General features: G+C 36.5%; 1 protein-coding gene and 2 pseudogenes across 7 annotated transcripts; 2 read left to right on the forward strand and 1 right to left on the reverse strand.

The window, feature by feature from the left end:
* The first annotated feature begins 10,043 nt into the window (after positions 1-10,043).
* On the forward strand, positions 10,044-10,982 carry LOC102146925 (small ribosomal subunit protein uS2-like; annotated as a pseudogene).
* A 26,341-nt stretch (positions 10,983-37,323) lies between these two features.
* Positions 37,324-110,160, forward strand: MTX2 (metaxin 2). 7 transcript variants are annotated; one of them, XM_074009501.1, is made up of 12 exons: positions 37,324-37,547; positions 65,605-65,652; positions 66,597-66,643; positions 66,874-66,957; positions 92,409-92,481; positions 93,956-94,022; positions 95,834-95,910; positions 97,315-97,407; positions 97,901-97,939; positions 98,301-98,426; positions 99,795-99,871; positions 109,718-110,160. In XM_074009501.1, the coding sequence occupies exons 8-12, from the start codon at positions 97,360-97,362 to the stop codon at positions 109,887-109,889; spliced, it is 462 nt and encodes a 153-aa protein (XP_073865602.1). In that variant the 5' UTR covers positions 37,324-37,547; positions 65,605-65,652; positions 66,597-66,643; positions 66,874-66,957; positions 92,409-92,481; positions 93,956-94,022; positions 95,834-95,910; positions 97,315-97,359; the 3' UTR covers positions 109,890-110,160. The 7 variants fall into 7 exon arrangements, with proteins under 7 accessions (XP_073865602.1, XP_073865598.1, XP_045223241.1 ...); XM_074009497.1 differs by lacking the exon at positions 93,956-94,022; XM_045367306.3 differs by lacking the exons at positions 66,874-66,957; positions 93,956-94,022 and adding an exon at positions 73,822-73,923.
* On the reverse strand, positions 43,819-44,287 carry LOC135966559 (small ribosomal subunit protein eS17 pseudogene; annotated as a pseudogene).
* Positions 110,161-144,179: the final 34,019 nt, after the last annotated feature.

Genomic DNA, 144,179 nt, shown 5'->3' on the forward strand with positions numbered 1-144,179 from the left:
TTATGAATTCATCAGGATTTTCATGATGGAAATAGTTTTGTTTAGGGAAACTGAGTAGTTTAAAATGGACAGTAGACCTTATATTGGTCACCATCACTTGGTATTAACGTCATCCCATCTATCTAGGTACCCAAAAACTCAAATTAAAAAGTTACACCAATTAAAGCATGGTAATTTTGTCCATAACTTTCTTCAAAACTTTTATTTTTATGTAGTTATCTATTTAGGTACCTATTTTTATTCCAGCCAGCATGTTCTTCTCACATTTGTAGTAATTTGCTCATGATCTTAGGTCTTCTTTTTAACTTTTAGGTCATTGGAACATCCTCACTTGTGTCTGCAAGGCACTCGGTAATGCCCCCTCCCCACCAGTGCTTACTCTGCTGCTGGACTAAGTCCTAAACTGCTTTTGTAGACCCAGTCTGGTGTTCCCCCATCCCTCTGAGATTCTCTCTGCTGGTGACTCTATAACTCATTTGTCCATCGAGTTCTCACCTTGTCCTTTGGATTGGAAGGACACCAGTAGTCTTCAGATTATAACTTCAGCATCATCTCCTGGCTCCCCCATTCTAGCAATTCCTTAATGTCATCTCAGGACATGCTCTCCCACGTTCCACTTAGAAGGAGACATGATGCTCCCATCAGACTTGATACAGGTTTGAGGTGGTACTCAGATGCTCTGTTCCTTAATTAAATTAATTAATTAATTAATTTTGCTAATTAAACATTGATTTGTGGAAGCTGGTGGAATGGGTAGGACCAGAAACCAACCCAGAGGCGGGCTCAGTGCTGAGTGCTCTAGGTAAGCCAAACTCAAAGTCTTAGCAGAATTAGAATATGCATTGACAGAAACCAGTAACTGCTATTTACAGTTATTACTTTAATATTTATAGTTCTTATGTTGTTTAAGTCATTTTTATAACAAAGATGAATTAACTGAACTGTGAAAAACATAATATTCCTTAAGGATTCTCTAGCCAAATGAGCAATAAATTTCAAGGTAGAGAAAAAAGAATAAAATTAAGACTGCATTCACCTAGGCAGAATGAACAAGGAATCTATAATAAGTTATCAGTTAGAATTAGGTTTAGCTGCAAGTAACAGAGACACAAAAAGTAATATAGTGGCTTTAACAAGATGGAGTTGCACTTTTCTTTCATGTAAAACTATAAATCAGCCGGGCGCGGTGACTCACGCCTATAATTCCAGCACTTTGGGAGGCCAATGTGGGCAGATCACCTGAGGTCAGGAGTTCGAGACCAGCCTGGCCAACATGGTGAAACCCCATGTCGTTTCTACTAAAAATACAAAATTAGCCAAGGGTGGTTGTGCATGCCTGTAGTCCCAGCTACTCAGGAGGCTGAGGCCAGAGAATCGCTTGAACCCTGGAGACAGAGGTTGCAGTAAGCTGAGATCTTGCCACCGCACTCCAGTTTGGGTGACAGAGCAAGATTCCATCTCAAAAAAACAAAACAAAACAAAACAAAACAAAACAAAAAAAACAAAGTCTAGAAGTAGGCTGTCCTTGAAATCATCAGGGATTCAAACTTCTGTCTTTTTGTTTTCCTATCTTTGATGTTCCATCTCATAGTCCAAAATGGCTGCTAAAGTTCCAGCTATTACATGTGCATTTCAGCTAACAGGAAAGGATATTATATAAAGCTTAGTCATGTGGCCATATCTAGCTGGTGGAGAAGCTGGGAAATGTCTTTATTCCACGTGGCTATATTTGTTCTGCTGGGCTTTATTCTGGGTTGGCTAGCTAAAAGTCAGTATTATTGCAAGGAAGAGGGAGAGAATAAATGTTGGGGAATAGACAAATATGACGTAACTGGGAACTATTGGGAGTAAAGTATCCATGAGAATTTCATGAAAACAAGTCTCAAAAAATTTGTCTTTCCACATTAAATACATAATTTAAAATATACATTAAACCATTTTCAGGAAGTTTTCTAATAAAGCCAAAAGCACAACTCTCAAGAACCTGGTGTCAGAAGCACATCACAAGTGATCACTCTTAATGTAGGTGTTAGGAATGAAGAAGAGCGAGTGAATGTTGAAAACAGAGGGCCTCAGAGACGTATGGATAAATGAACTCTGGAAGGATAAAAGCAGCCTGCCACGACTTGAGAAATGATTTTGATCATTGTCAGTGGAGTTACTCTGAATCACAGATTTGGGACTTAGGGAGTTTTATTTTAGTCTCATTCTCCTAAACAGCCTTTCTGTACTTGGCTTTAAAAATCAGGGAAAGAAATTTCAACTCCAAAGGTCAACAATAGTTTTTTTCAAAGGGGCATTTCTTCCTCTAAAATGAGTCAGTTTCAATTCTGACTTGCCATTTCCTGCAGCAATAATATAACCAGTGGTGCTCTAAGTTAACTTAATGGACTTACCCCACTATTAGGTAGTGATTTATGTACCACGAAGAATAGAGTTCACTAGTTTGTGTGAAGAAAAAAAACAAAACCCAAAGAACTTTCCCCATGAACCAGCCCTCACCATCACATTTTGGCCCCATTTATTCCCTCTGGAGAATGATTAGACCTAAACCCCTGGCGGGTGGGGACTCTTTTTCACTGGGTGTCCCCAGTGTCTAGCACAGTGGTCCTCATAAAGCTGGCTCTCCAAAAATATTTGTTGAAACTATCTGAAAATGGTTCATCAGAGACAATAACAAAAAGCACAAAATAAAAATTAATAACACAGCTTTTTGTTGGTCTTAAATAATTTCTAGTAGCTCTAAGATAAAATAAAATTCATGGTAAGATGGTACTGAGAAGTCTTGAGTGTAAAGAAGTGATGAAGGAAAAATATTTATTTGACAACTGCTCTTCAGTGTGAAAAATCCACAGCTGTAAACCACAATGAAGCAAAGAAAACCTAATCTGTAAGAGCCTAAGCATTTTACCATACTAGATTTCAGGAAACATGTCTATTCCTTTTGCTATTTCTGTTTGCCAGTTCTTCTGCCATTTGCCAAAATAAAGATGTCCTTTCTCCAGCCCAAACTCAGCTGCAAGGGTGAACTAATGACTTTAGAATAGAAGACAGATGCTTCCTGCAGGAGGATTCTGGGGGAAGACAAAGAACGTGTAACCAGGACTGGTTACAGTATTTGTGAGGCCCCGTGAAAAATGAAAACACAGGGCCCTTGTTTTGAAATCTGGGGAAAAGTGCCATTAAATGTATTTAAACATAAAGCTTTTTTCTTGCTTCCACAGTTTCTCTCTTGACTTGTCATGGTGTTGTTTGTTATTTAATGCTGGTCTAAGTGAAGAAAAATTAAAAATTAAAATTATTGGCATAATTTTTAAAAACCATTCATCTTTATATTATGGAGTGCTAGTTTTAAATGCAAAACTGAATTTAGAACCACTGATATAATATAATTTGTATTTTGTAGCTTGTGCATGCATATGTATTTTGTTCTTTCCAGAACATTGGAAATGATGCAAAAAACCTAACAACTGTTTTTTATTCCACTTTTCGACACATGCCTGTTCTACCAATACTCTGTGGAAGCCAGTGACTCCCATAAAGTGTTTATCTATTTGCTCCTGTCTTGCTGATCTCCCATACTGGGTCCACTGGAATTCTCTGCTCATAGAACATAAGAAGGCTGTATGCAAATGAGGTGGCAAGGAACAATATACAAACATATTGTGCATATTGTTCATGCAAAAACACCATTGTTTCTCTGGGCTTCACTTACAAAATACAAGTTTAAGATAACATTATTATGAATTTCAAGATGGTGACCACAGAGCACTAAACCAAGCATGAGACCCTCCTGACTGTGGGACTCTGTGACTGTGCATGTCATGCACCTGTGAAACCAGTTCTGCATGTCACCAAGGTAAGAGTTGCCTTTCTTCTCCTTCTCTTTTTCAGTAATTTGAAGAATCAGTAATCACTGGAAGAGCACAAACAAAATAAGCACATGCCAATGGGGAAGCATTAAAAAATAACTTGGTAATGAATAACTCAAGCCTTAGATGAATCTTGAAATGTGGTAAAAAAAAAAAAGTAATAGAAAAAAAGCCCCTTGTAGTCAATGTTCGTTTGAAAGCCATCTTTAATCATGTAGTTCTGTGGAAAACTAGTGGTTAAATTTTTTAAAGAATGAACCATTTTTGGTTTATTGCTGCAAATCTTACAACTTTTTAAATATGAAAATTAAAACATACAGAAAAGTAATATAAGAGAAATATCCTCAAAATTTTAATATATTTTGAAAATGTATTGCATATATCTACCATTTTTATTTTAATTTTTAATTCAGGCAGATAATATAAGAATAAGCAAGATATCAATCTTGTTTTCTTTTCATACCCTAAAATTTTGTATTATTTTGTTGATGTGAGACAGCAACATAATAGCCCCAAAGGAAAATCTATTAAACAGTTTTAATTTGAAGGATTTTAAAAAACAATGATAAATAAGTCATTAATGTGTTTTCATTTTAATGTATCTTTTTAATATTAGGGTGAAAAATTCAGTCATATTTTCAAATTATCAATACAAACATAAAAAACTATATTATAATGATATGAATAATCATATGACAAAAGGGCTATGATTAAGCTGTATGCCTTCTTTGAGAATATAAAAGTATTTCTGCAAAACAAAGATGTATTATATATTAAGTAATAATTGTTTATAATAAAATTAACAAAAAGCCAGGTCACCCTTGTGCTTAATCAATATTCCTTAAAAACCACTTTTTCCAGCACACACACAATTATGCATTGAATATTTCTGAAAGAACCCTCAAGAATGTGTTAATTAAGTGATTCCACACCACTGAGAATGAGACTGACTGGGTGTTCAGAGGGAGAACTTTTACTTTTTGCCTTTTCCTCATCTTCTGTACTGTTTAGATTTTTTAGTCATGAACAAAAATTTTATTTTAATAATAAAAAATCTAGGTAATTTTATAAGCCTAATTTTAGGATAATAAAGTAACTCAGTGACTACGTATAAAATACATAGTATGTATTTGTACACTAATATAAATGCAGTAGTGGATAGCACACATTGTACATATGTGTCGCTACAATGCTTTCATTTCGTTCTTTAAAAAATTTTTAATTACAAAATTTTTATTGTGAATTGCTAAGTTATAATTGTATATATTTTATGGGGTACAAAATGATTTCATGATTAATGAATATAATGTAGAATAATTAAATAAAGCTAATTAACATATTTATCACCTCAAATACCTATCATTTTATGTGGTGAGAACACTTGAAATGCACTCCTAGTGATTTTGGAATATACAATACATTATTATTAACTATATTCACCATGCTGTACCCATAGAGCTAAAAAAAACCCCTTAATCCTCTTAATTGAGGATTTGTACTCATTGAGCATTATCTCCCCATTTCTTCCACACCCCAGCCTCTGACAACCACCATTCTGCTCTGCTTCTATAAGTCTGAATGTTTTAAATTCCACATATAAGTGAGAACATGCGGTATTTGTCTTTCTGTGTCTGGCTTATTTCACTTAGCATGTCTTCCAATTTCATCCACGTTGTTGCACATGACAGAAATTCTTTCTAAGTCTGAATAGTACTCCATTATGTATATGTACCACGTTTTCTTTATCCATTCATCTGTTGATGAGGTTGGTTTTATAGCTTGGCTACGTCAATAGTGCTGCAGTGAACATGGGAGTGCAGACATCTCTTGGACACACTGATACTGAAGCTTTTGGGTAAATTCCCATAAGTAGGATTGCTGGATCTAATTTCATTCTTATGTTGATCTGAGCCACTCTCCAGCCCAAGGGGATCATTGCACTAATAATATCACTGGAGAGTCTCCAGAGGACATGTCTGCAAAGGGAGAAAGACTTTTTGTAATAGCAGAGCTTAATTGTCAATGAGGAGGAAGAGCGGTATCCATGAACGTTTTCCTGTCATATGTTGTATAGAAATGATATTCTTCCGTACTTTTAAAACATTTTAATGGAAAAATTCAAAGATACACAAAAGTAGAGAGAAAAATATAATGAACCCCCACGTACCCATCAACCAACTTCAATAATCATCAATTCATGTCTAATCTTATTTTGTTCATACTGTACCCCGCTCACTTCCCCACTCCCAAGTGAATTATTTAGGAGAAAATCCAAATATATCTTTTAATTCTTAAGTATTTCAGTATGTATTTCTGAAAGGACTCAAAAAAAGTAACCACAATACCATTATCACATCTTTTATAAAAAACCTAATAATTCCCTGATATTGCTAAATATGCAGTCATTGTCCAAATTCTCCTGATTTCTTCATAAATATGTACTTTAAAGCCAATTTGTCTATAGAATATTTTTTAGTCTAGATTCCCCCTCCTTATATTTACCCTTTATATGTTGAAAAAATCAGCTCATTTTTCCTGTAGGGTTTTCCATATCCGGGATTATGCTGATTGCAACCCCCTGTCATTGTTTAATGTTTTCTGTCCCCTATATTTCTTGCAAATTTGTAGTTAGATACGGATGCTTAATCAGAGCAGGCTCTATTTGAGGGAAGACTACTCCCTAAGTGGTATTGTGTATTCCCTTCGCATCACATCTGGAGGCACATAATGCCTGTTTTTCCTCTCTCTTTTTTTTTTGAGATGGAGTCTCGCTCTGTTGCCCAGGCTGGAGTGCAGTAGCGTGATCTCAGTTCACTGCAACCTCCACCTCCTGGGTTCAAGCAATTCTTTTGTCTCAGTCTCCCAAGTAGCTGGGATTACAGGTGCCTGCCACCACGCCTGGCTAATTTTTTTGTATTTTCACTAGAGACGGGGTTTCACCATGTTGGCGAGACTAGTTTTGAACTCCTGACCTCAAGTGATCCACCTGCTTCAGCTTTCCAAAGGGCTAGGATTACAGGCAAAAGCCACTGCTCCTGGCCTTTTATCTCTCTTTTAGTGATGTTAACACTGATCCCATAGTTTAGGAGCTATTAGCGTAGCATATTGCAGTAGCTTCCTCACTGGACTTCCCATTTTTTCCTTGCTCCCACCTCATCCCACCTCATCAAGGATATTCTTTATGGAGGGACTGAACTTTGTGTTGGCTGGGCAGCTTTGCTAATTTTGGTAGGGCTTGACTGTATGGTTTTTCTGATCTCAGCTAGGGCTCTCTCACTAGTTGACCGGCTGTTTGTCTAATCTAGCGTGGCCTCCACTGGGACAGCTCATTTGTTCCTCGTATGTCATCCCACAGCAGGCTAATTCAGGCATGATCTTGTGGCAATCATAGGGTTCCAAGAGTCTTCTAAATTTTAAATCATCCGATACATTAACAGATCATTCTTTCTTAGCAAAGCAAGTTATTCATTAGACTTCCAATTAGTTTTCAATATGAACATTCAATACATATACAATATGTGATAGATCTGATCTTTCTGGAGTTTTGGCAGATCATTTTATCTCTTATGTAATAGGATAAGGTTTATTATTAACATTTGCTAGTTCTTTACTTACATAGCTTTATAGACTTTCTGACATGATTAAAGGTCTTTATCATTTTGTTCTTGAGCTTGTCAGTTCAATCCACACCAGAATTCTTTATTTCCTTTAATTTGTCTCATGGACTCTTTTACTTCCTGCACAATTCTTCTTCTTTTCTTTTGACAGCCCAAGCAAATTTACAGACAGTCTTGTTTTATCTGTGCTGATGTATCTATTCAGTTTATCTCTAGGAAATTCAGGAGAAACCTGTTGAAGTTCATGTTTATATGCTTTTGTGATATTAAATTAACAAATGTTAGGCACTGACAGAGTTCAGAAACAAAAATAGAGGGATGGCAAACCCAGGCACATGTAGATGGAAGGGTCACTCGGGAAAGTGACCCTTCTATGAGATATGGAATATTTTCCCTGAATGTTGGAAGAAATTCTGCCAACTTATTTATTTCTTCCATAACTTAGTGTTTGGTCTCTTAAAGTATACAAACAAGACATATATAGTTTTCCTTGACCAAATGTAACACCATATTTTAAAGTTCTGTGTCATATTCTACAAGCTATTTTAAAAATATCAATTTACTTGTGCTAACAAAACCTTGTGGGATACCTCAGGAGATATTAAACTTAGTCTATAGGTTAAAAAAAGCTAATGCTCAGGAAATTGACTTTCCTTTAACTAATGGTAGAGCAGAGGATGAGGCTAGAGCTCACAGGCCTAACTCTATACTCGGAGGCAACCCCTTGCTAAGTGCATACTCAAGTCAGAATATCTTCTGGCCTGAACCTGAAGGATGTTACATAACAAACTATTTTGCTTGGAAATTAATAAGGGAAAGCACTGGATGGATTTTGCTAAGCAACACAGTGATCTCCAAATGTCAAGGAAGTAGAAAATAGAAAGATAAATATGTTTTCAGAACTTAGCCAGCTTCATGTGGGTCACCACAGCCTTGTGTGAGACAAGATAAAAAATAATTAAAAACTCTAAAGGCTTAAGTGTCTCACGTTACACGTTCTTACAATCTGTCTTGGAACTCCAAAAAGGTTTTTTGAATACCATTATCACTAGTCAGTTAAAAATATTAGCTTCACACAGATTATCAGTAAAATATTAAAAATATTTCTTGAATGTCTTAACACTGTTCACTATTTTCAAGGAGCAATTTGATGGAAATAAAGTTTGTCCTAGTAACTTTTTAGAGACAGGAATCCCTTTTGAGTCATAGACCACTTAAGGATCTTTTGAAAGCTATGACTTATCTCCTTAGAAAATGCATCTTTAGACCCCAGCAAAAAAATAAAAGTACTGCTGTAAAAAAAAAAAAAAAAGAAAGAAAAGAAAGAAAGAAAGAAAGAAAGAAGGAAAGAAAGAAAGAAGGAAAGAAAGAAAGAAAGAAAGAAAGAAAGAAAGAAAGAAAGAAAGAAAGAAAGAAAGAAAATAAAATGTATCTTTGAACATATACTTTACATTCAGAATTTGGGGTTTTATGGGCATTCCAGAGCCCTTCCATGGATCCTCTAGGCCTGAGTTACGGGCTTCATTTGTCTCTAGTGTAATGAGAAGAAACTAAGTATGGAATCAAATATGCCCCTAACTTGCCATCTGATCTTGTTTCTTGGTTTGTTTGAGACAGGGTCTTGCTCTGTTGCCCAGGCTGGAGTGCAATGGCATGATCTTGCTCACTACAACCTCCACTCCCCCAGGTCAAGTGATCTTCCCACTTCAGCCTCCCAAGTAGCTGGGACTATAGGTGAGTGCCACCATGCCCGCCTAATTTTTGTATTTTTTGTAGAGACGGGATTTTGCCTTGTTGTCCAGGCTGGTCTCAAACTCCTGGACTCAAGCAATCCACCTGCCTTGGCCTCCCAAAGTGCTACGATTACAGGTGTGATCCACTGTACCTGGCTGCCACCTGATCTTGATAAAGTCATTTGGTATCTTTAGGACACAGTTCGTCATCTGTGAAATAAGAAATATAGCTAGATAACCTTCCAGATATAACTGCCTTTGCTCTTTGGAGCTAATAAGCTGGCTGAGAAGATAAAATGGTCACAAAAATATTCAAGGCAATTTTTTCTCCTGATATTTATTATAAAAATTTTCAAACAGCAAAATGGAAAGATTTTATAGTGACCACCCATATATCCATCACTTAAATTCTGCCATTAAGCTTTACTATATATTTATTCATGTAGCCATTTCTCTATCCTGAAGTACAGTGCTCAGTGTGATCTCGGCTCACTGCAACCTCCGCCTCTCAGGCTCGAGCAATCCTCCCACCTCAGCCTCCCGAATAGCTAGGACTACAGGTGCACACCACCACACCAAGCTAATTATTTTTTTTTGTGGAGACAGAGTTTCACCAGGTTCCCCAGGTTGGTCTCAAACTCCTGAGCTCAAGCAATCTGCCTGCCTAGGTCTCCGGAAGTGCTGGGATTACAGGTGTGAGTCACTGCACCTGGCCCAATTCATCCTTTTATGAATATATTTTGCCTTTCTGCGCTACCCACAGAAGGATCCATACTGTGTTGTTCTGGATTCCCTTTGTAACTTAAAGGAAAACGTTCACAATGTCCAGAGCCCTTGATGTCCTGCCAATGAAGAAGGAGGACGTCCTCAAGTTCCTTTCAGCAGGAACCCGCTTTGGTGACACCAACCTTGACTTCCAAATGGAACAGTACATCTATAAAATGAAAAGTGATGGCATCTACATCCTAAATCAGAAGAAGACCTGGGAGAGGTTTCTGCTGGCAGCTCGTGCCATTGTTGCCATTGAAAACCCTGCTGATGTCAGTGTCATATCCTCCAGAAAAACTGGCCAGAAAGCCATGCTGATATTTGCTGCTGTCACTGGAGCCAGTCTTGTTGCTGGCTGCTTCACTCCTAGAACATTCGCTAACCAGATCCAGGCGGCCTTCCAGGAGCCACGACTTCTGGTGGTTTCTGATCCCAGGGCTGATCACTAGCCCCTCACAAAGGCATTTTATGTTAACCTACTTACCATTGCTTTGTGTCACACAGATTCTCCTCTGTGCTATGTGGACATTGTCATCCCATGCAACAACAAGGGAGCTCACTCAGGGGGTTTGACGTGGTGGATGCTGGCCTGGAAAGTCCTGCACATGCCTCGCACCATTTCCCACAAACATCCGTGGAATGTCATGCCTCATCTCTACTTCTACAGAGATCCTGAAGAGATGGAAAAAGACCAGGCTGCTGCTGAAAAGGCTATGACCAAGGAGGAATTTCAGGGTGAACAGATGTGCCAGCTCCTGAGTTCTCCGCTACTCAGCCTGAGGGTGCAGACTGGTCTGAATGCATGCAGGTGCCCTATTCAGCAGTTCCCTACTGAAGCCTGGAGTGCTCAGCCTGCCACGGGAGACTGGTGTGCAGCTCCCACTGCTCCGGACACTGAATGGGTAGGAGCAACCACTGAACAGCCTCAAGCTCTTAAGCTGTTCTTTGCACAGGCACTTAAGCAACATGGAAATAATGTTGATGGAAAATAAACATCAGTTTCTAAATAAAAGGTAAAAATAAATAAATATATTTCAAAGTAAATCACAGATTCCCTATATTCCCCCTAAATATTTCAGCATACATATCAAGTTCAGTATTTGTTTATAGTTTTCTTCTTTTGATGTAAAATTTACTTATGAAGGAATGCACAAATCTTAAGTTTATATTTGTTGAGTTTTGGCAAATAATATCATTCTTTATAACTCAGGGGTCCCCAGCCCTTGGGCCACAGACTGGTACCAGGCCACACAGCTGGAGGTGAGCTGACACTACTGCCTGAGCTCTGCCTCCTGTCAAATCTGCAGCAGCATTAGATTCTCATAGGAGCTGGAACCCTATTTTGAACTGCATGTGCAAGGAATCTAGGTTATGGTGCTTCTTATTAGAATCTAACTAATGCCTGATGATCTGAGGTGGAACAGCTTCATCCCAAAACCACCACGCCCATCCTCCCTACCTTCCTTCCCCCTCCCCAGCTCTCCCTGCTGGAAAAATTGTCTCCCCACCCACCCCCATGCCCTGTTCCTGGAAAAATTGTCTCTCAAGAAACCGGTCCCTAATGCCAAAAGGGTTGGAAACCACTGTCATAACTGAATCCTTGCTACACTCTGACACCCGTGTCTTTTCTCCTTTTATCACACTCACCTGGAGAAACTAAAACCTTGCTTAAATCCCACTCTCCTGATAAAAATTGATCTGTGCCATTGAATAAGACAAGACAAAAATGGCTATGTTGACTATTTCAAATTTAAGATTACTAACATCTAGTGGGCCTTTAATGCTTCCCAGAAATTATCCTATATTTGCTTAGCTCCATCTTTAAACCAGCATTTTTCAAATTACCCACAGTGAGAGAGACCAGCTTCTTATAATTTTAAATCTATCTTGGTATAATACTTCGGTAAATTACAACGAAAATGGGCTGCAAGAAAAATGAAATAAAGAAAGACATAAAAATATGAGTCTCTAATTTCTATTATTACACTTAACAGTCATAAAATTACTCTGTCCAGTTGCTACAGAATCTTCTAAATGCATATTCTTAATTTCTGAAGTCATCTTTTCATGGACAGATAACAAATAATTTGCAAAACAAACAAACAAACAAACAAACCAAAAAACACAGGTCTGCAGAATACCTCTTGAGTTCTACTGCTTTAGTGACTAGAATATTTTGTACCTTCTCTCTTCTCAAACTTCCGTCACTTTCTTAGCCTTCATCACTGTCAGCTGATGATTTTGCTTCACCAAGACACTTGGAGGAATTACAAGAGACCTTTCATAAGCTCTCCCTGGCATTTCTACTTATCTACCAGTATCTGTGCCCACATGCACTACCTTTTCTTACATTACTTATGGACAAACTGCCATGCTCCTAGCAAAGGCCAATCCCTTTGCCTGAGTGCTAATGTCATGCCCTTCGATGCAAGGATGCTGCTGGGGTAGCTCTTCCTTCTCTCTATGACCCCATTCCCATCAGCATACAGTCATGCTGCTGCTATTCCTCCCATCTGAGAAAACCTCTCATGGCCCTCCCTCCTACTCCAAGAAGCACACTTTTTTTCTCTGTCCCTTTCCTGCAAAACTCTTTAAATTAGGTGTTTATACTAGCTGTCTCCAATTTATCTCCAAAAGTCTCTGGCGGACCCACTTACGGCACGTTTTCACTCCCACCACTGCACTAAAACTGCTCTTTTTAAGGTCATCAGTGGCATCCAGATTTCCAAACCCAATGGACATTTTTCAGTCCTCATCTTTCTTGACCTGTCAGCAACATTTGAAAATTGATGACCTTCTTCCTTCAAAAACTTTCTTTTCCTGTCTTCCAGGATACCATTCTAGCTTGCATTTCCCCCCACTTTTCTGGCCTTTTCTTTTCAGTTTCCTTTGGCTGACCTGGAAATGTTGGCGTGTCCATTCTTGGCCCTCTCCTCTTTCCTGTCTACACTTATTCCCTACATGATCTCATTCAACTTCATGACTTTACCATCCAGAGGCTGATGAATTTCAAATTCCTTTACCTCTTTCTTGACCCCCAGGCTGCCTACTTGCCATCTCCCATTGACTATCTGATGAGCATCTGAGTATTTCAAATTTAACATGTCCAAACATAGCTCCAGGTATTCCCTTCTACTTCAAACCACCTTTTCAGTTCTATTTTAGTCAGTAGTAACTCCATCCTTCCAAAGCCTAAAACCTGGGTATTATCATTCACATCTCTCTTTTTCTCATACTCCACATCCAATGCCTTAGCAACTTTTATTAACTAATCTCAGTTTACAAGAGACCTAAAGGATGAAGGGTTTTTGCATAAAGATAAAAGTAATGCATTTTAAAACAGAAATACTAAGAGAATGCCAATATTGCCTCTGAGCCCACTGAATATGGGAGATGCCAAATGAATAGTCTCCACTCCAGAGGGCTGCAGTAGCTTGGTGGGGGTGTAGAATGTTCTTAAGTTCTCCATAGGCAAGAGGTGAGGCAGACCTTGTGAAGAGACAGAGGATGAGAAGATTTTGCTAACAGTGAAATTATTGCTCCAGAGGATGGAAAGGAGAATGCTGGGGAGATAACAGTGGAAGGATACATCATCAGCACCACCATCATCATCCTGCCATCTAATATCACATTAGAAGGATAGTAAGTACACACACACACAGACACTAAGATCTTGAATACATTGTATATATGGCAATGTTAATAATTTAATGCCAAAGCAAGGTAATTAATAATTCCTGAATTGAAGAGAAAGGACAAATAATATGATTCCACTTATACGACATACATAGAATAGTCACATTCATAAAGACAGAAAGCAGAGTGGTAGTTACCAGGGGCTGGGACAAGGGAGGAATGAGGAATCAGTGTTTAATTGGCCCCAGGTTTCAGTTTGGGACGATGAAAAAGAGATGGATGGTGGTGATGGTAACACAACAATGTGAATGTGTTTAATGACACTGAACACTTAAAAATGTTTAAAATGACAAATTTTATGTTATGTGTATTTTACATTTAAAAAGAATTGAAGCAGTGTGCATTTTAACATTTGGCTAATCCAAGGGCGCTCAGCGAGTGGCAACTGCACACAGTAACAGAGGTCTGACACGTGAAAAGTGTTCTGCACCCATCATTGTATTTCATCCTCACCACGGTCTGATTAGGAAGGTATCGCCCCTCCACCAGAGGAGAAGGAAAACTGAGACTCAAACAGATTTTGTCCAAAGACTTACAGCTAGTAAGTGATGGAGCTGGGAGTTACATCCAGGAACGTGTGTTGTCTCCAGAGCTATGTGTTTTCTATGTGCTAACTATACCACACTGAAATAGAGGAGATGTAAACTGTGCTTTAGAAATGTTCTGAAATCCATGTCATAAGCCTGCAGCACAGTAGTGGGCCACCGGCAACCACCAGCAACAGATGGCTGAGGCAGGGCTTTTTAAACAAAAGCCACACTGTGCTCCAGTGGAGGCGCTAGTGGTGCAAACAGGAGAAAGCACCATCAGAAGTGGCTGAGGCTGTGAATGAAAGCACAGTGCTCTGTGGAAGGACTCATCATTTCACACTGGGCTCATTAGCATTTCCTCACACACAGGCAGTGACCACCATTGTGGGGCATCACCCTCGGATAAGGCACAGCTGAAATATCAGATGCTCAGAGGTAAATTTAAAATTTTATATCTGTCACTCATATGAAGCATATGAGTGCTTCATAAATACGAGGCATTAAAATGATTCAGCATCTACAAAGCAGTCTGGGAAGAGGAACGGTTTTGTCAGACTGGTCTCATAAAGCTTATTGACTGCCAAAACAATAGTGTCAAAAAGGAATTCGGTTCAGACAACTCAGGGAAGCTTATTATACTGCCAACTTGAACCTTTCTTCTTTTCCCACTAAAACATGTTTTGGAAAATCTATGTATGTATCCTATTGTATAGGGAACTTCAAAAGGCTCCAGTGGACCACTGCAGAAACCTCAGAATACTGTCTTGAGAATACTTCAAAGATTTCCAAAACACGTCAGGATAAAACATCTGCACTGTAAATTCAAGATGCCAATTGGGTTGCCAGCAAAGACAAAGTTTAATATTCCCAGATGTTACTATACAGTATCTATGATATGTTGGCTGAACAGGGTATGCACATTTGCACAACATGCTATTTTTTCAAAATGTAAATTTAGTCCCTGGAGATATAACAATAGCAAGGCTGAATAAATTGTCTAAAACGTAAAATTCATATTTTTTTGTTAGTTTAAAAGATGGGGAAAAGAGAGAGCAGTAAAGCTAATTCATATATTAAATGGCATTTAAAAAATTGAGATAGTACCCTCAAAATCTTAAAAGCGTGAATAGATCTGAAATAAATAGCTTTTTATTTTGGCAGTGATTATTCCCATTACCAGAACTTCGTAAGGACACAATGAAAGCTAAGTATGCTAAATTACTTAATCAACTCTCTTTTTCAGAGGATATCATAGCATACTCCATTTAAAAAGCATCTTATATATTAAGACTATTGACTGAATTCTTTCTAGAGTGTTCAAAACAAAATGAAGCAAGATAATTTTACAACATCAAAGAAGCCATACCTACATTAAAGAACTATTTTGGAGGATTTAGTAGTTCACAGCATCTTTGTCCTTGTGGGAGGTCATAGCAAGGATGGAATTGTGGAAGCAATTTGATTATGGAAGTTTTCTTTTACTTCACTTCATTTGTAGTTAAGCCTCAGTGGTGATAACCATAAAAAGTATTTTTAAGTACAAAGTTATTTTGGTTAACCCAAAGAACAATGTTTATCCGGTCACTGTCTAGTTTAATTATTAAAAGGATTTTGAACTCAAAATATCATTATTGAAAGCAGAAAGGAAAAGTTGTCAAGTATGTATGCCCTTTATACAGGTAATATGGCTGAAGTATCAGTCTCCAAATACTTTGGTTTTGTCTAAGGATCTTCAAGGTAGAGGTCAGTAAACTAGGTTTCTAGACTCCATCACTAACCAGTCAGGTGACCTAGGAAAAATAATTGCAGCTCTTTGGAACTATGTTTCTTCATTTTCAAAATAACATTGGATTGGACTAGTTTTTCTGACGAGCTTCATCCCTGGAGGACCTCGTTTCAGCAGCTGTCTTGGGAATCCTGATTGGGAAACTTTGATTAGTCTATGTGGTTAATTTGAGGTCAAACATACAATGGCTATCAAGTGTTAGGCTCAGATCGTTGAAGTCCTGAAGTTTCCTTCCAACACTAACAGTCCTTATTGGGACTTATTTGGTGCCTATCCTTCAATCATCATCAACAATAATGAGTTATGGAATACCTATTATTTTACCACATTGTGCTAGTCAAGGGGATACTAAAAGGTTTAAAAGATTCCTGCTCGATCTGGTTGGGAAGATGGGTTAGATAGATAAAATTAAGGAAACAGAGTAATGTGTACAGGATAGAAATGACAACCTAGGCCCAGGGCATTTGGGAAGACCTTCACAGAGGGGACTTTAGAAAGGTTAAGGTAGAATGGGGCGATAAGGTCTTAACAGACAAGATAAATGGAGTCACCAGAAATATGAGAGCTGGAATATTCAATGCCTGGCTTGGAATAAAGAGTAAGGTAGTTTGGCTGGAAAGAATTGTGTTATTAGTTAATGAGCCTTTAATCCCAAATTGTGTACAGCAGCTTAGCTGTTATTTTAGCAAATGTGGTAGCTATTATTGCTATAGCTATATTTAGCCAACCTATGGTACATCAGACTATCCAACTGTTTACAATTACTTTTATTAACCCTAGGGAAATTATTGATGTGTCTCAGAATGTAACATTGACACAGCGGAATAATCGACGAATATTTATTGAATCCATATAGTGTGCAAGTCTTTATGGGGTATAAAACTGGATTGGAAAGTTTCTTGCCCTAAGGGAACAAACCAGTTGCAGTTATAAAATGGCTGCAAGGGAAAAAAACAAAATAAGATACAAGACTATATAGTGAATTTAGCACTTTTCAAAATGTAAACCTTCAAGCAACCCACAGTTACAAAAGTGATCTTCTTCATACCCACGATGAGAAAGATTACCTTGGTACACTGATCACCCCCTAAGCTTGTAGCTCTGGTCCAGGTTACTTCACCCCACCAACTCTAGGACAGGATTCCTTTACATTCGTTCACACTACATATCCTCTACCTAGTGACTTCCAAACATTCCAAAGTTTTTAAAATTGTATTTTTGTTTTATAGGTCCTGTGAGATTTATGCTTTAAAGAGATTCTGTTCTGATGTGTTTCCAGGATTTGTTTCAAGATTTAGAGCTCCTTTTAGCAGTTCTTGTAGTGGTGGCTTGGTATTAGTGAATTCTCTTAGCATTTGTCTGAAAAAGACTGTATCGTTCCTTCATGCATGAAGCTTAGTTTCGCTGGTTACAAAACTCTTGGCTGATAATTGTTTTGTTTGAGGAGGCTAAAGATAGGGCCCCATTCCCTTCTAGCTTGTAGGTTTCTGCTGAGAAACTGCTGTTAATCTGATAGGGTACCTGGTGCTTTTGTCTCACAGCTCTTAAGATTCTTTCCTTCAGGCCGGGCGCGGTGGCTCAAGCCTGTAATCCCAGCACTTTGGGAGGCCGAGGCGGGTGGATCACGAGGTCAGGAGATCGAGACCATCCTGGCTAACATGGTGAAACCCCGTTTCTACTAAAAATACAAAAAATTAGCGGGGCGCGGTGGCGGGCGCCTGTAGTCCCAGCTACTCGGGAGGCTGAGGCAGGAGAATGGCGTAAACCCGGGAGGCAGAGCTTGCAGTGAGGCGAGATCGCACCACTGCACTCCAGCCTGGGTGACATAGCGAGACTCCGTCTCAAAAAAAAAAAAAAAAAAAAGATTCTTTCCTTCATCTTAACTTTATGTAACCTGATGACGAAGTACTTAGGTGATGATCTCTTTGCGATTAATTTCTCAGATGTTCGTTGTGCTTCCTTGTATTTGGGTGTCTAGGTCTCTAGCAAGGCTGGGGAAGTTTTCCTCCATTATTCCTTCAAATATGTTTTCCAAACTTTTAGATTTCTCTTCTTCTTCAAGAACACTGATTATCCTTAGGTTTTGTTGCTTAACATAATCCCAGACTTCTTGGAGGCTTTGTTCATATTTTCTTATTCTTTTTTCTTTGTCTTTGTTAGATTGGGTTAATTCGAAGACCTTGTCTTCAAGCTCTGAATTTCTTTCTTCTACTTGTTCAATTCTATTCCTGAGACTTTCCAAAGTATTTTGCATTTCTTTTTTTCTTTTCTTTTCTTTCTTTCTTTCTTTTTTTTTTAAAGACGGAATCTTGCTCCATCACCCAGGCTGGAATAGAGTGGTACAATCTCAGCTCACGGCAACCTCCACCTACCGGGTTCAAATGATTCTCCTGCCTCAGACCCGCTGAGTAGCTGGGATTACAGGTGCGCACCACCACGCCTGGCTAGTTTTTGTATTTTTTTTAGTAGAGACGGGGTTTCACCATGTTGGTCAGGCTGGTCTCAATCTCCTGACCTCAGGTGATCCGCCCACCTCCCAAAGTGCTAAGATTACAGGCGTGAGCCACCACTACCAGCCAGCATTTTGCATTTCTATAAGCGTGTCTATTGTTTCCTGAAGTTTGCATTGTTTTTTATGTTATCTATTTCCTTGAATATTTCTCCCTTCACTTCTTGTGTCATTTTTTAGATTTCCTTGCACTGGGCTTCACCTTTCTCTATTGTCTCCCTGATTAGCTTAATAACTAACCTCCCGAATTCTTTTTTAGGTAAATCAGGGATTCCTTCTTGGTTTGGGTCCATTGCTGGTGAGCTAATGTGATTTTTGGGGGGTGTTAAATAACTTTATTTTGTCATATTACCAGAGTTGGTTTTCTGGTTCCTTCTCATTTGGGTAGGCTCTGTCAGAGGGAGGGTCTAGGGCTGAAGGCTGTTGTTCAGATTGTTTTATCTCACAGGGTGTTCCCTTGATGTAGTACTCTCGCCCTTTTCCTGTGGGAGTGGCTTCCTGAGAGCCAAGCTGTAGTGATTGTTATCTCTCTTCTGGATCTAGCCACCTATTAAGTCTACCAGGCTCCAGGCTGGTACTGGGGGTTGTCTGCACAGAGTCCTGTGATGTGAACTGTCTGTGGGTCTCTCAGTGGTGGATACCAGCACAGTATTTGGGGTGTCTTCTGGGTCTTGCAGGAGGAATCCACTTCCTTCAGGTCACACCCCACTTTTGTGTATTGGATGTGGCTTCTGATGATGATGACAATGATAAGGATGCTTGCTCTCCTCCGCCCTCTGCAGGGTTCCCCTGGGCACTGCACTCCTCCACAGTCACTTTCCTCCTGACACCTGCCTCACTCTGATGTTTTCCATTCCAAAGTTTAAGTTCCAAATAGAATACATATTTTTTCTCCCTGACACATCATCTCCCCTGCACCCCACAACAAGCAAATATAAGAAAAACAGAAACCACTTCAATTGATATCTCCATCCCCCACAAAACAACAAAACCCCACCAAACCATTCTTTCTCTGACAATTCCTACCCTTGGTGAATGGTACTACTTCCAACAACCCAGTCCCCAGGTCAGAAGATTTGGGCACTGGGAGAAAGGCACAGTGGGATGGGGGAAGATTGTCTACCTGAAAGGGTAGGGACAAAGGATTTCCATGAGGCCGAGGGATGTGTTCCTCCTGTTCATTGTATTTCTACAGGACCTATAACAGTAATTGGCACTGAGTAATTGGTTAGTAAGTATTTGTCAGATTAAGCAGAAATTTGCTCAAACATAGAAATCATTGCCTTATCAAAAGGGGGGAATACATTACTCTATCCTTTTGTTCTTTCCTTGACAGCATAAAGTTTGATCCACAGATTCTTGAACTGGTATGATTAGTACTTTGGTTCTGTTTCATCAAAGGCTGAATAGACTTTTGTGAGCTAGCTCCGAAATTTAAGCTGCGTTTATAATAGGACTTCTGAGGGAAATGGTATGTAGCATTTCAAGCAGCCAATTTACAAGCATGCTTTTGGAACACATCTTGTGTATAAAATTGGGGGTTCTCTGTATTCATTATGACAAATATTAAATGGATGTGTCAGATACTAGACACTAAAGGTGTACTGAAGAGGGCAAGATTGCTTCCAGTGGGGTAGGTAAGAGAACTTTTCAAGATGGAGGATTTATGCAGAGCCTTTAAGAATAGGTAGGAGTTGGAAAGGCAGAGAGAAGGTAGAAGGGCAAACTAGATGATAGGAAAATTATGAGCAAATGCAAGAATTAACAAAGGGAACAAGGGGATAATGAGTAAATGTTTAAGTTGTGCACAGAAGTATCTGATATGTAGAAAACATGTTACCACAAGAGTAGCATTTTAGCAAGATTAACCTCAGGGTTATCTGTGGCATGATTTGGAGTTGGGCAAGATTGGAAACAGGAAAATCAATTAAGAGTCTGTTTCATAAGTCCTGACATGAGTTAATGGCCCAAACAAGAGTGGTAGTGAATATGCAAAGAAAATGGAAAAAGACAATAGGAAATGAATTATATTTTATTATTAATACTTCACAGAGCAGAAGATATATCCAGGTCTTTTGTTTTATAGCAAATGTATAAACTACAGTGGCATGTTCTCTGAAATATTCATTAGTAAGGCCTTGCATTATTTCTGTTGAAGGTACTTTTCTTCATGTAAAAGACATATTGAATAATATATAATTATACTGACAGTTGACCTTTTCATTATTAAAAAGACATACTGGCATTACTATTTATAGAAAAACTGTGGATTAAAAACCTGAAAAACTCTCCCGTTGTAAATAATTTGGAAGGCCCGGAGCAGTGGCTCACACCTGTAATCCCAGCACTTTGGGAGGCCGAGGCAGGTGGATCACCTGAGGTCAGGAGTTCGAGACCAGCCTGGCCAACATGACAAAATCTCATCTCTACTAAAAATACAAAAATTAGCTGGGTGTGGTGGCGGGTGTCTGTAGTCCCAACTACTTGGGAGACTGAGGCAAGAGAATCGCTTGAACCCAGGAGGTGGAGGTTGCAGTGAGCTGAGTTTGCACCGCTATACTCCAGCCTGGGTGATAGAGCAAGACTCTCTCTCAATAACAAAACAAAACAAAAAGCATTAAAAAATCATTTTGAAATTCAGGGTAAAAGAAAACATATCCATGCACCAAAAATGAAGAAGGAATTGAAAACCAAAGTGGTGCCGGGGAAGATGATGTTATGGGTGCCTGAAGAGTTTGTTGGTCTTGTTAACCTAGAGCCTCGGGTTTACTCTTCCATGTAAGAGCAGGAGAGACCTTGGGCCAGTGACAGGTTAAATTCCCACATAATGCTAGACTTCTCAAAAAGTTGTGACCTCAAAAAAAAAAGGGCTAGCTAACAAAAATATGCCTACCAACACAGGAAGGCAAAAGAAAGCTTGATTTTCATGTATGCTCCGTATGGACCAAAATAGTATCCTCTTAAAATTCGTAACCATAAGCCCTCATTTGTCATTTGAACTCACACCACCTGTAGAACCCAGGAACACTCCCACACTGAGAAATTAACCTAAAAAAAGTAATCAAGGCCAGGCTGGTAAACCTCCAGGGTGCTTGGTGGAGGCAAACGCAGTATCTTTCTGGAGGGTACCTCTTACACCCTAGTTGCACATAAATTCCATACAGCAAGCAGAGCAGATAAAAACTTACCAAAGACACAAAGAAATAATCTACTATGAGTGAAAGTTAGCAGATATATTAAATAGCATGATCATATTTCAAGAACTTCAATTAATAGAAGTATTGATTAGTTATTACAAAATCTTTTTTTTTTTTTTTATATGGAGTCTCACTCTTGTTGCCCAGGCTGGAGTGCAACCTCCACCTCCCAAGTTCAAGCGATTCTCCTGCCTCAGCCTCCCAAGTAGCTGGGATTACAGGTGCCAGCCACCAAGCCTGGCTAATTTTTAGTAGAGAGGAGGTTTCACCATGTTGGCCAGGCTGGTCTCAAACTCCTGACCTCAGGTGATCCACCTGCCTCGGCCTCCCAAAGTGCTGGGATTACAGGCGTGGGCCACCGCGCCCAGCCTACAAAATCTTTATATACTTGTAGACTTCAAAAAAGAAATTAAAAACATTAGAAAAGAACAAGTCATTAACTTCAAAAAAAGATATTTTGAGACCTCATTCTGGGCAGGTTATTGGGAAAGGGGAGAGAGTTGGGCACAAAGCAGAGCTAAGATGAATGTCTGGGAATTGTCAACACTTCAGACCTCGTGTCCAAGGGGCTAGTGTGAACTTCCATTCTATTCAATTAATGCTGATATTTAAAATGTCAGCTTTTCTTAGTGAAGCCTCATGACACGGATCTTCATTAAGTGGTGGTAATTTGAGTAAAATGGTGGAAGAATAGTGGCTGTGAAATTCTGTTCAGTTGAAAGCAAGACTCTAGCCACCAGGTAGCAGGGGTGGAGGGGTCAGAGTAGGGGTGGAAGATAGCAGCTGACAAAGACTTGGGTGACTGTCAAGACCCTGGTCAAGAGGGCTTGAATGTAGGGAAGATATATATACCAGCAGAGAAATGAGTTACAAGATAAATTGGGAAAGAAGTCCTGTAATACAGATTAGGCAGGCATGAGGAAGATAGAAAGCAGGAATGACATAGTTCAGGGTTGGAAACAGGAGTACCCTGGATACCAGACTTAGGTTAACATGGCTAGTTCCAGACCCTACATGCTGATGGGAATGGAGTTTCCAATGTGCTGCCAGGCTTTCTTGCTCAGATCTTGAGCAAATTTAGGGCCTAATGCTGGTTGGAGTTTCATGATGCAGGAACTGATACAACCAACTATATTTATATATCCACTTATCTCTAGATTGTGCAATACCCTTAGGACTTAAAAAATGAAGACTCTTGCATTAGTATTGGTTAATAAAACAACTGTCATCCCTTTAACTTTCTTCAAAACATCATGCAAAATACTTCTTTTTGCAGACATGACTTCTATTTGAATGAATATTGAATCTCAGTGAACACATTTATGATAAGTCCATCCAATTCTGCTATCTGGCTTCCACTATCACTAAAATTTCTTTTAAGGCGTTTATGAAAAAAAGCACTTTTTTCAGGAGTAATCTTTACAGGAGTAATTTTTCATTTTAGAAAATTTTACTTTGAAATTTCCAAGATTTCCCCCCCAAGTTTAGAATGTTTTCTGTTTTAGAGATGGAATCCCACTTGGCCCTCATCTCTCCACCCTAATGGCCTGCTGTATTGCTGTCCAGCTGCAGGTTCAGTCCAGATGAGCTGCTCTCTTCTTTCTGGAAATAGCCTGCAGCTTCCCTACTCCTAGGGTTGAGGGTTTGCTTCTGAGAACCACAAGGTTATTCTGGCCCTTTTGGGTCAGATCTCTTGGGAACTGATGCTGCCCAATTGCATTTGAGATTCCAAATTCTCCTGGACCCTTGACTCAAATGGCTCCTTGTTCTTCCCCGCTGCCCTCCACAGAGCCCTCCTCCTCCTCAGCCCATTCTCTTGCTGTCTCCATCAGTCTCCAGCGCACAGTTCCTGCTTTAGAGGAGTTTCAGCATTCTGTTCAGCCGGGGCTGTGCAAAATGCTAGGAGTTCCAGCAATCTTCCAGAGTTAGAAAGTGCTGTTTTCCATAAATAAAAATAGGATTCTGAGCTTCTATGTTTGACTTTGAAGGCAGAGAGAAAGTTAAGGAAGATTAGTTTACAGTGTGCTCTAAAATTTCCAGTGTATTCCATGATACATCTCATCTTGAGAAATGCCTAGGAGAAAAACAAGCTAGGTCAAAGTACTTCAGGTGAAATTGGTTAAATAAATTTATAGAAATCTGCATACTATCCTTGCTCATAGAAATTTGCAATCCACAGCAGCATGCTAACAGCCCTGAGAAGCCCTGTAGTAAGGCAATCTGTTTGACTTTGATTAATACAACGTTTTCCAAACTTTTTGACCTCTGCAACTTTTTTTGGAATAATACATATTATCATCCAGAAGCAGCTAGAGTGATGGGGACCACACTTTGGAAAACGCTAGAACCACTTGCATCTAACGGCATTGACTCAGGCCTCATTTCCTTTGCAGCTACTGTTGTCTTGCCAGAGAGGCCCATTTTCCCCTTCTGGACCTTTCTTCTTTCTTGGTCTCTGTGATGTTCCTTATTCTAGTGCTCCTCCTACCTCCTCATGGTGTCCTAAACCTGGGTGTTCTCCAAGGTGCAGGCCTCAGCTCAGTTTTTTCTTTTCTTCCTTAGGGGTCACATTCTATATATTGTCTTCAATCATCACTCGTATTTGAACTTAAAAAAATGAATCCCTACTATCTCTCCAAGCTCTAGTGCTGCGTCTCAAAATGCCCCAGAACGTTTTCACTTGTATATTTTGCTGGCACCTCAAATTCAACAGATTTATATCTCACTTTCCATAAAATGCAGGGTTTTTTGGCCTTCCCCCAAGGACTGGTCACTTTGGCTATGATTTTTGTGGACAATATTTTTTAGAAATATTAAATAAGGGCTTCATTTGAATAGAAACCTGTCATTTGGCATTATTTTTTGCTGACATAGACATTGGTGGGGGGAAAAGCTCCTCAAAATCTAGCACTTTCAGCCCTGCATTATGTACTATGGATACTAGATTAAGAGAAACTATGGTGGTAAGAAATGATATCACTCTTTTTTTTTTTTTTTTTTTTGAGACGGAGTCTCGCTCTGTCGCCCAGGCTGGAGGCAGTGGCCGGATCTCAGCTCACTGCAAGCTCCACCTCCCGGGTTCAGGCCATTCTCCAGCCTCAGCCTCCCGAGTAGCTGGGACTACAGGCGCACGCCACCTCGCCCAGCTACTTTTTCTGTATTTTTTAGTAGAGACGGGGTTTCACCGTGTTAGCCAGGAAGGTCTCGATCTCCTGACCTCGTGATCCACCCGTCTCAGCCTCCCAAAGTGCTGGGATTACAGGCTTGAGCCACCGTTCCTGGCTATGATATCACTCTTAATGTCCTTTTTTAAAATCACAAAGGATAACCTCTATTTAGTCACCAAAGTTAACTATATAACATTTAAAATATAAGGCAAAATGTCAAAAATGAATAGCCTTCATATGCATAACCAATAACCAATTACAGTCCATAAAGTTACAGAAAAATCCCATTTTAATAGCAATAAAGAAGATGAAAAACTCAGGAATAAACATAATATGAAATATGAAAAACCTAGATGTGAACAATTTAAAACACTCCTGAAAGCCAGAAAAGTAGACGTGTGCAAATGGAAAGACAATCTCTATTCTTGGGTAAGATGAGTCAATATTATAGACATATCAGTTATCCTTAAATCAATTTACAGATTTAATGCAATCTCAAAAAAATTACCAAGAAGCTTTTTCATTGACTTATACAAGTTGACACAAAGTTCATGTGGAAAAACAAACATGCAAGAATAGTCAGGATAACACTGAAAAACAAAAACTACAAGAAAAGAAAAACACTGAAGAAGATAAAGTACTTCATGTAAAAAGGGGGTTTTAAGAAAATAAACATTTATCTGCCTGCTTTTGCAAAAGGAATGCAGGAGGGATAAACCAGAAACAATGAGATTGGTTACCTACAGGCAGTGGACAAAGATGGGGTGGAAAGAATGTGTAGGAAGAATGAGGGGAGAGTGCCACTTCTCTGTGTAGACCTTTCGTTTTTGCTTTGCTTTGTTTTTGAGACAGGGTCTGGCTCCGTCACCTGGGCTGGATTGCAGTGGTATGATGATGGCTCACTATAGCCTCGAACCCCAAGGCTCAAGCAATCCTTCCACTTCAGCCTTTGGAGTAGCTGGGACTACAGGTACGCACCACCACACCTGGCTAATTTTTTTTTAATTTTTTTTTTTTTTGAGACAGAGTCTTGCTCCGTTGCCAGGCTGAAGTGCAGTGGTGCAATTGCGGCTCACTGCAACACCCGCCTCCCACGTTCAAGCAATTCTCCTGCCTCAGCCTCCTGAGTAGCTGGGACTACAGGTGCGTGCCACAATGCCCAGCTAATTTTTGTATTCTTAGTAGAGATGGAGCTTCACCAAGTTGGCCAGGCTGGGCTCCTGACCTCAGGTGATCCACCTCCCTTGGCCTCCAAAAGTGCTGGGATTACAGGCGTGAGCCATCACGCCCGGCCCGCCTGGCTAATTTAAAAAATTTTTTGTACAGGTGGGGGTGTTACTATGTTGTTCAGGCTGGTCTTGAACTCATGGGCTTAGGTGATCCTTCTGCCCAGGCCTCCCAAAGCGCTGGGATTACAGGCCTGAGCCACCATGCCAGGACTGTACATCTTTCTGTATAGCTCTGACTGTCATAAACATGGTAACAGCCCACATATGCACCTCCCCAAATAAATAATTAAAATCACCCAGGATGTGGGGGAACCCCAAATGGAATATGAAGAGTGGTGGATGAAACTAAGTGTATTAAATGAATAACATAATCACACTGAAGTAAGTGGGGAAGGAAAGAACTAACTTGAATATCCTTGGAAAATAGTATTTTGACTATAAACTGTAAGATGAAAGACCAAAAACCTGGATAGAAATATTGTACTCTAATTAGTAAATTTGTTTCTTGGGGAGATTGGTTTGCAATTCTTAAAGTGCTTTATGTGCACACATTATTATGACTGAACAAATAAAAAAATATATTGTGGATAATGAGAGCCAGGTTTCCCACTGTCAGAGAAAAAAGTTACAAATAAGGAAACAGGGGAAGGCTAAGAATGAACTTTGTGTTGGATTAAAATGGAAGGTATCAGTATAAACTCATGGTTTTATATACACATACACACACAGATATTTTTAGAAATAAATGCAGACGTGTGAGTGTGTTAAAATACACACATAAATCCTGTCTTTCTGGGCTGAGAAGACCTGAAAGAAATGATGACCCAGGAATATTGGGCATACCTAACAAACAGATATTGGTTTCTTTTCTTTTCCTTTCTTTTATTTTTTTATTTTTTTATTTTTTGTGTGTGAGATGGAGTCTCACTCTGTGGCCCAGGCTGGAGTACAGTGACACAATCTTGGTTCACTGCAACCTATGCATCCCAAGTTCAGGCGAGTCTCTTGCCTCAGCCTCCTGAGTAGCTGGGATTACAGGTGCGCACCACCACACCTGGCTAATTTTTTTGTATTTTTAATAGAGATGGGGTTTCGCTATGTTGGCCAGGATGGCCTAGAACTCCTGACTTCATGTGATCTGCCTGCCTTGGCCTCCCAAAGTGCTGGGATTACAGGTCTAAGCCACCACGCCTCTCCCAGATCTTGGTTTCTAAATATCATTCTCCATTAAGAGAAACCAAGGCTCCTTGGAAAATGATTGCTTCTGTGTCTGGGGCAGGGAAAGTAGAAAATTAGTCTAGAATATCTTCTAGCACCAGCAAATAAGGAAATAAAGAATTGCTCAAAAGACAACACAGGCGTTTTTGGAAGGACACAGAAATCAACTTGAAAGATAGCCAATTGACCAATCTGGGAAAAATTGAGCAAAAAAAAAAAAAAAAGTTACTTGTTGATTATAACCAATAGAATTCCTGAAATAAATAACCATACACTTATACTGATATAAATAATCAAATAAATAAATAAAGGGGGAGAAGGCACAACTCTTCTTTACAAGTAGAATTTAAATGAATAAATGTGGAAAAAATGTTGAAAATATTACAGAAAGTCACCATTAGGCAAACACCAAAGCAATCATTGTTGCAAGCAAGAACCATCCACCAATACTAAAGTTGCTGGACAAAAGTATGATTACAAACAGGATTTTTCATAGTTTCAATGTAGCTCCCACAATGTGCTTATTAATTACAAAGAAAAGAAAGTTACTTTATAATGGAGAAGCCTGGCAGATACTACCTTAACTAAATGATCACATTTAACATTACCAGTAATAAAATATATTGACGTGTACCCCGTAACATGATGTACTGGCAAAGGCACAATGTCGCTTCAATGGTATGCTTACCAAAAACATATAACCTCAATTTATCATGAGCAATATCAGGCAAATTCAAATTAAGAGACATTGCACAAAAGAACTGACTAGTATTTATCAAAAGTGTCAATGTCATGGAAGACAAAGATAAAAGAAAAACTGAGGAACTGTCACTGATTGGAAACTAGGGACATGACAACTAAATGCAATGTGAGATCCTGGACCAGAAGAAGGAAGTTAGTGGGAAAATGGAAGAAATTAGAATAAACTTTGTAGATTGGTCAATTGTATTATAATTTCCTGGTTTAAATAATTTTACTATGTTATATTTTATACTTAACAAATACATGTACATTTTACAAATACAAGTATACTACATTTACAAATACCACTTTGTATTTACATAAAATAAAAAATTCTATTTTTCTATTAGATATTAACATTAGAGAAATCTGAGTGAAGGGCATATGAGAATTATCTGTACAATGTTTGCCACTTTTCTATAAGTCTAAAATTATTCAAAATAAAAGTTAAAGACAATTAGATAAATTAGGACATGATTTTCAGCTATTAGGAGTAAATAATACTCAAGAACTGAAATTAAAAGAAACCTAGTGAAAAGGCAATGATATTTAATTTAATTTTTGGCCTGTTACAGTATATTTTAATCCAATTTACATTTTCTTTAAAGTATTTTCTATGTAGCTGAGTAGCACAGTAGAAGCATGCCGGGCCCATAAAGTATTTTCTTATGACAACATAATTTGGCAGGGCTGGTAAGCTTAATATGTTTTCTAGTATGCCCATTTTTTCCTAAAATCTTGCGTCTTGCTGTTAACACATGGTTCAACATGATAATGGGCATTAAGGAAAAGTTGAGAGATATAAGAAAAATATATAGGTTACTTAAATGACCTTTAAATTGTTGTTAGAGACCAAAGTAAATTTATTATTTTTAAAAAGTAAAGTATTATCTTTGTTTACCCTGACTTCATTTCATTTTAAGACACTAAAATTGCTTTCCATATTTGCATTTTTGTATGTGCACAACTATACTCCTAGATATATAAGCTAGTTCTCTTTTCTCAGCTGTGTAGTGATCTAGTTACAAATCCCCTGGAGAAAACTGGATGAGGGAGTTGTGTGGAGAAATTGAATTATCTGATCCTTTCCTAAGCTAGTGAAAGGCCTTCTTGAGTTTTTAATACTTCAGCCTTAGATTGCAGTGTAGATGCAACTAATGTGCTTGGAGTGCTCCATACAAAAAATATCCTTTTTTTTTCCTGAACTGGAGGCGTAGCCTGACAGCACTACCGGCATTTTAAATACAACTTTAAACAAAGCAGAGGCAGATAGGATTTTTAATACTTGGAATTAGGTTCTTTACTTGCAGTAAAATGCAGACAAAACTAAATAGAAGATAAAGTTCATGTGGATTCATGTGAATAACTGGGTTCAACAGGGAAGAGAAGAATATTCAGTCAATTAAAAAAATCCAGAGAAAAAATGGAAACGATTGCTGTGATTGGCAGGAGGAACTACTATCTGATATTAGTCGTTTTTATTCCTTTTGAGTTTCTGTGCTTTATTTCTGGGATACTGTTAAGAAAAAGAAAAAGGAAGTTGGCAAGATACCAAATATTTCATACTAACCAGCAGCTTAAAATGGTTGCTTTCAATAATGTTGAAGAGTTATATGGTGTGATGTTTTCATTTTATGTAGAAAGGAAGAAATTGCTATGAACAAAGCATGTTGTGCCTCTGAGGAACTGTGAGGTTCAAACATGTGCCAAAACAAGGTTGGTCATTATTCTTGTGAACGCTGAGATATTTAATGAGGTTTCAAATATCTGAAATTACTGAAGGTGCATTTTCCATTAGCCCAGTTAGTTATTTTTCAGATATCCAAATTTTGGAAAGTCATTTGGTATCCTGGCAAGGACATATCACTCACCCTGAAGAGTGTAGTAGCTGTGCAACATGGCAATATAAAACCTCTCTTAGATAACATTGCCTGTAACTTTGAATGTGTTTGCATACTCTTTCAGTAGCATGTATTACACTGTGTTGAAATGGCCTGTTTGCTTGACCATCTTCTCAATTGGATGGTAAATCCCTGGAGAGCAGACATTGACTTCCATTCACCATGTATCTCTAGACGTTGAGGACCCAACACTCCAAAATGAGATTCAATAATTACCTGAAGAATGAATGAGTGAATGAATCTCATTCTCTACTATAGATTCTGATTCGAACAGAAGGCAAAGGAAAATGGTGATGACCATGCTGTTTTGCATTACCTTCTAGATGCCACCTTTGTGTTAGAGGGACCTATTTCTCCATCATGGTAGCCTCTTCCTCAAAGTAGTTCCAAGTATTCAGGAGTCCTTTCAAATTTCTGCTTTCTTAGGGTAAACTCTTTACCAGTTATTTGCCAATGCTCTTGCTTCAGGGTTCCTTAAGCCTCATTGCCATCCTTTCAGCTTTGTTTAGGGGCTATGAGGTAAAATGTAATGACTCAAATACGGTTTAAAACCAATGTCAAATTAACAAAAGGGTCTATAACTGATCTACGAAGTTTGCCAATTTTCCCCTGCTTAACACATTATCTAGTATTCAACAATAGAAATCACATATCCTGATGTGTCTTGCCAATTTGTATACAGTCTTTTTTTTTTTTTTTTTTTGAGATAGAGTCTCCTTCTGTTGCCCAGGCTGGAGTGCAGTGGCATGATCTCTGCTCACCACAAACTCTGCCTCCCGGGTTCACGCCATTCTCCTGTCTCAGCCTCCCGAGTAGCTGGGACTACAGGCGCCCACCACCACGCCTGGCTAATTTTTTGTATTTTTAGTAGAGATGGGGTTTCATCGTGTTAGCCAGGATGGTCTTGATCTCCTGACCTTGTGATCCGCCTGCCTCGGCCTCCCAAAGTGCTGGGATTACAGGTGTGAGCCACAGCGCCCGGCCGGTATAGAGTCTCAAATAAGAATAATCAAACAATAATGTATTTGGTTGTTCTGTCTGCACATATTCTCTCATTATTACCATAAGAGTGAATCTCTGCCATGGAACATCAAACATGGAGCTGGTTAGAAATAGCCTGTCAGCAGTATAATTAATAGGCTGTCTATTATGCAAGACCTAGATGCAGACAGGTTAGAGCACTTGCTATATTAGTCACTTTTAAAGAAGTTCTACCCAGTGTGACAAAACGCCTTTTTTCCCCAAATGGTAAAAGTGGCATAAAAGTATTCCAGGAAGTTTAGAAGGCAGCAAAAATAAAAATAAAAATCCCATGTTGCCTTGATAGAACAGTGTTACTACATTTGAGAAATCCCATCCAATTTCTTTATATACATGCTTTTTGCATACTTGTATTCACAAGAAAATACATTTTGCATTCTGCTGTTTTTCCTTAACATTGCATCATTTACATTTTTCATGCTATTACATGGATTTCATACATATTAATTATAGCTTCAGAAAGAAAGTATATCCTTGTTAGCCAGGTCTGGAAGCACAATATACACCAAAGGATAAGGCAATTGTATGTGTGTTTTTTGCTTTATCTTAAAAATGTTAAAATGTATTGCTAAGGTGATTTGGTGTTGACTGTTTTTGTTAGCGTTGTTTAGGGTTAATTATATTTATGAAAGAAGGTAGTTATTTTCACAGGTATATAATACTTCTATTGAAGGCATCTTCAGTTTTGTTCCTCTTGATTAACCCAATTATCTGAATTCCCCCTCCTGCCCACCCCAGGAGTTGTAATTAATGCATCATTAGATTTTACTACTTCTTTCATAGAAATGAAAAATATTAAAAGGTTTAGATGACTTGTCCAAGTTTTAAAACAACAGTATCCATAGTGCAGCACTATAATTCTTGTATATATACATATATATATACGTGTGTATATATACATGTACATATATATACGTGTGTGTGTGTGTGTGTGTGTGTGTGTGTGTATTTTGAGACAGGGTCTCACTCTGTCATCCCAGCTGGAATGCAGTGAGCAATCACAGCTCACTGCAGCCTCAAGCAGATCCTACCGTCAGGTGCATACCACCACACCAGGCTAATTTTGACATTTTTTATAAAGATGGGGTTTCAGTATGTTGCCCAGGCTGGTCTGGAACCTGCCTCAACCTCCCAAAGTGCAGGGATGACAGGCGTGAGCCACCTCACCCAACCTCAAGCATATTTTCTCCCATTTTCCTTCTTGTCGCAGGTCGCATTTCCCCCTGGCCTGGTAAATCATTCAGCCCGTTCACTTGGACAAAGTAATTAATCCAGAGTGAGACCACGCAAGCAAGGACAATTAAAATTCTTCCCTGAAATGAATACAGCATTAGGAAGTTGGAAGAGAGTAACTCTCTTTACTCTTGGGTTGCCAAGCCTGGAAGATGTCAAGTTGGTGCTGCTGGCTGCTATTTTTTCTGCCATCTGAGAGAAGACATGTCTTCAGTTAAAAATAATAAAGCTGAACAGAGATGAGAGATAGAGAGCTGGAGGACTAAGCTATTGGTTCCTAGAACCCTCCATTCTGTTCTGTGAATAATTTCTGTATCTTTTCTTCCACTATGAGGCAATAAAATTAAACTTTCTTAAGCTGAGTTTGTGTGTGTATTTTTTTTATAACTTACAACCAGAAAAGTCCTAACTAATACAGCTCCTGTAACTGTAGATAAGACATTACCACCACCAGCAAAGAGCAGTCAATAGAGTAAAAAGATTCAGCTCCTTATAATATGGTAAAGCTATGAAAATGAGGCAACATATAGGCTCAAGGTGGAAGAATATTTTGGAAATGTAGCATCTTAATGTATTTTGAAAAGCAGTTAATATTTGAAGAATCTAGGTCCACTACAATCAATATTGTAGATATTTCCCACAGCATGGTCAAATATGCCATAGTTTATGTGAGAGTGTGCTAGCCTAAAACAGGGGGTAAGAACAGAAAGCGATAAAAAGGTAATAATGTAACAGTCCTGAGTTGGTTATAATTTCTTAGGAATTATAAATGGAGAAAAGGAGTTGAGGGATATAAGGATGAATGACTGTCACATTTATCTACCCTTTTAAAAATATCTTTGTAAACCTTATATATTAGATTGCTTATAGTTGTCTACAGCTTGTTTCTACAGCAGTAAAGAGTATTAACAGAGGAACTTAAGGCATTGAAGCATAACATTGTTACTGATATGGTTTGGATTTGCATCCCTGCTCAAATCTCCTGTACAATTGGAGGAGAGGCCTGGTGGGAGGTGATTGGATCATGGGGGCAGATTTCCCCCTTGCTATTCTTGTGATAGTGAGTTTTCGTGAGATCTGATCCTTTGAAGGTGTGGGGCACTTCTCCCTTCTCTCTCTCTTCCTCCTGCTCCACCATGGTAAGACATGCTTGCTTCCCCTTTGCCTTCCACCATGATTGTAAGTTTCCTGAGGCCTCCCAGTCATGCTTCCTGTTCAGACTGCAGACTGTGAATCAATGAAACCTCTTTTCTTTATAAATTACCCAGTCTCAGGTAGTTCTTTATAGCAGTGTGAGAATGAACTAATACAGTTACTTCAGTGTTTTTAACTATATTAACACTCTATTTGGGTTGATTGATTTAACCATAGTTAATTCTGTTGATGGGGTATGAGGGAGTAATTTGATAAAAAGGTCTGGATTTATATATTGTTCTTAAGTAAATAGTAATTTTAAAGGAATCATAGACAAAAATGTTATCTTGCTGACACCTTTTTAAAAATAAAATATTTACCTTAAAATATTAACATTCTGTCAGAGAAAATTAAAATGTAGATAAAATATCTTAGCATTTCAATCTTAATAAAGTGTATATTCATCATAATAACTGCTTATTTTCTTATATTTAATACAGCAACATGAAAGTCTAGATTAGGGACATGAAAATATTCTATAATAGTTTTGCAAGAAAGTGATTTTTTTAGGGCTAGCAACAAGACTGTTAATGCCATGCATTGATATTTTATTTTAAAAATTGTGTAATTATTTTTTTAGTAACATATGGATTCCCCAGCACTTTTGTTTTATAACTCATTTTTTAAAATTCTGGTGGCTTGTTTTCTTGTATTTCCCTCAATTGTGGTGATCTTAAACAGATCTTGAGTTTTAAATCTGCCATTCATTCTAATACAGATGCGTAAATATATTTTCTCCAGTTGCCTATTTATTACAAAGACAGTTTATTTGTGGGCAACATACAGACATCTGCATGTTATTGGACTTAATTTTTGGTAATAAAGACCTCCCACATTACAGATTCTTTCCAGCCTAAATGTGTCTGTGTGGGAAGCAAAAGAACCATCAGTCGGGGGAAAAAGTGAATCCATATGGTGCTCATGATTCTACTTCCCTGGCTTAAATGAAGAAAGAGTTGAGTATAGACAATGCCCCCAGCACATCTCTGTTTTTTTTTTTTTCTAAAAAGCATGCTGCTATGGTTTGAATGTTTGTGTCCCTCGACAACTCATATGTTGAAACTTAATTGCCAATGTGATAGTATTAAGAAGAGATGGGGAATTTAGGAGGTAATTAGGTCAAGAGGGCTCTGCCCTTGTGTATGGGATTAGTGTCATTATAAAAGAGGCCCAAGGGAGTTTATTTGCCCCTTTTGCCTTCTGCCATGTGAGGACATGTCCAAGGTGCTATCTATGAGAACTGGGACCCCCAAGACACTCAATCTACTGGTGCCTTGATCGTGGACTTTCCAACCTCCAAAAGTGAGGGCAGTACATTTCTGTTTATAAATTATCCAGACTAAGATATTTTGTTGGAGCAGCCCTAATGGACTAAGGCACTTGCCATAATAAAGAAGATTGGTGTCAGTTCCAGACCAGTACCTTTGAGCCAGCTCAGTTCATGCATGTACCATGTATCAAGCCATGGGTACTTAACTTAAATTTTAAGGGCACATTCTATTTTGCCTCTAATCTTGCTCTGTTTCTCTTGCATCTGTGTCTAGTCTCTGGCTCTTTCCAGTCTCTTCCATTTTGGGGCTCACTTCTACCCTTTGGATATGTTTGATTTTGGTTTCCCCAGTTGAATCTTCATTACTCTCCAGGGACTTTGGCTTCAGTTCCCACACAGGCCCTATGATATGGAGAAATCTTAAACTTCAAATCTGTCAAAAAGTAGTCAAAATATTGTGTCTTCAGCTTTATAAAAACGACAAACCAAAATTGATAATATAACTTAAAGTGATGATATGTCTTCTTCGTTATTACAGTTATACATAATTCTCCACTGTGAGGAGAACGGACAGGGCCAGAAAGCTTTTCTTTTGATTGATAACAAAGTATCTGGAACAGCTCATTTCTCTTGGTCAATAATACCTACGGGATGAGGAGGAAATTGAATCTCATGTATTCATTACCATCAGTGTTACCTCTCTCTGCACAAACAAGAAAAACCTAATATTACCTTCCCTGTATTTCTACTATTCACAGCTGTTTGTCAACTCTGAATTTCAGCTATAGAGAAGACACTACTTCCTAAGACACTGCTGTGTTCATGTCAGTGTAAATTATTGGGTAAATTTAAATGCAGTTTAAGAAACTTCCTTTTGCTGAGGGAAATGAAAATATGACTTAACCTTAAAAAATATTATGGGGCCGGGCATGGTGGCTCACACCTGTAATTCCAGCACTTTGGGAAGCCAAGGTGGGTGGATCATGAGGTCAGGAGTTCGAAACCAGCCTGGCCAACACAGTGAAACCTGGTCTCTACTAAAAATACAAAAATTAGCCGGGCATGGTGGCACGCGCCTGTAATCTCAGCTATTTGGGCGGCTGAGGCAGGAGAATCGCTTGAACCTGGAAAGTGGAGGTTGCAGTGGGCCGAGATCACGCCACCGCACTCCAGCCTAGGTGACAGAGCAAGACTCTGTCTCAAAAAAAAAAAAAAAAAAAAAAAGAAATCATGGTAAGACAAGGTCCTACTGGATTAGAGTGGGGGTCCCTAACATAATGACTGGTGTTATTTCTCAAGAAGAGAGAAATCTGAACACATTGACATGCAGGGGGAATGCCATGTGATGTGGTGGCAGAAATTGGAGTGATGTATCTACAAGGCAAGGTACATGGAAGATTGCCGGCAACTCCCTTCTCTGGAGCCTTACAAGACATCAGATAGCCCTGCTGACACCTTGATTTCAGACTTCTAGCCTCCAGAATTGTGAGAATGAATTTCTGTTGTTTAGCCAACCAGTTTGTGGTAATCTGGCAGCTCTGGGAAACCAACACACTAGTTAGGGAGGCAGAACGAACAGTAATAGAGATCTATGGATAAAAAGAATGGAAATATAGCTTTCTAAATGTCGTGGACAGTAATTCTTAGAATACAGGTTTCCTCTGCAAAAATCTAGTAAGCTGTCTGACATTTTGATTTACTGTGTGATTTAAAACGAGTTACCTCACCTCTCTGAACCTGTTTCTCATCAGTGAAGGGGGCTTTGGGTTACCAGCTCTGAAGCCTGTCCCACTTGTAATACCACCAATCTGTAATGCATATGATTTTTCTTTAATTGTGTAATTTAAGAAGCTATTAGGTTAAGAGAAAGTCACTCAGGGTATTTAGTTTCTCCTCTATCTGTCCCGTTCACCCCCGAAGGTGAGAAGTGTGTGAAACTAAAGTATCTTATTCTCCAAGCTGAGCATCATTTCGGGTGTATGTAGTTGAAGCACAAATTATCTTCTGGCTTAGGTGCTGCTCAAGCCTCCTTTCTGCCAAGCATGTTTGAAAAAATAAAAAAATGAACACCAATGTGTACCCATGGACTAATCAACCCAGCAATATAATGCAAAAGAGGGAATTCACGCAGCCTTGAATCTGGGCCTCAGAGGACTGCCTGGGCAGGCGGTTTAAACTCCTTAAGCCTATATTCTTATCCGTAAAATGGCGATATTATTACTTTAATGGGTTGTTGAGAGGACGAAGTCAAATAGAATATATGTATATATATGTATACATGTGTATATATGTATATGTGTGCATATATGCATATATGTGTATATATGTATATAAGTTTGTGTAGATATATGTATATAAGTGCCTACTATCCAGTGGGCGTTTACAAATGTTACTTGCTTACAAAACTCTGGCTTACAGAAAGCACGCTAAAAAATCTCCCAGATCCCCCTGCCAGTCCCCTGGGTGAGAGACTAGCCGGGTACTTCGCTTCCCTCTGCGAAGACCCTACGCAGAGCCTGGAATTGGCGGGATGCAGCTCGCAGCGCCTGCGCCCGGTAGGACGGCGCGGGGGCGGGGCCGGCGGAAGCGCTCGAGTGTCGTTTCCGCTGCGCCGGAAGTTCCTAGCCGGGCCTGGCGGTAACCTTCGGGGCGTCGCTGTAGCTGCCGCTGCTGCTGCAGTGGGCTTTGCGGGTCTGAACCTCGGCGGGGCTAAGCTAGTTAACTGCCGAGAGTTGCCAGGTTTGCGGTGGAGGACGCTGAGGCCCGTGGGGGGCAGGCACACGGGCGCAGGGGCTCCCAGCCGACATGTCTCTAGTGGCGGAAGCCTTCGTCTCCCAGATTGCAGGTAGCACGGGTGGCCGTAGACCCAGAAGGTGGCGGCGCGGTCTCGGGGAGTCGCGTGGGGTACAGGGTGGAGCATTCCTCCACCGTTGTGGCATTATACGCTGAACCCAGCCCGGAGGGTGGAGGCAGGCACGGACTACCAACCTTATCTCACGTATGGAAAAACTAAGGAGACACTTGGCCAAGGTCACTCCGCAGGAGCTGGAGTCGCGTCTCCTTCCCTTGGGCGGTACTTTGTCCCACCTCCCCATTCTGTTGGGAGGTGCTGGAGTATGAGGAGGAGGCCTTGGATTGGGATTGAGGTGGGGGGCGTGACCACAGGGGCAAACATCTGAACGCTTCAGTCTAAGAGTAGGGGCAGTTTCTGGGTCTTGGTACCCAAAGTTTAAGGTGACTGTCACTAATCAGTTGTTACCTATTGTTGTTGAGGGAACATCAGACTTCTTGCTTCCTCTCCCAGCGACACAGTAGTGCCATTTGCTAAGACTCTAGGAGTTGTTTATTTATTTATTTTGTGAGACGGAGTTTCTCTTTTGTCACCGAGGTTGGAGTGCAGTGGCACGACGTGGCTCCCTGCAACCTCCGCTTCCCGGGTTCAAGCAATTCTCCTACCTTAGCCTCCTGAGTAGTTGGGATTATGGGCACCAGCCACCACGTCTGCGCGGATTCATTGAGATATTTTTAAATCTGCATGTACTTTAAAGAAATACCTTAGAGTCGGTGCATTGAAAACGACTGATGTATATAGATTTCTGATTTCTCTTATTGAGGTTCTTATTTATTGCCATGAAAGAATAAATATTGTTGAGAAAGTGAGGAGACCAAACATAGGTACTTTGAGATACAGGCTGATAGAATTAGTCATAACTCCCTAGCAGTGTTTTCAACATGAGTACAGTAATGAAGACAGTCACCACAATAAATAGGTACATTTGAAGTAATAAGATAGTATTTTGGAAATGGGAAGTACAGAATGTGTCATAAAATTTGCTGGAATGTTTTTTACTGCTTTGCGTTTGTGTAAACATACATTTCTTTTTTTTCCTTCTTCACTTGAAAATATTATTTTCTAGAAGAGAGAAGCTCCTACTAGATTGCAAGCTTCTTTAAAGTAGGGATCAAACTTATTTTATTCCCCATTGTATTCATAGTCAGTTGGTGCTCAGTAAGTATTTGTAACCCAAATCAATGACTAATCTTGAGATTTCAAGGAATGATTATTTCCATTTTTACCATTCATATTGAAAACAAAATCAGGCTTATATAGTTAGATCAGCGATTTAATTTAGTTTGCTACTATGTTAAAAAAAAAAAAAACACTTCACAGTGTATGTTGAGAGTGGTTCACTGGCTGCATGTGTCCTAATGTGTGATTTCTTTTAATGAGAAAATGATGAATGTCTTTTAATAAACTTTTGATACTGCTTTAAGTAGTGACGTTTAAAAATTTCTAGGCATTTTGTCTGTCTGCCGTCTTAGCTATTTGTAGTGATCTGTTACTCTAGGAGAAAGCATTGAAAGATGGATAATTCAATAAATGGTGTTGGAACAACTCCTAAGTCATTACACCACATGAATAAATTCCAGATAGATTAAAGATCTAAATATAAAACAACAAAATTGTAATAAAATAATTAGGGGAAAACATAGATTATTTTAATAATTCTTGGATAGCAGAAGAGGTCTAAGCAAAACTTAAGAATTCATAATCCATAAGAGAAAAAATTGGCAGATTTGATTGCAGAAAGAATTTAAAAACTTTGGTGAAAGACATCTTAAGTTAGTACAAATAAGAAGAAGACAAACCAACAGAATCAAGGACAAAGGATTGGAACAGGCATTTCACAAAAGGGTGAAATATAGATGGACAGTGAACAGATGAAAAGATGTTCTGTGTCACTAAAAATGTATAGCATCCTCCCGCCCCCCCATCAGATGGACAAAAGTGAATATGATTTCTAGTACTAATAGGGCATGGGGAAAACAGTTACTCTCAAACTTTTGGTTCTGTAAGTTAGTATTACTTTTTGGGGACTTAATGTAGCAATATTTATTAAAATGACATTCTCTCTCCTGAAAATTCTGCTTATGGGGGTTTATCTGATAGAAATGTAAAGACCAGTACTTAAAGAAATATACAATGATATTAATTGCAGCATTATTTGTAATAGCGAAAAATTAGAAATATTTTCAATATATGTCAAATTATTGTGTACCAGTCCAGCAATTCCACTTATGGTCATGTATCCAAAGGGATTGAAATTGTCTAAGAGGTATGTGCACTCCCATGTTCATTGCAGCAGTATTTACAATAGCCAAGATATGGAAGCCACCCAGGTGTTTATCAGTGGATGAATGGATAAAGAAAATGTATATAAGATACAATGGAATACTATTCAGCCTTAAAAAAGAAGGAAACCCTATCATTTGTGATAGAATGGATGGATCTGGAGGACATTATGCTAAATGAAATAAGCTAGACAGAAAGACAAGTAGTGATCTAAAATCTAATCTTTTTAGGGAAATCTAAGAAAGTTGATCTCCTAGAAACAGAATACAAAGGTGGTTACCAGAGGCTGAGGGGACAGAGGTGGGAGATGGGGAAGAGGAATGGAGAAGAGGAGATGTTGATCAAAGGGAACAAAGTATGTTTGACTAGAAGAAAAAATTTTAGTGATCTATTGCAGTGCAAGGTGACCACGGTTAATAATAATGTATTATATATTTCAAAATTGCTAAAGGCTTAGATTTATAATATTCTCACCACAAAAATTTAAGTTGGTGTGGTGATGGACATATTAATTAGCTTGATTGATTTATTCTATTCTTTGATTTATTCTTTAGATCAAAATACCACGTTGTACCTCCTAAATATACACAGTTATTATTTGTCAAAAACGTACAAAAATTATGATATGGTCACATTTTTACAGATCCGAAAATGAAGAGGTGTATTTGTTAAACACATTGTCTTGAAAGCTATGGTTATATTAAGTAAAAAGTTATATATTTTGTATGAACTCATGAAATCTATATAAACATACGTATATTTATATATGTTAAGAATATTCAACTAATTTTAAGTAGCGATTGAGATAATAAAAATAGAGTGTTGGTAGAGGGTGGAGGAACTTCATTTCTGAATTGTTTGAATTACTATAGTGTGCATAGTTTTGTAATTTAAATGATTGTAATTGTTAAAATTTTTAAGATTATATTTTGTCAAGAAGTGGCATTACATTATGGATAAGGAGGCTGTCTTAATCTGTTTTGTGTTGCTATAATGGAATACCACAGACTAGGTAAGTTATAAAGAAAAAAAATTTAAGTCTCACATTTCTGGAGGCAATGAACTCCAGCTTCAAGGTGCCAGTATCTGATGCGAGCCTTTGTGCTGCATTATCCTGTGGCAGAAGGTGAAAATGCCAGGGAGGGCAAGAGCCAGGGACTGAGAGGGCTGAACTTGCTTTTATAACAACCTACTCTTGGGATAAAGAGATGAATCCATTCATGAGGGTGGAGCCCTCATGACCTAATCACCGCTGAACAATCCCACCTCTTAATACTGTCAGAGTGGCAATTCCATTTCAGCATGAGTTGTGGAGGGGATATTCAGACTATAGCAGTGGTTAAAGTAATAATTTATCAGAAACACTATGTTTGACTTGTAAATGACTTACAAATGTGACTCAAATCCAGCAACTGTTCTCAATATTCTGTTTCTGATAGTACAGGTTAGAGATATGTGTCTATGTAGACCTATTATAACTTAAGTAATTATGAATCTGTTTTTGTAATTGAGAGCTCTAATTTATAGTGTATCTAACACTTTGCTTATTACCCTTCCTTCCTGTGGACATGAGCTAACACTGAGTATTTCTTTTGGAAATGTTTAACGATATCTGGCATCTCTCTGTGGTATTCTTGAAGTGACTTCTTTGAGATCCTTATTCATAAGGATATCTTTTTAGAAGTCTTCTCTGAACTCCCCAGTTTAAGTGAACTGCTTCTGCCTCCTTACTACCAGTATTTCCCTTGCCAATTTTTTTCAGTTATTATTCCTAAATAGTACTTGTTCTATCCATTTCTACTGCTGTTACCTTAGTTCAAAGCTTTGTCATTTTTTGCTTAGATAACTGTAGTAGTGTCTGAAATGATTTCTCTGCTTCCAGTCTGGCTTCCTTCCAGTAGAGTCCATACACTGCAAGCCTCGTGGGTTTTTTGTTTGTTTTAATTTTCTTTAAAAACAAAAAAACAAAACCTCCTCTTGTTTTAACATTTTGTTGGTTTCCCATTGTCAGTAGAACAGCCTCATGTCTTGTCACTTCTTTCCTTGCCCCTTGCCTGAGATGTCCACTTTGCTTGAATAACTCCTGTTCATCCTTTAAGACTCTGGGCACCATTTTAACCATTTAATGTAAGTCTACTTGACGTTTTTTTCCTGTCAAATCAGAAAGGTTTGTTGTTGAGTTTTTTTCCTAATAATGATAATGATATGTTGCCATTATGGAAAATGAAAACAATCCAGAGATAAAGTAAAAATTACCTGAAATCATACCACCCAGATGAAGACTTTAGAATTCCATCCTCAGCATTAAAACTTTGATGAACAAAGCTATTTCATTCTCTTTCCCTGAATTAAAAAAACGACGTAATATATAATATGCATAATTTTTTGTAACCTGTTTTGTCATATATTGGGATCTCTTTTCATATCTGTGAATGGAATTACACATCATCATTTTAAAATGGTTATATAGTATTTCATTGTAATGAAGAAGCCAAAATTTATTAATGTAGTATTACTTAGATGGGTATTTAGGGAGTTGTTATCAGTCAGTTCAACCAGAGAAGCAGATGTACCAGGATATCTGTTTCTCTCTTTAGCCACACACACACACATGCATGTGCATACACAAACACATGCAAAGAATTGGCTCTTAATGTGGGGGCTGGCAAAGTAAGTGCAAAGCATGCAAGGCAGGCAGTCAGGATGGGGAGATCCAGGACTAAGAGAGCACTGGCAAGAACAGGTACTGCTTGGAGTGTCTGATCCCAGGGAGGACTTAGACCCTTTTTAAAAGGGCTTTCAACTGATGAAATCAGGCCACTTAGGATACTCTCCCTTTTGATTAATGTAAAGCTAACTAAGTAAGGACTTCAATTATATCAGCAGAATCCCTTTATGGCATCACCTAGATTAGGGTTAGAAAAGCTAGGAGGAAGTGTGTGTCTGCTACAAAATGACTATTGCCTCGCTTCTCTTCCCGGCACCTGGCGAAGAATATCCCTTGTAGCCCACTTTAACTGGAGACGTAGTAGAAAGGGAATTTTGGGAAGTGTGTTCAGTGTAGGTAAGCTGATGTGTCCCAAAGCCATCACATGTGTGTGTGTGATTTTGGTCTGTTGTAAGCAGTGCTTACATAAACATATTTTTGCATCTGTTCAGTCGTGTTTTGGAATATATTTGTTTTTTTTTTTTTTTCTTTCTTTTTTTTTTTTTTGAGACGGAGTCTCGCTCTGTTGCCCAGGCTGGAGTGCAGTGGCCGGATCTCAGCTCACTGCAAGCTCCGCCTCCCGGGTTCACGCCATTCTCCTGCCTCAGCCTCCCGAGTAGCTGGGACTACAGGCGCCCGCCACCTTGCCCGGCTAGTTTTTTGTATTTTTTAGTAGAGATGGGGTTTCACCGTGTTAGCCAGGATGGTCTCGATCTCCTGACCTCGTGATCCACGCGTCTCGGCCTCCCAAAGTGCTGGGATTACAGGCTTGAGCCACCACGCCCGGCCTGTATATTTGTTAAAGTGGAAGATAATTTTGAATTTTTCTTTTAGCTTAATATGGAAAGAAATGGTAAGTTATCTTTTTGAATGAATAGTTGTTTCTCTACATGATGATGTGCTGGATTTAGAATTTTTTTTTTTTTTTGAGATGGCGTTTTGCCCTTGTCACCCAGGCTGGAGGGCAGTGGCACAATCTTGGCTCACTGCAACCTCTACCTCCCGGGTTCAAGTGATTCTCCTGCCTCAGCCTTCTGAGTAGCTGGGATTACAGGTGTCTGCCACCATGCCCAGCTAATTTTTATGTTTTTAGTAGAGATGGGATTTCACCATGTTGGCCAGGCTTGTCTTGAACTGCTGGCCTCAAGTGATCCGCCTACTTTAGCCTCCCAAAGTTCTGGGATTACAGGTGTGAGCCACTGCGCCTGGCCTAGAATTTTAAAAGAAGGATAAAAATGGACCTGGATTTTTTTTTTTTTTTTTTTTTTTTTGCTGTTGTCCCAGATTTATTGAAAATAATATAGCACTGCAGAAAAAATTCAAACAGGTCCCCGAGGCGTTTTGAAATTCATCCCAACTGTAGGCTGAGTGACCTGCAGGTTGGACAGACTGCCGAAGTCCAAAAGCTTCAGCATTTCCTTAGTGTCAGGATCTACTTCAGTTATCTCCTGATCCAGGGCTGAGACCTCGGGAACGTAATTGTCTCTCCTTTCTCTCTCCTCCTCCTGTAGCTTGATGGAGATACCTCTTACAGGGCCTCTCTGAATCCGCTTCATCAGATGGGTGACATAGCCTGCTATCTTGTTGCGGAGCTTCTTGCTGGGGATAATGGCGATCTCCTCGCACACGCGCTTGTTCATGTGGAAGTCGTTGCCCAGGCGCGTGTAATACTTCTCTATGATAACCCGGGCCGCCTTCTTCACGGTTTTGGTGCGAACGCGGCCCATGTTGGCGGGTCCTTGGTCGGACCTGGATGTTATTAAAAAATCCTGGCTAACACGGTGAAACCCCGTCTCTACTAAAAATACAAAAAACTAGCCGGGCGCGGTGGCGGGCGCCTGTAGTCCCAGCTACTCGGGAGGCTGAGGCAGGAGAATGGCGTAAACCCGGGAGGCGGAGCTTGCAGTGAGCTGAGATCCGGCCACTGCACTCCAGCCTGGGTGACAGAGCAAGACTCCGTCTCAAAAAAAAAAAAAAAAAAAAAAAAATATATATATATATATATTTTATAACCTGTATATTTAAGTTTTCATTTTTTTTAATGGCAAGATTTTTCAATACTTTACTCACATTTTTTTTTTTTTAAATTTCGTTCTTACAGTCAGTTGGGTATGAATATATCATAGGGGAGGATTGTGTAATCCCATTTGGGCTACATGACCACATTTGGAGCAGCTAAAAGGGTAGAATACTTGGGTGGACAGGCCTAACTCACTTGCCCATCCCTGTGCCAGTAGTGGCTCCAGGTATTAGGGCTCCATAGTGCCACCAGATACACAAAAGAAGGGAGAGAGGTGTAGAGCACTAAACAGCGGAAATTGGCTGCAGTGTGGATTGCTTCCTTCACCTTGCTTTTACACTTTCTTTGGATTTTGAAGTGAAAAGTCTAACCTGGGTTCTTATTCAGCTACTTCCTAGCTGTGTGAACTTGGGCAAATTAACTGCCTGTTTAAGTCTGAGATTTCTCATTTGTAAAATGGTGAAAATAATAATATGTTACTTTAAAGATACAATTTTGGTAAAGCTTTAAAAAGTTATTTGTGAATAAAGTATAATTCAATAATAGGAAGCATCTACATAGTTATTGCCATTATTAAAATTACTTAGGAATGTATCCTAGAATACTTTGTTATTCCAGGATATTTATTTCAAGATATATGCTTCAGCCATGTTTATCTTCATTATAAAATTGAATCTTGGTATAAGTCATATTGGTGGTCTGTTAATTAGAATTGCCATAGCTGGTTACTGATAATAAGAGTAAGCTTTTGAGCTACCGTGTTAAATGATTTATGTATGTAATTGCTAATAGTAACAATTTGGTCTTGTTAGATAGGTATTTTGTGGATATGAATACTGAAACTCAGTATAAAGGTTAGGAGTAAGATCATTGGAGTAAGAGCTGAGTTCTAAGCTCAATCCTGCTTCTTGTTCTGTGATCTTGGACAAGCCTTTCTAGTCCTCAGTTTCCTCATTTGTAAAAGGGGATAATAGATTTTACAATGTATATTAAGTGTCTAGTATAGGGTGGTTGATAATAAATGTTCAGTACATGTTACTTTCTATTGTTACTTTTATTGCCCAAAAGCCTTTCACCTTATAGTAAGGGGTCCTTTGAGGATATTAACTCTTAACATCTGGTATCCCATTACCATTTTGGACAGAAGAAAATGCCCAAAGTATTCTTATTTTTCTTTAGTCATATACCATCTTTTCTGATTTATTACTCCACTGGTGCCTTGCCATATTTTAAGCACATCAGTTAGTTTCATCATACTATAATTTATTAATCTTTTGAAATAAGCATGATATCTGTTCTGTTCTTTATTTAGAAGCTCAGTAAACTATATAAAGGATGAAAAAAGAATGGTCGGAATATTCCATTTATCTCATTGTGGGCATTTGGGTGCTTAATTATTTAAATTTATTAATAACTTCATTTAAGCAGTAGCATTAATTTATAGTATGAGCTAGGAAAGTAGTTTTGCAGGGTTCCATGGAACCCATATGTAAGCATCTTGAAAGTAAGTGTGATCAAAACGGGTATGTTCTTAAAAATTTGTTTTTATATTGGTAATAAAGTGCTTTCATTCCGTCTCTCCTCACATGAGTACTGGGGAATCTGGACTGTAAAAGCATTCAGAAGAGTTCCAGAGGCTAAAGGAAGTACAAAATATAGGTTTAAAGGCTTTTGTGATATAGAAGTGATGCTATTGCTCACAGTGAAGAAAATGATGGTAAAGGCTTGTACATGCATGTATCAGAATATTTTAGTGATGGCAGGTGCAACAGGTAATTGAAAAAATACAATGCATTAAATTCTTTTTTTTGAGATGGAGTTTTGCTCTTGTTGCCCAGGCTGGAGTGCAATGGCACGATCTTGGCTCACCACAACCTCCGCCTTCTGGGTTCAAGTGATTCTCCTGCTTCATACTCCTGAGTAGCTGGGATTACAGGGATGTGCCACCACACCTGGCTAATTTTGTATTTTTAGTAGAGGCCTGGTTTCTCCACATTGGTCAGGCTGGTCTCGAACTCCCAACCTCAGGTGATCTGCCCACCTCGGCCTCCCAAAAGTGCTGTGATTACAGGTGTGAGCCACCGTGCCCAGCCTTAAATCTTTTGCTCTTGAAAATAAAGATGTTTTGTTATTTTTACGTAGTATTTTGGGGATTTTCCAGTATTGAGGAAGGCACTGAGGAATTACTAAAAAGTTATTGAACTGACCGTCAAGTTTCAGAGAATTAAAAAAAAAATCATATTAGTCATATGAATAATTTTGCACAGTTGTGCTTATGACTTTGGAGATACGAAGCTGAGATTGAATGGTGCAGATGGTAAAGCAAAACAGTGATAAAATAGGTTATACTTCAGACTAGAGGCAAGCTATAGTTTATTGACAGCAGTGGATCCTGTACTTTATTATACCATATTCCTGAGTAGATTGAAACTAATTTTTTTTTTTTTTTTTTTTGAGATGGAGTCTTGCTCTGTTGCCCAGGCTGAAGTACAGTGGGGTAATCTCAGCTCACTGCAACCTCTGCCTCCCAGGTTCAAGTGTTCTCCTGCCTCAGCCTCCCAAGTAGCTGGGATTATAGGTACCCAACACCACACCTCGCTAATTTTTGTATTTTCAGTAAAGACGGGATTTCACCATGTTGGCCAGGCTGGTCTCGAACCGCTGACCTTATGTGATCTGCCCGCGTCAGCCTCCCAAAGTGCTGGGATTACAGGTGTGAGCCACCCCACCTGGCCAAAACTAAATTCTTAAGAGCAGTGTTATGTAAATTTTTGAAAACTTGGATAATAAGATCCCTTCAAAGGCTTGTTTTCTGTTAATGGAATAGTTCATAGGCTATAATTTGAGTTTTAATTTTCTTAATGTGATTTATTAACATATTATACTCTGAAATTACATGATTTTTAGTTGTTAACTTAAAACTGGTGATGGGTGCCCCATAAAATTTGTCAGTCTTTCTTGAAGACTTTTGAGTTGTTAATGTTAGCCCAAGCTTGCCATATTTTGGTGAAAATTGAAAGAAAATGCCACCAAACTTCTTAATATTTTTCAAACATTTTTGAAATGTCTTGATAAGCAGTTATCAGATGAACTGAAGATATCAAATACAGATGAGATATTGAAAATTCAGGCTTCTCTTTTTTTTGTTCAAAGACAGAAGTTATAATATTCAGAAAATCCAGGAATAGACATTTATATGTAGAAGAGAAGTATTTGCCTTGCCAGTAAGAGAAATGCATGCTTTAATTTTTTGTTGCTTTGTAAATGAGCCTCTCCTCTATTCTTGAACACTTTTCTTATTTTTATATGCTCTATAAATGAATGATGGCTTTGAACTTTTTTACATCAGTAATAAAAATGAAATTTGATTGGTTAGTAATAAAGAAGCTTCTTTTCATAAAAACAATCATTTTGTCATGACAATTCTCATTAACTGTAACTGTGTTGGCAAAATAGAAACCATAAAATGCATTTCACTGTTTTTATGCACTTAGCTATGTTTTTTTGCTGATTATATATTTTATCTCTAAGAACTTGTATAAGCCAAAGAATTTCTTCATAACTTAATCTGTCTTTAGATGGAAAAAAATAGACTTTTGATTGTGTATATTTTTTCCAGTGGATACAGTATCTTTGAGTATTACAATGGTATTTACCCCCACGTGGTCATATTTTATTACCTGGTCAATTTAGAGCACTAATTAGAACTTTATATGAATAAATTGTGTCATTTTTATAACATGAAGAGGCCATTATTATTCAAACTGTTTATTTCTGTAAAGTAATATTGGCGGCTGACTCTTCAATGATCTAGCCATTTTTTGATCTCCATTTCTTTTGATTGTTAGCTTTTATGTTATAGAAAAATGTTTTGGCATCATGACTTACAAGTAATGTTTCTAACTTTCTTATTTTATACATTTAAAGAAAGATTATGTGTCTTTATAAGAAATAACATGAAAATAAAAGTTGCTATCTAGTTTTCATTAGATGCTATCATTGTTATTTTTACTATTACTGTTATTACTGTTCATCGATTTAAGATTCTAATTTGGCTAGTCCAGGAGAACTAGTTACATAATGTTAACTTTTTAAGTGATAATTGACATTTGTTATTACATTGAGATTGTGAATTATTTTTGATGTATTTTCTCCCTAAGCAGTGTTCTCCTTTTTGCCATCTACTTGCACTGATTTTCTCATACTAGCATTTGGTGGCTGTTTGGAAAATATAAAATAATTTTAATATTAAAATAAATATTTAGAAAAGGTGCTAATGTGTGAGAAATTACAGAGTGCAAATTAAAGGCAAATATAAAGTATGCTTTCATTATTTACTGTTTTGTATTATCTTTGTATCATAGGTAAATGACTATTGGTCTGACTTCTATGAAAAGATATAGTTAGATTTGACTTTAGCTAGAGTTGTTTCTCTCTTGGAGTCTCTTTTGTTTCCTCAATCTGTGAATAATACAGCAACTGCCATTCAGGTCAGTTTTTAAAGATGGATGTAAGCCATTCTAGTCACTGGGTACCAAATCCTGGAGGTTAGGGAGTCATGGTGATGCGGTCAGCAAATTGGAGATACAGTGAGATTTCAGGAAGGCAAAGATTGAAGATATTGGATTAATAAAGTGAAACTGACTGGAGGGAAAGTGCAAGTGTCAAAATCTATGTCTGAAGCAGTAAAGTGGAATTTATAAACAATGTCAGGAGTCAGCTTGGTAACTGATTTAGATAAACAGGGAATTCTGAGGCTTCAGATGAGTCGACGTTTTGTGTGATTAATAGTTTTAGATAAACAGGGAATTCTGAGGCTTCAGATGAGTCAACGTTTTGTGTGATTAATAGTAACTATCAAAAGTCTTAACTGTCAAGTTACTTTTGCGGTGTAACAAACCACCCTAAATTTAGAGGTGTGTAACAGCCACTTTCTTATGTTCATGGATCCTGTGGGTCAGTAATCCAGACAGGGCACATGTTGCGAGTGGCACAAGGTGAGACATAACCATATCCACACACATTTGTGTCTTTCCACAAGGTCAGACTTTTGATGCTTATTCAGTCATAAAAGCAATAAGAAATATCGAGTTGCTTAAGGAGGCAATTCTCCTTAGTACTACCTGTTGACTCAGTAGTCAGAGCTGTGGCACATAGACTAAACCAATCCACAAGTCAGTCAATATTGTAAACCACACATAGTAGTATACTTAATATATAAATGTTATGGATTAAAATTTCCACATCAAACGGTAACATTTAACATCAAGAGAAAAGGGGACAAGAAAAGATGTAATGAACCAGTTTAAGGAGAGCGTCGTGGACAAGGAGTGTCCTGGGCTGATCTGGACAGTTGTCAGTGTCTTGCAAGGAAGAGTTCTTGATTTGGGCAGAGCATTTGGCAGCAGATGCTGGGTGCTGATCTTGAGTGACTGCCAGACAGTGTCTTAAGATGGCCATCTTGAGTTGGTGGAGTTCTGCTCTTTTTATGGCCCTCAAATCTTCTGGTGAGGACTGATAGTAAAAAGTGTGTCTGGTTATGTCTTTATCTGGTTGGTACGTGTAGTCTCTGTTGATTAGATGAACATGTGGTCCCGGTTGGCATGATGCCTTTTTAAATGTAAGGTGGAGTCTTTTTCTAAGATAGGGTTACTTATGTATAGGGTGCTGTATACAGCACAGGAAAGATGGTTTGTCTCTCACTCATGATGTCTGGGTCTGAAAAGACTCAAAGGCTGGGAATGATCCAGTGGTTGAGGGTTGGAAACATCTGGAAGCATCTTCACTTACATATCTGACAATTGATTCTGGCTAGGACTTCTGCTGGGGTTGTTTTCTGGAATGCTTACATGTGGCTTCATGTGGCTTGGCTTCCTCACAGCTTGGTGGCCTGAGAGTAGTCAGACTTTTTATGTAGTGACTCAGTATACCACATACAAGTGCCTAAGCTAGCAAGGTAGAAGTTGCACCACCTTTTATAACCTACTCTCAATTGTCCTGCAGCATCACTTCCACAATATTCTGTGGGTTACAGTGGAGCTACAAGCCGGCCCAGATTCAAGGGAAGGGGAATTGTAGGACAGGAATTACTGTTGTGGACGTATTTAAGACATATACTTTGCCACAGTAACCAAGGTGGTACTGCCTGTTTTCGTTAGATCTGGGAACTGACAAAGCACACTCATGACTGAATAGAGGTTCTAAAGAAGGATGGGGATAGATGGGGAGTTGGGGGTGAGTAGTGTGGGTGGTCTTGTACATTATAATTAGTTACCTGTGGAACTCTCTGAAGCTAGTGATGCCTGCCTAAACATGCATGCATATACAAATACTCCTTTATTCTCACCAAAGGCCTATTATATGGAAAAATTGAGGATGGAGTTAAGAAAAGTATAGTTTTCAAATACTCTATGTGTCTTTGGTTAGGAATCACTGAATGATTTGGAGAGAAAGTGAATTCTTGAGTTTACACTGTTGAATTTGGTACCCATTGTTGAGATGTTATCATTCCTTAAATTGGTTCAATGATTTTATTTTTAGAGTTTTAGCAGTGTTTTTTGTTTTTGTTTTTGTTTTTGTTTTTTGCTGTCAGATACCTTTCAGGCTTTAGATAGCAAAAGACCTGCTTGTATTTTCTGCAGAATATGTTCATTGAGTATCTAATTTGAGCTAGGTGCTCTGCCAGGTGTTGGGGGTGTAAAAATAAGTAACAATTCTTGCCTTTCTTGAACTTATATTCTTTTGCAGAAATAGATCATTTTAACATGAAGAGCTATATCCTATAGTAGAAATCTGCACAGAGGTATCTAGTTTAGTTAGGCTTTGCTGAACATTTTGCCTCCCTTTCCTCAAACTGCGTTGGGGGTGTTAGGTTTTTGGTAAATATCTAAACTCGTCTTCATGCCCCCTACCTTCTATCTGGCATGTTTTGGATTCTTTTTTTGGATCCAATTCAGATTTCATCTCCTTTTGTGAATTCTTTCCTGTTTTCCTCAGGCAGATTTAGTTATTTCTTTATGAATATTTCTATAGGGCTTTATACACACTTTTGTTCTAATGTGGATATTAAGAATTATTGATTGAAAATATACTGTGAGCTGGAGACTTTATAGGGTACTTACATAGTTTATCTACTTTTTTTTTTTTGAGATGGAATCTTGCTCTTTGCCCAGACTACAGTGCAGTGGCACGATCTCAGCTCACTGCAACCTCCGTCTCCTGGGTTCAAGCGATTCTCCTGCCTCAGCCCCCTGAGTAGCTGGAATTATAGGCGCGCACCACCACGCCTGGCTAATTTTTGTATTTTTAGTAGAGAAGGGGTTTCACCATGTTGGTCAGGCTGGTCTCAAACTCCTGACCTTTTGATCTGGCCACCTTGGCCTCTCAAAGTGCTGGGATTACAGGCATGAGCCATCATGCCTGGCCAATCTAGTTTTATTCTTCCAATAACCTAACAAGATAATTAATATTTCCCTCTTTTACAGTGAGGTAATTGAGACAAGAATAGGTTAACCAGTTTGGCCAAGATAACTCATACAATAAGTTGTAGAATTGGGAGGGGAAGCCAGGTATGTGTGACTCTGAAATGTATGTTTTTTCCCTACACCACCTGTATTTGCTTAATGTATTTTAAATGGTTATGTGTACCTTAGTCACCCCTAATCCCAACTCCCTCTTTGTTCTTCACTTGCTCAACAAAATTAGATCCTAGAGGGCAATAACAGTTTTATATTCATCTTTGTCTTTGTATTATAGTTTTGAGTACATTTTGGATGTTTATCACCTGTTTGTTCATTTAAATGCTTTTAATATTTTTTAGGGGGAATCCTCTGAGCATTTTCTACTGTGTTCTCATATTCATAGGGAAAGTCTTTGATGGAAAGACTATTACCTCGTTTCCTGTTTTCTTCTTCTTGGAGAATCTTGCAGTTTTGTTAACATTTCAGGCAGTATACTAATAAGTCAGATTCTCTGTGGGGGATAATTTGTTCTATAACTAGCTGGGAGTAATGAAGGAAGAGCAATAGTTTTTTGGTTAACTAGCTTGATATGAGATAGCGAAGTATATGTACAGTACCTGGAACCATAATCACGTAGTAGATACTTAAAAAAAATAGGTGCTGTCATTACAGTGACTGTATTTGGTTTAGATGGGAAGAACTACTTAGTTTGAAGGATATTTGTTTTCTATCTCTAGAGTTAGATTTAGAGAACCATTAAACTATTGCACTGTGAAGGTTAATGTTATTGAGGTCTGATAGTTGTGTGGGGCTGTTTTTGTATCTGTTTTTTGGCCAGATGGATTGGACCTTTACTCTTAACCAGCTGTTTTTCTATAGTTCTGCTGTTGATCTCATACTCATTTTTAGTTCTGTGAAAAGCTCAGTCATTTTAAATTTCAGATTACCATTTTGAAAATGAAAATTAAAAGTTTGAGTACCAACTACAAGACTCTTCTCTGTTAATTTATCATAATCATATGCAGTTGGCCTGCTTTTTATTGGAAATTCATGAAAAATAATGGATTTTTTTTTTTTCTTTTTGTGATGGAGTCTTGTTATGTTGCCCAGGCGTGCCTCAAACTTCTGGGCTTAAGGGATCCTCCTGCTTCAGCCTCCCAGGTAGCTGGTATTACAGGTGTACACCACCATGTCCAGCTATGATGGATTATTTTTATAATGGATCAAAGTCTAAACATAACCATTTGAGAACATGACACATACATACTTATTAAGAAAGAATGGAAGGTTTTAAATTTGACTTGTATTTATTTACTTTACCCTGAGTTATTGGCTTGTTGGTGTTGTGAATTTGTTTTCTTGACCCTTGTTAACCTCTAGAAGTTTGTCGGGTTTACGAAATTGGTCCTTGAATACCATTTTGAAATTGATCTCTAGTTACAAATAGATAGATATCACAACTGATGTTCATAATTCCTAACTTATTTTTACTTTCCTTATCTAATACTTATAATGGAAAAACTATCATGTTACCACTTTGATTCCAAAGTAAGTGTGGCCTGAGTTCATTTATCTTAAAGGCTTTTTCTTGAACATTGTAAAATAGCAACATGTTACTAAGGCATGTTTTAAAACATGGCTTTAAGCCATAGCCACAATGCTTAAGGAGAAAAAGATAGTCAAAAATCTTCTTGAAAAAAATTTATCTACACACATCCTTACTACCATTTTCTCTGAGATAAACGAATGAAAGAGATGTAATCTTATCTCAAGTGCCATCTGTGTCTCTAGGATAGTCTTTGTTGTGGTGTTCACAGACCATCTGCATCAGATTTACCAGGAGTGCTTGTTAAAGATGCAGATTTTTGGTCCTCATCTCTACAGTATCAGAATTTGAGTTTAGGAAATACATAACTGTATCAAGTTCCTCAAGTGTACAGGAAGAGTTGAGAACTACTGTTGTAAGATAATTATAATTGCTTTAATTCTGATAATTATTACCCAAGAATGTTTATTTGTGAGCTCTGCAGGAGGTTAGCTAATTTAGTTGTGTGTTCACCGTAGAGTAATACTACTTGAGTTCAAATCCTGGCTGCTGTCACTTACTAGCATTGTGACTTTGGACAAATTACTTATGCTTGTGCCTCAGTTTTCTTATTGTAAAATTGGGAAAATAATAATAGTATCTACCTCATAAAGTTGTGGGGTGTTTAATATATGTCAAGCACTTACATGTACAGTAAGTACAATAAGTCTTTTAAGATTTTCTATTCAGCTTTCTTGAGATATAATTTACATACCATTTTAAATTTATAATTCAGTGATTTTTAGTATATTTACATAATTGTGTGACTATTACCACAATCTTTTTTTTTGTTTGTTTTTTAAATTTTCCACTCACCTCTCCAGTTACCACAGTCTAACAGTAGGTTTCCATCACCTCCAAAAGAAACTCCTTGCCCATTTGCAGCCACTCCTCATTGCCACCACCAGCTTGAGTCAACCATTGGTCTACTCTGTTTCTGTAGATTTGCCTCTTCTGGACATGTCATATAAATGGAATCATATGTTTTCTTTTGTGTCTGGCTTTTTTTTTTCATTGGACATAATGGTTTTTGAGGTTCATCCATGTATTCATGTTGTAGCATGTATCAGTACTTACTTGGTTCTTTCTTATTGCCAAAAAGTATTCCATCATATGGATATACTGCATTTTGTCTGTCGATTCACCAGTTAATGAACGTTTGAGTTGCTTTCCTTTTTGACTATTGTGAATAATGCTGCTATGAACGTTTGTATATATGTCTTTATGTGGATATTTATTTTTATTTCCCCTGGGTGAATACATAGGAGTGTAATTGTTGGGTCATATGGTAAATTTCTGTGTTTAACATTTTGAGAAACTGCCAAACTTTTCATGGTCCCACCAAGCAACATGTGAGAATTTTCGATTTCTCCACATTTGCAAAACATTTGTTATTGTCTGTCTTGTTGATTATAACCTTCTTATTGGGTGTGAAGTGGCATCTCATGGTGGTTTTTATTTGTATTTCCCTAATGACTAATGATGGTGAGTATCTTTTCCTGTGCTTTTTGGCGGTTTGTATATCTCCTTTGGAAAAATGGCTATTCACATTCCTTGCTCAATTTTAAAAGTTGGATTATGTTGTCTTTTTATTATAGGGTTGTAAGAGTTTCTTACATATTTTGGATATATGCTGTGTGAGTTTTGCGGAATCTTAATTGCTATCATTATCATAATCATCATCTGCCTAAATAGAAGTCTAGTTTGTATCTGGCTGGGAGATAGATTCTAGTTATTCTCTGGTTTTATTGGGCTCCAACTTTGGTTGTGAGAGGGAAGTTCTGCCTTCATTTTTCTGTGTTTTCAATCTTTGTTGCTTTTCATCTTGTGCTTCTAGAATGGCAGGGTATTAAGACCCATCTGCCTTGGGTATTTGACTGTCCTCATTCATTCATTATTACTCATTCTGAGTCTTTTTTTTTTTTTTTTTTGTGAGACGGAGTCTCGCTCTGTCGCCCGGGCTGGAGTGCAGTGGCGGGATCTCGGCTCACTGCAAGCTCCGCCTCCCGGGTTCACGCCATTCTCCTGCCTCAGCCTCCCGTGTAGCTGGGACTACAGGCGCCCGCCACCTCGCCCGGCTAGTTTTTTGTATTTTTTAGTAGAGACGGGGTTTCACCGTATTAGCCAGGATGGTCTTGATCTCCTGACCTCGTGATCCGCCCGTCTCGGCCTCCCAAAGTGCTGGGATTACAGGCTTGAGCCACCGCGCCCGGCCCCTTTTTTTTTTTTTTTATTTATTCTCGAGATGGAGTTTCACTCTGGTTGCCCAGGCTGGAGTGCAGTGGTGTGATCTTAGCTCACTGCAACCTCCGTCTCCCAGGTTCAAGTGATTCTCCTGCCTCTCAGCTTCCCAAGTAGCTGGGATTACAGGTATGCACCACCATGCCCGGCTAATTTTGTATTTTGTATTTTTAGTAGAGATGAGGTTTCACCATGTTAGCCAGGCTGATCTCGAACTCCTGACCTCAGGTGATCCACCCACCTCGGCCTCCCAAAGTGCTGGGATTACAGGCGTGAGCCACCGCACCCAGCCCACTCAGGGTCATTTTAGTCTTTTGCTTACTACCTTGTTCCAAATGAATGGGTTCCTGGAGATAGTTATTTGTGGAATATTATTTGAGTTATTTGCCGTAGTTCAGTAAATTGGAATTCATTTGGTATTTTGGAGATTATACACTGTCGTGTATGTTTTTTTCCTTGGTTTTTGTGTAATGTGTAGCCCAAACAGAATTAAGCCTTGTTATATGTATACCAGATAATATTGTCATAATGAGGTAGACTTCAGTATTTTTTAGTGTTTTTAACTTCAGGCGTTGTAAAGGTACACATAAGGAGACAGGCCACATGTGCCTCTAAAATAGAAGTGCCTTATGGGCAGTTACTTGGTTTTCTTTATAATTTTGCCTTTAGCTCTTAGAATAGTGCCTGACACTTTATATGCATTCAATGTATTTATTGAATGAATGGTAAAACTGATTTGTAGCTGTGGCTAAATTTACTTTCTGAAATAAGATATATGTATAATTTACTATACATATTTATATACACTGAGTATCCCCAATTTGAAAGTCCAAAATCTGAAAATGCTCCAAAATCCAAATTTTTTTGAGTGCCAACATGATGCTCAAAGGAAATACTTATTGAAGTGTTTTGGATTTTTGATTTTTGGGTTAGGGTTGCATAGCTGGTAAGTATATAATGCAAGTATTCCAAAATGTGAGAAAAATCCAAAATTTGAAACACTTCTAGTGTCAGGAATTTTGGATAGGGGATACTCAACCTGTATGCAACAAGCGATAATGGATATACAATAGACTCTTATGTCAGTCAGTAAGTTTCTTTTTCCTAAAAACTTATGATGATAGGTAGCCAAAGGAATAGTTCTGGTCTGAATCTTCTTCTAGAAGAATCTTCTGGAATCTAGGACTACTTTTGTATTTGTGTCTAATACTTATGTATTTTGTCCTAGAATGTTTGCTTTCTGCTTCAGGATTTCTATTTTAGTTGATGGTAGTCTATATCTTTGTATCTACACCTGCTTGCAAGTGTGTTTTTTAAGTAGCCTTACCACTGTGCTACACAATACTGCCTGCTTTTTTTTTTTTTTTTTAACGTTTATGGAAATGACAGTGTGACGCTGCACTTTCCTGTTCTCCAACACAAGCCATTTCTGACATAAACACTAATCTCTGACTATTGAGATAATGGGAAAATGGTTTTAAACACCTTTTGTGGGAAGAGTCACTTCTGCTTACACATCCTGTATCATATCATTAAACATTCCCTATGAAACACTATCTAAGGGGCATTACTATTTAATAATTTCATGATCATCATTATATAGTGTTATTTTTGACTTGCACTATAGTTTGCATTTTGATTTTCTTTTGAATTTAATACATAGCCCTTAAAATTCCAGTTTTGATAAAGTCCCATATCATCATATTTTAAGTCTAAACATCTTAAAAATCTATTTTAAATTAAACCTTCATATATTGCCTAAAACTTGATGGGTTTTGAACATGGTGTCTATGTTGATATCACTGATATAATTAGTATAATATTTATGTCAAATTAACAAATTTCCTTCTTTTCTCTGTGTGTCTTGCAGTAACTTGTCCATGTTTAAGAGCTGCCGAATGCTCTTTGAACATTTTGTTCTATTAGCAGTATTTGCATTTACAACGTTGGCAGGAAGCCATCCAAATTTGGAGATAGGCTACACATGTTTCTTGCTTCTTTTATATAACACTGTCTAAATAGTCTTGCTGTGCTGAAGAGATGACATCTATGAGGTTTCGGAATCTAGTTGCCTAAGGATAAACTGAGTTTGACTTCATTAGTGCACAAATGATAGGTTTGTGTAGAGTTATTATAGCATTAATCAATTTGATGGATTGGAAATATGACAGAACTGAAGCAGCATGTAATATTAGTGCCTATTATTCTACAAATTATGTCTTCACCTACATTCATATGGCAGAGGAGTCATGTACATCGAGAGTGCAGAACTTAAAAAAAAAAGAAACAAACAACAGAGGACATCTCTTTCATGGCACTTCTCTTATCCTCTTACATTAGATCATTGAGAGATGGATTTCAGAATTAGACTAATTTTTTTTAGGTCATAGCACTTTCATACTTTGAAATACCTTGATTTGAATGGAATAAATAGATATTTAATCCTAACCTAATATTTAAGAGAATACTACAAGTAATATATAAAGTCTTTAAGAGACTTATGGCCATACATATGTGAATTTATTGGTTAGCAGTCATTTCATTAAAAATGATAATGGATTAGTAGTAAAGAATATTGATTTTTTGTTGTATTGGTTGATAAAGCTTAAAAATAGGTAACTTAAAGGTAATTAAAATGAACGAGAAGCAAATACTGTTTTTGGGGGTTGTGGGTGTTGCTTTATCATGTGTGCATTTCTAACATTTATGCATTATTTATTTTATGGCATTCAAAAGTTCAAGAATATGTGTCACTTCTTTTTGATTTTACTTTGTTCTCCAACGTAAATACTCATGAGCTTCTTTAAGAAATATTAATTTGCAAAAAAACTCTCCCACTAAAGCCTGAAACCTTAAGCAGCATCTCTTTTGCTCCTGGTAAAGAAGACACTAAATGTAGCATAATCAGGGCCTGGGCAAAATTGGGAAATAGGTAAAGAACTAACTGGACTTTTAATAACTAATTGGATATGCACTTAGTTATGAGGTGCTCTGATATTTGCTTTATTTCTAGGTATTCTTTTTGTCTGCAATATAGGGATATGTTTCTTCTTTATAAAAATGATAAAAATTTAATGGATCTTTTGTTAGAGAATACTATTAGAATAGTAATTCTAATTTTAAAGAGTGAATTAATGTAGGTCACTAGGAGTACCTTAGAGTAAGTTACTGCTTTACTATGAAAGTGGTACAGGAATTTCTTTATCATGAAATAATTAATTTCTAAAAGGTGGGTAGTTTAATTTAGAACTCTTATAATAAAGATATTAGCTTAAATGATGCCTATATAAAATTTAATCGTTGTTAATTTAAATTTCATATTTTGGCATGTATTATTGTAGAAGTCATCTTCAGTTTGGAGCAGTTGAGAAGCCAAGATTTTAATTAATAACCTCAGGACCACAAGAATTTTTCACATTCTAGGAATTTACCTCCTAGAAAGAGAGAAAAGATATTGACATAACAGTATGATAGAGTAGAAAATGATATATAAGAAAAATGCAAACTGCTGTGGACAGTGTAGATAAAGGAGAAATTAGATTTGCTTAGTCCTAAAAGCCTTTTTGATGGATGTGGCATTTAAACTTGGTTGAGAAAAAGGTATAGGATTTGGGTATATGGCAGTGAAGGAGTATTCTGAACTTAAGGGGAACAATTTGAGCAAAGTCACAAAGATGAGAAAGTATGAAGTTTGTGGGGGAAATTTGAAGTACTCTGGTTGATACAAGGGTCATGTTAGGGAGGTAGTAGGCAGGGATCCCCATTCTCCTCACTAATTCATGTGTGTTCCCCCTGCAAGCTTTCTCCTTGGTCAAAAAGGATGATTTTATCAGAAGAGAGCAAGACTCTTCCTTGCTCCAGAGTACATGAATGACTGGGTTTCCTGCAAAAACTTCAAATAAGTTGTTATTTAATTAGAACGGTGTTCTCTAATGTTGGATGAGATGTATGTAAGAGCAAGGGGTGATTACTGACTTTGTCTGACCTTGGGAAAGAGAAGAGTAGAGAAGAAGTTGTCCTTTTGGATTTTGTCTTTTCCCAAACCAAGAGATCAGCTTTTTATAAGGTGTGGATAATAATTTTCATGATTCATATATTTACATATGAAGACAATTATAGAGCTCGTTTCCTAGAATGATAGCTACTTGGTTGATTTGTAGATTCATTGCCCAGTTTAGGATTTCCACTTTGGGCACTCCTAGGGAATAACTAGTTTTTTTTTTTTTTTTTTCCTTTCATGTCATGCTTTACATGTAATGTATGTGCAAGACAATCCTTTGAAATACAGGAAGAAAAACATATAAATTAACTATATATTACTTACCTTTGCACTAACCCTAAAACTGGAAATCTCTTTCTATACAATGTTTTTTATTAAATATATAGTTTACATCAGATGTTACTGCTGTATCACTCCTCAGTTCAACTTACCTGGCAATCTCACTGTTCCCCTTTCCATTTCCTATGACTCTAACCCAAGAATCACCATTTATGAAAATTTCATGTCCTTATCAATAAAAATTTGAGCATGCAGGCCTGAATTTAGAAATCATAAAATTGTTAATTGCTGAGCCGATATATCATGCAAATTATAAAACATATACTAAAAAAGAAAGTAGAGTTAGAAAAGATAAAAATTCGAATTCCAGGAATTTTAGGCAGCTATGTAATATTTTTTTGAGTTGTGTTATTGGTTGTAGTATTGAAGTTGTTTGAGTAAAGTTTATTTTATTTTTTATGTTTTGCCATGAATTTTTGTTATCTTCCCTGCTACATTCTTAGCCTGCATAGTACAGAGTAATAACAACAATGATGATACTGCTAATAATGAAAACAAATGTTTATTCAGCCGGCATTTACTGATAACCTGCTATGTGCTAGGTTCTAGGGATGAAGTGGTAAGCAAAAATCAGACGTGAATGGTGGATTCATGGTGCGTATTTTCTCATGGAGAAGGTAAACAATCAACTACTTAAATGTAAAAATACATTTTACATGTAAAAATACATTTTACAGTGCATGCTATAAGAGCTTGTAAAAGGAGTGTTTGAACTATTAAAGGAGGTCAGCGAAGACTTCCCTGAGGATAGGACTGGTTACATAATTTTTAGGCTTAGTGCAAAGTGAAAATGTTCAAAAATTACTCACTTTCAAGACTGAGACAGCAGAACATTAAACCAAGCAGGGGGCCCTTCCAACTGCAGGCCCTATGCAACTGCACGGGCTATACGCTCATGAACCTGGCTGTACCTGAGGAAGTGATTTTCGAGCTGAGATGTGCCAGTATCATAGGAGGATAAAATTGTTCCAGGCAGAAGAAACTGCAGGGGGGAAAGTGGTGCATTCAGAAACTGGATGAAGGCCAGTGTGGCTGGAGTGCAGAGTCAAGGTGGGGAATGTGTGTGTGATGAGGTAGGCTGGTAGAGAGGGTAACTTCAGAGACCAAGTAGAGCCCTGTAGGCCATGTTGAGGATTTCGGTCTTTATTCCAAGAACCACATGTAACTATTGATGTGTCTTAAACGTAAGATTTACTTTTGATGTGGTAAGAAAACAAGTAACTTGCACTTTGACTGCATTGGACAACTTTCTTCCTCAGCCTCCATTTCTTGCCAACCCCCTTTTTAGAAACTTTGTCTCACCTTCTATGTTTTTTCTAAGGCTGTCCCTTCATTTAGGTGTGTTTAAAATGACACTTCACACCAGAGGTGCTTTTGGTGTTAGAAACTGAAAATAGGTAGAGTAGGCGAGTCATGACATTTTATTTACTATTGTAGTTTGTGGTCTAAAGCGTTTCAGGTCAACTGAAGAAAAACTAGTAAAATATAAAAATGTTTTATTATTGTTTTAAAATGATTTTTCTTTTAAAATGCCACAGATTTTTAAGATGTATATTGTCAGCGCCATGATTTTAAATCCTTAATCTCTCTTTTACACATGCTGAGGAACAAGGGGTGATTACTGACTTTGTCTGACCTTGGGAAAGAGAAGCGTAGGGAAGAAGTTGTCTTTTTGGACTTTGTCTTTTGCATAATAGGTATTCCCAAACCAACACATAAGCTTGCTTTCTGTTAGGTGTGGATAATAATTTTCATGATTCATAGGTTTACATATGAAGACAGTTATAGAGCTCATTTCCTAGAATGATACCTGTGTGATTGATTTGTAGATCCATTGCCCAGTTTACGATTTTCACTTTTGGCACTCTTAGGGAATAACAAACTAGAGATTTTTTTTTCTCTCGTGTCATGCTTTACATGTAATTATATGAGCTCTGTCACTGATACGGTTTGGATGTTTGTTCCCTGCAAATCTCCTGTTGAGATTTAATCCCCATTGTTGGAGGTGGGTCCTGGTGGAGGTGTTTGGATCATGGGGGTGGATCCCTCATGAATGGCTCAGTGCTATCCTTGATAGTGAGTTCTCTCTTTGAGTTCACACGAGATCTGGTTGTTTAAAAGAGAGTGGCATCTCCCCGCCTTCTCTTGCTCCTGCTCTTGCTATGTGTGACACCTGCTCCCCCTTTGCCTTCTGTCCATGTAAGCTTCCTGCAGCTCTCACCAGAAGCAGATGCTGGCACTGTGCTTCTTGTACAGTCTGCAGAACTATGAGCCAAAACAAACTTCTTTTCTTTATAAATTACCCAACCTCAGATATTTCTTTACAACAATACCAACAGCCTAACAGAATCATGTAAGGTGATGCACTTAAGTCAGTGATATTTATATTCTCTGAGCTGCTCATGGGTAAGATAGGCACCTGGTCATTCTTTGTATACTCTACCATTTCCTGTCTACTGCATGATAAATTGCAATTCCTGGCTGCTGGCTATATGGGTTTATATCAGTCTATTTGCCTTCTCTTTTTAAGTCATAAATTCTATTTGTGATGAAAACACTGGATGTTTTGGTAGAGTTACCTTCTGAGAATTTATTTTCAATAATGATTTCTGAGTTGAAACAGAGTTTATGTCTTAGATTGAGTAAAATATTCACCCTTTTCACCTATTTCCAGCTTTAGAGTCTTAATAACAGAGCTTTTGGTATTTGTAGGCAGCTTCTTTGATCTTATTTGCAGTGAAGTAGTATGTTGCAAACTTTCTGTTACTTTCATGTTTGTCTTTTGGATGAGATCTGGAGAATCCATGGGGGTGATGATGAATTAACTTTTTTTTTTTTTTTTTTTTTTTGAGACACAGTCTCACTCTGTTGCCCAGGCTGGAGTGCAGTGGTGCGATCTTGGCTCACTGCAACCTCTGCCTCTGGGGTTCAGGCAGTTCTCTTCCTCAGCCCCCTGAGTAGCTGGGATTACAGGCGCCAGCCACCACTCCTGGCTAATTTTTGTATTTTTAGTGGAGATGGCCATCTTGGCCAGGCTGGTCTTGAACTCCTAAGCTTGTGATCCACCCGCCTTGGCCTCCCAAAGTGTTGAGATTACAGGCATGAGCCACCACACCCGGCTGATGAGTTAACTTTTAACTGAAATTACTGACCACATAAATTGCTGTTCATATAAGAACTCTGTTATGTTACAGAGTAGTGAAGTAGCTTCTGATTTATCAGAGAATACTTAGATTATATTCAGCATATGTTTAATACTAGTGTATGTAAAGGTTGTTGCAAAAATAATTGCAGTTTTTGGCATATCATATGTTGGATTCTTCTTTGTAAAAGCCATAAAATATCAGAATCACCAATTTTAACACAGTAATACAGGTTTAATACAGTTTCTGGGCAAAAACTGCATTACTTTTGCAGCAACCTAATACTTCATTGTTTTAAAAATTTGTAATGCATGCCTAGTATGTGCACAAAATAGCTAACCAAGAGTTAAAATTACCACAATTTTAAATTAGAATGTCCTGTTACCTTAACATAGATGGTAATATTAAGTTGAGTAAAACTTTATTTAGCCAGCATGTTTAGGGAATTAAATGGTAGGTTTAATCAGATATCTTCTTTCTTTTTACAGACAATTAACATCAACTGTATGCAAAGCATAGTACAGTGTATGGTTCACAGATGCATATGACACATCTGTGTCTCCAAGGAACTTGATTTCAATATTTACTCTTCGAAATGTTGTGAATTTTATTCCTATGCTTTATTGCTAGTAAGATTAATATAATGCATATGATTGAATCTTTGATGATTTAGAATTTTATAACAAACGAATCTCATTGTATTGTTTTTAGTATAGATGTAAGCAATATAGGTGTGCTGACTATACAATTTATCCGAAAAGGTTATTTTTTTGAGTAATTTGCTGATGTCAGCTTGTTTTTGTTTCCTTTTATTTTAAAAACTGTTATACAAGTTAATTGGTTCTTAATGAAATTTTACTTTGTTAAAGTTGTGACAGCAAAGTATTTTGTTTCATTGCTGTGTTGGTATATGCGTTGAAATTCAGTAGCCCTTATATATATGTGTAATATTGTGGGTAACAGCATACAAAATTATGTGTAGTTCATTATTTACTTGATGTTTTCATGGCATTATCTCTAAATATGAGTTTAATTTTGTGTAGCCCAAACCAAACTAAACCTAAAAGTCACATTTGTTATTTATTGTAATACTGTGTTTTTCTTTTTATTCTAAAGTATAAGTAAAAGCAAATTAAGGAGTTCCTTTTTCCCATTCCAGGGATTGCTTTAGAACATTTTAAATGATCAGTCTTTAAAAAAAAAATGCTTCACATGTATAAATTTATTTTTAAAAATCAGCCAGAATTATTATTAAAGTTATTTGTTGCTATGTCACAGAGACTAAATTAGTATAAACACAATTAGAAATATAACAATTATTATCAAATCTCATATATTTAGTTGCTGAGAGCAAATGTAGTTACGTTATTAAAATGGGTGATTCTGATGTTTTGTGACTTTTACAAAGAAGAATCCAACAAGTGATATCCTGATATCCTATGTATTCTGTCAGTGGAGCCATTGCTTCTTAAGTGCAGTTGATTAGACAAAGTTCAAATCTAGTGCTTTTCCCAAACACTGGGAGATTGGTAATATTCTCTTTGTAGCTGCAGTCTTCTCTAGATGAGAGATTAAGGGTCAAGTCAAGTTTCATTTCAGGCCTAAAATTATCTTTACTGGCATTATTTCACATTGTAGTTACGTAATGCTTCATCACGCAACTTTGCTCTAATTGTGTTTGTGGGGTGGTGTTGGTAGGGTCAAGGCAATGAAATCTTCTGGAATACAACAGGATTCCTCTGTATTTTTAAATACTGCCAGATTGTGGGGAAAGATGGACAGTTTGATACAGATATATTTGATTCTTTCATATAATGTCCGCTTGAAAGTTTACTTTGTTAAAAGTTTACTGTAAAATATTAAAAATATTATTTCACTACATTTTTTTGTAGTAAATTAGACATCAGTATCTTTTTATACATATGAGTAATATTTAGAATATGTCTGTGTTTGAAAGAAGCTAACGGAATTGTAGCATATGGGCTATTTTGTTTTTTTAATTCTCATTTTGGATTGGGCAAGGTATCTTCCCCTCCTCCCCACTAAAAAAAAAATCAGGAAACGATAAACCAAACATGCTTTTAAAACAAGTTTTCTGACCTACTTATACTGGTTACCATAGAATCTAAGATAGTGTGATTAGTTGCCGTGTATATGTCAACCTTAGCAATTGACTTTAAATGCTCTAGGCAAATGTACATGATTATTAATTTGGTTTGTTATTGATACGTTTTTGCTCTATGTGCCTAATTATCACTGCCTTGTTTCCATAGCTGCAGAACCTTGGCCTGAAAATGCTACGTTATATCAGCAATTGAAAGGTAAATTCTTGTTCACAATTAAAAATGGCTTTGTATCAAGCTGTGTGTATTACAAAAAAATCCTCAGTAATACAATTTACTGCAAAGAGAATATAACATGTAAAAGAAGGGATTCCCTTGTATAATTTGTCTAGGAGGTTTTACCTAAACTTGTATCTGCCAGTGTAAACCAACTATTCATGGCCTATAAGGTCCTTAGTTTATTATTGACTTGTTATATTGGCTGCTGTAGGCGGTGTAAAATGATGTGGTTGCAGGAGAAGTTGGCAGATTTACTGCACCAATAGCTGAGACAGCAGATTTTTGAAGTCCTGTGGTAAAGTGGGCTCTCAGTAAAAAGGAACTGTTAAAATGTATAGGCTAGGATGGTTCAGGCTCCCTTTAGCAGCTCTTCATATATCATCAGATCACATTATGGACCCCATTTGGGGCTTAGCAGCCTGCTACAGTTGTCAGAAGACTGCAAAGTAATGAAGACTAATAGGCAGCAGCCCTAGTCTTCTAAGCATGGAATTTTTATTGCAGCAAACTTGTCATCTTTCTTTTGTGTGACAGACCTAGATACACTGTGCAATATTAACTGCAAGCTGGTTTTATATTATTGTGAGTGCTTTTACTTTTAACTAGAAAGGTTTCAGCAGATTTTACTTAATTTTAATGAAGAGAAACATTTCTTGAAAACGAAAAATGAGTTTGATTTTAAGTGAACAATTTTAATTACATTGCTGATAAAATGAAATAAGTGATCAAATAATTTTAGAGGGAACTGTCCTAGTTTATCATTATTTGTGATAATTTAATCAAAATTATAATTATATAATAACATTGATATAAAACTTTTGAATTTAGTGGTAGGCAATACCTTTGAAAAAATATAAATACTTTTTAAAAATAAAAATATTATATTCTATTTGGTTAAGTTATGCTTCATTGTATTTCCACAGGGGAGCAAATTTTACTTTCTGACAATGCAGCTTCTCTTGCAGTGCAGGTAAATATGTAAATAATATAATATGTTTTTCACCCCCTACGTGATTTGCATCATTTTTCATTGCAATTATATTTTTCCCCTTCCAAAAAGTCTGATACTATATGTTTAGATTTTTTCCTGTATGATTTACCATTATCTATATAACATTGCTTGTTTGTGAAGAATAATTTTATTATGTAATATTCAGTTAATTGTCAGTATATAAAATAAACAAATTTTTTTTTTTTTAGAAATCACTTTGATGTGGTAGGCACATTCTGTGTCTCAGCAGTTGGTTTGCTTTTGGCTGGATATGATGGTGTTGATTATTTGGGGTAATATGTTCATTTGTGGACTCACAATTATTTCCTAATTAATTTTTTAAGATTTATTTATCACATATTTTTAAGCATTGTTTTGCTCATTGCACTCATTGGCCTCTAACTTTAATCTGTTTGGTAATCTTGTAGCAGTGTTCTGGTTCTCTAGCCACTCCTGATATATTTATTGATTACATGAGTGTTTATTATTCCCAAAACCATTTATGAAATGTAATAGTTCTTCAAGTTGTATATACCATTTGTATAATCCAAAAAAAATTAGTGCCCCTGTAAACTTTAAGCTGCATTATAGGAAAAATAGGATACTTGCAGATGTTTTGCTTAAAAAACAATGTTTATGATGTAGGTTATGGAATTATAGTTATCCAATCATTTTGCATATTTAGCTGCTATTTGCTTAGCTTGTGTAGTTTAACATAGGACTGAGCATGTAGACTGTATCCACTAAATGTCTGTTGTATGAATAGTTTATAAGTGTGGTGAAAGTAGTCATGCCTTGATAACAAATGTAAAAGTAAATGATTTGCTGTGTATAAAATAATATTTTCAATCTTTATATCTTTGGAAAGTAGTTTCAAGGCACTGTGAATATTTTAGTTGAAGCACTGATTCTTAACCCTTTTAAAATTGCTATTTTGGGGATAACCCTTTCAGGATCTGACAAAAGCTGTAGAACATTTTTCCAGAAAATATACCCAGGCTATTCTGCATGTGGTTTCAGTAGGTTTCCTGCTGAAGCTATCTGGATCCCCTAGGAAGAGCCCCTGAAACTACATAATAGTAGTTTAGGAAGTGCTGAAATAATTTTCATCAAATAGAAAGGTATTTTGGGTAGGAATATACAGTGTTTTTCAACTGGGCAGCTCTTTAGTACTCCCCCTACTGCCATCCTGTGACATTTGACAATATTTAAGTGTTTTTGCTTGTCAAAACTGTTGAAGGGTAGAGTGCTATTCTCATCTATTTGTTAGATGCCAGAGGTGCTGCTAAAATCCTAAAATGTACAGAGTAGTCCCTGCACAACAAAGAATTATCCAGCCCCAAATGTAAATAGATTTGTCAAGGTTGACAAACCCTGGAAAAGATGAGTTAGCCAGTTTTCAGTACAAACCAAAATACCATTATATTACCATTTAAAAAAATTAACGTTTTAAATAATCCAGAGAAGGGAGGAAAAAATAAATCTTAGTGTGTATTTTATTTGTTAATTCTATTTTTATGATTTCTATTAATTTGCTTTCTTATGGTTTCTCAAATCATAGTTGCAATTAAAAATAAAACCAGAAAAAAGGACCTTTTACAATGTAGAATTTTCCTTAACCATTTCAATGTTTTTATCCTACATATGTCACTTCGATGATAAATTAAGCAGCATATATTAAAATTTCTTGGTTTTCTTCAATATTCTTTGGCTTGACAGCTGATAGTAGCCATGACTATAAATGTGACTTTTCCAGATATCTGATGTAAACTTTATGGAGTAATTTTCTTCTATATAGTGGGCCAGCATTCGTTTAGAAGAATCAGTTAAAGGCCTACATTTGATGTATAAAATTGATCAAAACAATGTGACAGGTATCCACAAACTGGATTATTTTCTAGAAGATACCAGATATCAAACATCAGGTATTTTAATAGTCTGCCAGTTAGGCCATTAGGAAATTTAAATTTTACTTAACATATACACTTAGTGTTTGTTATGCCCCTGAAACTAAGTGGTTAGGTCTTTTTGGACTCTAGGAACTTTTATGATTTCAGTTTAAAAATAAATGTTTTTTTCCTGTAGGTATTTCCCCTTAGATTTTCTATCCTTCACTCTTGTATGTTGAGTATAGTGAAGTAGTAGCATAGCATGTTTCTCTGGTCCCTTGAGCCACATGTGTATATATGCAGTATTATACACACATGCACACGCTAGAGAGACAGAGAGATATCTTCCATTCTGTACTTGTGCTTTGAAGGACTTAAGCTTATACTGATTAGAAACAATAACTTTGATAATAATTCTCTGTTACTATTCTCTCTTACCCCCAAGTCCAAACCAGCCATCTAATAAATACATAGCATTGGTCACATTTGTGATTTGAAATTTTCTAGAAGCCTCATTTTAAAAAAGTAAAAAGAAATAGGCAGAATGTATTTTAATAATATGCATTATTTTACCCAATATATCCAAATATTATTTTAATATGTAACCAATACATAATTTATTAATGGGATATTTTTTATATTAAGTTCAAAATCTGAAGTGTGTTTTACACTTACGGTACTTCTCAATTTATGCTAGCCAGATTTCAAATGCCCAGTAGTCTCGTGTAGCTAGTGGCTTTTGTGTTAGACACTGTTATTAATAATAGAATACAATATGAGCAAGACATAATATACTCTCCAAGGTTTTGGCAAAAATTGTTTTGTTTAAGAAGTTTATGTCTATTGACTGAGTATATGCTGTCTTTTATAGAAGATTCCAATTGGTATCTGTTTCAAAAACAGCAAACCCTAAATAGAGCTCTTTGTTTCAAGTTTGCTCAAATATAAAATAGAGATATAATAGAAGCTATCCTGTTGGGTAGGATAGGATTGAATATGTTAACATTGAATATGAGAATTGAATATGTTAACATATGTAAATCACTTAGAAAAGTACCTGGCATATTGTAAATATGCAATGAATGCTGGTTGTTACGTTTTTCTCTCCTAATTCTTTGAAAGAAATACACATATTCAGTGTCAGTAAGAGGAATGGAAGCTTGCAGGCTTGATAGTACCTGAAAACACTAGAGTAATTGAAAATAAATGTTATGTGTAAGAAGAATCTTGTTTGGACATGCTTGTGTTTGTGTGAACATTAATTTTTGTAATCATTCTTTATCTAAAAATTAATATTGAATGCTTTAATGCAAACAATTTTATTAATACTGAATAATATGTTTTAAAACTATTTATTGAATACTTTTATTGCATAAGACACTCTATTAAAAGCTTTTATGTGCAGCATTGCGTTCAGTCCTTCCCATGACCCTAGTGCACAGTAGTATTATTATCCTCATTTTAAAGATGTGGAAACTGAAGCTCAAAGATGCTTCGCCCACATTCATAGAACCCACAAATTGTGGAGATAAACAGAAAACAACAACAACATTGGCTGAGTGCCACCTGTACTTGTCACTGTGCTGAGCTCTTAATTCATACTAACCCATTTAATCCTTATAACAACTGTATGAGGTAAGTGCTGTATAGGGTAGGTATCATAAATAATTCTTTCACACAGCTACCCTATGAGGTAGGTACTATTATTATTCCTATTTTTCTACAGATTAGGAAAGTAAGGCAGAGAGGTTAAACAGTGAGCTCAAAGTTAAATAAATAGTGCTTGGCAGAGCTGGAATGCAGACCTAGAAAGTCTGGATCGACAGTCCACACTCATAATACTTGGCTGCATATTGGTCTAGTCCAGTGATACAGATCTTGAAGTTTTACCTAACAATAAGTGATCATTTAATCACAAATTATTTCTGACATTTCTTAGTAAATTATGTCTTATGATTAATCGTTTACATTAAGGAGTAAAAGAAAATGTCTTAGCTTTTGTATCTTTGAAATGGGATAAAGATAATCTTACCTCTATAATATTATGAAGCTCAAGGTAGGTAATAAATGGGAAATTCTTTTGAAAAAAGTGAAAGGAATAGGAATGTAAGATGTTGAATACAGAATTAGTGCCTATTTTGACTGTAAAGATTTATGTACTTATTTTGTGAGTGTCTTTATATAATAAAATGTTACTTTCCAATAAGTTTTAGAAGTCTAATGTGCTATCCATTGTGCAACAGAGATTTTCTAGTAAGTTTTAGAAAGAATTTTGCTTTATGTATGTGAAGCCAGTTTTAAAAATCTGGGGTTTTTTTTTGTATGGCTTAATCTACGTATTATAAAAATTTGAAGTTTTTTTTGGAGTGTCTCAAACTGATGATCATTATTAGAATATTGCATGAACAAGTAATCTTTTTCCTTACTTTTTACTTCAAGTTAAGAATAGCATTTAAGCTCAGGTGTCCTTGTTCCATTTAATATTTTTACTTTTTCTTATTGTTTGTTAATAAATGCTTTTCTCTAAAAGTGAAAGGGAAGACAACAGAAAAAAACTATTTTCTTTCTGTTGAATATAGTATATAATTTGAAAGTCAGCATTTTGTTTTGTTTTGCTTTTTTGAGAAGGAGTCTAGCTCTGTCGCCCAGGCTGGAGTGCAGTGGTGTGATCTCAGCTCACTGCTGGCGTGATCTCCACTCACTGCAACCTCCATTTCCCAGGTTCAAGTGATTCTCCCACCTCAGCCTTCTGAGTAGCTGGGATTGCAGGGATGCACCACCAAGCCCAGCTGATTTTTTTGTATTTTTAGTAGAGACGGGGTTTCACCTTGTTGGTCAGGCTGGTCTTGAACTCCTGACCTCAAATGATCCACCTGCCTCAGCCTCCCAAAGTGCTGGGATTACAGGTGTGAGCCACCACACCTGATCAAAAGTCAGCATTTTTATAGGCCCCGTTAATGCTGGGACATAAACACTCACATTTCAGATTTGATGATAAATGCTTAGCTGACCCTTGCATTTTCCTTCTTTTAGCAAATGAAGCTTTCTAGAAGGATGGATTAATTATTGGTTAAATGATAATATCCAAATGTAGTGTTTGGGAAAGAGCAGGAGAGAGGAATATCTGTCTGTCTTTTGAGGCTGCAGGTTGATTACTGCCTTAGAGACAAAACTTTGAGTGTGAAAATACAGCTGCTATAAATTTGTCGTGTCATTTAAATGGCCATAGTAGATAGCTACCTGCAGAATTTTAGAGGAAATGATTTTGAATTTTCAGTTTGGTTGGATACATTTTGTTTTAAACGAGTTGTTCAGGGTTTTATGCCATTTTAAAGGGTCAGTTTAAACCTGATGTAAATAGAACTAGGATGGACATTAGTATATGTATTTTAATAAATAATATAATATTCTATGAAAAACCTTTAACAAATTGACAAAACTTTATTAAAGCCTCAAAGTATAAAATTTTAGGTTTTTAAAATTTGTACATTCCTCTTAATTTGATTGTCCTCTGTCAGATGAGGCTTCTGAATTCACTTTCAGGGTTAGGTGAAGGAAAGGAAAGCTAAGGGATAAATATAACTTAGTGTACATTTATGAGATACAGAGACTTGTAAAATCCTTTTCAGTATTCCAAACAAGCAAAATGGAGTCTGCAGATGTTTGTTTGATATCAGTGAGTTTAAATTCTTCAGACTGATTGTCTTACATTACATTATTATAGTTTGTGTGCCAGAAATGTTAAAGCATTTTGGTGATTTATGCTTATAAGACCTTGGATTATTTCAGTATATAAAATGTGATCTTTATCAAGATAATTGTGAACTGAAATTGCAAATAGAATTTAGCAGTTTAAAAAACAAATCTCAATATTAGTTTCTCAGCACTTAAATGGCATGGCGTATAAAAAACATTAAAATTGGTCAGTGTAGAATTTGTGGAAATGAAGTATATTCCAAATAGAAATAGGAGTTGTTGTTTTTAGTAATTCGTGAAATAATGTGAAATGGTTATAAAGGGTAATGGTTTGCTAATATAAATATATATTTAACTTAACAAAATTCACACTCCTGCAGTTCTGAGAGATTGCAACTTAGAATAACAACTGTATACTTTGTTTAAAAAGTAAATATCAAGCAGGACTTTATAATTTGTTGCTATTAAACAGAACAATAAAGATACAGTAGTAAGATGGAAAAACAACAGCCTTTTTTTAAAAACAGAAAAAGGCTAGAATTCTTCATTATTAGATATACAATATCAACATATTCAATCTAGCAACATTATATTTGAGCTGAAAATATACTTAAATTTGAAGCCATACACTACCCTGTGTGAGTGAAACATCTTTCATATAGTTCTAAGATGAAATTACCCTTGAATGAATAGCATCTTCATTTATCTTCAGACCCCTTCTGTGCTTTTAGTGAATCTATTCTTTCAACATTCTACAACAAGAATTACATTATACCATTATACCAGAGTACTTCTGCAGTGTGAAATAGATTGGTTTGGAAAATGAACCTGGCTTTGCTATAAATTACATTCACAGGTACAAAGGAATTTGTTATTTTGTTTAAAATAGTCATAAATATAATTAAGGTCTTAATTTATGTTAAACTACAAATATGGCTATTATGGTAACTGGATTAGGAACTTAATCTGTCACTTCAAGAATGATACCTAACACTTTTCATTTATAACCTTAGATACTTTATTTCAATTACAGGGTCTGCAGCTGTTTGATATAAAAATGAATTATTTTATAGATAGATTTGTTCATGGTTTTTAATTTTAAATCATGCCTCTTCAGTAAGGTAGAAAATAATTCTTCAGTTGTCACAAATTTTCCTTTGTGTCTGGTTGAAAAAGGATATGAATTAAAATTCACAACCATTTTTATTTTGTGTCCTGAAAATGGCGTTGCATGCTTGAGAATAGTCCTTAGTGAATTCTTACATAAAATATTTCAAATTTAATTAGGAAATGAATAGAAGCTTTGTCTTAAAGAAGAAAAACTTGATGTCTGCTGTCTAAGGATAGCTTTACCTGGTTGGACTGAAAATGGATTGCTACCTGTCTAGAATTTGAATAACTTTGTTCATGTGACTTACATAAATTTAGAAGCTGTGTTTATAACCCCTCGAATCCCATGATATTAATCAGTGTAAAGTATCTAATCTTTAAAAGGTTATTAAAGGCAATTCTTTAAAGTTTTGATTTACTTTTATATTTTTATTGGCAAGCAATCCTGATTTTATTGCTTAGGTGCAACTAAAGAGAGTGTGCTGTGTATCTAACTTGAAAGACAAATGTTCATTTTGTCTTTGGAATAGAGAAGAGGAAAGAAGACATTGGTGCTGGTCATTGGCAAGTGTTTCAATACTGAGTTACTATTAGTTAATTAAAGAGAAATGAGTATATTTTATGTTCCTGCCATCTGCTAGTTCATCCTAAGAACTTTAATTTTTTTTGTTATTATTTTTCTCAGTTGGGAATTTTTTTCTAAGTAACAAAATTTTAAAGCATTCATTATAGGAACTCAGAAAAAGAATATATATATTTTTTCCTTTTCTCCCCAACTGTTCATTCAGTGGCAACTATGTAACTGCTATGGTGTTAGGTTCCTTGGGTTACAAGAATTGTTCTTTCTGTACCTTTGACTATTTTATAACTCTTGCTTAATTTTGACCCTACAACTTTATGAAAGTAGTAAACAAGATAGACATGGTCTGTATGTACTAATGAAGCTTATATTCTTGGGAGGAGGGGCTTTTATCAGTTCATTTATCGGTTTTATCAGTGTGTTATTTATATGTAATTCTCACAGGGAAAGCTTGTATCTTTCTCTATTCTAGTTGTCTTTTTTGTTGCTTTCGGAAATAACCTGATTTTTTTCTATAGCTGTCAGATGTTGATGTATCTAAAATTGACTTAGATATTCCAGGAGTAGTTTCTAGGTGAGAGTTTTATTAAGGAAGGTCAGTCTATGAAGTGATATATCTTCAAATGTGCTCTCAAATAACATTTCATATTTTTTGGTAACAAATTCACTCTCTTTAAAGCTTTTTATGCTTATTGAATTGTGGTTTCTGTTTTCTACATAGATAATAATAATAATTATTATTATTATTTGTACTTTAAGTTCTAGAGTACATGTGCACAAGGTGCAGATTTGATATATAGGTATACATGTGCCATGTTGGTTTGCTGCACCCATCAACTCATCATTTACATTAGGTATTTCTCCTAATGCTATCCCTCCCCCAGGCCCCCACCCCCTGACAGGCCCTGGTATGTGATGTCCTGCCCTGTGTCCAAGTGATCTCATTGTTCAGTTCCCACCTAAGAGTGAGAACATGTGGTGTTTGGTTTTCTGTCCTTGTGATAGTTTGCTGAGAATGATGGTTTCCAGCTGCATCCATGTCCCTGCAAAGGACATGAACTCATCCTTTTTTATGGCTGCATAGTATTCCATGGTGTATATGTGCCACATTTTCTTAATCCAGTCTATCATTGATGGACATTTGGGTTGGTTCCAGGTCTTTGCTATGTGAACAGTGCTGCAGTAAACATATGTGTGCATGTGTTTTTATAGTAGCATGATTCGTAATCCTTTGGGTATATACCCAGTAATCGGGTTGCTGGGTCAAATGGTAATTCTAGTTCTGGATCCTTGAGGAATCGCCACACAGTCTTTCACAATGGTTGAACTAATTTTCACTCCCACGAACAGTGTAAAAGCATTCCTATTTCTCCACATCCTCTCCAGCATCTGACTTTTTAATGATTGCCATTCTAACTGGCGTGAGATGATACCTCATTTTGGTTTTGATTTGCATTTCTTTGATGACCAGTGATGATGAGCATTTTTTCATGTGTCTATTGGCTTCATAGATGTCTTCTTTTGAGAAGTGTCTGTTCATATCCTTTGCCCAGTTTTTGATGGTTTTTTGTTTTTTTTTTTTGTTTTTTTTTTTTTTGTAAATTTGTTTGAGTTCTTTGTAGCTTCTGATATTAGCCCTTTGTCAGATGGGTAGATTGCAAAAATCTTCTCCCATTCTGTAGGTTGCCTGTTCACTCTGATGGCAGTTTCTTTTGCTGTGCAGAAGCCCTTTAGTTTAATTAGATCCCATTTGTCTATTTGGGGTTTTGTTGCCATTGCTTTTGGTGTTTTAGTCATGAAGTCCTTGCCCATGCCTATGTCCTGAATGGTATTGCCTAGGTTTTCTTCCAGGTTTTTTATGATTTTAGGTCTAACATTTAGGTCTTTAATCCATCTTGAATTAAGTTTTGTATAAGGTGTAAGGTAGGGATCCATCTGCAGCTTTCTACATATGGCTAGCCAGTTTTCCCAGCACCATTTATTAAATAGGGAGTCCTTTCCCCATTTCTTGTTTTTGTCAGATTTGTCAAAGATCAAATGGTTGTAGATGTGTGGTGTTTTTTCTGAGGCCTCTGTTCTGTTCCATTGGTCTATATCTCTGTTTTGGTACCAGTACCATACTGTTTTGGTTACTGTAGTCTTGTAGTATGGTTTGAAGTCAGGTAGCATGATGCCTCCAGCTTCGTTCTTTTTGCTTAGGATTGTCTTGGCAATGTGGACTCTTTTGGTTCCATATGAACTTTAGTTTTTTCCAATTCTGTGAAGAAAGTCATTGGTAGCTTGATGGGGATGGCATTGAATCTATAAATTACTTTAGGCAGTATTGCCATTTTCATGATAATGATTTTTCCTATCCATGAACATGGAATATTCTTCCATTTGTTTGTGTCCTCTTTTATTTCATTGAGCCGTGGTTTGTAGTTCTCCTTGAAGAGGTCCTTCACATCCCTTGTAAGTTGGATTCCTAGGTATTTTATTCTCTTTGTAGCAATTGGGAATGGGAGTTCACTCATGATTTGGCTCTCTGTTTGTCTATTAATGGTGTATGGGAATGCTTGTGATTTTTGCACATTGATTTTGTATCCTGAGACTTTGCAGAAGTTGCTTATCAGCTTGAGATTTTGGGCTGAGACAATAGGGTTTTCTAAATATACAATCATGTAATCTGCAAACAGGGACAATTTGACTTCCTCATTTTCTAATTGAATACCCTTAATTTCTTTCTCTTGTCTGATTGCCCTGGCTAGAATTTCCAACACTATGTTGAATAGAAGTGGTGAGAGAGGGCATCCTTGTCTTGTGCCAATTTTCAAAGGGGATGCTTTCAGTTTTTGCCCATTTGGTATGGTATTGGCTGTGGGTTTGTCATAAATAACTCTTATTATTTTGAGATACGTTCCATCAATACCTAGTTTATTGAGACTTTTTATTGTGAAGGGCTGTTGAATTTTGTCAAAGGCCTTTTCTGTATCTATTGAGATAATCGTGGTTTTTGTTGTTGGTTCTGTTTATGTGATGGATTACGTTTATTGATTTGCGTATATTGAACCAGCCTTGCATCCCAGGGATGAAGCCGACTTGATTATGGTGGATAAGGTTTTTGATGTGCTGCTGCTGGATTCGGTTTGCCAGTATTTTATTGAGGATTTTTCGCATTGATGTTCATCAGGAATATTGGTCTAAAATTCTCTGTTTTTGTAGTGTCTCTGCCAGGCTTTGGTATCAGGATGATGTTGGCCTCATAAAATCAGTTAGGGAGGATTCCCTGTTTGGAATAGTTTCAGAAGCAATGGTACCAGCTCCTCTTCGTAGCTCTGGTAGAATTCGGCTGTGAATCTGTCTGGTCCTGGACTTTTTTTGGTTGGTAGACTATTTATTATTGCCTCAATTTCAGAGCCTGTTATCACTCTATTCGGAGATTCAACTTCTTCCTGGTTTAGTGTTGGAAGGGTGTATGTGTCCAGCAATTTATCCGTTTCTTCTAGATTTTCTAGTTTATTTGAGTAGAGGTGTTTATAGTATTCTCTGATGATAGTTTGTATTTCTTTGAGATCGTTGGTGATAATCCCCTTTATCATTTCTTTATTGCGTCTATTTGATTCTACTCTCTTTTCTTCTTTATTAGTTTTGCCCAAACCAGTTCCTAGATTCATTGATGTTTTGAAGGGTTTTTTGTGTCTCTATCTCTTTCAGTTCTGCTCTGATCTTAGTTATTTCTTGTCTTGTACTAGCTTTTGAATTTGTTTGCTCTTGCTTCTCTAGTTCTTTTAATTGTGATGTTAGGGTGTCAATTTTAGATCTTTCCTGCTTTCTCTTGTGGGCATTTAGTGCTGTAAATTTCCCTTTACACACTGCTCTAAATGTGTCCCAGAGATTCTAGTACATTGTGTCTTTGTTCTTATTGGTTTCAAAGAACATCTTTATTTCTGCCTTCATTCTTTTATTTACCCAGTAGTCATTCAGGAGCAAGTTGTTCCGTTTCCATGTAGTTGTGCGATTTTGAGTGAGTTTCTTAATCCTGAGTTCTAATTTGATTGCACTGTGGTCTGAGAGACCGTTTGTTGTGATTTCAGTTCTTTTACATTTGATGAGGAGTGCTTTACTTCCAATTATGTGGTCAATTTTAGAATAAGTGCAATGTGGTGCTGAGAAGAATGTATATTCTGTTGAATTAGAGTGGAGAGTTCTGTAGGTGTCTATTAGGTCTGCTTGTTGCAGAGCTGAGTTTAGGTCCTGGATATCCTTGTTAACCTTCTGTCTCATTGATCTGTCTGATATTGACAGTGGGGTGTTAAAGTCTCCCATTATTATTGTGTGGGAGTCTAAGTTTCCTTGTAGGTCTCTGAAGACTTGCTTTATGAATCTGTGTACTTCTGTATTGGGCGCATATATATTTAGCATAGTTAGCTCTTCTTGTTGAATTAATCCCTTTACCATTATGTGATGGCCTTCTTTGTCTCTTTTAACTGTTGGTTTAAAGTCTGTTTTGTCAAAGACTAGGATTGCAACCCCTGCCTTTTTTTGTTTTCCATTTGCTTGGTAGATCTTCCTCCATCCCTTTATTTTGAGCCTATGTGTGTCTCTGCACGTGAGATGGGTATCCTAAATACAGCAAATGAATGGGTCTTGACTCTTCATCCAATTTGCCAGTCTTTGTCTTTTAATTGGAGCATTTAGCCCATTTACATTTAAGGTTAATATTGTTATGTGTGAACTTGATCCTGTCATTATGATGTTAGCTGGTTATTTTGCTCGTTAGTTGATGCAGTTTGTTCCTAGCATCGATGGTCTTTACATTTCGGCATGTTTTTGCAATGGCTGGTACCGGTTGTTCCTTTCCATGTTTAGTGCTTCCTTCAGGAGCTCTTGTAGGACAGGCCTGGTGGTGACAAAATCTCTCAGCCTTTGCTTGTCTGTAAAGGATTTTATTTCTCTTTCATTTATGAAACTTCGTTTGGCTGGATATGAAATTCTGCGTTGAAAATTCTTTTCTTTAAGAATGTGGAATATTGGTGCCCACTGTCTTCTGGCTTGTAGAGTTTCTGCCAAGAGATCTGCTGTTAGTCTGATGGGCTTCCCTTTGTGGGTAACCCAACCTTTCTCTCTGGCTTCTCTTAACATTTTTTCCTTCATTTCAACTTTGGCGAATCTGACAATTATGTGTCTTGGAGTTACTCTTCTTGAGGAGTATCTTTGTGGCATTCTCTGTATTTCCTGAATTTGAATGTTGGCCTGCCTTGCTAGGTTGGGGAAGTTCTCCTGGGTAATATCCTGAAGAGTGTTTTCCAGCTTGGTTCCATTCTCCGCATCACTTTCAGGTACACCAGTCAAACATAGATTTGGTTTTTTCATATAGACCCACATTTCTTGGAGGCTTTGGTCATTTCTTTTTACACTTTTTTCTCTAACCTTGTCTTCTTGCTTTATTTCATTAATTTAATCTTCAATCACTGATACCCTTTCTTCTCCATGATCGAGTCGGCTGTTGAAGCTTGTGCATGCGTCACGAAGTTCTCATGCCATGGTTTTCAGCTCCATCAGTTCATTTAAGGTCTTCTCTACACTGTTTATTCTAGTTAGCCATTCGTCTAACCTTTTTTCAAGGTTTTTAGCTTCCTTGAGATGGGTTTGAACATCCTCTTTTAGCTCGGAGAAGTTTGTTATTACTGACCTTCTGAAGCCTACTTCTGTCAGCTCGTGAAAGTCATTCTCCATCCAGCTTTGTTCCATTGCTGGCGAGGAGCTGTGATCCTTTGGAGGAGGAGAGGTGCTCTGATTTTTAGAATTTTCAGCTTTTCTGGTCTGATTTCTCACCATCTTTGTGGTTTTATCTACCTTTGGTCTTTGATGTTGGTGACCTATAGATGGGGTTTTGGCATAGATAACTTTTTCGTTGATGTTGATGCTATTCCTTTCTGTTTGTTAGTTTTCCTTCTAACAGTCAGGTCCCTCAGCTGCAGATCTGTTGGAGTTTGCTAGAGGTCCACTCCAGACCCTGTTTGCTTGGGTATCACCAGAGGAGGCTGCAGCACGGCAAATATTACTGCCTGATCTTTCCTCTGGAATCTTCATCCCAGAGGGGCATCCATGTATATAAGGTGTCTTTCAGCCCCTACAGGGAGGTGTCTCTGAGTTAGGCTACACGGGGGTCAGGGACCCACTTAAGGAGGCAGTCTGTCCATTTTCAGAGCTCAGACACTGTGCTAGGAGAAGCACTGCTCTCTTCAGAGCTGTCAGACAGGGATGTTGAATTCTGCAGAAGTTGTCTGCTGCCTTTTGTTCAGCTATGCCCTGCCCACAGAGGTGGAGCGTAGAGGCAGTAGGCCTCCTTGAGCTGTGGTGGGCTCTGGCAAGTTCGAGCTTCCAGATGGCTTTGTTTACCTACTCAAGCCTCAGCAATGGCAGACGACCCTCCCCTAGCCAGGGGGCTGTCTAACACAGATCGATCTCAGACTGCTGCACTAGCAGTGAGCAACGTTCTGTGGGTGTGGGAGCCACCGAGCCAGGCCTGGGAGAGAATCACCTTGTCTGCTAGTTGCTAAGACCTTGGGAAGAGCACAGTATTTGGGCAGGAGTGTCCTGTTTTTCCAGGTAGTCTGTCACGACTTCCCTTGGCTAGGAAGGGGAAATTCCCCGACCCCTTGCGCTTCCTGGGTGAGGTGACGCCCCGCCCTGCTTCTGCTTGCCCTCCATGAGCTGCGCCCATTGTCCAACCAGTCCCAATGAGATGAACCAGGTACCTCAGTTGGAAATGGAGAAATCAGCCGTCTTCTGCGTTGATCATGCTGGGAGCTGCAGACTGGAGCTGTTCCTGTTTGGCCATTTTGTGGCTGTGGGCCAGATCATTATTGTTTTTAAGTTGAATTCCTGTTACTGTTTTCTAAAGCAATATCAACTTACTGATATTTGTAACTATTGATTTTTTAAAATATCTCTGAACTTAACGAGTTACATCTAACTTTTTAAAACAGTGAATTCTGAACCCATAAAATTACAAAATGCTAATTTTTGCTATAGTTTACTAGCTTTCTATGAACTTAGGTATGTTTGCATTTATTTTTAGGAATATCTATGGCTTGTTCATTAAGCAGATGTTTATTGAGACTTTATTGTATGCCGAGGACTAAAGTAGTAAACAAGATAGACATTGTCTATGTATATTAATGAACCATATATACTTGGGGGATGGAGTCCTTCTGTCAGTTCATTTATCAGTTTTATCAGTGTGTATGACTCTAAAAATTATTCATAAACATTTATATCAATATTAAGATATCTCATTTTTGCTTTGTTAGAAAAGATTATATTATATAATTATATATATTGAAAACATAAAGCATATATTCATTATTCTTTTGAAAAGTTCTATTGGGCCAGGCGTGGTGACTCACGCCTGTAATCCCAGCACTTTGGGAGGCTGAGGCGGGTGGATCACCTAAGGTCAGGAGTTTGAGACCAGCATGTCCAACCTGGTGAAACCCCAACTCTACTAAATACAGAAAATTAGCCGGGGGTGGTGGTGCATGCCCGTAATCCCAACTGTTGTGAGGCTGAGGTGAGAGAATCGCTTGAATCTGTGAGGCGGAGGTTTCAGTGAGCTGAGATCGCACCATTGCACTCCAGCCCAGGCGACGGTAGTGAAACGCCATCTCAAAAAAAAAAAAAAAAAGAAAAGTACTTTTGGTTATTTTTCTTTATTCTTTTAACATCTTTCTAGAAATTTTTATCTCAGTACACACTCTTGGTATTTTGATTTTATAGAAGTAAATGCAATTAAATTATAGTATGTAATAATTATTTTAATTTTTCTCATAAGGAGACATAGGAAAAGGTAATAAAATAAATGAAGCCAGCTTTCTTTTGAAGTCACCGAGGTTAAGTGGTCTTCCTTCCTTTGCAGATGAACAAATGAATATTTATTATTATGAATGCTGTTACTACTATTAATAATAGTACCTTATATTTTTTGAATTACTCTGTGTCAGATAGTGTATAAAGTGTTTTACATATAGAACTTCAGTTAATCTGCCTGATTGTCTAATTTAGAAATGAGAAAACTTCTGAGGTAAAGGTACTTTCTCAAGCTAACATTTCCCAGGATTCTACCCAGAGAGCTCTCTCTGATATTCTGCTCATTAACTTCTTATTGTTCTAGACTGATTCTTTTTTTTTTTTTTTTTTTAAAGGAGATAGGGTCTCACTCTGTTACCCAGACTGGAGTGCAGTGGTACAGTCTTGGCTCACTGCAACCTCCATCTCCCAGGCTCAAGTGATTCTCTCACCTCAGCCTCCCAAGTAGCTGAGATTACAGGTGTGCACCACCACCACCCAACTAATTTTTGTATTTTTAATAGAGATGGGGTTTCACCTTTTTGGCCAGCTGATCTTGAACTCCTGACTTCAAATAATCCACCCGCCTTGACCTCCCAAGGTGCTGGGATTATAGGCGTGAGCCACTGTGCCTGGCCTTACTGTTCTATACTGATTATTAAGACTGATGCAGAGGATTTCCTTCTTTTAAATGTATGTTCACTCTAGTCTTTTTTTCACTTAGGTAACTTGCTTTTAAAATCTGTACTCTGTTACGATCCATTAGGTTCTGCTAGGGTACTTAATCAGTAAAATGTGTTGGTAGTTGCCCAGTCATGAGTGGTAGGGTTTATGACTCAGCAACAGAAAGTAAGAATAAAGGATGGTAAGGACAGCAATCTCAGTGAGGCAGCATCATTTCTGTGCACAATAGCCACCAAGGCTGACTGTTTCCATTCAACCATGTTGAACCCTTTTTACCATTTTCTGAACTATGTATTGCCTTTTTTAATTTTTATTTTAATGCAGTTAAAATAAAGGATATTTGATATTTTAAAAAGTGTTGTAGAGTCTGTTCCCTTACTCCTGTCAGAAACCATCATATTTAGGGCTGGATGTGGTGGCTCACGCCTCTAATCCCAGCCCTTTGGAATGCCAAGACGGGCAGATTGCTTGAGGCCAAGAGTTCACCACCAGCCTGGCCAACATGGCAAAACCCCGTCTCTACTAAAAATACAAAAAATTAGCTGGGTGTAGTGGTACATGCCTGTAGTCCTACCTACTTGGGAGGCTGAGGCATGAGAATTGCTTGAGCCTGGGAGGCAGAGGTTATGGTGAGCCGAGATTGCACTGCTGCACTCCAGCCTGGGTGACAGAGCGAGACTCTGTCTCAGAAAAAAAAGAACAACAAAAAACCAAAACCAATATATTTACTTTTTTCTGTAAACGAATTGGGTTACTTTTTGGCTTTACATTTAGTTTCACTGATTTCCTGCAACATTTCTTTCCGGGATATTATTAGTATATTTGGGATTGAAGACTTGAAATTAGATATGTGTAATATTTAAGATGTTTTGTTGATTTGCACATTAATGTTATTCTGTTTACCTGATTTTCTTTATCATAAGACCTGCATGCTTACTTTTGACATCCCGAAGATTGGGCCATAGTTACTGAGATTTTAAACGATTCAAGCGAACAGTGGTTCCTTCATGTGTAACTTCTCAGTAAATTTTCAGATCATACTGTTCTTATGGGACTTCTTAGCTTCTTAAAGCTTCTCATTTAACCAAGACGTTAAATTGACTTTTCAGTTTTTAAACTTGGTAGGCTATAGATGCAGGAAGCAGAAAAGACCAGAGATGAAGACAATCCTTGATTATATTTTTATTCTGCCTGACATCTGTAGTTCTTCTTATTTCTTAACACCTTGATAAGTATCATACCTGCAGGAAGTGCTAACAGATGTATTATGTACATTTGTAGGCACGTCTGTCAGTTGTGTGCACAAAAGAGGTTGGGTGGCCTTGAGGATTGGGCTTCTCAAATTTTTAATAGAACTTGCTTATCTGGTTTTCAAAGCACATGGCTGTACTCTTAGCAATTCTAGGCCTTTGAAAAAAGAGTAGAGTTGTCTGCTATTCATTTCTCGTCAGAAGTCTATCCAAAAAGTGATAATTAGAGACGACGATCTAAAGACTTGTAGGTCCCCTTCCTTCCACCAAACCTGCTCACCTCAAGTTTTTCCTTGGTACATACCAGTTCCATCTTTCTAGTTGTTTATGCCAGAAACTTTTAGTCATTTTTGGAGATCTTTTTCCTATATCCACATTGCGTTATCAGCAAAACTTCTTGATCCTCCCTTAAAAATATAGCTAGAATCGGCCGGGTGCGGTGGCTCAAGCCTGTAATCCCAGCACTTTGGGAGGCCGAGACGGGCGGATCACAAGGTCAGGAGATCGAGACCATCCTGGCTAACACGGTGAAACCCCGTCTCTACTAAAAAAATACAAAAAACTAGCCGGGCGAGGTGGTGGACGCCTGTAGTCCCAGCTACTCGGGAGGCTGAGGCAGGAGAATGGCGTCAACCCGGGAGGTGGAGCTTGCAGTGAGCTGAGATCCGGCCACTGCACTCCAGCTTGGGTGACAGAGCGAGACTCCGTCTCAAAAAAAAAAATATAGCTAGAATCTGACGTATCACTTTCATCACTCCCACCCTGGTCCAGGCCACCATCATATCTTGCCTGGATCATTACAAAAGCTTCCTAATTCGTTCTCCTGCTTCAGTGGTTCTGCTCTCAACAGTCTAATCTCTCTATAGTTGTGTCCTTTGAAGTGTTCAGTTAGATTACGGCAATCCCCAGCTCAACACCTTCTAATGATTTCTTGTCTCACTCAGTAGAAGCCAAAGATCTCACAATTACCTATAACGTCCTACATATTTTTGGTTGCCTCTCTGATCCCATCTCTTAGTACTCACTTCCTTACTCCCACATAGTCATACTGGTCTTGTTAACTGTTGGTGAAACATAGATGAAACACAAGCCTGCTTCAGGCCTTTAAACTTGGACTATTCTCCCCTTAGATATCTGCATGGCTTGCTCCCTAACTTTCTTAGGTTTATGGTCAAATGTTTCCTTATTAGCCCTTATCTGACTACCCTATATTTAATAGCCATACCTTTACACTGCTTTGTATTTCTAAGTAGCAGGAATTACCATGCATATTTTCTGGTTTATTTGCTTGTTATCTGTCTCCATTGTGATGTAAACTCCATAAGCACTGAGACTTTATGTTGTCCCAGTAGCTAGGGCAGTCCTTGATACATAGTAGGTGCTCAGTATATATGTATCAAATTTATTTTTGTAGGTACTCAAAGTTATGTCTTTCTGGCAAGTTAGCTCACCAGGAAGTTTCATAGTGGACCAGATAGCCTTTGTAGGCCTTTTTGAACTATGTTTTAATGTTTTGCTCTAGGTGGTTAGAAGAAACAGCGTCATGAAAAGCATTTTTGCATTTGGCGTTATGTCATCTTATGTAATTCAGTAGCCCTTATTAGAGATTCCAGAGGAGAAATGTCTTGGAATTTAGTGTAAGAAATCCAGTTGAGGAGCAACCTTACTCTTTATTTTTTGAGTTTTTGTTTGTTTGTTTGATTTTTGTTTTGACAAGGTCTTATGCCTATCACCCAGGCTAGAGTGCAGTGGTGTGATCATGGCTTACTACAGCCTCAACCTCCTGGGCTTAGGTGATTCTCCCACCTCAGCCTCCCAAGTAGCTGGGACTACAGGCACACACCATCATGCTTGTCCATTTTTTTGTGTTTTTAGTTGAGATGGGATTTTGCCATGTTGCCCAGGCTGGTCTTGATTGAACTCCTGGACTCAAGTGATCAGCCTGCTTTAGTCTCCCAAAGTGCTGGGATTACTGGTGTGAGCCACCTTGCCCAGCCAATCTTATTCTTTTTTGAAGGCTATAAATATTCCGTTGATGGATGCGTCACAATTTGTTTTAACCAGTCTTTTATTGATAGGTATCAAGCTGTTGTTATTATTTTGCTGTTATAAATAGAGCTTAAGTGTGAATATCCTTACACATATCTTGTATAATTTTTTACATATATGTTCATATTATATACTTATAGCAATAACATTTCTAGTTCAAAGGATATGTACATATAGAATTTTGGTAGACCTTACCAGAGTGCTCTCAAAAGGTCACATTGATTGTATATTACAACCAGTGGTTGACTATGAATGGTGTTTTGGATTTTGACTTAAGTGTCTTTTAAAAAAAAAAAAAAAACTTTTATTTTCAGAAGTTTCTGTTGCTTTGTTTTCAAAAATTCACATGACTAAAACTAGACGTTATTGTTTACATTTTCATATGTTCATTTATTTATTCATCTGGTAGTCATCATCTGCCTGTTATGTACGAGGCACATAACTTCTTTCCTTCCTTTTTTCCCTCTTCCTTTTTTCTCTCCCTCCCTCCCTCCCTCTACACCCTGATCTCTGTTCTTTTTTCTCATCTTAAGATAGTGATACTTGTACATACCTTATAGGGTAAAGTTCTTGTGCAAGTACTTGGCATATAGTAAGTGCTCAGTAAATATTCGCCATTATAATTTTTCTGTGAAGTTGTCTTGCTCTTTGCAGTTTTGTTTGCCAGTTCCTTTTTCTGTGGTTTGTTTTGGCTCTATATTTTGTTTGAGGCTTTCCTCAAGTATCTGTTGATCTCTGCTAACAATTTATAGTTAAGAGTAAGGCTAAGGAGATGAGGGACTTTTTGACATGTGGCTGTCACTGTAGGTTGATTACATATTGAGAGGTCATTTTTGTTACTCACTATTCCTAGCCCATCCCACCCCCAATAAAACCATCAATATGTAGATTTCTTTTCTCTAGAGAGATATCCTGTAGTGATATCCTATGTTTGGGAGCTGAGAGGGGAGAGGGATCCTGTGTGAATCTTGTTCAGTATGTATACTTACCTTTAACTTTGCCTCTTTCAGAGTGACACCTCACCCAGTGCCCTCTGCTGTTTGGGTCCCTCTATTTCAGTTTCTCCAAAGAATAAATCTTTCTCTTCTGCCAGACTGGGGGAGGGCTAATTGTCTGATGCTTAGTTAGACTTTCATCCAATCCTTTATTTGCTGTCCTATATCTCACCTCTGCCTTCTGTGTTACTTGGTGCTTCCAATTTTGGAATCTTCCTAGTTTCTGTGATGCAAATGTATTGATTTTCTACTGTGCAAACTCTTAAGTTTCAGCTTCCTCTGCCCTGCTAAGTCTGCCTTCCATCTTAGAAAAATGGGTTGACATCTTTGGTCTGCTTTTGTCTCCTCTGCTATTCTTTATGTTTTTCTGGGTGTATACCTTTTCTGTTTTTTCATTGTTATTTTAATAGAGTTTTTTTAAAGGTTGCAGAGATAAATGTGTAAGTTTAGTCCTTCATATTTAACCAGTTATTGATGATCTGGTAATAGTTTTTTTTTCTTTCAATTTTTTTAAAGTAAAAAACCCTGCCCCTGACACCCTACCCTTTCAAGTGAATTTTTAGATGTTATGAATTAATGTATTCAATATGTCGAAACTACATCAAGCTGATTAAATTTCAGGGTCTTAGAAATCAGATACAGGCAGTTATGTTCTGTGTGCATATACATATGTGTGCATTTAAGAAATTTCCTACCAGGTACTCACTATATATAAAATATGGGTGCAGTTTTAATGCATTCTTCAGTTCTTAGTTTTCACATATTAATACATTTGCCTCATCATTTTAACAATTTGAGTTGCTCAGCAAATGAGTAATCTTTATATTCTCTCAGAAATTGGAAATACGGTATTTACTGTGTCACCATCATCAAAAGTTGATTGTATCACTTGCAGGATTTTTGGACTCTGTGCTATCATGCAGCTTTTTAAAAATATGTTTGGTATAATCACTTTCAGATGATGTCAGCTTCTCTTGCTAAGGTCTCCTTTATGTACTGATTACTGTTGTTATATATCCATGCTATCTGATAGACATCATCACATCACACTGTGATGATGGAAGTGTTCTGAATCTGGACTGTTCAATAAATACAGTAGCCACTAGCCACATGTGCCTGTTGAGCACTGGAAATGTGGCTAGTGTGACTAGGGAACTGAATTTAAAATTTTATTCAAACAATTAAGGCGCCACATGTGACTAGTGGCTGCCATATTGGACAGCATAGTTATAAAACGTTACTCTAATAGGATGTGCTAAGTGTTTTATTCAAATTATTTTATGCTGTTATTCATTTAAATTAGTTTGGAATAAAGTATTCAACGGAGGAATAAGAGTTAGCTGAGTTGTTCCAAGTTCATTATTCATTATTATAATTTGAAATACATTTTTCTTTGACTTCCATAAGAATAAAAATATGCAGATTGCTATTTCTGAATTGAAAAGAGGATATGTTTAGGTGAGTGTGCCATGCCAGTTATTTGGAGTATTTTTGTGTGCTGATAAGATATTGAAAGTCAAAGCGGAAGGTGAAAGTGAGCCTCTCCAGTGTTTTCTTCCATCTTTCAAGAGAAAGGGGAAATACTGTTTGAACCAAACCTTGCTATTGTTTTAAAGTTTTCATATTATTGAAAATAGTCATGGTAATGTTTTGGTTTTGCTTTTTTTTTTTTTTTTTTGCATGATCATAGCTCACCTTGAATTACTGGGCTCAAGCTATCCTCCTACCATAGCTTCCACAAGTAGCTGGGACTATAGGTGCCTGCCACCACAATGCTGCTAATTTTTTTGTTTGTTTGTTTTGTTTTGTTTGTTTTGTTTTGAGACGGAGTCTTGCTCTGTCACCCAGGCTGGAGTGCAGTGGTACGACCTCAGGTCACTGCAACCTCTGCCTCCCGGGTTCAAGTGATTCTCCTGCCTCAACCTTCTGAGTAGCTGGGACTATAGGCATGCACGCCCGGCTAATTTTTGTATTGTTAGTAGAGTCAGGGTTTCACCACGTTGGCCAGGCTGGTCTCAAACTCCTGACCTCATGATCCTCCCGCCTCGGCCTCCCGGAATTATAGGCATAAGCCACTGCGCCCGGCCTGTGCTGCTAATTAAAAAAAATTTTTGTAGAGAGAAACTCTCACTATGTTTCCCAGACTGGTCTTGAACTCTCAGCCTCAAGGAATCCTCCCTCCTCGGCCTCTGGAAGCACTGGGACTCGCCTGTTTTTGCATTTTTAAAGTTTGGATGAAAATGCTTTGTGACATCAAACTTTTTTGTGAACTGCAGATTAATTGGTTAACTAGAATTATGTTATCAGTTGAGGTCTGTAGTAAGTTGAGTGTCATTTAATTGGTAAAATTGTCAGTTAGTTTTTATACAAAAATAAAAAGCATGGGACCAAGAAGCATGGGTTTTGGGAGTTGAAGGTTGCATTGAGCTGAGATTGTGCAACTACACTCCAGCCTGGGCGACAGAGTGAAATTCTGTCTCAAAAAAAAGAAGCATAGGTTTGATTGCAGAACATTACAATTCTGCTTTTATTTTAAGTGAAATACAATATTTTTGGAATATTAATTAGCATAGTTACCACTATGCATGTAGTTTAGCAAAATATACTATATTTACTATTTTATACAGTATTATTATTGTTAACAGTTGAATATTATTCAGGCCTTTGAGATATTAAACAGTTATTTCAAACTCTTTTTTTGTTCTACTGAAGGCCTGAATCCCTTCTTAGTTTCTCATTCTCAGCAAGTGATTTCTCCTTCCATTTCATAAAATATGAGCACTCACATTCTTGTTCTTTCGTATCAACTTGCAGTCATCATCACTGATTCCCCACCACCTCTTGCATTACAGTGGAAAAAGTTTCTTATTCTGACAAAAACAGATCTCTCCAGCTAAGATCTTATTTCCTCCCTTTTTACCTATTCTTTTTTTTTTTTTTTTTTTTTTTTTTTGAGACAGGGTCTCATTGTATTGCACAGGCTGGAGTGCAGTGGTGTGATCATGGCTTACTGCAGCCTTGACCTCCCAGGTTCAAGCAATCCTCCCACCTCAGCCTCTTGAGTAACTGAGACTAAAGGTGTACACCACCATGCCCAGCCAATTTTTTAAACTTTTTTGTAGGAATGGATTCTCCCTATGTTTTCTAAGCTGGTCTTGAACTCCTGGCCTCAAGTGATCCTTTTGCCTTGGCCTCCCCAAAAGTGCTGAGATTATAGGTGTGAGCCACTGCTCCTGGCCACATGGATCTTGTATATCAGTTATTTCACTTGTTTTATGTAATTTCAGCCTATCTCCATTATTTTTTTTCTTTGTGTTTTAATAAGCTCCGCTCTTCTTCATATGTAATATGTAATAGAACCCTTCTCCTTCCTTCTTCCTTTTTTCCTGATCCAGGCTTTTTGAAAGAACTGTTTATGTTCATTTTCTCTAATTCTTTCCTTACAAGCCATGCTTTGACATGATTTTGATGCATGCTGAAGTTTGAGAATCACCACCCTACCCTATCTTTGTGGGTCAGTCCGGAAGCTCACTATTATCGCTATGAATTGGAATCACTGGTTATAGGTTTTAGAGGACTCTTAGTTTCCACTTAGACACAGAAGAATCAACTTCTGGTGGGGCAGGATGGTGTTTAAACTTAGAAATCATGACTGTAGGTGAATTAATTAAGATGAGGTTTGGCAGTGAGTGACAGAAACCCAATATAGTGGTAGCTTAAAAAGATAGTTCACTTCTCGTACAAACATGGGTAATCCAGGTTTGGTGACTACATGATTATCAGGAACCTAGGCCCCTTTACTCTCGTTGCTCTACCATTTCCAACACTCAACTGCTACTTCCTGGTTCTGTTTGGCTGCTATAGCTATAGCCATCCTTTTTACATTCTAGTCAACAGGGAGGAAAAAGAGGAGATATTTTCCCCTTTTAAAGAAACTTCCCAGCAGTTGTCCAGAACTTTTAGTCCATTTGGCCATACCCAGTTATAAGGGAGCCCAGAAAATAAGTTTTTATTTTAGGCAGCCTTGTTTGCAGATGTAGTTTCTATCACTGTAGGGAAAGGGGAGAACATATGTGGCAGGAATAACAGCCTCTGCCATGATGAGCTCTTGGGAGCTTTGAATGGCTCAATCAGTAAACAGTATTGCTTATTATAAGTAGTGCACTATGAAAGGTTAATTGTGGGAAAATGAGGGAGACCGGGGGGAGGAGAACAGAATTGCAAAAAAAAAAAATTAAAAATCTCCCGCTTGGTTTTCTAAGAGATTCCATTTACTTGGGGAGATCAGACATGCATACATAAGTTACAGAGCAATGTAAGAATCAGAGGATGTAATTAGGGGGGGAATCAGACTCATGTGGGATTTATTTTTGGAGGCAGGCATCTCTAAAGGACTGGAGTTTTGAGAAAACAGAAGAGAATTGACATACTTTTGGTAAAAGGAGTTCTTTGTAGAAGAAATTAATCACTGTATTGTACCCTTAACACTTAACAAGAGTCTTAATACTTATTTCTAATCTAGAGCTGAGGAAGGAATTATAATAAACCTATGAGAAATCTCTGTGAGTAAAATGATAAATAATATCCTTGTTAATTTATTAATTTATCTTATCTTACTTTTGACATCTATTTATAGTACTTTCAATTTCAAAATAGATAAAAGGTTTGTCTTCCAATCTGTATGTGGTAATTAGAACCATTGCAACTTATGACTTCCCAATTGAATAACTGAATGATTTTATAGAAATAGCATAGTAAATTTTGTGAATAGAGAAAAAGAAGCCAAGGAGTCATAGAAGAGAGAACAAGGGGAGTGAACGTTGAGTATTGTAAAAAACAGTGGGCTTGGCAGAGTTCACTGGTGTCTTAAAAACATTTAAAAATGAATTAGTGTGATCTAGTAATAGAGTTTTGCATTTTTTTTACTTAATATTATAATGTGTACATTTTTTCTTGTAAAAATTTTTCTACAGCACATTTTTTCTTGTGGTAAACATTTTTCTAAAGCATGAGTTTTAAAATTGGTTGTATAGCATTCCATAGTTTGGATTTACTATAATGATTTACCCCATACCCTTATTATTAGACATTTAAATTGCTTATAACATTTTTGTAACTATGAACAAAGATAAACAATTTAAGTCTTTAAAAAGTGAATTAGTGAGCACAGAAGCTACCTGTTGGAATATAGAGTATTACTGGAGAGAACTTTGAGGTAGCGAGATAGTATTTTGAGTTTTACTCTAAAATGAGGAAGATGATGATCCTATAGAAAATAGTGGAATGAAGCAATTAATAGCTTATAAAATTTGGACTTTAGTCATCTACTTAAGAAAATTAAGACAATATATAGTATCGCTGGTTTACATAAACTAATACAATAACATAAATGTGGATAATTTACATTTTATTCCTTAGGTATACATACATACTTTAAGTTTCATATATTTACTGATGTCTAAATCATACTGATTTTTAAATAGTGAAATGACAATTTTTTTTTTGTTTGGAAAACAAATCCTTCACTTTCAATTGGTTCATTGTTTTCTAATAGAGTTTTGTAGTATGAAACTATTCAGTTTAGAAAAGAAATGCATACAAATTTCTGTTCAATTATGCATATGCTTTTACTGGGCTTATTGTATGTATCTTGATTTACAGGCCTTTTTGCAAATGTGTAACTTGCCTATCAAAGTAGTTTGTAGGGCAAATGCAGAATATATGTCTCCATCTGGTAAGTGTGTTTTTTTTTTCTTCTCTGTTAATATTATGGAGTGATAAAATTATAGTGATAGTCCAGTTTGTATCTACATGTTAAAATGTCTGATTTTTTTGTTTACCCTTTGAAGAATCTTTCCATGGTTTTAGAAAGTAACAATTGCAAATTTGACAATCTTGGGGTTGGCATATCTATTCATTTCAACTGTGATCAGAGATGGTTACTGACTTGTGGAAATGGTTTTAATAGTAAGGGAATTATTTTAAATAGTAAATGTTAAGGAAATACATGATCTCAGATTTCCCTAGTCTTAATGTACATAAGACTTTCCTGTTGAGAAAACAAATTTTAGTCATAATGAATCCATTTATTATTCAACACGTCTAAATTATATTCTCCCGTAATACAGGTGGAAGAAGAGAGATTGTAGACAAATTAATTTGTCATTAGATCTTGAAGTCATCACTGAATGTTTTTGGTTTCTAGGTTTTTTTTTTAATGCTTAATTTTAACAGGTTTTGAGATGCATTAGCTTTCCTATTTTTAAAAATCAGTATTATCTTTATGTCAGTAGATTAAAGTAGTTTTAAATAAATGATTCAAAGAATTTTTAATGTAAAAATGTGCTACAAAGCTGATAAATAAATGTTATATGTAATTATGGATGATTATTGTAATTATGGTTTTGTTGGAGCAATAAGTAGAATTACTCCTTTTTGAATAAATTATTAAGGATAACTGATTGATATAAGTGTGTAACATTGCTTTTTAGGGAAACATTTTTCATTTTGGTATGATAATTTAGGAGTGACTTGTGTTAAACTTTTTTTTTTCCACCTTAAGTTTTTAAGGGTGGCAGAAATTGTTAAAAGGTATGAAGACACCCCTTCTGTACATACTGAATATTCTTTTATATAAATACCTGGTTTTAGAGGTTTATGAATATACATTTAGAAAACACTTCCATAAAATAATTTCTAGGCTTGTAAATGTAAACATATTTTAGATTCTTGGAGGGCATTCATTGACTCATTTTGTGTTGGTTTTATACACAGATATTAGGAACTACAGAATTCTGGTGAAATAAGTTATATTGTATTCTGTGCATCCTTTTCCTCTATGTAGTCATACAAAAAGAGTTTGTATATTTATGTAAAAAGGTTAGTAATCTAATACTAAAGTTCAGATCTTTGGCAAGTGAGAAATCATATAGTTTATCCACCTGTTTCCTAAAATTACTATACTTACTGTCACTTAAGTAGATAATGTATTTTCTTTTTATTAGACTGTGTGAAAGATAGATAAATGTTTTAGAGACATACAAAAATATACATTCTTTCATAGGAGTCGCCTATAGGTAGATGAAAATGGCACTTTCTACTAAGATGTTTAAATTTTATATCTCAGACTGGTATTCTCTTTCATTTAATGATTTGAGGTGATCAGGGAAATGTTTTTTATTGTATTTGCTTCTTTGATCTTGTGGCAGATTTTTAAAGCAGAGAGCATGGAATAGTCAGAAGACCAGTTGACTTAAACTCTTATTTCCTAAAGAGGTAGGAAATCTTCAACTAATCCCTCTGTGACTTTGTCACATATTAACTATTTCCTTGAGAAATTTCACTTCTCTGAGCCTCAGTGACTTTATCTGTAATATAAGGTAGTCGGATTAGATGACATCCAATGTCCTATTTCTTGCATTCTTTGAATCTGCCAACTTGTTTGGCAACATATTCTTGCTTTCTTTAGAATAGAAATTTTAGAAGTGATTATTCTGTCTAAGATGGTAAACAAAGCCCTCACTTTTCTTATATGACCTTTGATTGGTACCAGAAAATAACTGTCTTACTGTGTTTTTGCCTAATACCTGCAATAATAAGGATATGACATTGGCTCCATTTTCATTAAGCAGGCTAGTGACAGAAAACATTATTCAATTCTAATTTGTTGTCTTTGTTTTTATATATCTCTATATTTAGAGATATATAAGATGAATACTCAGTTGACTATCCACACTTCTTTTTGCTTCAGAATTGACAGTACTCAGTGTATTTTTAAGAAAAATAAAAATACATACCCTGTTTTCCAAGAACCTGAAACTGGTCATTAAAAATGAGGAATATGCTTTGCTCTAAAAATATTATACCCCCAAATACTCTTTAGTCTAGGTACTAAATAGTTTTCATTCTCAGATCATTTGATCTCAGGGGACCTGTAATAATTCTCGTAGTATAGTAGTTACAAAGATTTTATCCCAAGTTAAGAAAACAATATGGCCTAATGCTTAACCAGATAATTTTTTTTTTTTTTTTTTTTTTTTTTTTGCAAGATTTATAAAGCAGTAGAAGGAAGGAATGCAGAATTGGCAACAGGGAAATATCTTCTCAATACATCTATTGAGTCGTGTTCCAAAAGGCCTGCCTTCTCTTTGTAATGCATGTTGTCCTATGGATGCAGTTGAAGCTTTTGTTAGGCCTGTGTACTTCATCCATTACCCCCAGGCTGACTGAGCCAGAGAGGAGTGAATCTATTGAAAAGGAACAGGAAGAAGCCTGCTGGTAGTGTGAACTCTGTTTGAACTAGGTCTGACAGCAGGTTTCATTCTTTAGCATTTGGAGTAGACCCTTCTTGCTATTTGGAGATTATTTTGTTCTCTCATCTCTAATAATTCCATCAAGTATTAGTATTTGTTAAAGTGAAATATTTCTTTTTTAATGTGACATTTGTCTATAGAAGCTAGTTTTTATAAACATACTATTATTTTTTCCCACATGTTGGGAACATTACTCTGTATTACAACCCACCAACTAGCATGCCTTCAAAGATTGTTAATTCTTTTAATTCTTGCTATTTTGAGTCAAAGAGATTACTGTACAATTACTTGCTTAAAATGTTGATCTCAGTATCAAAGACATAAAAGATGTAAAAATATTTTTTAAATGTAGTTTACAATATAGATTGATTCACTGTACTCTCAAAAGAAAGCTTAGCTAAATTTCTTTGAAATATATTAGTGGTCATGTACCAATGTCCTGGCTTGGTTCATGTAATTTGGATAATTAGTGTTTGCTGCTGTATGGTGGTATGTTCGTGTTGGCTCTGAAAAGAGAATGTTATGTGATCTGTTATTATATCTAAGTGAGAACTCTAGAAATGAATTTACCTGTTCTTTTTTCTAAAGTTGGTTAGTAATCAGTTTAAAAACTTACAGAATTTAATATACACATCTGACAAACATTTTCAGAAGTTACAGTTTTATGAAATCCCTGTTTGTAAATATCTGAGTTTTGTGTTAATTTTTCTTTAATTATCACAAACTTTAACATACTGGAAGTATTTTTATAAATACTTTTTTTTCTCTCAACAGGTAAAGTACCTTTTATTCATGTGGGAAATCAAGTAGTATCAGAACTTGGTCCAATAGTCCAATTTGTTAAAGCCAAGGTAATAAAAAGATATTAAATGTATTTGATCACAGTTACTAAGTCATTCATCATTCTTTAATGTGTCTTAACATTTACATTGATTTCAACCTAGTTTTATAAAATGCCAATGCAAACTACTGGAAAATATTTCTGAAGCGTAAGTTAGTATTTTTTCATGATATAATGGCGAAAGAGGTAGCTTTATTTTTCTTTATTAATGTCAAATTTATTAAAGGTATGTAATTTTAATATCTAGTCAAAAGAGATGGTTTGATCTTTACAAAATGGTAGATAATTTTCTAACTTATGCTTATGAGAACTGTGGTCAGAAATGAAAAGCTATTAGGTTTTGAAGTGTCTGGCTGACCTTTGAAAAGGGAGATACAGGAGATGTTCGAAGTTGAATGTATTTATCCATTTGAATGATGCTGCTTTTCATTTATTCAGTTTAGATTTTAATAGTTATTAAGGAACAACTCCCATTAGTGTTTCTGAAAAATCATTCCAGACTTTTCTTTTTGCATATCTAGAAAAACCTAGATCATACTAGTATGTATTATTTTGCAACATACCTTTTAAAATCATAAATATGTTTGGAAATTCTTCCATATTAATAGCTGTAGATATATATCATCCTTTCACATTGGTGTATAGTATTCTACTGTATTGGATATATATATATATATATATTTTTTTTTTTTTTTTTTTTTTTCCTTTAACACGTCCCCCCCGTATTAGATAAATTAGAATTTTATTTACTCAAGTTTATTGATGGGCATTTAGATCATGGCCAATTTTTTGTTTTTATAGAGTACTAAGATAAATTTTCTTGTATGTACATCTTTGTATAAATTCCTAAGAATGGTATTGTTACCTTAGAATAAATTCCTAAGAGTGGTATTAGGATGTCATAGGTTATGTACTTTTTAAATCTTGTAATAGATTGCCAGATTGAACTAACGATTATACCATTTTATGTATCTCCTAGTTACTATAGTGTATTAGAATTTTAAAATGAGTGAAGTTTTTTCCCCATATCTTTACTAACAGTATTTTTTTCATCTTTGACCACTTTATAAACAGCACATGTCAGTCTTTTGATATTTCCTTTATTTCTAATAAGGTTAATTAATCTCTTAAACAAGGTTTGCTGACCATTCTGTTTTCTTCTTTTGCGAAGTAGTTGATAATGTAATTTTCTCTATTGAAAGATACGTTTGTATAATGACAAATAAGTACATACTAATATTTTGTGGTGATAGCAGAGTGTTAAATATGCTTTTATATAACATAATTTTTGGGGGGCATTTTGGAAGTTTAATTCATGGTATAGTTGCATGTTATATTATTTGTTAGTAAGATAACTGAAAGTTTTTGTATATTTAATATGATGGTCTTTTAAATTTTTTTAAATTCCCTTTAGGGCCATTCTCTTAGTGATGGGCTGGGTGAAGTCCAAAAAGCAGAAATGAAAGCTTACATGGAATTAGTCAACAATATGCTGTTGACTGCAGAGGTAAAATACTAGATGATATGGCTTGAAAATAAGCTTTTTCTCTCATGCTCATAAAATATAATCTTTCTAATGGGTTAAAGTTATTGAGAAATGGGAAAATAGTCAAGTAATTCTAGAGCTGAGATGGCTACCTAAATTATTTAATTACTACCTTTGAACAAGTTACCTGACATTTTCAGTTCTAGTTTTTGTGTTTATAAAAAGGGGTGATTCTTGCCTACTCATTATTTTACTTTGGCCTTTTGAAATTTACTTAAATAATATCTGTAAAACACTTTAATGGTGTTTAGACACGTATTGTGTGAATAAAAAATATTTTTATATCGTACCATCATTACATTTAATAATTCTGGATAGCAGCTAAGGAAAACAAACTCCTACGTATGTGACTTATGAAATTAGCTTATAAAAAATTGCCTTGGCAAAAAATTACTTTCTTTATCCTTTTCCTCTTTGGTATCCTAAAGTTTAGTGACTGTTCTTTTGTTCCTAGCTGTATCTTCAGTGGTGTGATGAAGCCACAGTAGGGGAGGTGAGTGGTTCTGTAACATTTATCTTAATTAAAATTTAATGAGAAAACACTTTTGCTCAGAATCGCAAGTCCCTGCTCATAAATGAAACATTGTGGTTTATACCATTAGTGATACAGTTTTTCACTTACTTTAATTTTGCTTGCACATACATTTTAGGGAAGCTGTGTGTCATTGTTTGATATAACGGGTTGCAAAGTACATAAAAGTTTATATATTTTTAAAGAGAATGGCTTAAAATTTTAATTTTTTAGATGCTCTATTTATGTTCTTTGAAAATATATTTCTTTTAGAATTCTATTTGTAAAAACGGGCATTGTTTTTAGGAAGGATCACCTTTTTTACAAAATCTTTTTGCTTTAGATCACTCATGCTAGGTATGGATCTCCTTACCCTTGGCCTCTGAATCATATTTTGGCCTATCAGAAACAGTGGGAAGTCAAGCGTAAGATGAAAGCTATTGGATGGGGAAAGAAGACTCTGGACCAGGTCAGTTCAGGTTGAAGTTGACAAAACCCTCAACTTTTGTGCATTAAAAGAATCATTCTTTATATTGGTACTCCTTTAAAAAAAAATTTTTTTTATAATATAAGATTTGCAAGAAAACCATTTGCTGTTATTTTCACTAACATGAAGTAATTTTATTTCTAAAAATTCGTACATGCTTGATGTAAAGCAAACAATACAATGCAGATATGTGTAAAAAAGCAGTGAAACTTGCCTGAAATCTCATCACCTAGAAATTGCCACCCTTAACTATTTGGAGAGCCTTCTTCTAGATGTTTCTTAGTAACATTTTCTCAAATGGGATCATTATGCCTGCTACTGTATAACCTGAGGGTTTTTTTTTTTTTTTTTTTTTGAGGCCGAGTCTTGCTCTGTCGCCCAGGCTGGAGTGCAGTGGCGCGATCTCGGCTCACTGCAAGCTCCGCCTCCCGGGTTCCCGCCATTCTCCTGCCTCAGCCTCCCGAGTAGCTGGGACTACAGGTGCCGCCACCACGCCCGGCTAATTTTTTTTGTATTTTTAGTAGAGACGGGGTTTCATTGTGTTAGCCAGGATGGTCTCGATCTCCTGACCTCGTGATCCGCCCGTCTCGGCCTCCCAAAGTGCTGGGATTACAGGCTTGAGCCACCGCGCCCGGCCTTTTTTTTTTTTTTTTTTTTTTTTTTTTGAGCAATACATGTGGATACCTTTTATGTAACTATAGATCTGCAGCATCGGGCTTTAAAAAAAAAAAAAGCCCTGTTAAACACAGTACTTAATATATCTTTATTTATCTGCATCTATCTATCTATCTGTCTATATTTTTGCTACTAAAGTAGCAAAACTTAAAAATACTTAATCTTGTCCACAAGCATCATTAAGTTAATTAATGCCCGTCTTTTCCAAGGCTACCCTTAATACTAGCCAACCATCTCACTGATGTGTGCCATTGGCCACAAGGGGGTTTCAGTAAATGAATAGGGATAGAATAAATAAAAATCTATCTCCACTAGTGGGAAAACAACTCAAATGCTTTTACTCATGGTGGGTCAATGGTGTTACCTTTATTAAGCAGATTTTTCAGTATATGCAAAGCCATTTGAATATATGGATTCAGGAAGACACTTTTGTTCTTGACAAAATCCTTATAAGTAACTTAAATGTACTTGTAGTTTGAAGGAAATTCACTGAAATTTTCTTCCTATTTCTTATATAGAAAGTATTATGTATGTATGTGGTCTATAGTCTTATTAAAATATATTATAAAAGGTTAACCTAAATTTATATTTTTGTTATAAACTGTGATACAAGTTATGTTTTTTATTGTTTTGCTAACTGATATACTTTTCTTTGGGGTTCATTGCCTGTGTTAGGTCTTAGAGGATGTAGATCAATGCTGTCAAGCTCTCTCTCAAAGACTGGGAACACAACCATATTTCTTCAATAAGCAGTAAGAAATTTTACTTTTTTAAAGTTAATTTTCTGTACTGTTAGGTTGCAAATTTCTTTTTTTCATAAAAGAATTGCTTTTTCAAGAAGAGATTTAGCTATTTTTATAATTTTTGTACTCAAATATTTTTGTGACACTTCTTTACTCTCAGGCACAGTGCTAGGCTCTAGGAGACTTAAGATTTCTAAAATATGGTCCTTATTAAGAATTTCTCTTAAAGGCAGTCATATAAATCAATCATTGTATGATAAGGTTTTAATGAGGTAGTTCAAGGTGCTATATATGGAACTACAAAATCTTAACAAAATTCTAAACTTGTAAAGTACTATTAAACATGAAGAAAAGTAAATTACTATTAATGTAACTGTAGTTTTCTATGTAGAATGATACCTGGAGGACTAGAAGAGTCAATAAAACTAAATATTAAAAAATATTGTTTGATGGACAAGCACTATTATGAACTTTTAAATGTTAATGAAAATATTTGTAAAACACAGAAATTAATATAAAGGATGTAGGTTAAATATATGTGTATGTATGTAAGTTGAATAATGTTTCATTGACAGATTTACTTTTGCAGTTTTGAAAAGAATCTAATGAAGGCAAAGAATGAATTTTTCTTTGTTAAAAAATTATAATTTTAATATATCAAAATCAGCTGTCCTGTGATCCAGTGTAAGATGGGCTTAAAGCATTTTAATATTAAAACTTTCCCTAGAAAGTCTAACCTTTTCTTGGCATTTTAATAAAAATTATTTGATTTTTAGATTAATAATTTCTAAAAGGCTTTATTTGCTATTTGTTATATCATCATAAGCATTCCTCTTCTATAACCATATCAAACATATTTGGGTAAAGATAACATTTGTAGTAAAAATGACGATGATGATAGTTTGGAAATTTAAGTTATATTAATCTGTAACACAAGTAATATATACTATATATAATTGATATTAAAATAAAATCTAGGGTCTGTTGCTCTTTGAAGCAGAAAAGTCACAGAATTCAAACCGTGAAATTCTAGTAGGTAAAGCTTCTAGGACTCTGTTCCTATTTCTAGTGATATTTGCTATGCAGATTCTATTTTTCAGTCCCTAGCACAAGAGAAATGTATCCAAATGTCAGTATTATGTGGTTTCTTTTCTTTCTGACACAGGAATTCTTAGGAATTGAAAAGCTCAGAAGGAGTGTGTTTTATTGAAATACGTTATTCTATTTTAGTTTTGTTATGCACTCTGTGTTTAGAGGAGGCCAGGAGAATAGATCTAACTTACTTTTCTTCTCAGTTAAACTCATTGTCATTGTGTCAGTAACCAGAGGTTGGCATGTGACTCAGTGGAAACATCAAGATATTTTTCTTCATAAGGGCACAATTACATTTAATCTTGTGATGAAAACTTACAACAGTTCAAACACCAAAGGCTTGCTTTTGCGGAACTATTTAACTGATGCTATGATGTACAGTTTTGACATAATTTTCCTTTACATGATACTTAGATAAACATTTTCCCTAAAAATAAGATTAAAGATAGAAGAGATTTAATTTTTAATTTTATTCAATCAATTAATTAATATTAAAATGCAAATAAAGTACATTTAGAAAAAAGTAACTGGTATTTCACTTTCTGTGCCAACATTTTTCTCATTCCTTTATCTGTAGCAGGAGTCATTACTTTGTGAGATACTATGCTGAATAGAGCTGTGGCTTAAGTCAGGATACATAGTATTATACTGCAAGACAGAGGGTCTGAATTCTATTCTTGGCTCTGACATATCTCTGAGTTACTCTAATTTCTCTAGGTATACTCCAGTCCTAAAATTAGAATTAACCCCCTACAATTAGAATTAATCCCCTAAAACTAGAATTAACTTTCCTTCTAGCTCAACCACTGGGGATGTTGGGAGGACTCATGAAAGAAACCAAATACCTGTACTTGATGACAGAAAAGGAAAAGGGTAGTTAAGAGAGATCTTACAGAAAGAATAGTAATTGGGAAAAGAGGCCAAAAAGCAAGGGGCTTGATTTACAAAACTTGAGTGACAGCCCTAAAGATAAGTGATTGGGATGTAAAGAAAAGATACTGAGATCATTTCTAGTACTTTAAAGAGATGAAAAGTTAATAATGGGAAAGAACAATTAGGAAACACCTAGACAAAATTAATGCTTTTGAAACTAGATGGTACTTTGAAGGTATCAGAAATAAATGTGAAATAATGAATAAGCAAAGCAAAAAAGATGAGTGCCAGAAAAATCTTAAATGGAAAATGTTAGGAAAATGTTGAATTTTACTGTTTTTATTTTGATATTCAAATGGCAAAACAGTAGATAACCAACATGAATGTGGAAAGAATAATAATATAAGAAGGCATCAGATTTCTTAGGACCTTAGAAATATATTTGTTACCCTGGAATATTTTTCTAATAAAAAGTCTATAAAGATAAATCCAATAATATACGAAACATCTTAGAGCTCACAGGTGGGGAATTGCTATCTGTATTTGAATTATAATCACAAACTATTTGGTAAGCAGAATGGTGGAAAGTTAACGTTTTCACATAATATAGCAAGATAATTAAAATTGGAGATATATGAAGATCTTGACTTGATTAAACAGTTCAGTAGAAATACTGGATAAAATATTTTTTTGTTCTTGTCTTCCATGTGAGTTGGAAATATTTTTCTGAATTTGTTACTTCTCTTTTTATTAAGTAAGTCATGTTTATTGATGTGTAATTTACATCTAGTAAAATTGGCACTTTTATGTGTGTAGTTCTATGAATTTTAACAAAGGCATACAGTTGTATAACTGTCACCTATCAACTAAAATATTAATTGTACTTTTTAAAAAGAAAGACTTGTTGGAATCAGTAATTTATATATGTCAGAGTCAGTATAAAGAGTTGCTCAAATTCGGAAAAGTTACAAAAAATATGCTTTAAAGGTTAAATGTTTGTGGATATATACAGTTATGCCCTGTATGGCAACCTTTCAGTGTGTGATGGACCAAATATATGAAGATGGTCCCTTAAGATTGTAATATATTGCTGGGCACGGTGGCTCAAGCCTGTAATCCCAGCACTTTGGGAGGCTGAGATGGGCGGATCACAAGGTCAGGAGATCGAGACCATCCTGGCTAACACGGTGAAACCCCGTCTCTACTAAAAAATACAAAAAACTAGCCGGGCGAGGTGGCGGGCGCCTGTGGTCCCAGCTACTCCGGAGGCTGAGGCAGGAGAATGGCGTAAACCCGGGAGGCGGAGCTTGCAGTGAGCTGAGATCCGGCCACTGCACTCCAGCCTGGGCAACAGAGCCAGACTCAGTCTCAAAAAAAAAAAGAAAAAAAAAAGATTGTAATATATTTTTACTATACCTTTTCTATTTTACTATACCTTGCCTATGTTTAGATATGTTTAAATACACAAGTATTTGTGTACCATAAATACACGTTATCACTGTGTTACAGTTGCCTGCAGTATTCAGTATGGAAATGTTCTGTACAGGTTTGTAGCCTAGGAGCAATAGGCTGTACCATATAGTGTAGGTATATAGCACCATCTAGGTTTGTGTGAGTAGACTCTGATGTTGACACAGCAAGAAAATTGCCAAACAGTGCATTTCTCAGAATGTATTCCTGTTAAGTAACACACAATTATATGTGCTTTGGTTTAATCTATTGAGTTATACTTTTGTTGATATTCTTTGTTTTTTTTTTTTATTATACTTTAAGTTCTAGCGTACATGTGCACAACGTGCAGGTTTGTTACATATGTATACATGTGCCATGTTGGTGTGCTGCACCCATCAACTCGTCATTTACATTAGGTATATCTCCTAATGCTATCTCTCCCACCTACCCCCTCCCCACAATAGGACCCGGTGTGTGATGTTCCCCTTCCTGTGTCCAGGTGATCTCATTGTTCATTTCCCACCTATGAATGAGAACATATGGTATTTGGTTTTCTGTTCTTGCAATAGTTTGCTGAGAATGACGGTTTCCAGCTGCATCCATGTCTCCACAAAGGACATGAACTCATCCTTTTTTATGGCTGCATAGTATTCCATGGTGTGTATGTGCCACATTTTCTTAATCCAGTCTGTCACTGATGGACATTTGGGTTGATTCCAAGTCTTTGCTATTGTGAATAGTGCCACAGTAAACGATATGTGTGCATATGTCTTTATAGCAGCATGACTTATAATCCTTTGGGTATATCCCCAGTAATGGGATGGCTGGATCAAATGGTATTTCTAGTTCTAGATCCTTGAGGAATTGCCACACTGTTTTCCACAATGGTTAACTAGTTTACAGTCCCACCAACAGTGTAAAAGTGTTCCTATTTCTCCACATCCTCTCCAGCACCTGTTATTTCCTGATTTTTAATGATTGCCATTCTAACTGGTGTGAGATGGTATCTCATTGTGGTGTTGATTTGCATTTCTGTGATGGCGAGTGATGATGAGCATTTTTTCATGTGTCTGTTGGCTGTATGAATGTCTTCTTTTGAGAAGTATCTGTTCATATCCTTTGCCCACTTTTTGATGGGGTGGTTTGTTTTTTTCTTGTAAATTTGTTTGAGTTCTTTGTAGGTTCTAGTTATTATCCCTTTGTCAGATGAGTAGATTGCAAAAATTTTGTCCCATGCTGTAGGTTGCCTGTTCACTCTGATGGTAGTTTCTTTTGCTGTGCAGAAGCTCTTTAGTTTAATTAGATCCCATTTGTCAATTTTGACTTTTGTTGCCATTGCTTTTGGTGTTTTAGACATGAAGTCCTTGCCCATGCCTATGTCCTGAATGGTATTACCTAGGTTTTCTTCTAGGGTTTTTATGGTTTTAGGTCTAACATTTAAGTCTCTAATCCATCTTGAATTATTTTTCGTATAAGGAGTAAGGCAAGGATCCAGTTTCAGCTTTCTACTTATGGCTAGCCAATTTTCCCAGCACCATTTATTAAATAGGAAATCCTTTCCCTATTTCTTGTTTTTGTCAGGTTTGTCAAAGATCAGATGGCTGTAGATGTGTGGTATTATTTCTGAGGCCTCTGTTCTGTTCCATTGGTCTGTATCTCTGTTTGATACCAGTACCATGCTGTTTTGGTTACTGTAGTCTTGTAGTATAGTTTGAAGTCAGGTAGCATGATGCCTCCAGGTTTGTTCTTTTTGCTTAGGATTGTCTTGGCAATGTGGGATCTTTTTTGGTTCCATATGAACTTTAAAGCAGTTTTTTCCAATTCTGTGAAGAAAGTCATTGGTAGCTTAATGGGGATGGCATTGAATCTATAAATTACCTTGGGCAGTATGGCCATTTTCTAAAGTAACTTGCCAAAAAGTTGCTATCTTTATGTAAAATCACATCAATTTTTATATGCTCATGCCCATATATAATTCAGTACCTCTGGAGTTACGTGGATATATATTTGCAGCAAATAACATTTTGGCCACTTCAGGGGTACTTCTGGAGCACTGTCATTTGAGCATACATTGATAGTTGAACTCTTTCAGAGCGTTCATTTATTGATAAAGGGTGCCCATCTATATTACTGGAAGTTGCAACAGGGAATATATTCACCTTTTTTAGGCTCTAGTACAAGAAGCATAGGGTAGCTGGCAGTAAACAAGGATTAGGAAAATAAGTTCTAAATTGGTAAGATAAGATGTACCTCCTAAGAAATATGTTTAGGGATGTGGAAGAGTTGGTGTTTGTATTATTCTCACCAGGTGCCTCAGCTCAGCTCCACATTTATCCACTCTGCATCCTTGGTTTTTTGCAGGGATCTATTCATTATTGATTCATCCCTGTGCTGGTAAGATTATGGTGCTGTTGAGTCTAAGGACCTTGAGATATATTTTTTTAAAAAAACTGTACTGTTGGCTACCCATTTAAACATGGCCACAGATTGTACATTTGACTTTGATTAACACTTCATGAATGTGTCAAAAGAGTGGAAGGCTTTCAAAGAATGTAAGTCACTGCTATTGAGAAAATAAAATATTCCACACATCTTAAGATGCTTTCTTTTTTAATCCATGTATTTATTCAGCAAGTGCTATTTCAGTTCCTTAGACACTGTGCTAAGAACTGGGAATATAAACATACATGCATCATTGCCTTTAAATAGCTTGGAGTGTAGTGAGGGAAACAGTTAAGTGAACACAGTTATAATATGGTATGAGAAGTGTGTCACCTTTTTATTGGTTCATTCAACACAAATTTATTGAGAACTTGCTTTGTGCAAGGAATTGTTCTAGGTATTGGGGATACAGCAGGAACCAAGCAGGTGAGGTCCTTTCTCTACAGGACTTTCTGGTAGAGGAGATGCACAATAAGAAAAAAAAAAATTATATGGTATTAATTACCAAATGTAGCATTAAAAAAGGACCACATGATAAGGAGTGACTATATGTCTACTTCAGTTTGGGTGGTCTGAGGAGACTTTAAGATGTGCCATTTACCTTATTCTAAAAAATAAGGAGCCAGTGTGAAGTCAGAGGAAGAGTGTATTTTAGGCAGCAGGAATAGTTGTAGTCAAGGCTCCCTAACTGGCTTGAGTTTGTTACGTTCAAATGCAAGAAGCAGGGCCAGTTTGGGTTGTGTGCTATGAATGGTAGGATATGAGGCTAAAGAGGTAGGCAGAGGCCAGATTATCAAGGCTCTGTGTGCTTAGTGTAAGGAGTTTGGCATTTTAGTATAAGTAGAACAGAAATCCATTTGAATATTTTGTGCTTGGAGTTTGTATGATCTGCTGACATTAGTCATTCTGACTATGGTATGGAGAATGAGTAGAAGCAGTAAGACACTTTAGGAGGCTATCTCAGTGACAGATGATGGTAGGTTACACTGTGAGATCATAATGAATAAGTAAGTGGTGGTATTCAGGGCATATTTTGGAGGTAGTGTCTCACCAGACTTGCTAATGGATATAGGAGGGTGAAAGAAAGGACTCAAGAGTAGCTCCTAGATTTTTGGCCTGAACAGCTGGTTGGATAGTGGTGCCTTTATTTTGGGAAGTTTGGGGGACAAGCAGGTTTGAGATACTGTAAATTACTGCTATTGAGAAAATAAAATATCCCACACATCTTAGTCAAGAGGCTCCACATCCTGCTCCACAGATATTCCACATTGAAGTGGAGACGTTATGTAGGCATTTGAATGTATGAATCCAGAGCTCAGGGGAGACATTAAGACCAGAAATAAATATTTAGGAGTCAGTGGCATCAGGATGGTATTTAAAGCTGTGCATCTCTAGGATATTACTTATCAATAGCAGTCAAGGCCACATAGCTAGTGACCGTATTGGGGTTCAAATTTAGATTTTTACCAACCCCCAAATTTATTCTGCCAAACCAGATTACTGCAACATATTTTCACGTTTATCGGGGGAAACCCCACCCTTGATATTTAACGTGGGTTCTTTTCTATTTCCCTAAGTGTCTCGGCTGGTCTAAGAAATAAACAGAAAGAGTACGAGAGAGAAATTTTAAAGCTGAGTGTCCGGGGGAGATATCACATGTCGGCAGGTTCCGTGATGCTCCCTGAGCCATAAAACCAGCAAGTTTTTGTTAGTGATTTTCAAAAGGGGAGGGAGTGCACGAATAGGGTGTGGGTCACAGAGATCTCATGCTTCACAAGGTAATAAAATACCATAAAGCAAATTGAGGCAGGGCCAGATCACAGGACCACAGGAAGGGGCAAAATTAAAATTGCTAATGAAGTTTCGGCATGCATTGTCATTGATAACATCTTATCAGGAGACGGAGTTTGAGAGCAGACAACCTGTCTGACCAAAATTTATTAGGCGGGAATTTCCTCTTCCTAATAAGCCTGTGAGCGCTACAGGAGACATCCCTGCGGCTTCCACCGTAAAAGACAGCCGCCCCCAGGGGGCCGTTTATAGGCCTACCCTCAGGGCGCATTCTCTTTCTCAGGGATGTTCCTTGCTGAGAAAAAGAATTCAGCGATTATTTCTCCTATTTGCCTTTGAAAGAAGAGAAATGTGGCTCTGTTCCATCTGGCTCACCGGCAGTCAGAGTCCAAAGTTTTATCTTCCTTGTTCCCTGAACATTGCTGTTATCTTCTTCTTTTTTCAAGGTGCCTAGATTTCATATTGTTCAAACACACATGCTCTGCAAACAATTTGTGCAGTTAATGCAATCATCACAGGGTCCTGAGGCAACATACATCTTCCTCAGCTTACGAAGATGATGGGATTAAGAGATTAAAGTAAAGACAGGCATAGGAAATCACAAGGGTATTGATTGGGGAAGTGATAAGTGTCCATGGAATCTTCACAATTTATGTTCAGAGATTGCAGTAAACACAGGCGTAAGATATTATAAAAGTATTAATTTATGGAACCCATAAATGTCCATGAAATCTTCATAATTTATGTTCTTCTGCCGCGGCTTCAGCCAGTCCCTCCGTTCGGGGTCCCTGACTTCCCGCAGCACACGTTTATGTAGGCTAGCACGTGTTTCCTCAAAACCTTTATCACTATGGGACTCAGAGTAATAATTAGCTCGTAATTATGACATTTTCTTGTTTTAGTAATATTGCATTAGTAATTATTTTAATATAATGTAAATTGGTGATGCCCCATTTATAGATCATTAGTAGTGGGATAGATTTCATTTTGTTGTTAGTAATATATAATTAATGAGAAAAAAAACCCTAGAAATTTTTATGTTGAAGCCATCCTTAAGATTTTATCTCCTTCAGAAATCTAAGTTACTTTAAAAGTGGTAAAATTAAAGTTGTATCTTGTTACTGATTTGTGATTGGGTATCATTTTTTTGGTCCTGTCATCACAGCGAAATCCTTTGTGCTTTGACAGCACTTTGTTTATGCATCTATTAAAATACTTAAATTGTATTTATTAAAACAACTTTATAATTTATGTTTCATGTACATGTCGTAGAGTATTTTTCTTATTTTTATGCCTCACATTTGGTATAGTTTCTGGCACATTGGAGATCTGCTGTATTTATTTAGTGACAAAAGTAACGAATTAAATGAATATGATCATTACATCTATATTATTTTAACACACTTAAATGTTGTTACTAAAGAAAGCAAGTCACACAACTAGCAAATCATATTTTTTTTCATATAGCAGAAACTCCAAGTAAAGTTATGTCAAGTTGTGGTAGGATTTCTTTCTTATGTGGCTTTTTTCTTTTAAATTGATGAATAAAATGATTTTTAAAAACATATCCACGGGGGTCTTTCGTGTGTCTACAGAACATTTGTTCCAGGACCCCCACAGATACTAAAATCTGCAGAGTTCAAGTCTCTTATATAAAATGGCATAATTGCTTATGTAAATTTAATGTATTGAGAAAGAAAGAAAAAATGGTACAGTGTCTGCTTGTAACCTATGTACATCCTCCCGTATATTTTAAATCATCTCTAGATTACTTATAGTACCCAATACACACAATCTAAATGATATGCAGTAGTGTGATCTCAGCTTACTGCAACCTCCACCTCCTGGGCGTAAGCCATCCTACCACCCCAGCCTCCTGAGTAGCTAGGACTATAGCCAAGCACCACCATGCCTGGCTAAGTTTTGTATTTTTTGTAGAGATGAGGTTTTTGCCACGTTGTTCAGGCTGGTTGTGAATTCCTGAGTTCAAACAGTCCACCCACCTTAGCCTCCCAAAGTGCTGGGATTACAGGCATGAGCCACCATGCTTGGCCTGTGTTGTTATTTCTAATTGTTTAAAATATTTTGGATCTGAGGTTGGTTGAACCTGCGAATATGGGACCTGTGGGTGAAGAGGGCCAACTGTGTTTTCTGTTGTAAAAGTTAAATGCTACTTACTCACATTACTCCCGTTTCTACTTTTAGGCCTACTGAACTTGATGCACTGGTATTTGGCCATCTGTACACCATTCTTACTACACAGTTGACAAATGATGAACTTTCTGAGAAGGTGAAAAACTATAGCAACCTCCTTGCTTTCTGTAGGAGAATTGAACAGCACTATTTTGAAGATCGTGGTAAAGGCAGGCTGTCATAGAGTTATGTGTTAGTCTCAGAAGTCTTAACTTTTGAAAGATGTTTTACTTGAATGTTAGATATTGATGTCAGAATTTTAAAACCAAATTACTGCTTTTTGAAACCTCAAAACAAATTATATAATGTATCTTATATATGTGCTTTATATTGTTATTTGTGTATACATTAAAATCTGAATTATTTCATCTGATATGTCATATTCTGTATCTTGAAATTTTTGTTTCCTTGAAACATGCATGCATATAAAAATAAAGCTTAAACAACTATATGGATATTACATTTACTTTCTTTTGATTTTTCTGAAAGTCATTCACTGAAGTTTACACATGTGGAATAAACAGTGTCTTTTCTAAGGCAAATTTGTGTTACATACTCCCAAGATTCCCTTGCTAGATACATGGTGAAGCAGATAATGGGAATAAACGTTCTTAACAAGTGTGCACTTAGAAGATATGGATTGTTTTAAGGTAATTAAATCTTGGTACAGATTTGACATTTAAGAACGTTCTTTATATAGAGACTTAATTTAAAAACATTTCATCAGAGCAGTTGTGATTTACATTTGATAAAGGAAAAGGTTGAGGAACCTAATTTTTTTGAGACAAGAACATTTTAATAATGCTCTTTTATTCCTTTGCGGGGAAGGGAAGATAGTTTCCACATAAGTATTAACAGGAATTTTTATGTAAACATTAAGGATTGTATGTTGTGTCCTTTTCCAATTTTCTCATGGTTTATGTTGTATAAAACCAGGGATGCTCTAGAGACAGATGTAAAAAATGATTTCTTAAAAATGGCTAGAATAATAGTACTTTTATACTTTATTTTTATGTACCAGGAAATTTTATCTCATTTAATCTTTATAAAAATAGTATGGCTTTGCAGACACTGCTACTATCTGGAGGCGCCTGCCGTCAGCCATTATCAGCTCCATGTTCTCCCACATAGCTGTCAAGTAGGAGCTCCACATCTCCTTTGGGCTGTTTGCAGGCAAAGTTCTAAAGACAGCAGAAAACTTTTGTGTCCTGAGCACTGGAGAGAAAGGATTTGGTTTAAGAGTTCTAGCTTTCACAGAATTATTTCAGGGTTTATATGGCAGAGTGGTGACTTCATGCCACAATGGCACTGGTGGCATGACCATCTATGGGGAAAAGTCTGATGAGAACTTCATCCTGAAGCATGCAGGTCCTGGCATCTTGCCCATGGCAAATGGTGGACCCAACACAAATGGTTTCCAATTTTTTATCTGTAGTGCAAAGACTGAAGGCTTAGATAGTAGGCATGTGGTCTTAGGAAAGGTGAGAGAGAGGGTATGACTGTCATGGAAGCCATGGAGTGCTTTGGGTCCAAGAATGGCAAGATCAGCAAGAAGATCACCATTGCCAACTGTGGACAACTCTAATAAATTTGAATTTTGTGTTAACTACTAGACTATTCCTTCTGTAGCTCAGGAGAGCAATCTTCCACTCCACTTGTTTGTAGTATCCCATAATCTTTTCGCTCTCACTGTAGTACTTTGGGTTCCATATTTTCCTTATTCCCTTCTACATCTAGCTAGATTGAATGGTTAAGTTTATGATTATAAAATAAAAACCTAACAACAAAGACAAAACACCATGAAGGTTATTATTCCCAGTTTACAGATGAGGAAATGGAGACACAAAAAATACCTTGTCCAGGGTCATAAAGTTAGTAAATGGTAGAGTTGGAATTCACACCCATGAGTCATGGCATCAGTTTGGCTTTTTTTTTTAAAGGTTTTTTTTTTTTTTTTTTTTTTTTTTGAGACAAGGTCTCAGTGTGTCACCCAGGCTGGTGTGCAGTGGCATGCTCATGACTAATTGCAGCCTTGACCTTCCCCTGGGCTCAGTTGATCTCCTGCCTCAGCCTCCATGTAGCTGGGAGTCAAGGTGTGCCACCTTGCCTAATTTTTGTATTTTTTTGTAGAAACAGGATTGCACCATGTTGTGGAACTCCTGGGCTCAAGTGATCCACCCACCTTGACCTCCCAAGGCTCATGCCTATGTTGGGATTACAGGCATGAGCCATGGTGCCTGGCTGAGTTTGACTTCTCATCACCATGCTTTTTTTTTTATTTTAAGATAGAGGGTTATACCATGTAAAGGATTTATTAAGTTTGCCTTAGTCTAAATCGCATGTAAACTTTGAGTACTGTCTTTGGACAATAGTGCTCTTAGTAGCTTTCCTGAGCTAATATTGGATTTACATTGAATTTCAGGGTTGTTTTAGAAAGAATCATTATTTTTACAAAATTAAGTCTTTATGTCCATAAATGTGTCATGCTACCATGTTTAGGCTTTTTCTAATGTCCTTCATTAAAGTTTCATAATTATCTCCATGGAGCTCTTGACCATCTTTTGTTGATTATGTTCCTGCGTGCCTATTCTCTCCATTTCTATTTATTATAAATGATATTTAATTGAAATTTAAGATTTTTGCTGTAAAAAATGTTCTCATGTGTGGAATCCATCTAGTAAAATCTTTTTGAGCTCTCTTATTCTAATGATCTTTCTAAGGATCCTTTGTAGTTTTCCATGGATAAAAGGTATAAACCCTAGATAATGGCAGTTTTGTTTCTTTTTAATCTTTAAAATTTTTGTTTTCTTATTGTGGTTAGTAGGACTTCTAAGTTAATGCTAAATAAAAACGAAAGATCCTTTTCTTTATTTTCTCTCTCTTTTTCTCCTCTCTTCCCTCTCCTCTCCCCTCCCCTCCCCTCCCCTCTCCTTCCCTCCCCTCCCCTTTCCTCCCCTCCCCTCCCCTTTCCTCCCCTCCCCTCCCCTCCCCTCCCCTCCCCTCCCCTCCCCTTTCCTCCCCTCTCCTCTCCTCTCTTTCCTGTGTCTCACTCTGTCACCTAGGCTGGAGTGTATTGGCATGATCTCAGCTCACTGCAACCCGGGTTCAAGTGATTTTCCTACCTCAGCCTCCTGAGTAGCTGGGACTACAGGCACACACCACTGCACCTGGCTAATTTTTGTATTTTTAGTAGAGATGGAGTTTCACAATATTGGCCAGGCTGGTCTCGAACTCCTGACCTTATGATCTGCCTGCCTCGGCCTCCCAAGAAAGATCCTTTTCTTAGATAGGAATCAACATTAAAAAAAATTTTTTTTTCTCTTAAAACATGGTAAATTTGTTTAAGTTTTTTGTGTACTTCACTGAAGCCTTATATATAGATCTTAACATTTTTTAAATTTTTTGCCTACTTGTTTTATGGTTTTGAGGGAATATTAGCAATTAAATCTTTTTTTTTTTTTTTCATTTATTTTTAAGTTAATCATTGCTGGTGAATCAGAAAGCTTTGGTTTTTACATGCTGGTCTTTAATCAAGCCACCTAACTGATCGCTTTCATTATTTTGCTTTTGTTACTTTTGGATTTTCTAATGAGGAATAAGTCTTTTTCCTTTCAATGTTATGTCTCTTCCTTCCCCTTCTCCTTCTCTTCCTTTTTCTTTCCTTCTTTTTTTTCTTTTACTGCAGGGGCGAGATCTTGGTGCGCTATTGAAAGATAGTGATAGCAGACATCCTGTTCCCAGTAATAATGGAAATGCTTCTGGTATTTCACCATTCAGTATGGTGTATCAGTAGGTTTTGAGTAAACGTCCTTTCATCAGATTAAGGAAATTTCCTTCTAATGGTAAAGTTTTTGTTTTGGAATATTATGTGTCAGTGTGCTTAAGTCAAGAATGGAAATGAAATTCTATCAAACACTTAAAAATACTTTTAGAGTATTTATGGATGATTAAAAGATTCTCCTATTTTATTTACTATTTTAATTATTGTCAGTTGTTATTTAATAATTTAATATTGGGAGTTTTTATTTTTAGTTGACACATAATTTTACATATTTATGGGGTACAGAGTGATACTTCATGTATGCAGTGTGTGATGATCAATTCAGAGTAATTAGCATATCCATCACCTCAAACATTTTACATTTCTTTGTGCTGGAAACATTCATAGCCCTCTCTTCTAGCTATTTAAAAGCATATAATATTGTTAGCTATAATCACCCAGCAGTGCTTTAGAACAATAGAACTTATTTCTCCTATCTAGCTGTAATTTTGTATCCATTAACCAACCTTTCCTGATTTTCCTTTCCCCAATCCTTCACAGCCTCTAATAACTATAATTCTACTCCTCACTTCTATGAGCTCAGGGTTTTTTTTTTTTTTTTTAGCTCCTACTTATGAGTGAGAACATGCAGTATTTATCTACATAGAAATGGTTGACTTATTTCACTTAACATAATGTTCTCCAGTTGTATCCATGTTGCTGTGAGTTTCATTCTTTTTGTGGCTGAATAGTATTTCACTATGTATGTATACCACATTTTCTTCATCCCTTTATCTGTTGATGAACATTTAGGTCAATTCTGTATCTTGGCTATTGTGAATAGTGTTGCATTAAAGATGGGGGTATAGATATTTCATAGGTATACTGATTTCCTTTCCTTTGGATAAATACTCATAGTGCGATTGCTGAATCATATGGTCGTTCTGTTTTTAGTTTCTTGAGAAACCTCCATACTGTGTTTTCTAATGGTTGTACTAATTTACATTTCCACTAACAATGTATAAGAGTTCCCTTTTCTTGGTGTCTTTAGCGTTTGTTATTTTTTGTCTTTTTGATAACAGCCATTCTAACTGGGGTGAGACAATACCACATTGTAGTTTTGATGGACATTTCCCTGGTGATGAGTGACATTGAGCATTTTTTCATATACTTGGCCATTTGCATGTCTTTTGAGAAGTGTCTATTCAGGTTCTTTACCTGTTCTTAAATTGGATTATTTGTTTTTTTGCTCTTGTGCTGTTGAGTGCTTTGAATTCCTTGTATATTCTGAATATTAGTCTCTTGCTGGATGAATAGTTTGCAAATATTTTCTTCCATTCTGTAGGTTGTCTCTTCTACTCTGTTGATTGTTTCCTTTGCTGAAGCTTCTTAATTGGTTATTTTTGGATTTTTGCATATTGTTCATGGACTGCTTAGTTTAGAGTTTGTGTGTATGTCTGCTCTAGTTTTGTCTCTCAAGTTTTGTGAGCGTTTTGCAATGGTAGGAAACTGTCCATCTTTTTCTATGCTCTGGAACAGTTCTTACAGAATATAGAGTCCTGTTCTTTGAAGTTCAATAGAACTTGTCCATAAAACTTATTTTTCCACTCTTAGAGTTTTTTGGAAAGCCTGATTTGCTATTTTCTAGGTGCAGTTAGTTGGCTTTTTCATCCTTTGGGTATTGTACATGCAAGCTTTCTACTTCTTGAATCTATTTGAATAATCCACAATTTCCTAGAAGATAATGTGTTATTTGAAAAACTTTGTAGAGGATGCCTCATCCTACCAGTTTACTTTCTGTGTGTGTGTGTGTGTGTGCTTCCTAAACCATATTTTGTATAAACATGTTGCTATTAATTAAAATTGATACATATGTTTGTGAGTATAGGCTATCTAAAGATAAGAATGCTTCATTTGTAAAAATAAGCATCTGCTATGTACTGAAGATGTAAACCTCTAAAATTTTAAATATGCTTATGTAAAACATAACTCGTAAGCAGTAGATGGAACTTGTTTATTAGGGGTGTAAAGGCACTAATAAGACAATGTAATCTTGAGCCAACTGAGTGTAAGCTGTGTTTAAAAAGTGCCTTCCCCAGTTATCTCAAATACCTAACCTGTCACACCAGCAATAAAAAATTAAGCATTGCCTTTGCATCCTCATAGCTGAGCTATGAGTGAGAATAGGTGATGTTTGGTTTTCCATTCCTGAGTTACTTCACTTAGAATAATAGTCTCCAATTCCATCCAGGTCACTGGAAATGCCATTTTTTTCCCCTTTTTATGACTGAGTAGTATTTGATGGTATGTATGTGTGTGGTTGTGTGTGTGTGTGTGTATTTATATATATCACATTTTATTTATCCACTCATTGATTGATGGACACTTGGCTGGTTCCATCTTTTTGCAGTTGCAAATTGTGCTGCTATAAACCTGGGTGTGCAAGTATCTTCTTCATATAATGATTTCTTTTCCTTTCGTTAGATACCTAGTAGTGGGATTGCTGGATCAAGCAATAGATCTGCTTTTAGTTCTTTAAGGAATCTCAACACTGTTTTCCATAGTGGTTGTACTAGTTTACATTCCTACCACAGTGTAAAAGTGTTCCCTTTTCACTGCATCCCCGCCAACATCTATTATTTTTTGATTATGGCCATTCTTGCAGGAGTGAGGTGGTATCGCATTGTGGTTTTGATTTGCATTTCCCTGATAATTAGTGATGTTGAGCATTTTTCCATATGCTTGTTGGCCATTTGTGTATCTTCTTTTGAGAATTGTCTGTTGATGTCCTTAGCCCACTTTTTGATGGGATACTTTTTTCTTGCAGATTTGTTTGAGTTCTTTGTTCTTTGTAGATTCAGGCTATTAATCCTTTGTCGGATGTACAGATTGTGAAGATTTTCTTCCACTCTGTGGGTTGTCTGTTAATGCTGCTGATTATTTATTTTGCTGTGCAGAAGCTTTTTGGTTTAATTAAGTCCCATGTATTTATCTTTGGTTTTGTTGCATTTACTTTTGGGTTCTTGACTCTGGGGACTTGGGGAAAAGAGTGGGGGGTGGAGAGGGATAAAAGAGTACACATTGGGTACAGTGTACACTGCTCAGGTGATGGGTGCACTAAAATCTCAGAATGACCACTAAGGAACTTACTCATGTAACCAAACACCACCTGTTCCCCAAAAACCTACTGAAATAAAAAAAATTTTTAAATGAACCAATCAAAAATAACTGCAACAACTTTTCAAGACATAGACAACACAATAAGATAGATAAATTTAAAAAATTAAGTATTGAACATCATACCACCTCTTCTGCATCTTCTCCAGAATGCACAAACCTGGGTGAGAACTCATACATAGGCTATATAGTGATGAGTTATCCCTAAATATTTGACATTTTTGATGCTATTTTAGATAGGTGGTGTCACAAATTTCAATTTCCATTTGTTTGTTGCTAGTATATAGAAATATAATTTTTATATATTATAGCTCTTGTATCCTGCCATTTTGGTAAACTTACTTATTCTAGTATAACTAGACCAGTTACTGTATAACTATAGCTTCTTTGTAGATTCAGTCAAATTTTCTACCTACATGATAATGTCTGCAAACAAAAAATTTTACTTGTTTATTTTCAATTTGACTGATTTTATTTATTTATTTTTCCCCTAGAACCTCTAGTATAACATCAACAGAACTGGTGAGAGAGTACATCCTTGCCTTGTTACTAATCTTATGGGGGAAATGTTCACCCTTTCTACTTTTGTAATACAGACATTTAGTGCTGTAAGTAATTTTCTGTAAGTACAGCTTTAGCAATATCCCACACATTTTTGTATATTGTGTTTCAGTTTGGTATATTGTGTTTCAGGTATATTTCATTAAGTTCAAAATGCTTTCTAATTTCCCTTTTGATTTCTTCTTTGAACCCCATGTTATTCAGAAGTGTATGCTTTAGTTTCCACATATTTGGAGATTTCTCTCTCTCTCTCTTTTTTTTTTTTTTTTGCTATTGACTTGCTTTGATTTCCTTGTATATTCTGGATATTAGTCTCTTGTTGGATGAACAGTTTGCAAATTTTTTTTTTCCAATCTACAGGTTGTCTCTTCATTCTCTTGATTGTTTCTTTTGCTGAAGGGAAAGTAAACTGATTGTTACTGATTCGTAATGTAATTTCATTGTCAAAGAATTGTCTTAGTATAACATGAATAGTTTTACATTTGAGACTTTTTTGTGGCCCAGAATATGGTCAGTCTTATTAAATGTTCCATGTGCAATAGAAAAGAAAGTTTATTTTGCTGTTGTTGCATGGAATATTCTATCAGTATCAATTAGTGAAAGTGTTGGATGATATCAAGTTGGTTGATGATGTAGCTGATTTTTCTGCCTACATGTTCTGTCAAGTATTGACACGGGGATATTAAAATATCTGGCTGTACTGGTGGGTTCATCTGTTTCTCCTTGCTGTTCTATCAGTTTTTGCTTCATGTATTTTAAAGCTCTCATATTAGGAGCATAGATATCTAGGATTGTTCTTTCCTCTTGATTAGCTGACCTCTTTATTATTATGAAATGACTTTTTTTCCATAAAAGTCTTTGTTCTGAAATGTACTGTGATAGCATAAATCCTCTAGCTTTCTTTGAATCAGTAGTAGTATGATATATCTTTGTCCATTTTTTTACATGTAACCTATTTGTGTCTTTATATTTCACAGTGAGTTTCTTGGAAGCAGCAAGTAGTTCTTTGTCATAATCTTACAATATCTACCTTTTTATTGGAGTGTTTAGACCATTTACACCTAATGCGATTATTGATATAATGAAATTTGAATATACTCTCTTGCTATGTTTTCTGTTTGCCCCATCTGTTTCTGTTTCCTTTTCTGTTTTTCTGCCTGCTTTTGTTTTAAATGTTTATTTTTATCTCAACATTTTTTGTTGGTTCACTAACTATAACTCTTCATTTTGTTATTTAGTGATTGTTTTAGGACAAGCTTGTCTAACCCATTGCCCGTGGACCGCATATTGCCCAGGATGGCTTTGAATGTGGCCCAACATAAATTTGTAAACTTTCTTAAAACATTATGATTTTTTTTGCAACTTTTTTTTTGTTTGTTTAGCTCATAGCTATAGTTAGTGTATTTTATGTGTGGCCCACGACAATTCCTCTTCCAGTGTGGCATAGGAAAGCCAAAAGATCGCACACCCCTGTTTTAGCGTTTCTAGTATGTATCTATGACTTATAATGTCCTACCGTCAAGTGATATTATACCATCTCACATATAAGAGGTTTACAGAAGTTTATTTTCATTTCTCTCCTTTCGGTTTTTGTGCTATTATTTTACTCCTACTTACGTTATATCCTCCACAATACATTACTATTTTTGTTTAAATGGTCAATTATTTTGTAAAGATATCCTTTGTTTCTTTGTATAGATATATATTTCCATCTGGTAAAATTTTTCTTTGGTCGAAAGGACTTTCTTAATCATTTTTTTGTAGTATGGCTTTACTGGTGATGAATACTTTTGTATTTTGTATATTTGAAAAAGTATTTCACTTTCACTTTTGAAAGATACTTAAGTATCAAATTCTAGGTTGACAGTTTCTTTTTCCCCTTTCAGCAGTTTAAGCCATCTGCCCTACTGCCTTTTCTCTTCCATTATTTCTGATGAGAAAACATCATCCTTATCTTGGTTTCTCTGTATGTAACATTTTTCCCCCTCTAGATGCTTTTACAATTTTTTCTGTATCCCCGGATTTGAGCAATATGATTGTGTTGTTGTTTAGTGAATTTTTTCTCTTGTGATTAGGGTTTGTTGATCTTGGATTTCTCGATTTACACTATTCACTAATTTTGGAAAAATTTCAGCCAGTATTTCTTTAAATATTTTTTTCTGATCTCCTCTTCCCTCCTTCAGAGACTCACATTACACATATATTAAACCATTTGGAATTGCCTCACAGTTCATTGATAATGTATTGTTGTTGTTACGGTTTTCCTCCTCCTCCTTCTAGTCCTTTTTCCCTTTTGTGTTTAGTTTGGATAATTTCTATTGCTATGTCATTAAGTTCACCTATCTTTTTTTCTGCAGTGTCTTATCTGTCATTAACCTCATTTTGTATATTCTTCATCTCAGACATTATACTTTTGTATCTAGAAATTTGTCGGCCAGGCGCGGTGGCTCAAGCCTGTAATCCCAGCACTTTGGGAGGCCGAGGCGGGTGGATCACGAGGTCAGGAGATCGAGACTATCCTGGCTAACATGGTGAAACCCCATCTCTACTAAAAATACAAAAAACTAGCCGGGCGTGGTGGCGGGCGCCTGTAGTCTCAGCTACTTGGGAGGCTGAGGCGGGAGAACGGCGTGAACCCGGGAGGCGGAGCTTGCAGTGAGCCGAGATCACGCCACTGCACTCCAGCCTGGGAGACACAGCGAGACTCCGTCTCAAAAAAAAAAAAAAAAAAAAGAAATTTGTCAAGAACTTTTGTGTCTCTATTTAACATGTTCTTTCCTCTCACATTTTAAACATTTGGATGTAGTTATAACAACAGTTTTATTGTCCTTGTGTGCTTATTCTAACATTTGTGTTGGTTCTGGATTGGTTTCTGTTGATTGATTTTTCTCCTTATTACAAGTTTTTCCTGCTTATTTGCATGCCTGATAATTTTTTATTTTATGCCAGATATTGTGATTTTTTTTCTTCTTGTGGGGGCTGTATATTTTTCTATTCCTACAAATATTATTTAACTTTGTGTTGAAATGCAGTTAAGTTTCTAGAAAACACTTTAATCCTTTTGGGTCTTTTAAAATGTGTTAGAAGCAGAATAATATTTAGTCTAGAGCTAATTTATTTCTCTTTTGAGACAAGACCCTTTTAAACACAGATGCTTCTTGATGTAGTTATTGGCATGTAACCCTGTCCTAAATTGAGGAGTATAGCGAATGAGTATCACTTTCATACCATCCTAAAGTTGAAAAATTTTAAATTGAACCATAGTAAAATGGGACCTTCTGTATTCTATTTAACACCTTGTGAATTAAGAAATTTCTCAATCTCACTGGTGCAAACAAGTACCATTCTTGCCCTTGTGTGATCTCTCAGTATTACTCCCTTTAATCCTTTTAGGTGTCGTTTTCCTGGCCTCAGATAGTTTTCTCATATTCATGCACTGATAGTCCTGATTCCCAGGGGGCACCAACTGCCGATTTGTGGAGTTCATCCTCACTACTCTGCCCTGCAAACTCTAGCTGCCTTTGTCTCCCTGGACTTTCCCCTCTACTTCTTCAACTTAGAGGGAGTCTACCAGGCCCTACTTGGGTTCCCTTCCCCTATGCCCTCTCCTGGTGTGATGTTAGTTAACTTTTTGTGTCAATTTGACTGGGTTAAGGGATACTACATAGGTGATAAGACATTATTTCTGGGTGTGTCTGTGACAGCATGGCCAGAAGATATTAGTATTGGATTCAGTAACAAAGAAGATCCACCCTCACCCATGTAGGTGGGCATCATCCAACCTACCTAGGGCCTGGATAGAACAAAAAGGTAGGGACAAGGTAAATTAGGTCTCCCTTCTGGAGCTGATGCATCAATTTTCTCCTGCCCTCAGACATCAGTGTTCCAGGTTTTCAGGCCTTTGGACTCTGACACTTAACTAGTCCCTATCCAAAACTATCCAAACTATATGCATAAAAGGAAAGAAAGACTAGAAGAAAGGGAGAACACCACCACCAACAACAAATCTTCAGTGTCGACGAACTCAGAGACAATCTCAACCCTCTAGGCCTTCAGACTCAGGCTGAGTTGCAATACTGACTTTCCTGGTTATCTAGTTTGCAGATAGTATATCTGCAGTGGGACTTTTCAGCCTCCATTTCTTGAAACCATTGTTCCATGTATTTTGTCTGGATTTTTAGGTATTTCAGGTAGGCTAGAATTAAATACTAATGGAATACTAATATCTAGTCACCCGAAATACCTAAAAATACCAGTCTCTATGACTCCATCTTAGCTGAAACTGAAATTCCAATAACATTTTAAGTTTCTAAGATTTCTATTTATTTTCTGTTTCATGTGTACAGGATACCCAGGAATCTCTGAAGATATTATTTAAATTTATTTTTGGTTGTATAATTGACTCTTTTTTTTGATGATAATTTGTTGAGTTTGGGGTCTTTCTCTCATGGGCGTGGGGTTTTCTTTACATGTTGGACAGTTCTTAGTTGTCTGCTTATGTTTCTTTGCATTTGAGAATTAGTATACATTTCTCTGGGGATACTAGTTACATTACTTACCCTGCTTCTTCTCATTGTCTGTGATGAGAATCTAAGTAGAGTTTGGTGGCGGTTTGTCTTCTGGGTGTGATGTTCCTCATCCTTCTTGAGGTTAGTTGTTACTTGGGCACTCCCCACAGCATCCTGAGAGCGAATACTGCTGTTGGCCCCTTGCTCCTAAGCAAAAGCTGGGAATTGAGGAAATGTCCCATCAGCCCGGCTGCTCTGAATTAATTTTCACCTGAATGCCTGGGATCTCCTCATGTACTTTGTATACGATGTCACTGACTTCTGGAGTTGGACTCTATTGCCTTTTTGAGACAGAATCTCACACTGTCGCCCAGGCTGGAGTGCAGTGGTGTCATCTGGGCTCACTGCAAACTCTGCCTCCCAGGTTCACGCCATTCTCCTGTCTCAGCCTCCCGAGTAGCGGGGGCTACACGCGTCCGCCACCACGCCCGGCTAATTTTTTGTATTTTTAGTAGAGACGGGGTTTCACCGTGTTAGCCAGGATGGGCTCTGTCTCCTGACCTCGTGATCCGCCTGCCTTGGCCTCCCAAAGTGCTGGACTGGGATTATAGTCGTGAGCCACCGCACCCAGCCTCTATTGCCATTTTTATGATAAGTTTCTGCTTCTACTTGATTTCCTCCAAACTTATTTCTATATAGATCTGTGTGCTTTTTTAAAGTCGAGTTTGTCACAATTTCTGCCAGTCTGTTAGCAATTTTTTTGGTTTGTTTTCCATTGTGACTATGGACATACTCTTTCAAACATGTTTATCTTTTCTGACATAGGTATAAGGAGATGTAGACACATGTTCAATTATATAATGTTTCATTATATGATGATACACTCTAACTCATTAACCAGCCATTAATAAAATATTTAAGTGGTGTACAGTGTGTATAAGGTATAATGAACATTCTTGAATATATATCTTTAAATAATTATGTAAATGTTAATGTGTAAAGCTCTGAAACAGTTTATTTCATTTGTTTACATTCCATTTAAACACTAAAGATATATAATATTCACTTTATTCTCACATACATACTGATGAGAGTGTATTGGAGGAAAAAGTATTATTGATTTCATTTTGAAAAACAGTGTTTCTTCCCCCTGAGTCCTACCTTCACTCCCCATTAGTGAAGAATAGTCAAAGACAATACCTTAAAAAAAACAAACAACAACAACAAAAAGAAACCAACAAAACCTTCGAATATACTAAGTAATTTGAAAACTTTACCAAATATATCAAATTACTAAGATATTAATTTAGGTGATGGATTAATTTATACCAAATATTTAGAGCAATATCCTAAGTTGCTCTGGTGTAATATCCTGAGTACATTATTCAGTGCTTTTCTGGTTTTCACACCCACATATTTAATATGTGAAATTTCAATGATTATTGAGTAGAAATGTGTGGGTTCCAGAGGGGAGAGCATACTTACATCTCTCTGCTCCCAAATAAGGTGTGTAGTTTGTTAATGTTGAACACGTAATTTTATTTTGGTTTAATCATACATTCAAAGAAAATACCATTCACAGTTGTTTCTGGAGGATTAACTCCTTATTGTTTTCTCATTACCTAAGGTTTAAAACTAAACTTAACAAAAGTTGTTTTAAAAATAATATGTTTAAAAAAAAACCCTCAATATAAGTTAAACCAGAAAACTAATTTTATGGTGATTTTTTTCTTTAATTCAGAAATGTTGGCTTACCAAGTTTAATGTAATACACTTTCATCAGTGCAATGTTTCACTCCTATAAAACTAGAGATAATTAAAAATAAGACATTGAGGTGTTTTTTGTTGTTGTTGTTTTGTTTTTGTTTCTTTTTGTTATACACATTTAGTTTGAACTCCTGGTCCTATTTACTTGTTTCTATTGAACAAGTAAATGATGTACTTAAGGATGCTATTGGGATCTTGTACAACAAACAGAGAATCTGAAAGACAAGATGGAAATGCCATCTAGAAAAAACATATGAGAGAATCTCTTTATTGACCACACATGTAATCTCAAAGTGAAAGTTAATGAAATTTAGGCAATTAATGCATTTTTTTTAAACATATAGGCTTTTAAATGGAAAAAATTACTCTGTCTAGATGTTTATCATGATAAATAGTTGATGTTTTCAATAGACTGGAAAATTAGTTAACAGCCTATGATATATTCTAGAATAAAAGGCCATCATTGTGTAAACACTAACGCATATTCATATAATGTAAGTCCACTGAATCATTCATTTGACATGATGTTAATAGTTTTTTCTAACTGAGTAGGTTTCCATTATTTGTTCCCTTGGAGAATTTAGAAGTGCTGCATTTTCATTGGACAGCATAGGAAGCATTATTTTAGCAAGTTGTTCAATACCCATATAGTCTTTATTTCGCAGTATCATATTCTTATTTCATCACTAGAATAATACACTTGACAGTTAAGTTCTAATCAGGTTTCATGTTTACATTCTCCAAAGTGCTTATTTTCATTCATTCAATAAACACCATTTATTTTCCAGGGACTGTGCCAGGTAAGTACTCTGGATAAAGAACTGCTGACTAGTTCACTGCCCTGTAGCTGCAGGAGCCTACTTGTTGAGCATATGGTAAGTGCTTGACAAATAGTTAATGAGTGAACTTAGGCCATGGAAAAATCCCCAAATATTGTGAAATTAAACAACACACTTCAAAATAGTCCAGGGTCAAAGACAAAAATCACAAAATAAATTAGAAAATATTTTGAATTTAGAAGTTGTGAAAATACCATACAGTTGACCTTGAACAGTGTGGGATTGTTCAGTGTATAGTCAAAAATCTACACATAACTTTGTAATCCCCCAAAACTTAACTACTAATAGGCTGCTGTTGACTAGAAGCCTTGCCAATAATGTAAACAGTAGATTAACATGTATCCTGCATGTTATGTGTATTACATACTGTATTCTTACAGTAAAGAAAAAGAAAATGGTATTAAGAAAATCATAAGGAAGAAAAAATTATTTACTATTCATTATGAGGAAGTGGATCATCATAATGATCTTCATTCTTGTCTTCATGTTGAGTAGGCTGAGGAGGAAGGAAATGAGGGTTTGGTTTTGGTGTCTCAAGGGTGGCAGAGGCAGAAGAAAATCCATAAGTAAGTGGGCCTGTGATGTTCAAACCCATGTTGTTCAAGGGTCAACTGTATATCCAAATTTATGGGATTCAACTAAAGCAAAACCTACAGAGAAAATTACAGTGTTAAATGCTTATATTAGAAAAGAACAGTCTATAGTCAATGATCTCAGCTTCTACTTTTATAATCTGGAAAAAGAAGAGCAATTAAACTCTAAGTACTATGAAGGAAATAATTAAAAAGTGGAAATCAATAAAACGGGAAGTGGATAAGCAAGAGAGAAAATAAAACCCCAAATGGCATAGAAAAGAGGGACACAATAGAGAAAATTAATAAAACTCTAGATAATTCCAAGATAGTGGATGGTGGGAGATAAATAGACTTTTAGGCAGGTGGTTATGGAACAACATCATTGTGGAAAAAACTCTTAGCTATACACAAAAATTAAAATGTATTATAGATCTAAATGCAAAAGTTAAAACTCTAAAGCTTCTAAAAGAAAACACTGGAGCTGGGCACAGTGGCTCACCCCTGTAATCCCAGTACTTTGGGAGGCTGAGGCAGGCGGATCACCTGAGGTTGGGAGTTTGAGACCAGCCTGACCAACATAGAGAAACCCCATCTCTACTAAAAATACAAAATTAGCTGGGCGTGGTGGTACCTGCCTGTAATCCCAGCTACTCCTGAGGCTGAGGCAGGAGAATTGTTTGAACCTGGGAGGCGGAGGTTGCGGTGAGTTGAGATTGTGCCATTGCACTGGGCAAGAGTGAAACTCCATCTCAAAAAAAAAGAAAAAGAAAAGGAAAAAGGAAGGAAAGGAAAGGAAAGAAAGGAGAAAGAAGAGGAAAAGAAAGGAAGAAAAGGAAGAAAGTAAAATATTGGGAAGAAACTTTTTATGACCTTGGAGTAGGAAAAGGTTTTCTATGTAGGATACAGAAATATTTACGAAAAACTTTGAAAATTGGACTTAATCAAAATTTAAAACTTTTGCTCTTCCAAAGACAATAAATTTAAAAAGGCTTACCATAGGGGAAAAGTTTTGCAATAATATAGCTGATAAAGGTCTTGTATCCAGAACAACAAAGAACTCAGAAATTAATAAAAAGCCAACTAAAAATACAAGGTTAAAAGATAAGCAAAAGACTTAGGCATTTTACCCAAAAAAAAAAAAAAAAAAAAAGCATGAACGACCAATAAATACATTTTAAAAAGCTTAATGATATTAGTCATCAGGGAAATGTAAATTAAATCATAATGAAATGTCATCACACACCTATTGAAATGACTAAAATCGAAAAGTTTGATAATATGTGTTGAGAAGGACATGAAACAATTGAAATTCTCATTCACTGCTAGTGGGAGTGCAAATTGGTGAAAGCACTTTAGGAAACTCCCTGTTTCTTAAACATATATTTACTATATGATTCAGTAATTCTACAGCTAAGTACCCCAGAGGAATGAAGCCATGTCCATACAAAGATTAATGCCTGGGTGTTCACAGTAGCTTAATTCATAGTATCCCACAATTAGAAGAAAGTCCAAAAGTCCATTTGTAGGTGAACAGATAAATTATGGTACCTTTAAACAATAGAATACTACTCAATAAAAAAAAGTAACGAACAACTATTACTTGTAACAATCTGGGTGAATCCCTAAACCATTACATAGGCTGCGGGTAAGAGGGCAGACATGAAAGTACATACTCTATGCATATATAAATTTTACAATACACAAAGTTAATCTATAATGACAGCAGATCAAGGGTTATCTGAGGTCAGATTTTTGTTTTTGTTTTTCCTTTTGTATTGAATGTATAAGGCACTTTGGGAGGTAATGGAAGATTCTATATATTGGTTTTGATGTTTATAAGATGTGTATATTTGTCAAAACTCACCAAACTGCATTTTATTGTATATAATTATAATAAAGTTGATTTAGAGAAATGAATTGGGTGACACCTTCTTCTGTTCCCTGAAATTTATATAAGATAAACATTGTAAGCCAAGTTATTCTTTTACTTTTTTGTTTTTTTTTTTTTTTTTTTGGTTGTTATTGTTTAGTACTTCTCCATTCAGCCAGGGATCACAAACTCAGTTCAGAAGCCAGATATGTAATGAATAGAATGAAACAGACTAGGTATTAGACAAAAGGCATAGTAGGGGCTGTGCCAGAGTGTATAATGCATCCCTCTACCTTAAGGCATTAAAGTAAAATAATTAAAACAACTTGCCTGCCAAACCAAAATGTCTGTAGGCAGTATTCAACTTGTTGACCATCATTATGCGTTCATTGACTTGTGACTTAAAATATATACCACCATTTACGGCCGGGTGCGGTGGCTCAAGCCTGTAATCCCAGCACTTTGGGAGGCCGAGACGGGCGGATCACGAGGTCAGGAGATCAAGACCATCCTGGCTAACACGGTGAAACCCCGTCTCTACTAAAAGGTACAAAAAACTAGCCGGGCGAGGTGGCAGGCGCCTGTAGTCCCAGCTACTCAGGAGGCTGAGGCAGGAGAATGGCGGGAACCCGGGAGGCGGAGCTTGCAGTGAGCTGAGATCTGGCCACAGCACCCCAGCCTGGGCGACAGAGCGAGACTCCGTCTCAAAAAAAAAAAAAAAATATATATATATATATATATTTATATATATATATATACACCACCATTTAAAGCACTTTCTCAATGAGGAGGCAAGGAATATCTTGGGAAGCTTTTTCAAATAACACGCAATCCCTTTACCATCTGCCTAATTGAGGACCACTGGTATACTATGTTGGTATCTAGAGCTAAATAATAATGATCAAGTTGATGGCACCATGTGGCTTTAGTTACTGGCCATTGCTAACAGTTTTCTTTTTGCCAGCAGAGAATGTTAATTTTGCTATGGATTTTAGCAAAACTACACTTGTGCACAATTGCGTTATTAGAGAAATGACAAGAGATAACCATATGTAGCTCTCAAATGGCCCACATTATAATGTCTAGTACTTGGGTGAAAATTCTGTTTTCTCGTTTATTATTCATTTATTCATACATTCAATAAATATTTAAATGCATGCAAAAATGAGTTCATGATTTCTTTTCTCTGAAGATACTTGAAACTTAGTATTGGGAGGGAGAAAAGCTAGGACTGGTATTCAGATGGTGAATGTTGCTGAGATGGGCTTAATGAAGCCTCTTAGGATCAGTTGGACTGCTAGCAAATGCTTCATTTCCTGTGGATTTCTTCCCTCACAAGCTGAGCAGAGCTTCAACAGTTCTCACAACAATTATCACCCACTTGTCCTGTAGGTCTCAAGTTTTTTTGCATTCGTCAGGTTGAAGGATTCATGGTATTAATCACAACTGAAGTTGTTATTTATCACATGCTGGGTGAGAAATAATAATTTTGGCATGAGTGGGACAGCAGGCCAGAGGTACCAAATTAAGTAAAACATCTAAACACTAGCAAGGATCATTTCTCTGATTAATGAATTGTTACAAAGAAAAAGTGCTACTCATTATCTGGTCTTACCAATACAAAGTGGGACATGTAAGAAGAAAAGTCCCAGCTTGCTCAGGCCAATTTTTCTGTTTATTTCATTCCTTTCTTTCTTTCTTTCTCTTTTTGACTGCACAGATTTGTGTTGCAGTCACACAATTTTTTGTTTTGTTACCAAATAGAAATGAAGAAATACCTTATATTTTACATCAGAAAATATTTCTGGCTATCGAAACAATGTTTTTAGTGACTTTAAGAATTTAAAGTAATTTTGAAATAGGACAAGTAGGTTACCTTTAATTTGTTGAATTATCTTCTCATATGTATATAAATTAAAATTTTTACTCTAAAGAGTCAATGTATTTTTCTTTTTCTATTTTGAATTGGATACTATTGCCAAAGGGCTTGTTTTAGAAAGGGTAAATTTTCATTTCTATTTTTTTTTCTTTGGCAATTCTGAATAAGAAAAACTCATTTTCACTCCGACCCTTAGAGCAATTTTTGTCTTTCATAATGCTATCCAAGAACTTCTACTTCTAGTCATGATGGAGAGGAACAAGGACTGGATGTATCCTCCTACTTTCAATAATTATAGAAATCAGACCAAATATATAAAACAATGGTTTAAAACATGAAACAACAGTTAGTTTAGGACAGTGATGCCTGCATGAAAAGAAACAAAATAAGCCCTTCAATTGCCCAGCTTCTGCTTAGAAGGCATTTCTAGGCTGCCTCACAGGAAAGAGGAGAACCCAAGCAGAGCCCGGCAGTCTCCCTGAGTTGAGAATACAAGAGTTCCAGGCCAAGAAGGCCACAGTAGGTAGAATTCACAAAGCAGACTACTGAAGAGAAGATAACTGCACAGAGAGACAGAACTCTGGAGATCTGTAGAAGGTTCTAGTCTTCAACTGAGTGTTGATCATCACATGCTTATGAAGAAACTTGACTAAGGCTGGGAAAGAACTATTGGAAAAGAGCAAGCAGAGTTCAGAGAGGGCTGAAAATAGTTTGTATTCTCCTTAGAGTGAGAAGACCATCTAATACATGTGGTATGGAAGTTCTCAGAAGGGTATGCCCTCAGTATTGGGGCCCAATTAGACCTAGACTAATGGTTGTCTAGAACTACCTAACAAAGCTTAAAAGCAAGCATCAAAATCAACATGGTGAAACCTTGTCTCTACTAAAAATATAAAAATTAGCCAGGCATGGTGGTGCATGCATGTAGTCCCAGCTACTCTGGAGGATGAGACAGGAGAATCGCTTGAAACCAGAGGGAGAGGTTGCAGTGAGCCAAGATGGCTGGTGCCACTGCACTCCAGCCTGGGCAACAGAGTGAGACTCTGTCTCAATCAATCAATCAATCAATAGAATTAGTTCCAAGACTGCTTTCCAGAAAAAAACCTTAAAATAGTTAAGGAACACAAAAATCTCCAGCACCTATTAATGTAAAATTCACAATGTCTGGGACCCAAGACAACATTATCAGGTGTGCAAAGAAGCAGGAAGAGAAAAATCAGTCAGTAGAAATAGACCCAGAAATGACACAGATGACACAGATTAGTAGACAAGGATGTTAAAACAGCTATTATATAATATATTTCATATGTTCAAGAAGGTAGACAAGGGAATGCTATCTAAAGAATTATTCTAGGTATATTGATATTACTGGAACTTTGAAAGTGTGCTAAGGACTGAATAAATGCAAAAAAGCCAGGATTAGTATGATTAACTTTTCAGAAGATGCATTTCAGTAAGTATACAAAGGCTTGGGAAAAAATTTGTCATTGTATTTTCAAAAAATAGGAAAAGGGAATTATCCTGAATTAAAAATGCTGAGTATTATATTTATGCTGTGTTAGAAATTATCTTAAGGTAATTTATATTTATATATGTGTATATATAAAGGAAAAAACAAAGCGTAGGTCTATATTCTTTTCATTTAGTATGCTGTCAAAGCTTCATAATATCTTTAATAATTACTATTGATTAATGAGACATTTCTGCTTCAAGTGGTTTTCTAACAGGAGTTAGTGAACATCATCTCTGTATACACCTAATCAGAAAATAATGTGCCAAATGAAAACTTGACTTCTAAAACAGTCCAAGAGAAAAGGTTACTTAAACTCGTCCTTTGACAATAATTAATAATATATAGTATTTAAAGAGAGTTACAAATTTGTTAAATAATACATATCAAATTATATTGAGAGCACCCAATTGAGGGTAGTCAGGATATTTGTATATGGTCTTCTATTATAAGGCCAGAATGAAAATTTCAAATATAAAAGCCATCCACTAACAAAACTCAATCAAAATGAATTCATTGCAAACAAATATTTACTGAATATCTTTTATACTGCATTTCTTAGATTCTGAAAGGCATGCAAAGATAGATAAAGCCTCTACTCTCAAGAAGTCACAATATATAATGGGTAGATACCCAAAAATATGTAAATATTTAAATTGGAGTTCAATAAAACAATTCAAGAAGGAACATAGGCCATATAAAAAATGATGCTGAGTTTAAACATGTGAAAAATTACTGACATTTAATGAAATGGTTGTAGAAATCTTCATGGAGAAGGTAAACAACTGCATTTAAAAGGTAGATAGGTAGTCTGAACAGGGAAAGGCTTTTAGAGGTCACTCTATGAGTTAAAATTGCCTAGCAAGTTAATGGACAGTAGGTAAATCAATGTGATTGGATCAGAAGGTTTCTGTAGAATGGCCATGAAAGATAAAGTTTTAAATACAAATCTGAACTAGATTACAAGGGGCCTTGAGGGCTTATCAGTAATTTGGACATTTAGGCAACATGCAGTTATCATAGATGGAATGTGCAATGAAAACTGCTCTGGGCTTGGACTCCTGACTGCAGTTTGTGGCTGTGTGCATGGTCTCAGGCAAGTCACCTCCTCTCCAAATCTGAGCTTCCTCACTTACAAAATGGAAATGTTAGTACCTGTTCTGCCCACCTCACAGGTTTGCTGTGAAGATCAAACAAGTTAATTAATGTGAAAGTGCTTTGTAGATTATGAAGCATTCCACAAACCCCGCGTGTTATTTTCACTGGAGAGAAGAGTGTGATATGATTAAATTGGCCGTTGAGCAATTGATCAGGAAGTGATGTGTAGTATGCCTCCTGTAGCTAGGAGTAAAAAATGGAAGGTCATTTCATTAATTTAAGTTTATGTAATGAGTATCTGGATTAGGAAGGTCACAAAGAGGAAACAGAGGGGCAGATCTGAGAAAATTTGTAAGGAAAAGCTAATGAATGAGAGCAGATTGGGTGTGGTGAATGAAAAGGTAGGGTCCAAGATCTTGAGCCTCAACAGCTGAAAGGTATAGTTGGAAGAAAAGGAAATTGATGAGGGGTTGACAGTGTGGAGGCCAGTTTTGGACATATTGAGTTGGACATCCAAATGGAAGTGTCCATTAGACCACGAGTCCCCAACGGATCCAGTACTGGTCTGTGGCCTATTTGGAACCAGGCTGCACAGCAGGAAGTTAGCAGCACACAAGTGATGGAAGCTTCATTTGTATTTACAGCCACTCCCCATTGCTCATATTACCATCTGATCTCCACCTCCTGTCAGATCAGCAGTGGCTTTAGATTCTCATAGGAGCATGAACCCTATTGTGAACTGCACATGCAAGGAATCTAGGTTGTGTACTTCTTATGAAAATCTAATGCCCGATGATCTGTCACTGTCTCCCATCACTCCCAGAAGGGATCATCTAGTTGTAGGAAAACAAGCTCAGGGCTCTTACTGATTCTACATTATGGTAAGTTGTATAATTATTTCATTATATCTTTAATGTAATAATAATAGAAATAAAGTGCACAATAAATGTAATGCACTTGAATCATCCCAAACCATCCCTCTCTAACCACCCCCACATCCCCCTCTATGGAAAAATTGTCTTCCATGAAACCAGTCTCTGGTGCCAAAAAGGTTGGGGACCTCTGCTGTAGACAGTTTTAAAAGGCATGAATTTTCACAATCTAATTTAATAAATCTCCCAAATAATCTTCTGTGACATAAGAGAGATCTTTAATAACCATGTTGTTGTATTTTTAGGGTATAAGAGAACAAAAAGCCTGGAAATTGGGGAGGAATAAACTGAGTGTAATTTAGCTCTACCAACTTTGACAATGCTCATTTAAAAACATGTAAATTAAACTTGTCAGGATAAACCCCTATGGCGCTGCTGGCCACATCTTAAAAACTCTCCAACTATAAATTCACAAAATCCATCATGTTTGTTTTTCTGTAATTTTATTATTAACATATGTATATTTCCATTTTCTTTCCTCTTTTCATTAATAGAAAGAATTACAGGTAATCAGAAGTGGTGAATATTTATGGAAATTCTGTTAACTACCTGTTATTTTCAATTGAGGGTATTCCATTTCTGGAACTCATGTTGAGTCACTACTAAGATGGGCTTGATAGGTTCAGTTTTGCTTATTCCCGTAAGCATTAACTGGGCCTAAATGGAACACATTTTCATTTTGGTAAGTTCATACACTTTAGTTTTCTAAAGTAATTTTGAGGAATTATTCAAAATTCACACATTGCTTTTTATTCAAAATAGGTAACTTTGGTCAGATTTTCAAAGTCTGTGTTTGGAAGAGGTTTTGTTTCTGTCTGAAGACGGCAAATGGTAGAGGACAAGAACTCAACATCACATGTCTTCTTTGAGGCCTCCAACCCACTCATAGTTTAAAAAGGGAGATTGGGGAGATATTTTTATGTCCATGTGGATTTTATAGGAAAACAAACCCATATGTTTCTGATGAATTTACACTTAACTCATCAAAATGTAGGGCTTTATAGAAGCTATTTGATGTCTAAAAAGATCCCTTTGGGAAAATCTTTAAATGTAGTTATCATCCTCAATTGCTCCCTCTCCTTTAATAATAAGAGTGCATTATAATGTACTCTGCTTGAACCAAATGTCTAGATTTTGTAGAGCTCTTAAAAACAACCAACAAACAAATGCTATCTCAATAGTTTAGAAATGATGTTTTAGAATCTCCCTCTTCTCTCCTATGAGTGTGTATGCATGTGTGTGCACGCATATATCTATATCTATATATATCTATGTGTGCATAGATATATATAAGAAAAATCCAATTTAAGTATTCCTAAAACTTCAGATCTAAAGAAGAGCTACCTCGTAATGTGATTTTGCAGGGATCACAGTTCCCTGGTCTGTATTAATGGCAAATCCCTAAAACTAATTATACCTAGTTGCAGGTGTAACCTTTTCTGTTTACAACTGGTGACGACAAATATGCCTTACACTACATTCTCTTCCAAAGGAATAAAATGCAGGTCATTTCTAAGGCATTTGGCACAGCAGTCAACCAGGGACAGCAAGGGTGCCCTTTGCTTTTCCCTTTATCAAAATATATTCATTCCAGTTTTCAAATTGCTGTTTTTGAGTCCTAAATCTCTACCCACACTAATTTCTGTGGGTCAGACTTTGACCCTGATTGGAACAAAATCTGGAGTCAGATATTCACACTGGAACACCTCCACCTCCCTGCGTGTCAGAAGCCATATTGCTGCAAATGCTTCACACACCTTGGAGTGCGGCTTGTGGAACTGATGAGGTGAGAGCGCAGCACAGTGGCGCCGGCCTGGTAATCACGGGGCTGAGGAAACACATACATCATCTGCCACACAGGTTGGCATTTCAAGTAAAAAACCTTCACACTGTGTAAGATGTTGGACAAATGATGGCCATATGCATGTTTGTCTGGCTGCAGATGGCTCTGCGTTCTCAGAGAGGAGAAAGCTGAGCTCGGCTCTTTTTGCAGATAGTTTAATATTGGTGACACAGTTTATGTCCTCTGCAAAAACAATAATGGAGGAGAAGGTGACATAAATTATTTGCAAATCGTTTGACATACGCAGGGCATTGTCCTTGCAATAATCACCATCAGTCTGTCAGTTTAAGATATGAACCGTGCCACTGCCATTTTATATCACTGTGTTAAGCTTTCACATGTTGTAATTTTACAGATTTGTTCATTGGAGAACTGCTGCAACACAAATCAAATTGGATTATGTTTAGTCATATACTCTATCATGCACATTGCTTAGATAAAAATAAAAAAGTACATTCCATGGGGTGGAAGATCTTGAGGCAATCTTCCATTACATATCTCTGTGAGGTGATAAACAAAATTCCCCATCTATACCATCACTCAACTTTAGTTCCCTTTTCAAGTTAGTGAGGTCATTTCTGAGAATCTTAAGTTTGCTTTCTCATTATAAAGCCATATAGAATGTGTAGAAGATGAAAATGATCTATGATAAGGATTTTTCTTAAGTATATTTTCTAATTTAAGAAGTTAATGTGCAATGTTCAATGATATGGACACTTTTAAAATTTATATATGGTATTATTGGATTTCTTTCTCAATTCCCCCAGAAAATGACTGTAAATGGTGATTAAATAGCAGATGGTGTTGTCCCTGTTTCTAGTGTATGAACTTAATGCCATATGGCATATTTTACTTATTGAGCTCTTGATGCCAATTGATGTTGAAAGCTGTGTTTTACAGTTTAACCATACATAGCAAATGCTGTAAATGCTTCTGAGTCATTGCTATATCGCGTATATTTGGACCAATTGATAAATGGACTTTAGAGACAGTTTCTCAATTTCCCAGTTTCTAAGAAAACAATAAATTCTAAAACAGGGCATTTAGAAATTGAGTACAAAAATTTCAAAAGAGAAATATGATCTGTTTTCATTTGAAAAAGTTACTTCCATTGAGTTCTATTAACAGAGCTGCATCTGCCTTCTGTCATTATGTAGTCCTTAAAACAAAGATTTATTACATTTCCATCTTTGAAATAACATCTTTTCTCACTGAAGGTGACCATTATCACTATGCTATTTTATATCTATACTGATAAGTGCAGTGAGGCAAGCATTTACAAATAGATTGTTTTAATCTATCTTACGTGATGCACTTAAATGGTACATCAGAGATTTGGCATTGCAGATGATTTCACATTAGGTGCATATTAGGTGCAGAGGATTTCAAGAAAATCCTTATAGTAGCATTAAATAAAGATATTCTTTACTTAGCACCAAGGAAAAAATTAAATAAATAAAAATTTAAATTTGATGAAGATACTGATAAAATCAAATATTGTATTTATAGGACTAACGTGTAAAAATGGCAATCATTCTGGCTGGGCGCGGTGGCTCAAGCCTGTAATCCCAGCACTTTGGGAGGCCGAGACGGGTGGATCACGAGGTCAGGAGATCGAGACCATCCTGGCTAACACGGTGAAATCCCGTCTCTACTAAAAAATACAAAAAACTAGCCGGGCGAGGTGGCGGGCGCCTGTAGTCCCAGCTACTCGGGAGGCTGAGGCAGGAGAATGGCGTAAACCCGGGAGGCGGGGCTTGCAGTGAGCTGAGATCCGGCCACTGCTCTCCAGCCTGGGCGACAGAGCGAGACTCCGTCTCAAAAAAAAAAAAAGGCAATCATTCTTTACTTTCTTCCAACAAACTTAACTAGTCATTTTATTTTGGGAGTTGTTGCCTACTTGCCGATATGAGCTCTATACCTCTATGTCTAACCTCCTATGGAATCTGTTTAACTGGATGTCTCAGAAGTACCTCAAACTCTACCAGTCTTTTCTAAACTACTTCTCCTCCAGTAGTTTCCCCAACTCTGTTAAAATCAAATCAGTTGCTTCTTTGTATTCCCCTACAACTTTCATGCTAACTTCTGTTATAAAAAACTTGCATACATTGTAGTTAATTGTTTTAATTATTTATCTCTGCGAAGAAACTGTTGAGTCTTTGAGACTTTGTAGGCACACAGATGCTCAGTAAATTTCTGGTGAATTAAATTGAATCATCTTTGGCTCTCTTTTCCTCTTCATCCGCATTTCATCATGTACTGTCAATTGTTCTCAAGTTCTCAAGTCATCTCTAGAATTCATCTCCTCATCTTCATTCTGTTGCTATTTCCCTAGTTTCAGACTGTCAACATTCTTCTCTTACATCTTGCTTATTGTTCCCTCCAGACTGAGGCCTCCTGTTTTTACCCTCTGCTCTAGCTGGGTGCATGTTTCCTCATGGCCCATAAGCTGCTTTCTTCTTCCTGCTCCAGGGACCTCCTGGTCTTCTTATATTCCTATTATTTATTTATTCATTTATTTCTTACCAAACAGGTCTTATCAAATATTATCTTATTGCTAACCTCAGTAAGGCTTTTGTTGGCAATACAGTTCTTTCACGTAATTTGTTAAATTTAATCCCTAAGTATTCCATGTTTTTGATACTATTGTAATTGGTATTGTTTTAAAATTTTATTTTCCAATTATTCATTATTAGTGTACAGAAATTTAATTAAGTTTTATATGTTGTGTTTGTTTATTACAACTTTGCTAAGTTCATTTATAAGTACCAGTAGCTCTTTTATACATTATTCCAAGATAGTCTCCATAGTCATCTTTATTATTTCCTTCCCTTTACTCACTTCAGGTTTAATTTATTCTTATTTTTTTTACCTCCTTAAGGTGCAAGCACAGATACTTTTAGGCATCTGTTTGCCAATATAAAAATACTAAGCACTGAATTTCTTTTGTGACACTGCTTTTATCTTTATGTCATCTTTTCTGTAGCCTTCAGTTCAAAATATCTTATAATTTCCTCTGCAATTTCTTCTTATATCAATGTGTTATTTAGAAGTGTATTATTTTAAAATACTTGAGGATTTTCTACATATGTTTTTGTTACTGGTTCTAATTTAAGTCATTACAGTCGGAGAACATGCTCCGTGTTATTTTATTACTTTTACATTTATCAGGACTTGTTTATTGTCTAGCATGAGGTCTATCTTGGTGAATGTTGAGTGTGCCCTTGAAAAAATGTGCATTCTACTGTTCCTGTCTGGAGTGTTCTGTAAGTGTCAGGTCAAGTTGGTTACAATGTTGTTCAAGTCTTTAATATTCTTAATGATTTTCTATCTAATCATTCTATCGATTACTAGGAGATGAGCGTTAAAATCTCCAACCATAATTATAGATTGCGTATTCACCTTTCACATCTGCTAATTCTTGCTTTCTGTATTTTGAAGCTTTATTAGTAAGTGAATGCACATTTAAAATTGTTAAATTTTCTTGATACATTCACCTTTTTCATTTTGTCATTATAAAATGTTTCTCTTAGGCCAGGCATGGTGGCTCACACCTGTAATCCCAGCACTTTGGGAGGCTGAGGCGGGTGGATCATGAGGTCAGGAGTTCAAGACCAGCCTGGCCAAGATGGTGAAATGCTGTCTCTACTAAAAATACAAAAAATTAGCCAGGCACAGTGGCAGGCACCTGTAATCCCAGCTACTTGGGAGGCTGAGGCAGAAGAATTGCTTGAACCCAGGAGGCGGAGGTTGCAGTGAGCTGAGATCGTGCCACTGTACTCCAGCCTGGGTGACAGAGTAAGACTCTGTCTAAAAAAAAAAAGAAAAAAGAAAAAAAGAAAGTTTCTCTTTACTCTTGGTTATACTCCTTGTTCTGATGTCTGATATTAATGTAGCCATTACACTTTTCTTATAATTACGGTTTGCATGGTATATTGTCCTCATCCTTTTCTTTTTAACTGAATGCATATTTATTTAAATAGCATATAGTTGGATATTACTTTTTAAATTATTCGATGTGAAAATCTCTAACTTTTAATTGGAGTCTTTATTCCATTTACATTTAATGTAATCATTGATGTGTTTGGGTTTAAGTCTACCATATTCCTTTTTGTTTTATATTAATCATATCTGTTCTTTGCTCCTTTTTCCTTTATCCCTTCCTCATTTGGGATTAAGTGAATTTTTTTCGTATTTCAATTGAATATTACTATTGGCTTTTTAGTTAAGTGTCTCTTATTATTGTTATATTTTTAGTGGTTGATATAGGCTTTGCAATAAGCATCTTTATCTTGTCACAATCTAACTTTAAATAATAATATACCACTTCCTGATTAATGTAAGGACCTTACAATGGTATATTTTCCCTTTCCCCATCCAGTCTTTTGGTTCTTATTGTCATTCATTTTATTGATACATATATTATAAACCTCACAATATGCTGTTATTATTTTTGCATTGAAGAGTCATTTATCTTTTAATAAAATTAATAAATGAGCAAAAAATCTTTCATATATATCCACATATTTTTTATTTCAGGTTTTTCATTATTTCAGTCTGAGGAACTTCCATTAAACCCTTCTTGGAGGGCAGGTGTATTGATGACAAATTATGTTAGCTTTTATTTGTCCCTAAAAGTATCTGTATGCTATCATTTTAAACAATATTTTCTTAGGTATAGAATTTTAACTTGGCAATTCTTTCTTTAAACATTTTAAGGATACTGTTTTACCATCGTGTTATATGGTTTTGGATGTGAAATCTGTGCTCATTCTTTTGTTGTTGTTGTTTCTATTTTTGTAATGTCTTTTTTTTCTCTGGCTGTATAAGATTTTCTATTTTTTTCCTAGTTTTCAGCAATTTGCTCATAATGTGCCTTGTTGTGGATTGTGTTTTGTGTGTGTGTGTGTGTGCATGTGTGTGCATGTGTGCACATGTGTATGTGTTCTTTTTCTTGCTAGGTTTGTTAAACTTCTGGAATCTCTGGAGTTATAGTTTTTTTCAAGTTTGGAAAATTTGTAGGCATTGTTTTTCTTCAAATACTATTTTCTGTTTTTCCCCTCTTTTATCCCTGGAAATACAAATACATGTATGCTGGATTGCTTGTTATTGTCCCAGATGTCAGCAAGACCCTGTGTTAAACTTTTATTTAATCATTTTTTTCTTTCCATACTTCAATTTGGATAGCTTCTATTGCCACATCTTTAAGTTCATTGATGTTTTCAGTGTTTAATTTCCTAATTATCCCATCTTACGAATTAATTTTTCACTTCAGGTATTATATTTTTAAGCTTTAGACATTTACCTGGCTCTTTTTTAAAAAAAAGTTTTTTATTTTCTTCCTCATTATTTTAATGGCTTTCTTTAAATTTTTGAGATATTTATAAGAGGTGCTTTAAAGTTTTTTTAACTAATTCCACCATTTCTGTTATTTAACGATCTATTTCTAGTGGCTGATTTTTCTTTTGGTTATGGGTCAGATTTTCCTGATTCTTTCCACCTCCTTAAAATTTTGATAAAATGTTGAATGTTTTGAATATTACATTACTAAGTGTCTGGATTTTGTTGTCTACCTTTAAGGAGTATTAAAATTTGATTTTGCAGTTAGCTAAGTTACTTCAAGATCAGCTTGATCCTTTGAGTCTTGTTTTTAAACTTTCTTAGGGTAGTTCTAGAGATAGTCTTTACTCTATGGCTAGTTTAGACTTACTCTTAAAGCGTGATCCTTTGGAGTTTTTACTGAACAACCTGAAATTTCAACAAGGTTTTAAATTCTGTTGGTCAGATTTTGAATCTCTTAGCCCTTTTGAAATTCTAGCACGTATCTAGCTTACAATTTTCTATTAGTTTTTTGCTTGGATATTTTACCCTCCTCATGTGTACTTAGCATATAGCCAAAGATTCAAGGGAACCCTTGTGCAAATTTTGAAACTTTCTCTGCAGAGTTCTCTCCTTCGTAGCACTATACACCACAAATTTTTGCCACCTTATCCTTTCTGATCTTCAGTTTTTGTTTTAACCTGGTGAGACCAATCTGCTTTGCTTGGCTTCCCCCTCCCTATAATATGGTCCACTAGGTGCCCTCAGGCAAAACACTGTGATTGTAGGGCTTATCTTATTATCTCCCTTCTATCTATGATCACATTCATGTGCTGCTTGTTGGCTAATATCTGAAAACAGTAGTTTCATATATTTTATTCAGTTTTCTAGTTGTTTATAGTGGGAAGACACATCTGGTACCAATTCATCTCTTATGATCAGGAGCAAGAAGTCCTTCCCTTATTGTACTTTTAATTTTTATTTCTTTTATTATTAGTGAGATTTGATACTTTTTCATATGGTTAAGGGTAATTTGCTTTTGGGTGTTTTTTTTAACTAGCCCATTTAAAATTATGTTTTCGAACATTTCTCTCTGTCTACTTTTTTCCACTTTGTCATTTGTATCTTTATTTTTGTATGGTATTGCTTGCCATGTGAACAAACATGAAAATATTTGTTCAAATATATATACATTTATATAAAATAAAATTTTACCAATCAAACCCATCCACATTATGGAGGAATTCATCCATGTTTTCCTCTAGTACTTGGGTAGCTTCAATTCTTACATGTACAATCTATTTACCTGGAAATTGTTCTGATGCATAGCATGAGGAATACATCCATCCACTTCACCCACATTTATCTTTTTATATATAACTCCCTAGTTATTCCAATGCTACTTGCTAAAAAGTCCATCTTTTTCTTCACAGACTTGACATGCTGCCTTTATCATATACTAGGTTTCCATATGCAATTGGGTCTGCTCCAGGGTTTTACATTTTGTTTGATTGTTCTGTGTATTAAGCACTGTTGTGGTAGCTGAGGCTCTATGGTATGTGTTATACCAGGCAGGACTAGACTCCTCACTGTTGCTCTTTGATTTCCTGGGTATTTTGGTTTATTTGTTCTTTCAAAATGAACTTTATAATCAACTTGCTTAACTCCAGAAAGGAGTGGAGGATGAGTGGGAGATACTCATTATTCAGAGGGTAAAAGTCTATAGAGAAAGTTCCATTTCAGGAGCATTTTGAAGATTAAGTTTTCTGAAGCAGGTGTGGCAGGGAGGAGTCATTGGGATAAAGTCATTTGGGAAGTTGGAACCAGACAGAGACATTGATGTTTTAGGAAACTACTTAGAAAAAACACGGAGAACAGAAATCCAAAAATAACAAGGAAACAAATAATAATATATCTTATTCTTTTTGTGTTAACCTGATTTTATGTGCCCCATTGCAATTTTTAGAGTTGATTTTTCCTAACTTTGGCATTTTCTATCACATAAAAGGACAGGATTGTCTGATGCCCTTTCATACAGGAAAAGACCCACCTGATCCAGTCTTAGTCAGATATGTGCACTGGACTGAGTAGCCACTAGCAGTGATGGCCTGCTGTAAGCCATCTGCCTTTGGTGTAGTGGGTGGGGCAGGGGATGGAGGTGGATCACAATGCCTTAGCAAAAGCTCAGCCTTTGAAATTAATCAGTTCTGGGCTCAAATCTCAGCACCACTACTTCCCAGTCATATGACTTGGGGAAGTCAATTTCCTCGTTTGTATAAAGAACATACTAATGTTTATCTCAGAGGTGCTGAGCTGGTTAAGTGTAACATAAACAGTAGTATTCTCTCTTCTCTCATTGTTATCTATTTTTCTTTGGTCTTTAATGCCAATTGACACATCCAGGAATCACAGATGTGGTCTTGGCGTGTTTTTTTTTTTTTTTTTTGAGGTGCAGTCTCACTCTGTTGCCCAGGCTGGAGTGCAGTGGCACAATCTCGGCTCACTGCAACCTCCGCCTCCTGGGTTCAAGCAATTCTTCTGCCTCAGCCTCCGAAGTAACTGGGACTACAGGCACCTGCCACCATGCCCGGCAAATTTAACACAGCTTTCTGAGTACCTATTGTGTGAGTCAGGCACTGCCAGACTGTAGGGATATAAAAACCAATTCCAGTGAAGTTCTTGTGGTTATGTGATTTCTAGATAATTAGGGGGAGACTAGAAGTTAAATCTCAATTTTATTTTGAAATCAGTTTCTGATTTCCTGATGCATAATGGGAAATAATAGGATTCAAGGTATACTAAAAACCCTCAGAATGTCCAAGAAATATAGTAGATAACCAAATAATTTCCTTAGCTGCAAAGATATTCCATGATTTGGAAATGAATTATACATGATAATTTTTTATTAATTCCTCTTGGCATTTTTACTATAAATTAATTTCTTAATTTAAAGAAATGCTTAACCAGAGGTGTTCTGTGCCCTTCAGAGGTAACGATGTATAAAAAGATATATACATATTCTGCATTCCCCCAATTATTTATAATTTTATTATTTTAATTGATGGCTTTAAAAATGATTTGTTCAGATCAGTGCAATATTCCGTGCCTTTCTGAGATTTACTCTATTGTGAGGAGTAAAACCCTCAAACATACATGTTAACAGAAACACCTAACACCAAACACCACACAGCAAATAAATCCACTCAAAATTTTCCATCTCTAAGCATAAGAGCCTTATTGACAATCTCTTCTTTCCCTATGTTAAATATAAGTAAGGTGTGTACTTAGCCCCTTGTCATTGTAGTCTTGTTAGAAATGCATCTAGATTCCCATAAAGGTGTCTTTCTTCCTGGTTCACACAAGTTACTACAAAATGTGAAGTATCATCGTTTTGCATTATATTGACTCGGGAATTTAACAAAAATAAAAACATCAATTCACATGCAATGTCTTTCTACTTTAGGCAAGAGCAAGATTATCATTGTGCTTTTCCCACTGTATCAGATCTACTGCTGTCTACCTAAGCACTAGTGGTCTCAGTGACACTGAACAGATGAATTATTTCAAATTTAGTTTTTACATCTGTAGATTCAGTTGTGGTCTCCCTTTATGATGTGAGCTGGTAGAGTTAACAGATAAAATATAAGATGCACAGTTAAATTTGAATTTTAGATAAAGGATGAATATATTTTTAGTATAAGTATATCCCAAGTATTGCATGAGGCATACTTATACTAAAAAACTTCACTCTTTATCTGAAATTCAAATGTAACTGATGTTCTGTATTTTTTATTGTAACTAACTAAAAAAATTATATTGTAAATTATAAGCTAAAATATAATTATAAAAAATTATATTGTAAATTATATTGTAAAATTATATTGTAAATTATATTACAATTTAATTATTTTGTAATTAAATTGTATTGTAAATTATAAATTAAAAACTGTATTATAAATTGACAAGTTATGACCATATATATTTATGGGGTAAAAGTGATATTATGATATATGCATAAAAAGTGGAATAATTAAATCAAGCTAATTAACATACCCATTGCCTTAAATACTTATCATTTTTTGTGGTGAGAACATTTGACATTTACTTTCTTATTAATTTTGAGATATACAACAAACAATTAATAACTGTAGTCATCATGCTGTGAAATAGACCTCAAAAAAAAAAAACCCTCATTTCTCCTGTCTAACTGAAGATGTTCTATAATTTTATTTCCTAAATCTAGCAACCCTAGTTGTTTGACTTCTTGGAAAGAGAACATTCTCACAATGTTTGTACATACCTATGATGTTTAGTACAGAAGTATGTCTAATCTGTACTAACCTGTGTGTGTGTTTTAGGACAAGTGTTTTAGCACATCAATAGGTAAACCCTGACTAGAGGCCTTGGTACATCGTACCTGTTCAGCATTAGAACCTTTGGAATAATGAAATAAGAGAAACTATTCTGGGAATGAAAACACCCCCAGGCTGCTTTCCTTTCTGTCGCCCCCAGTCCATAGGGAGTCAGTCACTCTGAGCTGGATTACAGGGCCACTTTCTGTTGTCTGGCTCAGCATGAGACTGGGTGTTTCCATTTCACCTCCAACAGGTCACAATAGGAACAAAGTTGTAAGTCCAAGTTCAATATTTGGCTTTTGTTAAATATTTTATAACTACTGATTTTTCATGCCCAGAGTTTCCTTTTATTGAATATTGATGTCTGATTCTGTCTCTTCCATAAGAATTAAATCCACTCACACAAAGATTCAATCTGAAACTTGTGAGGAATTCTCCCCCTTAAGTCTGGGCATCCAGGGCCACCAGCAATGGTATTGTT

Source organism: Macaca fascicularis, chromosome 12 (assembly GCF_037993035.2).
Source record: "Macaca fascicularis isolate 582-1 chromosome 12, T2T-MFA8v1.1".
Lineage (NCBI taxonomy): Eukaryota > Metazoa > Chordata > Mammalia > Primates > Cercopithecidae > Macaca > Macaca fascicularis.

What these genes read in the sequence shown, in the direction of transcription:
- MTX2 (XM_045367306.3), top strand. Translation starts at nt 37,508, where the DNA reads ATGTCTCTAGTGGCGGAAGCCTTCGTCTCCCAGATTGCAG. An exon ending in ATGAAGCCACAGTAGGGGAG is followed by an intron (nt 97,940 to 98,300) that starts GTGAGTGGTTCT and finishes TTTTTGCTTTAG; the next exon opens with ATCACTCATGCTAGGTATGG. An exon ending in GAAAGAAGACTCTGGACCAG is followed by an intron (nt 98,427 to 99,794) that starts GTCAGTTCAGGT and finishes TGCCTGTGTTAG; the next exon opens with GTCTTAGAGGATGTAGATCA.